Source organism: Solanum dulcamara, chromosome 4 (assembly GCF_947179165.1).
Source record: "Solanum dulcamara chromosome 4, daSolDulc1.2, whole genome shotgun sequence".
Lineage (NCBI taxonomy): Eukaryota > Viridiplantae > Streptophyta > Magnoliopsida > Solanales > Solanaceae > Solanum > Solanum dulcamara.
The window spans coordinates 2,925,234-3,047,983 of NC_077240.1; the positions used below are offsets into that span (position 1 = coordinate 2,925,234).

At 35.6% G+C, this 122,750-nt stretch overlaps 14 protein-coding genes and 1 non-coding gene across 22 annotated transcripts; 9 read left to right on the forward strand and 6 right to left on the reverse strand.

The window, feature by feature from the left end:
• The first annotated feature begins 2,376 nt into the window (after positions 1-2,376).
• LOC129885491 (protein JINGUBANG) lies at positions 2,377-4,470 on the forward strand. Its single transcript, XM_055959779.1, has 2 exons — positions 2,377-3,528; positions 3,647-4,470. Exons 1-2 carry the CDS (start codon positions 2,533-2,535, stop codon positions 4,046-4,048), a joined length of 1,398 nt encoding a protein of 465 aa, XP_055815754.1. The 5' UTR covers positions 2,377-2,532; the 3' UTR covers positions 4,049-4,470.
• A 6,423-nt stretch (positions 4,471-10,893) lies between these two features.
• Positions 10,894-15,757, forward strand: LOC129885492 (extra-large guanine nucleotide-binding protein 1-like). Its single transcript, XM_055959780.1, has 9 exons — positions 10,894-11,200; positions 11,301-12,636; positions 12,735-12,872; positions 12,956-13,060; positions 13,147-13,332; positions 13,740-13,914; positions 14,374-14,615; positions 14,722-14,885; positions 14,973-15,757. Exons 2-9 carry the CDS (start codon positions 11,491-11,493, stop codon positions 15,133-15,135), a joined length of 2,319 nt encoding a protein of 772 aa, XP_055815755.1. The 5' UTR covers positions 10,894-11,200; positions 11,301-11,490; the 3' UTR covers positions 15,136-15,757.
• Positions 15,758-20,073: 4,316 nt separating this feature from the next.
• On the forward strand, positions 20,074-20,146 carry TRNAA-CGC (transfer RNA alanine (anticodon CGC)). The gene has a single exon. It is a non-coding gene; the product is annotated as a tRNA-Ala (tRNA).
• Positions 20,147-21,009: 863 nt separating this feature from the next.
• LOC129885493 (uncharacterized) lies at positions 21,010-47,915 on the reverse strand. Of its 5 annotated transcripts, none has more exons than XM_055959784.1 (18): positions 47,502-47,915; positions 39,793-44,752; positions 39,532-39,720; positions 38,520-38,634; positions 36,950-38,003; positions 36,232-36,679; positions 33,493-33,546; positions 30,549-33,405; positions 30,324-30,437; positions 29,504-29,634; positions 25,411-25,503; positions 24,178-24,447; positions 23,610-23,975; positions 23,413-23,536; positions 22,643-22,718; positions 22,291-22,561; positions 21,774-22,175; positions 21,010-21,649 (listed from the first exon to the last, which is right to left on the reverse strand). In XM_055959784.1, the coding sequence occupies exons 1-16, from the start codon at positions 47,732-47,734 to the stop codon at positions 22,462-22,464; spliced, it is 11,184 nt and encodes a 3,727-aa protein (XP_055815759.1). In that variant the 5' UTR covers positions 47,735-47,915; the 3' UTR covers positions 21,010-21,649; positions 21,774-22,175; positions 22,291-22,461. The 5 variants fall into 5 exon arrangements, with proteins under 5 accessions (XP_055815759.1, XP_055815760.1, XP_055815756.1 ...); XM_055959785.1 differs by having other exon boundaries at positions 21,864-22,188; XM_055959781.1 differs by having other exon boundaries at positions 21,774-22,188.
• A 3,270-nt stretch (positions 47,916-51,185) lies between these two features.
• Positions 51,186-52,638, reverse strand: LOC129884499 (diphthamide biosynthesis protein 3). Its single transcript, XM_055958795.1, has 2 exons — positions 52,184-52,638; positions 51,186-51,740 (listed from the first exon to the last, which is right to left on the reverse strand). Exon 1 carries the CDS (start codon positions 52,466-52,468, stop codon positions 52,223-52,225), a length of 246 nt encoding a protein of 81 aa, XP_055814770.1. The 5' UTR covers positions 52,469-52,638; the 3' UTR covers positions 51,186-51,740; positions 52,184-52,222.
• Positions 52,639-58,444: 5,806 nt separating this feature from the next.
• On the forward strand, positions 58,445-61,139 carry LOC129885494 (pentatricopeptide repeat-containing protein At2g15630, mitochondrial). The gene has a single exon (XM_055959787.1). The coding sequence runs from the start codon at positions 58,558-58,560 to the stop codon at positions 60,409-60,411; it is 1,854 nt and encodes a 617-aa protein (XP_055815762.1). The 5' UTR covers positions 58,445-58,557; the 3' UTR covers positions 60,412-61,139.
• Positions 61,140-61,647: 508 nt separating this feature from the next.
• Positions 61,648-63,588, forward strand: LOC129885497 (uncharacterized). Its single transcript, XM_055959793.1, has one exon. It carries the CDS (start codon positions 62,005-62,007, stop codon positions 63,277-63,279), a length of 1,275 nt encoding a protein of 424 aa, XP_055815768.1. The 5' UTR covers positions 61,648-62,004; the 3' UTR covers positions 63,280-63,588.
• A 164-nt stretch (positions 63,589-63,752) lies between these two features.
• On the reverse strand, positions 63,753-64,589 carry LOC129885499 (uncharacterized). The gene is made up of 2 exons (XM_055959794.1): positions 64,369-64,589; positions 63,753-64,288 (listed from the first exon to the last, which is right to left on the reverse strand). The coding sequence occupies exon 2, from the start codon at positions 64,268-64,270 to the stop codon at positions 63,899-63,901; it is 372 nt and encodes a 123-aa protein (XP_055815769.1). The 5' UTR covers positions 64,271-64,288; positions 64,369-64,589; the 3' UTR covers positions 63,753-63,898.
• A 158-nt stretch (positions 64,590-64,747) lies between these two features.
• On the reverse strand, positions 64,748-77,480 carry LOC129885496 (B3 domain-containing protein At5g60140-like). Of its 4 annotated transcripts, XM_055959789.1 has the most exons (13): positions 76,889-77,480; positions 74,072-74,338; positions 73,901-73,973; positions 73,516-73,613; positions 72,712-73,264; positions 72,310-72,502; positions 69,497-70,040; positions 67,183-67,326; positions 66,682-66,824; positions 66,315-66,589; positions 65,805-65,935; positions 65,255-65,397; positions 64,748-65,160 (listed from the first exon to the last, which is right to left on the reverse strand). In XM_055959789.1, the coding sequence occupies exons 6-13, from the start codon at positions 72,472-72,474 to the stop codon at positions 64,894-64,896; spliced, it is 1,812 nt and encodes a 603-aa protein (XP_055815764.1). In that variant the 5' UTR covers positions 72,475-72,502; positions 72,712-73,264; positions 73,516-73,613; positions 73,901-73,973; positions 74,072-74,338; positions 76,889-77,480; the 3' UTR covers positions 64,748-64,893. The 4 variants fall into 4 exon arrangements, with proteins under 4 accessions (XP_055815764.1, XP_055815766.1, XP_055815765.1 ...); XM_055959791.1 differs by lacking the exon at positions 72,712-73,264 and having other exon boundaries at positions 73,516-73,973; XM_055959790.1 differs by lacking the exons at positions 73,901-73,973; positions 74,072-74,338; positions 76,889-77,480 and having other exon boundaries at positions 72,712-73,043; positions 73,516-73,697.
• Positions 77,481-81,262: 3,782 nt separating this feature from the next.
• LOC129885500 (B3 domain-containing protein Os11g0197600-like) lies at positions 81,263-83,047 on the reverse strand. The gene is made up of 4 exons (XM_055959795.1): positions 82,578-83,047; positions 82,092-82,455; positions 81,824-81,939; positions 81,263-81,709 (listed from the first exon to the last, which is right to left on the reverse strand). The coding sequence occupies exons 1-4, from the start codon at positions 82,653-82,655 to the stop codon at positions 81,437-81,439; spliced, it is 831 nt and encodes a 276-aa protein (XP_055815770.1). The 5' UTR covers positions 82,656-83,047; the 3' UTR covers positions 81,263-81,436.
• A 5,875-nt stretch (positions 83,048-88,922) lies between these two features.
• On the reverse strand, positions 88,923-102,082 carry LOC129885501 (uncharacterized). Its single transcript, XM_055959796.1, has 15 exons — positions 101,609-102,082; positions 100,602-101,004; positions 99,802-99,979; positions 99,578-99,717; positions 96,539-97,406; positions 96,231-96,331; positions 95,888-96,032; positions 95,741-95,809; positions 95,600-95,645; positions 93,852-94,330; positions 92,123-92,202; positions 91,293-91,428; positions 90,270-90,456; positions 89,633-89,715; positions 88,923-89,552 (listed from the first exon to the last, which is right to left on the reverse strand). Exons 1-15 carry the CDS (start codon positions 101,706-101,708, stop codon positions 89,430-89,432), a joined length of 3,138 nt encoding a protein of 1,045 aa, XP_055815771.1. The 5' UTR covers positions 101,709-102,082; the 3' UTR covers positions 88,923-89,429.
• A 3,487-nt stretch (positions 102,083-105,569) lies between these two features.
• Positions 105,570-107,786, forward strand: LOC129885502 (CCG-binding protein 1). The gene is made up of 3 exons (XM_055959798.1): positions 105,570-105,916; positions 106,542-106,615; positions 107,225-107,786. The coding sequence occupies exons 1-3, from the start codon at positions 105,682-105,684 to the stop codon at positions 107,528-107,530; spliced, it is 615 nt and encodes a 204-aa protein (XP_055815773.1). The 5' UTR covers positions 105,570-105,681; the 3' UTR covers positions 107,531-107,786.
• A 2,016-nt stretch (positions 107,787-109,802) lies between these two features.
• LOC129884500 (pollen-specific leucine-rich repeat extensin-like protein 3) lies at positions 109,803-111,681 on the forward strand. Its single transcript, XM_055958796.1, has one exon. The coding sequence runs from the start codon at positions 109,803-109,805 to the stop codon at positions 111,615-111,617; it is 1,815 nt and encodes a 604-aa protein (XP_055814771.1). The 3' UTR covers positions 111,618-111,681.
• A 1,100-nt stretch (positions 111,682-112,781) lies between these two features.
• On the forward strand, positions 112,782-118,213 carry LOC129885503 (uncharacterized). The gene is made up of 9 exons (XM_055959799.1): positions 112,782-113,165; positions 114,472-114,663; positions 114,870-114,967; positions 115,665-115,755; positions 115,843-116,046; positions 116,130-116,386; positions 116,628-116,718; positions 116,828-117,044; positions 117,700-118,213. The coding sequence occupies exons 1-9, from the start codon at positions 112,977-112,979 to the stop codon at positions 117,906-117,908; spliced, it is 1,548 nt and encodes a 515-aa protein (XP_055815774.1). The 5' UTR covers positions 112,782-112,976; the 3' UTR covers positions 117,909-118,213.
• Positions 118,214-118,900: 687 nt separating this feature from the next.
• Positions 118,901-121,178, forward strand: LOC129885504 (protein DMR6-LIKE OXYGENASE 2-like). The gene is made up of 3 exons (XM_055959800.1): positions 118,901-119,443; positions 120,395-120,722; positions 120,828-121,178. Exons 1-3 carry the CDS (start codon positions 118,971-118,973, stop codon positions 121,089-121,091), a joined length of 1,065 nt encoding a protein of 354 aa, XP_055815775.1. The 5' UTR covers positions 118,901-118,970; the 3' UTR covers positions 121,092-121,178.
• The last annotated feature ends 1,572 nt before the right edge of the window (positions 121,179-122,750 follow it).

The window sequence follows — 122,750 nt, forward strand, 5'->3', positions numbered from 1 at the left end:
ACATGCATATAATATGTATAATATATTAAATTCAAAATGTATTACAATTATTATTTTATTTTCTTTATTGTGTTAGAAATGCATTACATATGTATTTAATAAATAAATTCATCTAATTTACAAAATAGTAAAACCATCATTTTTATTATATTCAATCTAAAATTAAATTTAAATTAGAATAATTAATTATTATTTTTTTAAAAAAAAGGAAGAAAGAGAAAGAGAAAGATAAAGAGAGAGAGGAAAAAACGAAAAAAAATGAGAAGGAAGGAGAGAGAGAGGGGCGGGGGTGGGAGGAGGAAAGTGAGAAAAGGGAAACGGACATAAGAAAATTTGTTTTTTTTGTTATTACTTTCGAATAAAAAAAATATTGTCATTTTTTATATAAAATTAAAATATATATTAAAATTTATAATAATTATTATATACTATATTATTTAAATAAATGAGCCATTCATTTTTAAATGTGTCCTTGTCATTGGCAGACACGGCCCATCAATTTGTATCGTTCGTTCAACTATGTAGGTGGCCTGTATGGCCCACTAGTAAACTAAAACTAACCGTATTGGGAGCTTAACGCCGTCACGTGGTTCTTGAAGTCCTTCATCTTTTATTTGATAACTTGAATTCATAATTACAAAATTTAAGGCGGAAGATAATTATCCTATTGTCACTAAGCAGCTCTGCAAGTGGAGTATATTCTAAACACGATACCAATATTAGTTAAAGAGGCAAATGTGAATACAGTAACATTATTTTAGTAATTAAGTAGATAATACACGTACGGCACAATTTTCATGTGAAACATTTAAACATATTTGACCAGATTCTATTTCCATACAACTTACATAAAAGGTCAAAATTATCGATCAAGCTATCCATATTATGAAATCTAAATTTGACGTTTTTTTATGGAACTAACTTTTATACGACCAAGTTTATTTTCTTTTTCTCTTTTTTGACCATTATTGCTATTTGGTAAGTCAATTTTTTTTATTCATTAATCACAACTTTCCCATAGACTTTTTAAAACTTTGAGCTTGTATTACATGGAAGCTCCTTCATTTTAATGAAACAAACCGAGTATAATATAAAAAATCAAAGAAGCATTTTAAATTAATCATAGTAATCAAAATTGTATAAAATGAAAGGAAAAAATATAGTACTTTCTTTTTTTTGGAAAATCGCAGTAGTAGATAATTAGGCATAATTAAACGACTATTAACGTCAGCTGACTAAATTATGAGGACTAAAGAAAATAAAACACACAAACAGTAATTAGCTTACTATTTCAAAGTCAATTACCTGTATTCCCATTTCCTACGAAGGAAAAAAACATGTCGAAAATAACTTGGTCATTTCTACTTTTAAAATCAACATTTGTATCCTATCCTTCCACGTTGCCTTTTCTAGAATTCAACGTTTCCTCAACCAGCACAAAACATCTCGTCGTGAAACACAAACCAAACAAAGAGGCAAAAAGGCACCTGATGTAATTTCTTTCCTAATTCAAATTTCATGCATTGATAGTATCGTTGGCGAAATCAAAATTTTTAATAAAGAAGCTTAAAATCTGAAAAAGTAAATATACAAACTAATCGAAGGGGTTCGACATCTATTATTTATACATAAAAAAATATTTTAATCATATATAAATAGTATAATGTGGTTCCGCTCCTGGATAGTATGATAATTTTATATTATTATTCCGATAAAAATTATAACTTGTTTAGTTAATGTGATGTGTAAAACTGTTTTAGATTGATATTAAACTCATTTACAATTATGATAAGACTATATAAATATTTTGTATATCATGCATAACATATGACTTACAACAACAACAACCCAGTGAAATCCCACATCGTAGGGTCTGAGGAGGGTAAAGTGTACACAGACCTGACTCCTACCAATGTAGGACGGTTGTTTCCGAAAGACCCTCGACGCATATCATATGAATTGAATCTTTTAATTACAAAATATAATTTAGTGGTCAATAAAATGAGTTAATGACAATCATAAAATTTGGGGTTCATATTGATGTAAATAAAGTTATCTAATACCAGAGGCAGAGGCGTAGAGCGTGAAAGCAAAGGATTCATTCAAACTCTTTTCAATAAAAATTTATATTATGTATAAAATAAAAAATTATAATTTATATATAGGTATTAGATTTTGACTCCTTTATGTTTCTTCTCTTATTTCTTTTTGTATATTTAAAGCTCTTATCAAAAATTCTCGACTTCTTCTTAAACCTCACGTATCATACTCCCACGCGTCTCTCTACCATTCCCCCCCTACTACCTCCTACCCCCCAAACCAACCCCCTAACTCCCATTGCTTATATATCTCTCACCTTCCCCTTCCATTATTTCCATATACAATCTTCTTCTCATCCTTCCATTACTCTTTTCTCACTATTCACAAACGTCTACATTTATTCCATCTTTATTACAAACCCAAACCAAACCAAATTCACTACAAAAAAAATTTCAATTCATCTTTAATTTTTCCTTTCTCTTGTTAAAAAAAATGACAAGAATAAACAATAGTATGGGAGCCATCTTGCTACAGAAAGAAAGCTTTCGAAGAGCAAAATTTGGTACCCTTTTGTACTCCGATCCAATCAGTGACCATGAAAATAGCAGTAACAATTCAGCCCGGAGCAGCAATGCTTCTTCTGCACCCAGTCCACCTAGAACGTCGTCGTTTTACGGCACAAATACTTCTACTAACAATTCCCCAAATTACTTCATGTCTCCATGGAACCAATCTGCTTCGCCTTATGTAAAATCCCCATGGATTCATCAGCCATTACTCGATTCCTCCGAAGAATCAGAATCCAGCGATTGCAAAAATGGCCTAATCGGATCTCTAGTTCGAGAAGAAGGGCATATATATTCATTAGCTTCATCTGGAGATTTGCTGTATACCGGATCAGATAGCAAAAATATTCGAGTTTGGAAGAACTTGAAGGAATATTCCGGGTTTAAATGTCACAGTGGATTAGTAAAAGCTATTGTTGTTTATGGAGATAAAATATTCACCGGTCATCAAGATGGTAAAATTCGGGTATGGAAATTTTTAGGCAAAAAAAGAAAAGCGTATAAACGTGTTGGTAGTTTACCTACCGTTAGAGATTATTTAAAGAGTTCAATTAATCCTAAAGCGTATGTTGAAGTTAGACGAAATCGGAATGTTCCTTGGATTAAGCATTTTGATGCTGTTTCTTGTATGAGCTTGGATAAAGAGAGAGGATTGCTTTATTCTGGATCTTGGGATAAAACACTGAAAGTTTGGAGATTGTCTGATTCGAAATGCCTCGAATCTATCAATGCTCATCAAGATGCAATTAATTCAGTAGTTGTTGGATTCGACGGGTTGATTTTCACTGGCTCAGCAGATGGAACGGTTAAAGCCTGGAGAAGAGAATTAGTTGGGAATAGCGCAAAGCATGTTCTTGTGGAAACACTGTTGAAACAGGACAATGCTGTAACATCACTGGCTGTAAACACTGCAGCAGCAACGGTACGAATACACTTTTAATTACTTCAACTTATTTCATCACGTAACTTAAATCATTTATTTAAAAATTTAAATTGTAAAAGAGAACACACGTTTAATTATGTATGTTATATGTCAACAGCTATATGCCGGATCCTCTGATGGACTAGTGAATTTCTGGGAGCGACAGAAGCATTTCTTAGAGTACGGAGGTGCGCTGAGAGGTCATAAATTAGCAGTACTGTGCGTGGCCGTTGCGGGTAACCTGGTATTGAGTGGATCGGCTGACAAATCCATATGCGTGTGGAGAAGGGAAGAAGGTGGTATCCATAGTTGTTTAACGGTGTTCACCGAACACATCGGTCCCGTTAAATGCTTGACCGTCGAAGAAGATTCAAATGGCAGCGACAACGACAGCGAAGATGAAGCTCCTGTGGAGAAGAAAAGTGACACATATTGGAGAGTGTACAGTGGGAGTTTGGACAATTCCGTGAAGGTCTGGAGATTATCGGAGAATAGCTTTAGTGGCTGCGAGGAAATATAGAAGAAAAAAAAAAGAAAAAGAAGATGAAATTTCAAGGAATAAGTTTAGAAGGCACGTGGATGAAGTGATGGGAACGCGCTGCCGAGTAGGAGGCTGAGAAGCGGCTGTGAATTGCCGTGTGGGGTTGAGTTATTTGTCACGACACATAAAGACAGTTTTCCTCTTCACACATGCACAATTATGAAGAGGAAACTGGCCGTTAAAAAACTGGTCAGAGGACGGTTCTGTTGGTAGAGGACCATTGAGCAGAACCTTCATTACGAAGGAACGTTAATATAGAAGCAGTGACGAACTAACATTATTCTATATACATTCATTGTTATCCTTTTCTCCTTTCCACCATTTTGGTTGTAAGTTTGATTGATGATTCCCTTGTATAAGTTGTAAATTCTAAAGTAAAAAAGTGTTTGAAAGTTCTGCAATCATCCAATGGAACGTCTTTTTATTAATGAATTGAGTTTTATATTTTGAGGGGTAAAATGTTATAGTATCTATCAAATTAGAGACAGTTCTATTTTTAGGGTTTGAATTCGAATCTTGGGTTAAAAATGGAGAAATACTTATGATTTTTTTGGTGTGTATAACTATTGAATCAACATAAATAATGTGTTTTACTAGTTAATATGAAAAGCAAAGCCAAGAAAAAGTGAGATGCAGACAAATAAATTCTTAAAGCAAAGAACTAGAGCTGAAATTCAACTTTTGTTCATATGAAATTAGAAGCGGTAGTTTCGTGCTGTGCTTCTCTTACTTGTTTGTGTGAAGGCTTAGAACCCTTTTCACTAGATTCAAAATCTTTCCAAAAGATCTGATCCAACATAAATCCTGCATTGTATAAGCTAGCATATTGAGTAATAATTGTCCCCGTTCTCTTAGGAATTCTCTATTTGCACACATTTCATTGAGCATTTTAGTGCTAAAGTAGACATCATGTTACTTCATTGTAATGGATTAAATTACACTAATCAAATAAAAATTATTTTTTTATAATCCGTTAATGTATAGTATAAGTTAACTCTAAAATATGTAGGTAGTTTGTTTCTGATTCCTGCATTTAGAAGTCTAGTTGAGGACCACACAGAGTTGGCTAAGCCTATAAATTAAAGATGTAGCAGACAGAAAAAGCAAAAGAATTGCTGATAAAAAAGCAATGTTTGAGAAAAATAAGTTCAAAGTCATACTTTCTAGTTCTTTAGAGTAATTTATAGTTCAATATGGCCTGACAAAATATTAATCAATTTAAAAAACATCGTTGGTTCATGATAAGAAATACTTACAAAAGTGACAAATATCTTACAAAAAATAGTTAAAAGGAAAAGAAGAAAGGAGGAATGTGATTTTGTCAACTATTACCTTTAATTAGCCGGTGAAAAGGGTTGGTGGGCATCATTAAAAGCTTTGAACAAAATGAGCATTTTTACCTTCTTCTTGGTGGATTTTCTTTATGCGAATTTAAAAATTATATCAATAAATTTTAAATACTAGATATTTTTTTAAAAAAAAACACAACCATTTTGACAAACTAACCTAAAAAATAATAATTAAATTGCTACTATAAGAACGAGTCCAATACTTTGCACAAATAGTGGTTGGTTGGCCCATGGATTCCCATTGCATAATGGCCCCAAAGCTAACTCTAATAGCAGAAAGTCGCAATGCACACCTAACATAGACAATTATGTCCTCAACAACATTATTTAATACATACAAATTAAAATTATTTATCTTGTCTCTGAATTATTGATAATCCTCTCTCCCTTTCCTAATAAAACAGATATTATCCCACATCTTATGTTAAGGTTTATGGCAATCTTGAAAAATTCGATTTTATTGTTTAAACTCATCACTAAAATTATCAAAGATTCATTTACATGTTATCAGAGTCAAACGTTATTGTTCGAAAAAGAAACACACACGGAGAGAAACACAAGGTAGGTATGAGAATTGAAAGGGGAATTGAGGATCCTTTTAGTCTTGGGCTTCGATTTGTCCTTCACAAGCCCTCTATTTCGGATCCTTTTAATCTTGGGCTTAGATTGAGATTCCTTTTGGATGGGCTTGGATTGTCTTAGGCTAATGACTAGTTCTCCATTTCCTTGGTTGGTTGGTTAGCCCTATAGTTTCTTGTCGGCCCAATAGCTACTTGTGTGACATTCATTCTTGTTGATGTCCACATTGAGTTGGAATCAATCCATGACATAAAGTTTGAATTTGTTTTTAATTTCCAACTAACTCAGTAAGAGAATGTAACCTCAAGAAGGCCTCAACTACAAGAAACTCCACGGGCTAATGCATGGATATGTATTATGATATTATCCATTGTACAGGATATAACTTGAACACTATTTTATATGCTTCTCTCATGACTCATTACTATTTCCTAACAAATAAAGGAGTTTACTATTTACAATAAATACTTAATACATGCTTAGATAAATTGATTTCAAGCTTGAAAGTTAGCATTTTAAGTCGAGTCTTAAATTAAAAATAAAATAAAATAGATTTTGCTCAACTTGAGCCAAGTTGAGCTAAATTAGTCCACGAAATTATAATCCATTCAAGTTTGTTCGATTATTGACCCCTTCATTTAGTACCTCAATTTGTTTTTAGTCAGATATTTAACCCAAATTGTTCAATGAAAAAACTTGTGAAGATATTTTTAGAATGACTTTTTTTTATTTGATATATAATACATAACCATGATAAATAAAAATAATATAATTTTATTAGGAACTATAAAATTATAAAATAACAAATAAAACAATTAAAATTTAGTAGAAATGAGAGGTTGAGTTTTGATCCATATTTTAGTCCACTTTAATCTAAGTAACTTTTGGATAAATTAATAATTGATCTATATATTAATCCAAATTCATCTTAATCCATTCAAATCAATTCAATCCGCCCATTCTACGACTCTAAATCCAATGTGACCGCTGAGGATCTTTGTTGTTGATTTAGTATTTGTCATTTACAGCTACAGAGAAGTTGAAAAAAGGTTAATTTGTGTGTTATAAAATGACAAGAAAAATAGGACAATTCGTTTACTTGACCCAATTTATTTTTGACAGACATTGTTACGTGGCTTCTTTTCTTTCGGTTGGGTATGAAGTTTAATAAAGAAAGTTTTTTATAAAATATTTAAGATCTTAAATAAGACGGATATTTTTTATAGTTATAAGATAGCGAGGAAGGAGGCGAAATCGGCGGTTTCGACGGCAAAAACGACAGCTTTTGAACGCCGAGATGACAGTCGTACTTCCATAAACTCTTGAACGAAGAATGAGACAGAGAGATTGTGTTGGGAGATTTGAAACATACAGGGAGGCTTCACGATGGTGAGTGTTGCAGGAGTATTTCGGTCGAAGAGGTTAAGGGTGCCGTGCGTAGGATGCGCTGGAAAAGAGCGACCGGACCTGACGAGATTCCTGGTGAGTTTATGAAGAGCACGAGCCGGTAGGTTTGGAGTGGCTGACTAGGTTATTTAATGTCATCTTTAGAACAACAACGATGCCCGATGAATTAAGGTCGAGCGTAATGATCCCTCTATACAAAAACAAGGGGGATATCCAGAGTTGCAACAACTATAGAGATATCAAGCTTCTAAGCCATAATATGAAAGTGTGGGAAAGAGTGGTGGAGATGAGGGTTAGGAGAGGCGTGTCTATTTCAGAGAACCAGTTCGGATTTATGCTGGAACGCTCAACTACTGAAGCCATCCATCTTATGAGGAGACAGGTGGAGGAGTATAGGGAGAGAAAGAGGGACTTGCATATGGTATTCATCGATCTAGAAAAGGCTTACGATAAAGTTCCACGAGAAATACTATGGAGATGTTTGGAGGCTAAAGGTGTACCGATGGCGTACATTAGAGTGATCAAGGATATGTATGAGGGTGCCAAAATTAGGGTAAGGACAGTAGGAGGGGACTTAGAGCATTTTCAAGTTGTGATGGGGTTACATCAAGGATCATCCCTTAGTCCGTTTTTATTTGCCTTGGTGATGGATGGATTGACTCGATAAATTCAAGGTGAGGTGCCATGGTGTATTCTTTTTTACGGATGACATAGTCCTGATCGATGAGACTAGTAGCGGATTTAACGCTAAACTAGAGGATTAGAGACACACCCTGGAGTCTAAAGGGTTTAAGCTGAGTAGGATCAAGACGAAGTACTTAGAGTACAAGTTTAGTGAGACACCTCAGGAGGTTGGCGCGGAAGTTAGGCTTGGTGGCCAGGCCATCCAAAAGAAAAGTAGTTTCAAGTACCTTTGGTCTATCATGCATGGTAGCGGGGAGATTGACGATGATGTCTCACATCGTATTGGGGTAGAGTGGATGAAATGGAGGCTTGCTTCTGGGGTGCTCTGTGAAAAGAAGGTGCCACCACAACTTAAGGGCAAGTTCTACAAAGTGGTTGTTAGACCGACTATGTTATATGGGGCGGAGTGTTGGCCAATTAAGGTCTCCCACGTTCAAAAAATAAAATTAGCCGAGATGAGAATGTTGAGATGTCTTAACCATATCTGACCTTTTTATTATGTCTTTATTGAGCCGAGGGTCTCCCGAAAACAACCGTGCTACCTTGGTAGGAATCAGGTCTGCGTACACTCTCCCCTCCCCAGATCCCATGTTGTGGGATTTTACTGGGTCGTTGTTGTTGTTGTTGTTGAGAATGTTGAGATGGATGTGTGGACATACTAGGAGTGACAGGATTAGAAATGAGGCTATTCGGGACAAGGTAGGAGTGGCCTCGGTGGAAGACAAGATGCGGGAAATGCGACTTAGATGGTTTGGGCATGTAAAAAGGAGAGACACAAATGCCCCAGTGAGGAAGTGTGAGAGGTTGGCCATGGATGGTTTCAAAAGAAGTAGGGGTAGGCCGAAGAAATATTGGGGAGAGGTGATTACACAAGACATGGTGCAGTTACAGCTTACCGAGGACATGACCCTAGATAGAAGTGTGTGGAGGACCCACACTAGGGTAGAAGGCTAGTACATAGTCTCGTTATTCTACACTATTAGTAGGCGCATTAGCGCACTATAATTTCCTTTGTGGGGACTCAGATTAGGATAAAAGGCTAGGTGATTCATCCTTTGTACCATAGTAGTTTTAGTTCTGCTCATTGTTTATTGTCATTTGATTTCTGTATTGTATTGCTGTTTATAGTTGTGGCGCCGTTGTACTTTGACTATCTTATTTATCTTATCTTATCTTATTTATTTATAGTAGTTAATACCTCTTTCTTCCCCATATCATTCTACCATGACTTTCTCATTTTTTTCCTATTCCTTGTTTTCATCTTGTTTTCGATATGCTTGTCCTTATCTGACTTTTTATCTCGTTTTCCTCTCTTAAAGCCGAAGGTCTTTCGGAAACAGCCGCCCTACCTTTCAAGGTGGGGGTTAGGTCTGCATACACTTTACCCTCCCCAGACCCACATTGTAGGATTATACTGGGTTTGTTGTTGTTATAAATTAATTCATTAAAAATAAATTTTAAATTTTAAAATTAAATTATTTATAAAATATGAAAATATGTCTTTTTTAAAAAAAATAAATTGAATAGAAAAATATGTTACATAAATTGAGACATAAAGAACTAGCTATGTTACTTCAATTTTTTTTAATCATTAATTCTATTGAGTTAGAACCAGCTATGTTGTTATAAGGTGGAGTGTTGGCTGATTAAGAGCTCGCATGTTCAGAAGATGAAAGTAATTGAAATAAGGATGCTAGACGGATGTGTGGGCATACTCAAATGTCCTAGTAAGGAGGTGTGAGAGATTAAATATTGTGAGGCTAAAAAAAGGTACAGTAGTCGAATAACTAATGGGGAGGGATGGTTAGACAAGACATAATACACCTACAACTTATCGAGACATGACCCTAAATAAGAGGATATATATTCGAGGATTAGGGTTTAGAAGGTTAGTAGGTAGTCGAACATTCTATAGTTCTCCCTATCAGTATCCTACTATCTCAATCTTCAACTTTTTATTACATTTTGATTAAATTATCGTATTATTTGTTATTGTTATTGCTATTATTATTTTTCTCATTACTCCCGGCATAACTTCTTTACTAATGTATTTCTTTTTCATACATATTATTTTATAGTTCTCCCTATCAGTATCCTACTATCTCAATCTTCAACTTTTTATTACATTTTGCTTAAATTATCGTATTATTTGTTAATGTTATTGCTATTGTTTTTTTCCCCATTAATTCCGGCATAACTTCTTTACTAATGTATTTCTTTTTCATACATATTATTTTTGTATACAATTATTTGAATAGAAGATTCTTCAAAAACAACCTTTTTATGTTCTTCATACTTTACTGTGGAACTACACTAAGTATTTATAATTATGTTGTTTGACCTCGAAGGAACTTGAAATAAACTCAAGAAAAATAAAGAACAAGACGCAAGACTTGGTTCCTAATTAACCGCCGGGTCAACAACGTGATTGCTGTTTGATCAACCTTCAAAAAAACGAAAGGCTTCACAACTTTTTAAATTAAACACCTGTCATTGATTAGTTATATTTAACTTTGATTAGTTAAAAATAAGGAAGATGGACCTTCACCTAATCTAGGATTACTCAGATTCCAAAACTTCAAGTCTTGTTCACATGCACCTGATTTGCTGATGCTGTGGAAACAATAAATAACAGCGCCAAAATTTCAAGTCAATTGTCAGAAATACCCCTCCCCCTCGTACCTCATTGTCAAAAAAAATAAAATTCAATGTTTTGGACCAATTCAAAGTTCAAAAGAAGCCAACCATCAGCCTCAGTAATAGTGAGGTGTAGTATTTTTTAGACGTTTTTTCTTGGAAATGTTTACTAAACGCGTTGATCACGATTATTTTTTTTTAGAAAAGTATTGTGAGTTTGATGAATTGAGAAGGAGAAACGGTCTACGCCAAAAGAATTGGAAGACTTTTTTGTGGTCTCCAGTCTTGAAGTTCTACTGGTAAGACTGAAGTTTGAAGACCAGAAAAACACCTTATATTCTCCAGTCTTAGCTCTCTACCGCCCAAAAAAGTAAAGAATCAAAAAGAGTTCGTATTTTGGCGTTTGGGTATATCAAGAATCATCAGTCGACACAACTTTCAAGTACCCTTTTTGGATTCTTGGTCATTTCTACTGGTAAGGCTCAAGTTCAAGTCCAAATACTCCTTATATTGCAATTACTGTATTTTTCAGTTTCCATTTCTAAGATCTTATTTATCCCTTTTCCCCAAAATAGGAAGGAGCAAAAGGGTTTGCATTTTGGCTTCTGGTTGTATCAAGAAACAGGTTTTTATGGGGTGTGATCACCAGTTGATTACAATTGTTGAGTACCCTATTTTGGTAGAAGCCTAGGAGTAAAGAAAGTCTCTGTCTATTAATCATATTGTGGTTGATGGGGTTTTGAGCTTAGGACTTTGGTAACAACTATGGCAGCAATCTTGAAAAGTTTTTTCCCGGTTTCTTCCTCTAAAAAGGAGGATAATCATGATGAGTTTGATGTAGAATACTCCTTTGCTGAGGAGTATTGTGGTCCTCCTGTTAGTTATGACATTCCTCAGGTGGTTCCGGTTGATGTACACCGGATTCCAACTGCCTCAGTAGTTGCTACTGCTGCTATGTTGAGTAAAAATTTTTCACTACCAGTTATTGAACCGATTGTCAAGAGTGATACCAAATTAATCAAGAATCAGAAGTCAAAGGAGTCAGATTTAGGCTCTGCATTAACTTCTGTTTATGTTGATGATGAAAAATGTGTCTTAGAATCAGAGTGTGTTGAGAATGATCATGCCTGTAGAGCATCAGATGGAATTGAAAGTTCTAGTACCTTAGGATTTTCCGACAGTCATGATAACTCCCGTGAGCTGTCAGGAAGTTCGGATATCGAGGACCTGGTAGATGAATGCAAGGAAGAAGTAAGATTTGTGAGTCATCCGAACTCCGTTGGCTTAGAATCTGAGGAACCAATTTTGAGCTCTCCAGATGTTTCCTTAAAAGTATTGTCTTGTGAAGAGGTGGAAGATTATACTGATGAAGTTGCTGTCAACCAAGGTAGCAGAACAGCTTTTGTGACTTTCTGTGAAACTCAATCAAGTGATATTTCTACTGATAGTGATGAAGAGGAGCCAGGAATGTTTCCCGAAAAACCAATCGTAAGCAGTGATTCCAACAAGTGTTTTTGGTGTCATAAAGGGAAACGATTCACTGAGAGGGAAGGATGCATAGCTTGTGGTGCAAAGTATTGTATCAATTGTGTGTTGAGAGCAATGGGGGCAATGCCCGAAGGAAGAAAATGTATTACTTGCATTGGTTACCGTATTAATGAATCAAAGCGAGATTCTTTAGGTAAGTGTTCTGCAATGCTTAAGAGACTGTTAAGTAAATGGCAAATGGATGAGATCATGGAATTGGAGAAGTCATGTCAAGCTAATCAGCTTCCACCCCATCTTGTGAGCGTGAATGGGAAACGTCTTTCCCTTAGAGAGTTGGTCGACTTGCAAAGCTGTGCATATCCACCAAAGAAGTTGAGACCCGGGAAGTACTGGTATGACAAGGTGTCTGGTTTATGGGGAAAGGTGAGTATTAGTTAGATCATACTCTCCTTTTTTTTGCCATTGAAACCTTAATCCTGTTGTTTGTCTGATATTTTTCTTGCTTTGGCTTAATAAAACAGGAGGGACATAAGCCTTGTCAGATAATTTCTCCCCAACTAGCTGTTGGTGATGCAATTAAGAAAGATGCTAGCAAGGGAAACACAAATATTGTGATAAACAATCGAGAAATTACGCAAGTAGAGCGCTTTATGTTGAAGGTTTGACTTCTGAACTAATTAAGTCTTCTGAAATTATGAATGCTTGCGGTTGGAGTTCTTAGCATGCTGTCAAATCATTTCAGCTGACAGGAATAAACTGTGAAGGAAGCGTTTGTTTTTGGCTCAGTGCTGATGGATCCTGCCAGGAAGAGGGTATGAACAATGTAGTTGGAAAAATGTGGGACAAGGTTGGTTTTTGTTCATCCATTCACTTCTTTTGACAAGTTTCCATATTTTTTTCTTATATTCTCCGATAATCGTGATCTTTTGACAGACTACACACAAGCTGCTTTGCTCTGCCTTGAGATTGCCTCTTCCTCCTGAATCTGCAAATTCTTCTGATGAAGAAGTTGGAAGTGGAATGGATGCAGGTGACCCGTGCAGCACAGTTACCAAAAAACTAAATAAACTACTTCTTGCTGGTTGTGATCAATCGGGAACAAGTACTCTGTTCAAACAGGTACAGTATGGGTGGAACATTTCACTTTAAAAGAAGACATTTCTGTATGTTTCTTTGGATTCTCAATTGATAGACAGCTTAACTAAATCCGTGTAGTTTATTCATCGGAATTGCATGTATAAGTTGGTTACTTACATAGTTATGCTAGATCTCTAATAGATTGCATGGCGTGGTTACTAATGAAGTCAAAACTGCAACTGTTTTTTTTTCTTTCTTTTTATCATTGTAGTCTTCTCCTGGCTTATGCTAATAAGAACCCACTGGATTTGATTACATATTTAATTATAACATTCTGAATGAAGATATATGTTTTCTGATTAAATGCATTTATATCACTTAAAATGTATAGAGGATGAGTGATTCTTGATAATATATGTTGCTAAGACAGGCGTTTATTTCTACTTCAGGCCAAAATTGTATATCGCGTTCCTTTCTCAGAAGAAGAGCATCAGAACATTACATACACGATTCAAAGAAATTTGTATCGATATATTGCTATACTCCTCGAGGGGCGTGAAAGATTTGAAGAGGAGTACCGTGTTGAAATGAGGAAAAAACGGCTTGATGAACCTGGCCCTTCAGGTATAGAATTTTATAGTTGTTCCTGACCTCCGTATGAACTGAGCTTTCTGTTACCTTTTGTCTCTACTTCTTAAGAAATGTAATGTCACCTGTTTCTCAGAACCCTCCTTTTGTCCACTTAAGTCTGCACTGCCTTTTACACTAACATTGAGCAATTGAGTAGTACAAAGACTGATATATAGAATTCTAAAGATGGTGATGTCGACGATTTAAAGACTGTTGATCTAGTGCTGCTATTGTTATTTTATTTACTATTCTGAATATAGTTCTTTTACTTCTGAGTTACAAATCATTCACATGTTTTTCACAAGTATTGCTTTTTTATCACAAAGAAGAGTACAAAGAGTTTTAAGTTTTCTCATTAACTATACTGTAAAATTTTTGATTCAAATCACTTGTATCTATGAAATTAAGCATTAGTATCTATAGCTAGATTTTGAGTATCATCTTTGTTAACAGCTCTTCCAGACCTGATTGAAGAAGAGAATGTCTATTCCATCAGCCCTAGACTGAAAAACTTTTCAGATTGGCTTCTTCAAGCTATGATGTTAGGAAATTTGGAGGTCATTTTTCCTGCTGCCACCCGAGAGTACTCAGCCGTAGTTGAGGAGTTGTGGAAGCATAAAGCATTTCAGGCCACATATCAGCGGAGAAATGAGCTACAAATGCTTCCTAGAGTTGCCAATTATTTCTTAGATCATGTAGGTTACTCTGTCTTATGCCTCATTCTCAGTTAGGGATTGATAAGACATCATTTTTCTGTTCTTTGTTTCCATCTACAACTTATGAAATTATTGTCCTTGGTAGGCTGTTGAGATTTCAAAGGTAGACTACAACCCTTCTGATATGGATAAGTTATATGCTGAGGGCATAACTTCGTCCAATGGGGTAGCTTGCATGGACTTTTCGTTCCCTAATCCAACTCAGGATAGTTACATGGAGGCAGTTGATCAGCATTCATCCTCAATGAGGTCAGCTCTCTCTCCCTCTCCAAGTTACAACTTCCATAAGAGTACTTGCGAGCTGATTGCCATCAACTCATCCTTTTGCTAATGTAGGTACCAACTAATAAGAGTACACGCGAGCTGCGTAAGGAAAAACTGCAAGTGGTTGGAGATGTTTGAAGATGTTGACCTTGTTATCTTTTGTGTTTCCTTGACGGATTACACTGAAACACTGAATATCTGGAGGATTACAATGGAGTTTGCACAAACAAGATGATGGAAAGCAAGAAGCTCTTTGAGAACATCGTCAGTCATCCAGCTTTTGCCCAGAAACACTGCCTCTTACTATTGAACAAGTTTGACATACTAGAGGAAATAATTGAGGAGTCTCCCCTTTCTGAATGTGAATGGTTTAAGGACTTCAATCCAGTGATAAGTCGTCATCCCAACAACAAGACCAGCAACAACAATCCATCATTGGCTCAACGTGCTTATCATTACATAGCTGTGAAGTTTAAACGCCTATATAATTCCATAACAGCGCGAAAGCTGTATGTTTCACAGCTAACTGCTTTAGAGGCTGATAGTGTTGATGGAGCTCTTAAATACAGTAGGGAAATTCTCAAGTGGGATGAAGAAAGGCGTAAAGTAATGCGTGATTGGACAACAGAGAGCCCTGAGGCTAGCTCAACTCTGGAGGCCAGCACAACTACATAGTTATCATTCTTTTGTTGAGTCCACTTTGCCTTTTGGCTGTACATAGGAGGAATTCACTTTACTAAAATGTACTAATTTTTTTCCTTCTGCAACAAAGATGAGGCTCTCTTCTGCAATTTGCAGATACAATCTAGTAAAAGGGCATTTGTCATTCAATGAGATATTCATTCTTTTTAGCTTAACTAATAGGCCCTTGCTTCGACTTTGATTTTTACAGACTAATACCAAGATCCAAACAACTACTAAAATTAAGAATAAATGATAGTATAAAGAAAGAAATTCTTACATCAAATACACATACAATAACATTTATACGTAAAACTAGTATAAAACAATGTAAGAAGAACTTTATAAAATACTACAATAAGGTACTTGATGGTTTCAACAAGGTGCAAAACGATCTATTAGCAAGCACACTGTTGCTTCACACATTGTGTTATCATTTTTGCTCTCTGTCATGTCTGAAGAAGAGGAAGAATTTTGCCTTTTTGTGCTTTCGTCCATTTTTTCCACTGTTTTTTTCTTCTTCAACAAAAAAAGGCTTTTGGCTCTAACCTTTTCACTTATCTTTGTTATCTCACAAACACAAGCATCAACTACTGCTGCCATTTTCTTTCTTGGAAAACAAAGTTCCTCTCTTTTTCTTTTTTCTCTTGCTTTTGTAATCTTGAAAATATGTAAAACTCAGATATGAAATTGAAATGAGAAAAAGGGTCTACTTATAGAGTAGGACATCAGAAGGTTGGGGCGGAGTGGTCCTGGTGGAATAGAGTGGTTTTTAGAGAAAAAATCTATAGGCAGAATCTGCCCATCAGATACAGGGACTTGGTATATTATATTTTACTAGAATATTCTCAACTTTTATACCTTAGTTTGAGAGTATATGCAATAATTTTATGAATATTCGGACTGAGTTTTCACAAATTGTAACTGGCTTCAAGTCTGAATAAATTGGAGGACTCATTTCTGGAGCGGTGCTATTAACAAGATTTTTTTTTTAATATTCGGACTCGAATTCGAGATATCTATGGTAGCTGAATATAAACTGATTACTCAATTTTCTTAAACTAAAATCTATTTATCTGGAGGTACATAAGCACCAAATTACAGTATTTTATCAATAAAAAAAATATTTGAGTAATATTTTCATAAAATGGGATAAAAGCAAAAAGTGAAGGGAAGAGAATTGCAATTTTTTTTTAAAAAAAGAGATGGAAGAAAAAGAGAAATGATAAAAGAAAATGACTAGCTTGTTGGTTTCTTAGTTTAGGACCACAAATGAATTATACTTGGTTTACTCACTCTATTACGCAGAAAGTTGTAAAATAATTGACAAAATAGTGTTCCATAATGCTACGCTTCTATAATTTATATTATTTGCAATGATAATATATTGAGTGAACTATTTCTACATTTTATTTCACATGCCAATTTGGTACGATCAATATGTAAAAGAATCTGATTCATTGAATTATCGAAAGGACACGTGTCATAAAATTTAAAGAGTTAATTGAGGAACTGAAGTTGGAGTGATCCCCAAATCCCATGATTAATGGCATTTTACTTTGTTTTTATTCGATGTATAACTTATCATTCACTTGAAGGATGAAAATTAAAATTTATACAGTTAGTATATTCATTTTTCACTACTAGGGAAAAGTGAGTTGAGCACAAGAATAAAGAAGTGGATAAAAAGGCCAATTCCATAATAGTGTTGTAAGGTCTTATCCAAAACTCTTCAAATAATGTATCTGAAATTATTGCAAAGGCTTCTAGACTGTTGAGGCGACTTTCTGGACTTTATCTAAAGATAAAATACATGTCTAGCCGATTGAATTCATAGGATTAAGGTTTGGATAGAAATTTGATCGAATCTAATAATTATGATTCGGACATTATATTTATTTATAAGAAACTTATTTAATATAATAAAAATTAACATTTAAATCGTAGTTCCGCCTTCCTGGTCTTGATTGGTATGACCTTAATTTGCTTTTATCTATTTGGCAAAAAACACTTGTTACTTTGAAGGTTAGGAAGAACCAAAGTTATGATGATAATCGTTAAGTTGGGATCATAAGTACTAAACAACAAGCTAAATGATAGTATATAAATAAAAAAAGAAGAAAATCTTAGATCAAATACATATACAAGAACATATATATATATATATACTAATAATATAAAATTACAAATGTAAGCAATTATATTAGAATTAGGTAGTTGATGGTATCAACAAGGTGCAAAACGATCCATTAGCAAAAACACAGTTGCTTCAGACATTATGTTGTCATTTTTGCTCTCTGACATTTCTGAAGAAGAAGAAGAAGAATTCTGCCTTTTTTCACTTTCTTCCAATTTTCCCCCTGTTTTCTTCTTTTTTAACAAGAAAAGGCTTTTGGCTCTCACCTTTTCACTTATTTTTGTGATCTCACAAACCCATGCATCAACTACTGCTGCCATTTCCTTTCTTGGAGAACAAAATTCCACTCTTTTGATTTTGTATTCTTCAAAATATATATAACTCAGATATGAAATTGAAAAGGGAAAAAGGTTCTACTTTATATATATAGTATGAAATCACTGGGGTGGGGTGGTCCAAGTGGAATTACAAGGAAATAAAAAATATTCTATACGCACATTTCCTCGGTTCATACCTTTTATTGAGACAAGTGGATTGAAAATTTATATTTCTTTCTTTAAATTTTGATTTATAGAATTATTTAAATATTTATATCAATGGAGAGATAGCAGATACTTAATGGTACAACCTTAATTTGAACACCAACACTATAAAAAAAGAAGATCGATACTTATATATATTGCAATTTCTTCTCATTAAAAATATTTTGAGAATTATTTAAAAGTAGGGAAATGATAAACATGGAAGAAATTGAGAAAAGTATAAATAAACTGACAAGTTTGGACCACAAAATAAATTCAAAAAATCTACTTTGTATTACTACGTAGAAAGTTCTAAATAATTGACAAAACACTGTTCAATTTCTACGGGCGGTGCTGCTGGTAAAGGCCTTCAACCACGTGATTGGTCGCCTTTAATTCTTCTTGTTTTTTTTTTTTTTTGTTGAATTAAACCTATTTATTTGAATCTTGAAAAATAAAAAAAATAAAAAAATCTTTGACTACATTATTACAATGAAGTATACAATGTTTGATTGGAGCACTTAATGAATTATTGATATTGATATTAAGTTCTAATTAAAGTACTGATAATTCTATAATAAAAATAAGTAATAAAATCTTTTATTACATTATTACAGTGAAATATAGAGTGTTTGATTGGAACACTTAATGAATAATTGATCTCGATATTCAGTTCTAATTAAATTACGAATAATTCTATTAAAAACAGTAATTTGATGCATAAAATATTTTGTGTCGGATAATTCTATTACAAAAATAGTAATTTGATGCATAAAATATTTTGTGTCAGCTGCAAAGTAACATATAAGAAAGATATTTAGCTGGGTGATCAATTTCCAACAATCCTCTTCATAAATGTTTTATTTTTTTAAAATCAAATTCCCTTTCAAAGCTCTTGATGCTTGAAAGTAGTAAATTTCTTTTTTCATTGTTTGGAAATAGTAAACTTAAAAGTTTTTTTATTTTTTATAATAAGAATAGAAGTGAATAAAAAGTCAATTTCAATCAAAAAGGATTATTCAGATAGTAAATATTTTCTATTTTAAATTTTAAAATTGTAAGAAAAGAAGTAGAGCTCACAAGAAGAAGAAGAACCAATCCTAATTTAATAATTGTGTATGATCTTATCCAAAGCTTATTCCAATAATGTTATCTAAAATCATTGCATTCCAACTCATAACAAAGAGTGCTGACAGAGGTGACTTTCCAGACTTGATTGCTATATATGACCTTTTCTAATTATCTATTTGCCTAACTTTTTATTTTAATTTTTGTTTTTTTAATTTATTTTTATCTATTTGCCTAACACTTGCTGAGTTGTGATGATAAGAAACTTCCATTATTTATATTAATGAATAAAAAGCAACTCATATTTCGAGCACTGTACCATTATTAGAGAAAAATATTGTTTTATTGATTTGGATAAGAACTAAGTACTCACCCTCTTCAATTTATTTTTCGATTTTTATTTAACACGGAATTTAAGAAAATAATATTTTTTTTTGAATCTTATGATCTTAAACTAAATATATATGTAGAATGTATCAAAATGTCATTTAATCTTTATCATGTAGAAAATTGAAATCAAAGAGTTATCAACAAAGAAAATAGATAATTTTTATAAAACAAACAAAAAAAGACACAAGACAAATAATTGAAATGAGGAGATTAGTATTTAAGATAACTATCCAAAACGTGGAAAAAAAACACAAGTAGTTTGTAAAATGTTTAGTTTTAAAACATTATGGAATATGAGTAAATACTAATACTAACATAAATTGTTGGAAGAGAAAATTTCTAGCTTGAATAAAAAGATTGGAAACATGGCATCAACGGGGGTGTAGCTCATATGGTAGAGCGCTCGCTTCGCATGCGAGAGGCACGGGGTTCGATTCCCCGCACCTCCACAACGACTTTTTTAAAACAAGCGACGTACATTTTCATATCGTCATCAAAAGAACAGTCCTCATTATGATACAATTAAAGTCAATTTTAGTATTATATTTGGCAAAAGTACAGGTAAGGTCCTCATACATTTTACACTCCCAATAATTCATTTATGAGATTACACTGGACAGTGGTGTATTTATATACTAAAAACGGAACACGTGAATTCGTAATCTCTTTATAAATTTATATATTTTATATATATATTTTCTAAAATTGATATAATATTATTTGCTTACGAGAAGATTACTATCCATTACAAAACAAAAAATTACGTTCAACTTCCCCTTGATATTTTTTTTTCTCCTTTCGTTTTAGTAGTGCACCCATATTTTAAAAATCCTAAATTACATTGGATATATAATTGTTGTACAAAACTTTAACTTAACCAAGATGGGTGACCCATACCCTCTTAATATCAGCAAGAACCACTTCAGTGGTTGAATTGGAGTCATTTGAGTAAATGGGTTCAGCAGCTACAACTTGAGCCTTGTTTTACATGACTAACTTGGCATACTCATAAATATCACAACCCTAACATTCCTCTTCTTGTCTTTATTTTCCCTTCTAAACTTTTACAACCTCACATCAGAAAAGAGAAAAGAGAATTCTACTAGATATTTTGTTTCTTTTTATTCAAATATCACTGTTCACATATATCGTTGAGTGTGATGGAAAGATATATGACAGAAAAGTGCGTCTTTTTTTTTTCTTTCTCAAGTTAGTACATATCTCACATATTTCCAATTCCATATACAGATTCACAAATATCTGTGTGCATTAACCCCGGTATCCCCAAGTAATATCTATTAAGCACCTCGTGTAGTTAGGTAAATTTTATTTTAGAGGAAAGGAGGGAGGAGAATTTTTGACTTGTAGTAAATATTTACAAAACTTGCAAATCTGAGCTACTGTAATTTGTGACTATAATCTTTTTTGACAACAAACTATGAGCTGCTGAATATGAACATGATTTATATCACTCAACTTCCAAGTTGTTGCCTTCATATTATTCCTCTTGATTGCTAGTATGCCTTCCCCCCAAAGAAGCAACTTTGTGTCCACTAGACCCAAGCATCGGAGACTATAAAAAATGCATTTAATCCTTTCCTATCTTATCCCTGTGAGCATCCAGTGGCCAATTGACAGTATGGTTGAGAGATGGATGATGGTGGCAGGCACAGATCATGTCCGGTCCAGCCAATTGCTCCAACATGGTTGTGTAGCAATATCCCTTGAACGTGTGAACATTTACAAGATACCAAGTGCTTCATGGTAAAGCCAGACCCCAACTAGCAACAGCAGGAGCTAACAAGGTACCCACAGTCCCACATTGGATCCCTCACTGCCTCGGTTAAAAGTCAAATTTCTCATGACATTAGCCAACCCCCATCAAAGTCTATAAGAAGCTGTTGTAACTGCACATTGCTTCGTCAGCATCAAATAGGAAGCCATCAATAGACCTATCAAACAAATAAACAAGAGGTAGGCTCAGCACAAAAACTCTGACACAAAACAATTGAAGAGTAATGTAATTAAGCAAGTCTTAAAGAGCCTTAATACATTTGAAATAAAGCTAACACCTACATGTTGAAAGGTCATTCCACACAGTTCCACAAGATATTCCAATATTTACTCACTGATATACGCTACACAATTATGCAAAGGAATCCTTACGAGAATCCCCACGGCTCGACATCCAGATTTTCATTTACCAGAGGATACTTTGAAAAGGTCATTATTGCCAATTAGTGGATATGGATGGATCATGCTACCCTTAGAAGCTCATTATATTGTCTTCCAACTGTGTTTGAACCATGATCACAGTGCTGCCAAGTGTAGATTTGAAGTTCCAGTATTGCATATGCAGATCCGAATAAGGAACATGCAGCGGTTTCTCAAAAGGCATCATAAAGGAAGAACAGGCAGCTGGAGAAGACGAGAGCACTCTACCTACAGCCTTCAAGTTGGATCCTCAATTCGCTAGCACTGCATCAGAAAACTACCAATCCTCCTAGTTACAAGGAGATCCAGGTTGTATAAACAAGATTATCTATTTATGCCTAGAAAAAGCATTAAACAAGATTAATAGAACATTTCTCACCTATATTTGCTTGCCAATTGCCAAGTCTCTTGAAATGAGGAAGTCAAAGTTCCAACATGCATCTTGTGGTTCAGGAGACTAAGCTCCAATTTACCTCGGAGCTTCTTCAATGTATCACAGAATATTATGAAAAGAGCTCTCGTGTTGAAAAAAAGAATAATCTTCACCAGCTCAAATCCAAGGTGTCCAACCCTCATACATGTTGCAAAGATTATCTACACTTGTTGCTTGTTTGAGCAGATAATCCACTTGTTCTGCCACACTGATTTCCCTGAGGAGAAATATAAACAAACATGGTCATTCACATTTGATACAAGATACTCATCTAAAATTTTCATGGGAAGGGATATACCTGTTGTCAGCTACATCTCGACCATCTAACTTCATCTCCACTCTCCTTAAGACTGATAATGCATATGTATTTTTACCTAGGAGAACAAAACCATATATTTAGTATATGAAGTGTAACCATTCATGAAATGCTATTGAATAGTCAAAAGCTATATTGACAATTAAAGAGCCAGAGAATAAGAATAACCAATTACTAAGACTGATTTAGCACACTGTTGGCTAGTCCTTCAGTATTTTGATACGGCTAAGAAAGGGGCAAATTTTATCATTAAGATAGCACCATTAAGTACCTAACAGCAGAAGTTTATCAACACTTCCTTTGGTTGTTCATGATTAAAAACAACAACAACATACCCAATTTAACCCCACAAGTGGGATCTGGGAGGATAGAGTGTAGCCTATCTCAAAATGATAGAAAGACTTGTTCTGATAAATCCTCGACTCAAGTAAAGCATCTCAAAGCAATTTGAAAAAGAGAATACGGAAATGAAAGCAGTAACAATAACGAAAAGACGCAAATGGCTAATAAAGAAATTGCAATCAGCTGTTGGAACTAGTATGAAACAAGTATATAAACCACTTCTCAAGGCTGGTAACTACTCGTTCAAATGTGTAAGCCGATTTCATCATGAAAGGACAATGGTGTTGATTGATTATGCCACAGAAGTAGTTTTTAACTATCAGGACTAACCGTACGGACCTAAAAGGTTAAGTTTAGTTCATTATGTTCATTCAGTAAGAATTGGAAAGAGACAGTTGATAAATCCTCACCTCGGGTTGTTCGGTTGGCAGCCTCTACATTGATAAGTGAAGTTTCATGAGCAGTCTCCTCAACCTTGTCTTTGCTTGACAAGGGTTCTTCATTTCCAAGCAAAAGTTTCATCTCAAACGTCTCCTGATCCAATCAATAACAGTATCAATAATGGGTAGAATTCAGACTGTCACATTGTGCAACTAAAGAAACAAACCTGTGTCTTTTCAGATTCTGGCTGTGGCAATCCTGGAAGTGCACCTCCAACTGATCTTTCTGTGTCATCAGAACAATATGGAGTAATTGGATCAGTTAAGTCTGGGCCATTGGAACTATTTGCAAGACTAACTTGAGATGATGTAGCTGCAGACTCTGAACTGCCACTGGTCATGCTATCAGGGGCGGATATCCATCCCTTATCTTGCAAAGACAGTCCATTCACATCAAGAACATCCATACTGCTTTCTCTGTCTGACTGGGAGAAGATCTCATTTTTTCCATCATATTGATCGGCAAGATCTGGCCTGTAGGAGTTGAGATCCTCTGATCTTGCTTCCTGGCTTTCTCCTAACCCCTCAAGAGCCTACATCAAATAACAATTTCATTAGAACCTTAGAAAGAGCACCGTGAAATGCTAAGTTACTCGGACTCTTCACTTTCGATGCCGCACACGTGCCAGATTCTCCAAAAATACACTACTTTTGAAGAATTCAACACGCACCCGTTGATGTTTTTTGAAGAGTCCAAGCAACATAGGTGAAATGTGCGTATATTGTCTTTACAACCTTATGCAGATTCCCTGCATGCAGACTTGCAGATTGTGCTAGCCTGGTCAACATCGAATAAAGCCCCTCAACAGAGATTGTGAGAGATTGAACCAAGGGCTTAAAGACTTCATAAGTTTTTTCAACTTTAACATGGTAAGACTGGAATATAGCTTGTCCATGAACAGGAGATATTTCCATCGTTGCCTCTTTTTCCTTTGTCATAGCTTCAGTCATGGTAGCAACATCCTTGCATAATAAAGACTCAAGTGGAAGTATGATGCCATTTGCCTGTCCATCAAGAAAATAAAATAAGTGGTATTCTTAAATGAGAAGGTTCCTTGGAAAAAAAAAATTCGACTCAAATGAGACCCTGAAATCATCTCTCTAGTATCTACACCTGCCTACACGCACCATTCCCCCCAATAAGAAAGTAATCCTTTTAAGGAAATTAGTGTTAAACTATGTTTCCACCTTCTCAATATGATGGAAATTATATGGTCGGAAACTGTAGGAAAGATAGAGTAAATTAAGAAGGAAAATTAACATGAATAAGGAAAGGGAACAGATACAGGAAACTTTATCGCTTTCTATTACTGTCACTTCACGATTTTATTTTACCTACCTTTTTTCTTTGTGACAGACCACAAAGTAAAAAATGACACCTAAAACTGTCAGAACACGCAGTATCAGAATTCAGAACTAGGGTGTGACTGTTAGGAATAAGGACAAATTACAAATAAAAACAGTGCAACTACACTCTGCTGGGAGCTTTTCTTGCACCTTTGTGGTGTCATATGGGCTATGCATTCAGAATTAGGAGCCTACTGGATAGCTGGCTCGGGCAAAAGACAGAAAAGATCCAGAAGCAACTTCAGAGGACCATCCCTTTGTGCATTTTCCGGACCATTTGGAGAGAAAGGAATAGTGCTTGTTTTGAGAATAAAAAAATCACATTTCAAGAGTCAAAAAACTTTTGTCAGAAAAATCTGTTATTTTGGTGTAAGAGGTGTCTATTAGAGAGTAATTGGATCAGTGTATGGAATTTTTGAATTTGCTAGGGGATGCCCTTGTAGGTGCTGTCTGTTTTTGTAGCACTTATGTGTACCTTCATGGTACTTCTAATTAATAAAACTTTACCTTATCAAAAAAAAAAAACTGTCTCCTGCTCCCCACCTCTCCACCCCAACCCATGTAAAGATGAAAGGAAGGAAGACAAACAAATGAGCGTAGAGGAAAATAAGAACACGAAACCTTTGATAGATCTTCCATAAGAGACGAGTGCAAAGCAGTAGCCTCTTTTGCTATACTGTGGACATCATGCACACCTTCTGTTACCGCCAGAACCTTTAGGAAAGGACAAATTATCAACAAAAAAGAGACTTGAAAAATAGCTGACACAAAGCATCAATAATGTAATGTGAGCTCATGTGGATACTGCAGGCACAAAAACTCGCTACAACAACAACAACAACAACAACCCAGTGCAATCCCACATCGTAGGGTCTGGGGAGGGTAAAGTGTACGCAGACCTGACTCCTACCAATGTAGGACGGCTGTTTCCGAAAGACCCTCGGCTCATTAGAAGCATAAAAAAAGGTCAGACAAGAGTATTAAAAGTAGATAAATAGATAACGAAATAATCAAAGCACAAAAAGCAGTAAGTATTATTAGATATTAACATAAATACCATAAATCAAAGTACAAGGAATCATAGTGCATTAATACGCCTACGGCTAAGGGGGAGAAATGCCACTATGTGCTAGCCTTCTACCCTAATGTGTGTCCTCCACACCCTCCTATCTAAGGTCATGTCCACGGTAAGTCGTAAATGCGTCAAGTCCTGTCTGATCACCTCTCCCCAGTATTTCTTCGGCCTACCCCTACCTCTTCTGAAACCATCCATGGCCAACCTCTCACATCTCCGCACTGGTGCATCTGGGACTCTCCTCTTCACATGCCCAAACCATCTCAGTCGCGTCTCCCGCATCTTGTCTTCCACCGAGGCCACTCCTACCTTGTCTCGAATAGCCTCATTTCTAATCCTGTCGCTCCTAGTATGCCCACACATCCATCTCAACATTCTCATCTCGGCAACTTTCATCTTTTGCACGTGGGAGACCTTAACTGGCCAACACTCCGCCCCGTATAACATAGCTGGTCTAACCACCACTTTGTAGAGCTTGCCCTTAAGTAGTGGTGGCACCTTCTTGTCACACAACACACCAGAGGCGAGCCTCCATTTCCTCCATCCTGCCCCAATACGATGTGTGACATCCTCGTCGATTTCCCCGTTGCCTTGCATTATAGAACCAAGGTACTTAAAACTACTTTTCTTTTGGATGGCTTGGTCCCCGAGCCTAACTTCCGCGCCAACCTCCTGAGGTGTCTCACTGAACTGGCACTCCAGGTACTCTGTCTTGGTCCTACTCAGCTTAAACCCTTTAGACTCCAAGGTGCGTCTCCAATCTTCCAACTTAGCGTTAACTCCGCTACGAGTATCATCGATGAGGACTATGTCGTCCGCAAAAAGCATACACCATGGCACCTCACCTTGAATTTGTCGCGTCAATACATCCATCACCAAGGCAAATAGAAACGGACTCAAGGCTGATCCTTGATGCAACCCCATCACCACCGGGAAGTGTTCTGAGTCCCCTCCTACTGTCCTTACCCTGGTTTTGGCACCCTCGTACATGTCCTTGATCAACCTTATGTACGCTACCGGTACACCTTTAGCTTCCAAACATTTCCATAGTATCTCTCGAGGGACTTTATCATAAGCCTTTTCTAAGTCGATGAATACCATATGCAAGTCTCTCTTCCTCTCCCTATATTGCTCCATTAGTCTCCTCATAAGATGGATGGCTTCCGTAGTTGAGCGTCCCGGCATAAATCCGAACTGGTTCTCTGAAATAGACACGCCTCTCCTCACCCTCATCTCCACCACTCTTTCCCACACTTTCATAGTATGGCTTAGAAGCTTGATACCTCTGTAGTTGTCGCAACTCTGGCTATCCCCCTTGTTTTTGTATAGAGGGATCATGATGCTCGACCTCCATTCTACGGGCATCATTGCAGTCGTAAAGATGACATTAAATAACCTAGTCAGCCATTCCAAACCTACCGAGCCCGCACTCTTCCAAAATTCTCCAGGGATCTCGTCAGGTCCGATCGCTCTTCCCCAGCGCATCCTACGAACAGCACCTTTAACCTCATCGACCGTAATACTGCTACAACCCCCAATATCGTGACTCCTTCCTGTATGTTCCAAATCTCCCAACACAATTTCTGTGTCTCCACTGTCATTCAAAAGTTTATGGAAGTAAGACTACCATCTTTGTTTGATAAGGGTATCCTCTGTCAGTACTTTTCCGTGCTCGTCTTTAATGCACTTCACTTGATCCACATCGCGTGCCCTTCTCTCCCGGGCCCTGGCTTGCCTGAATAACTTCCTGTCCCCGCCTTTCTCTTCTAGTTCAGCATAAAGGTGTTCAAAAGCTATCGTTTTTGCCGTTGCAACCGCCGACTTCGCCTCCTTCCTCGTTATCTTATACAGTTCCCCATTCGTCCACTTCTCCACCTCATCCCTGCTCTCCATCAACTTAGCATACGCCAGCTTCTTTGCTTCCACTTTCCCTTGCACTTCTTGATTCCACCACCAGTCCCCTCGATGCCGTCTACGACTGCCTGTTGAGACTCCTAACACTTTCCTTGCTACAGCCCTAATACAACTAGCTGTCCTATCCCACATACCGTTCGCATCCCCACTACTATCCCAGGCTCCCATATCCTTCAATTTCTCTCCCATCTCTAGGGCCCTAACGGATGTCAAACTCCCCCATCTGATCCTAGGTCGTTCTTCCCCAACCCTCCTCATCCTCGTCGTCTTAATCCCTAAATCCATCACTAAGAGCTTATGTCGGGTTGTAAGGTTATCGATCGGGATGACCTTACAGTCTTTGCACAAACCTTTATCATCCTTCCTAAGGAGTAAAAAATCTATCTGAGTTTTAGCCACTGAGCTACGGAAGGTTACCAAGTGGTCCTCCTTCTTTGGGAAACTCGAGTTGGCTATCACTAACCCAAAAGCTCTTGCGAAATCCAGAAGTGAGATTCCTCCTCCATTTCTGTCCCCGAAGCCAAAGCCCCCATGTACATCATCATATCCTCCTGAAATAGACCCGATGTGTCCATTGAAATCCCCTCCCACGAAAAGCTTCTCAGTAGGTGGTATGCCTACCACTAACTCGTCCAAATCCTCCCAAAAGCGCCTCTTATCCTCCTCGCGTAAGCCCGCTTGCGGCGCATAGGCACTAATAACGTTCAACGTGATCCCTTCAACGACCATTTTAATCGACATCATCCTATCATTGACTCTCCTAACCTCCACCACCTGATCCCTTAAATCACTGTCTATTAAAATGCCTACCCCATTCCTATACTTCGATTTACCAGAAAACCAAAGCTTATACCCGTCTACCTCCTTAGCTTTAGAGCCTACCCATTTTGTCTCCTGGACACAGGCTATATTAATCTTCCTCTTCTTTAGAATCTTAACCAGTTCTATGGATTTACCCGTTAACGTCCCAATGTTCCAAGAACCTATTCTCAGTCTAGACGCTCCTTTAACGCACTTACTCCTCGTTACCCTCGTCCCCGTTCCAAGAACCTATTCTCAGGCACAAAAACTCGCTAATCATATAAAATATGTCTTTATTTTCTTATTGAAAGCAAATAAAATGCCTCTTAATGTATAATTGCCAATATATATTATTTATACATGTGATCAACACACTCAAAGGTCAACCTAGAGAAAGTTTGACCATGATTCACATCAAGAATGACATCCAGGATGCTGCTATAACAAAACAACAACACTATGGCAAGGTAAGAGAATCTAGGAATATTATTGTATGGCTAAACAACCATTTAGAAGGAGAAATCCTGCAATAGCCACGTTCATTGTTGGTAAAAGTGAGACAACTTGCTTAGTTTGACCTTACTTGTATAAAGTTATTCTATGATTTTACAGATTTAATCTTCAAATTTTCTGGAATTACATACTGAAACCTTCCATAAAGATGCAAACCTTGGTCTATGGCATTTCTACCTATTCATTTTCTTAGGTGGATTCAAATCTACCCCTTGCTGCTTTATTAGGAGAATAAGCTACGCAGATGGAATTAAGTATGCATGTTCTGTTTCAAAAAGGTAGGCATTTAGCTTAGGAGAATAGGCTTAGCAGATGAAGTCAAATGTTCATGTAGCTGAACAAGCCAATTTGGACACAAATTTGATTGAAAACACCAACATAAGAACATTAATTTAGTCGTGAGAATCCTACCTCTTCAAGCATCGAACCACATTCAGATGTCAAAGCAGTACGCCCCCTTGTTATGGCCCCAAATGCAGATAGCGCCACACTTAATTCATAGGAACAATCCCTCATCGCAAGCAGAGTGCTTTGCAGATCCCCTTGGAGAAGAGAAAAGTCAACGGCATTGAGAAAATAGGGGGGAAAGACAACTCTAAAAACATCTTGCTCCAGTTAGTGATAAATTAAGAAAATACTAAAGAAAACCATGCCATATAAGAGAACCACGTGCTTCCACATTTTCTACATTCAGCTTTATAAGTCAATTTTTCCTAGAGTTTCCATCTTCAAAATGGGATCAACTCACAAATTTCATACTTGCTAAAAGTAAAATACAATAGAATCCTAAACCACGTGGCAACAAGAAGGATGGGATTTGTATCTAGTTATAGGCTGATAACTGAAAATCACATGACTGCGGACTAGTAATGTTTGCATTCCATCTTATAGATTAAGATGAATGAAATTGAGTGGTTTTATTGAACATATATATGCTGTGGAAATTAATATATAAAGTCATGCAACAATTATTTCAAGCTTATGGTAGGTCGAAACTCCATCTCTTGCTTTGAGCAGAGAAAAATTTCAAAATTTGAGTTTCACAGTGACCAATTGTCACTGTAGTTCCATGTGCTTGGTCCAACCAATAAAAAGAACCCCAGAAGCACATGTAAGAAGTAGACCGTCAAGTTAAAGAGCTTGATCTTATCAGAGCTTATCAGCTTAAGATTTTTAGGTAGCCACATATTGAACAAGTTACATTCAAAATAGCATCATAAAGTCATCTTACCTGATGCTGACTTAGCTTTAACAGAAGCAACACAGAGTTCGTTAGTTGCAGAGAATAAACCACTTGAAGCAGCCTCCATGTTGCTCTGTGCAACTTTCCATTCTTGTTCAGTATCTGATGCATAAAAGACAAAAAGACGATTTTTGCCAATGAGAAGCATGCAATACCACTACCAATGCACTTTTGTCATTCATAGAATAGAGAACATATAGCTTTGAGACTTACGAGTAAAGGAATGATAAGTAACGTCCAAGTTTGTCAGAGCGTTTAAGTAAGCTTGCTGCCAGGTCCTGCCATCTGCAATGCTCCTGGATGGATAAAATTCTTCTGAAGTCTGGAAAAAGCCATCTCTCGATAATTCAAACTTCAATATGGAGATGCAAAGTTTCATCACATCTGATGCCTTTTCTCGAACTTCACATAATAACTGTTGGCGCCTCATTAGATGATCATGAAATTCCTGAGGTATTCCTGGATTCCTTGCCAAAGCATTGCCAGCAGAAGTTGAACTTGCACCTCCACAAGCCCAGCTCATAGCTCTCTCAAGCTGCCCTTCTGCTGTGACAGAAGTTCTCTCACAAGCTTGCAGGCCATCTAGAGCTCTAGCTATTTTTGCAATCGATGATTGAAAATTTTCAAGCAATTGAGGTCTGCTGATGTTTAAAAGAACTGGAAGGAGTCTAGCATCACTTGAAAGATATTTATGAGATATCAGCCTTCTCTTTTGCAGAATATTAGCATTTATATCATGCATCCATTCAATCTGAACAATTTCGAGGCTGGTCTTAAGAATAGCCTCCTTCAATTCACTCACCTGCCTCTTCATGAGGGAAGCAGCTGATTTTGCTGCTCTGACACTTTCATGTGTATTGCAGTATTCCTCAAGCATGATTTGCACATTTCTTACAGCTGCAAAGTTGTTATTTCCTTGATCACAAGTAAGATCTTCTGTTGACTCTGTCACTTGTTTCAAATATTCACTTTCTTTTTCTAAAATTGTTATTAAAACAGGCGCAACTTTCTCTTTCAAGTACTGCTCAACATTTTCTTGAAGCTGAGATTCAAGTTTTTTCTTCACTATATTTACAAGTTGATCAAATCCCAAACTTTGATCAGCTTGTAAAGCTATATTTTGTGTGCAGGAATCAAGGAAAGAGTCCACTATATAAACCTTCCACATAAAGAAGGCATGATTGCTCCATATGCCAGGAAACTTCCAAATATATTCAGATAGCGGGCTTCCTGAATTAAATAAATTTTTTAGGTGAGAAATCCTAGTTGAACCAGATTCAACAGGTGCCTCAAGCAATGACAATTCTCGATCAACTGCTTCCAACTCAGAGAAGGGCTGCATCAGTGCAGCCATAAGAGCTCTGCTTCTGAAGAGATGTAGCTCCTCATCATGTTCATGAGAGATCATAGATTGCAGATTCTGTTCCAAAGAAACCAGAGAACTTCTAATGGTAGCTTCTTTCTGTATAAGAGATGAAATCCGCACGTCCTTCTGGTTCCAACTTTGGTGGAGCTTGTCAAGTTGCGCTCTACATGCTTCTTCTTGAGAGGCTAATTCTTCAGCCTCCTCCCAAGATAAGTGGTCTCTACCCTTAACAGCAGCTTCTTCAAGAGCCAACTGCTGCTCGGTGATGAGACCAACCTTAACAAAGTAATTCTGCTCAAGCTCAGCTAAAGAAACTCTCTCCAATTCAACCTCAATAAGCTGCTCTAATGCTGTATCTATGGATCTCCTGATTTGTGAGAGTGATGCAAACACATCCATGACTTCTGAATTGAACAAAATGACCGATCTGATGACCTCTGGTAGGACAACTTCAAACATTTGGCCAACCAAGTTTTTACAGGAAAACAGACTGGTTTTAAAAATTGAAGTCCAATTACTATCAAATAAAGATTCAGAAGTGTCAATAACTGTGTTGATACTCCTATAATCCATGCTGACATACTGCTGAAGCTCATTCAGAAACTTTGCTACTAGCATGCATTTTTCTACTTGCTCCTCAAACTCAGAGAAAAAAGTTCCAAAGTCAAAGCACAATATCATGTCCGTGTGTCTTCTCCTAGTGAAATGACTCAAGTTATTGAGTATTTTATGCTTAACATCATTATATAGAGAACTAAAAGCTGCTTTCAAAACTGATAGAACTTTTTCCTTGGTCTCTTGAAAGTTTCTGTGCAAACCCCCATCTTGTGAGCCTCCATGAACTGAAGATCCTAACTGCCCAGTATCCTCTTTCCTCTCAAGACCAGCAGACTCCATGTAGTTCTTGAAAGCAGACAATAGACTATTTTTAGCTCTTAATTCAGTTTCAGGACCAATTGAATTAACGAGCTCTGCACACTCTTCTTCCATTCTCTCTATTTCTGCTGCATACTGACTCACTTTTAGGCAAAGATCATCATATCTATTTTTAACAGAATCAATACCATCAGCATGTGCCTTTCCAATAAGTTCAGCAGCCTGTCTTCGGCTGATGGATAGAATGTCAGAGGACAGCGTATTTATTGCAAGCTGAAGAACTTGAGCCCAACCATGGATTGGACTGGAGGTGTGGTAGTTGATTGGCAAGATACGTTGCAAAGCCAAAGAATATGTTTGGATTGTTGATATTGCTGAAGAAAGTCCATGATCCAGCTCAGCTACTAAGTGAGAAACTTCTCTATCTATATCATTGCACTGAGCTTGGGTGGGTTCAGGGACAACTGTCAAAGGAACCCCAGCTACGAGAACAGCAGATACAAGAGATAGAGATTCTTCTTTACCAGTCAGTTGTATGCAGGCTCTAATATCTGGGATCGAACTGCTTCTTAGAGCATCAAGGGTTCTTCCATGCTGTTCAATCCAAGTTGTTGCTTCTTGGGCTTTCTCCATTACCACAGCTTGAGCTTGTGCCAATTCTCGAGCCTGCAATTCAAGAGAAACCCGGATGTTCTCTGAAGTAGAAGTAGTGTCAGCAACAAGTGACTTCGCAGATGTCTCCCGTAGAACAAGGTTAGATCTCTCTTGGTCAGCACGACGGTACAGACCAGAGACAACTTCGTATTGATTCATGATGTTTATAAATCTCTGTAAATCAGTATAAAAGCATTAAACTAAGTTCATTTCAACTAGAAACAAACTTCCATCACCTGCAGAAGGAAGTTGACTACATACCTCAAGACCAGTTTCAATAGCTGGTAAGGTAGACAGCAGAAGATCATGATGCTCCTAGATAAAGAAAACAGAAGAAAAATCATTAATTGAAGATACTGATTCATGTAACACTATGAATGCATCATCTTGCATGTACTTACAATTTGCCTTACAATTAACATCATAATGAGAAGGCAAAAAAAGATCCTGCAGTTAAACATCCATCTATGTATATTAAATGACTAGTTTCTAGGAACGTGCTTTGCACGTTTGTCCCTTATTATTATTATAAATTTTCTATATATTTAGAAAGTTGAGTTATAAAATAGAAAATGTTGAAACAAACAATATTAATTTTACCATTTACATTTTATTCATTAAAAAAATCATAAAAATGGAATAATATGTGAAACTAATTGACATAATATAGTCTCTCATGGTATGAATATGTCGATGAATTCCTGATTGAAAAATTAATAAATGCATGTAAAACCTTTAATGAAATTGACAAAGGCATGAGACAAATTTAGAAGGGGTAAGAACAAACAAATTTGTATACAAGATCTCTATTTTTAACATGAATAAATTTATTATAAAAATATATACTATCAAAAAAATAAATCTCAATTACATATTGTACATACTAGAACAAAAAGCTCCTAAAATTTCAAACAAACACTGTATTTTTCCGAAAAGCACCTGATTATAGGGATAAAATGATCATAAGTAACAGCTTTGATTAGAGTTTTACCACACATGTAATAATTAAAGGCTAAGGAATGTGAATGGTAATAATTACAATATAGTGGATGGAAAGGTATTGTATCTTTGTAGCAGAGAAGAAATGAAAATAATTTGATGTAGAAGTGACTTGAAGATACATTCTTCATAGTGCATTTTATAGTCTGCCAAAGTATATGAAAAGTTTTATCAACTGCCGGAAGCTAAAGGAGTAAAAACTGCCATAAGCTAAAGGAGTAAAAAAACATATGTAAAGAAGCCTAAAGGACCTAGGCATAAAGGCTGAGAATTTCAATGGACCAACATTTATATTAATTGATAATTAATATAATATAATATGATATTAATATTAATGAATATTATATAATTTAATTTATTAGAGGGGCAAAATAGAAGGGGAGCTTTGGAGTAATTGGTAAAGTGACCAGGAGGTTACGGGTTCAAGGAAACAACCTCTGGCAGAAATGCAAGGTAAGGCTGCGTACAATAGACCCTTGTGGTCGGACCCTTCTCCGAACCCTGCGCATAGCGAGAGCTTTAGTGCACCGGGCTGCCCTTTTATAGGGGCAAAATGGTAATCCAACTTTGAGGTTGGGATCTTCCCACTTTTAGTAATATATGATATGATATACATTCTGGGTGTTTTGCACGTCTTATTAAAATATAAACTTAGATTTAGTTTACCACTAAAATAACCACGATAAGGTGTAAACTTAGATTTATTTTTCCTTTGATAATACGTTCAGCTCATCAAATATTCACTTTGTATTAAGATTTTATTGATTTTGATCTTTTTACCTGAATCATGTATTATTGTCTTCCCAGTGTGGATTATTTTCACTATCCTTATCCATTAAAAAAAGAACACACATCACTTACATTTATCCTTTGTTAATTGACCATTGTTCAAAAACTTATTTCACACCACGAATTTTGAAAAAATACAGATTGTTGTGTGGAAGAGAGACTAAATCATTTAATCTAACTCTTAACACTCAAATCAAAGTACCTACAATTCCTTGATTAAAAAATTTAAAATATGGAATCTTATGAAATAACTTCCAATTTTTCTTATCTTACCAATTAAAATAATATAACAAAACCACCAAAACACTGATAACTTATTTCACGTGAAAATAAAAACTTCAGCTTTTCTTTTTTTTCTCATGATGAATGGTTTCCTGAGTATTTACTCTTTAATTTATCTTTATGGTTTTCATTTGGATTATGTATCGCTCTCTCAGATCTGGATCGTTGTCATTATTCATCCGATAAACAGACAGAAGAACGACCTCTATCACACTGTACAAAATTTTCTGCACTCTCTTAGTGTTATATTGAATACAGAAACCTTACAGTATCTTGAAAGAGGAAAAAAAGAACTCAAGAAAAATAGCTGAAGAGTTGATTCTTCCCATCTGCTCTAGCCTTGGTGGACAGAGTTACATGATACTTGTTGCTGGTGGGAGGTGGCAGGTATCCCGTGGAATTAGTCGAGGTGACCGAAAGCTGGTTCGGACACCATGGTCATCAAAAAAAAGGAAGAAAAATAGCTGAAGAGTGAAGACAGCCTAGAGAGTAATGGCTAAAAGAGGGGGCTATGAACAGAAAGATTTTTCATCGAGGAGCGGCAACAAATAGGACCACTTTGTAGAAAGAATAGAATTGGGGGAATCAATGTACTGGGAGAAAGAGGTTAAACGAGCAATAGTGGAGGGAAATAATGGAGAAGAAACTACGGGAAGCAGTTCAGAATTGTGCCTAATTTGAAGCATCGAGACTCAATAAATTCACTATGGTTTTTTCCAACGCGTGGTGATACAGGATAAAAAATGACGTGGAGGAGACAGCAAGAGCTATCCAGGATACTCTGGAAATAAAAAGAGCCTTGTTTATAGCATTTATCCAAGGAAGGAAAGAGTAACTAACGTGAAAGAGTAGATACCTATTAGTCTAGTTGAAAGAACTTGCAAGATTATCACAACGATAACAAATGGAATTATTGCTGATAGAAAGTACCTGCAGGGGAATACGAATTTCTTGCATGCGGGAGGCAAATAGACTCAAACTGACAGCGAGATCCATCCCCTTTCTTTCCTCCCCAAAAATTGCTGCATCATCATGGAAGTCTCCACGTGTCCATTCCACTAGGGGATCCCACACAAAGACCTCAAGTAACATCAAGATTATGTCCTTGTTCTTTTTTAGAACACCAAGAACAGCTTCACAATTAGCTCTGAATGTACCCTCTACACCAGTTAACCCTAGAGCTGCTTCAATTGTCTGGGTCAGGCGGAAAGGCACTATTTCTGGGATCTTTAATCTTTGCCCTTTATCAAAGCAGACATTGTAATCGATATGCACAATATCCCCAGAGCAAAAATCCATAAGAATATTATCCAAATGGCGATCCCCAAGGCCTAAAATGTGGCCAATGATGCTCATGGCTGCTACACTACCTGAATATCTGCAAGCAGATAAATTCAACTATTATAGAAAAGCCACCAATCCAAGATCCACCGACAGCCTCACTATAAAATGGAAACTGCATTGACATGACACTACTCTCACAAGAAAAGAAGATTATTCTCAACCCTCTTCTTGAATTGAAGACTAGGTAACAACCGTTGACAAATTTCCTTTGCAGAAAATCTTCAACAGAAAACTGTAAAAAAACTTATCGGATGCATTGCATTTACAGAAGACTATTGCAGGTAGATAGGGAGAAAAACATTACCTCTTTAGTTTCGAGCTGAAGGCTTTGAATCCCTCACTCGCACACCAAAGTTCCTGGTAAAGAAGTTGCTTAGGGGCTTCCTTCATGAGATCCAAAAGTACCTTTCGTTTAACTTCATGAGGCCAATCTCTTCTTGATATTACTCTTCTTATTCCTTTCTCCTTAAGTGCAGGTATGATCTTCCCATAAAACATGTCCATTGGCCGAGGAACAGGTGGAGGAACTGTCTGTTTTGCATTAGCACCTAGCGCAGAAAGTTGTGCCAGCTGAACCCGACTCTGCCATGCCTTAAAGACACTGTAAATACTTACTACATTATCCACCCACTGGATGAGACCAGCTCGACCACTAATAGGTGTGACGGAGTAGAAACGTACACAGACAGACTGCCTCTGTACTGCAGATGATGAATGCAGAAAATTGTTAACTGCTTGTAGCAGCTGCATTATTCTGGCATCAAGCCGCAGATCTTCACGCCCTTTCAACAGATATGTGTACTTCTCCCCATCAGAGCCTACTATAACGATCTTTTTAGGTTTTGTCTTGGTAGATAAAATTGACACCTGTTCACAGAAAGAAGCAATTGTGACAATTCCACTGGAAGAAGTATTAAGTCCCCCTTCTGATTCAGAAATCGTAATTTGCTTCTCAAGACCAGGCATTGGAGCATCAGATGATGAAAGAAGAGCCAGTTGTGGTGCGACTTCCCCTAGTGATACTGAGGATTTCCTTTGATAAGATGCCAAGGATGCAGCCACATTATCAAATGGTCGCCAAACGTCCCCAAGAGCCGCAGCAGATGCAGGGGGGTTCTTGAAAGTTACGATAGCAGATTTTATTTGTTCCCTGTACACCTCATGGAACCAAATTTCATGAGGAGTTTCAGGTTTACGAGAAGTAGAAGCAAAACGACGTTCTAGGACAACAACAATAGGAGCCATCATGGCTGAGTACTTAGCAGCATTTATCTTGTCCTTCTCTCCATGGCTAAGAGTTGGGTTTTCTGCAATTCGTGCAGCCTCCTCTTTCAGCAAATTTATGCGCCTCATTACATCTGGTAATTTATATATCAATGTACAAAACAAGAAGAGGTAAGACAATTGCACTAAATTTACCGCTTCCTTTCTGAATTGAATGCTTATTGACTTGGAACAAGTACTGCAGTACATCTAAGTATTGATTTGTTATTTTGATAATGAAGAAGTGCGGATGATTCTACTTTTTGATTTACCATGAACTAAAACAAAAGGTCCATTGAGGAAGTTAACCATCACAATTTTTCAACTTGTACACAATATATGTAACTTAAAGTATGATTCTTGAATTATCACTCTCTTTCTCTAAGATAATTTTAGTAACTTCTTAATACTGTAAAACCAAATGTCCACCCTCAGAGGTTTTTTATGCTTCTCGTATGAGGTGAGCTTTGACTTCTATTTTACCTTTAAGGACTTCAAAAATATGAGCACCCATCCCATCAATTTTGATATTCAGAAAAAGGTAAAACACACTTAAAGGGGAACCCCAGAACCAAAAACAGTTCATGGCTAAATAAAAGAGCAACAGCTACCTGCATGAAGATCTTGAAGTGTGCTGAGCCATAATTCCTCCCAGAGGACTGTTACATTTTCAAGCTCTGTTATCATCAACTGAACATCCTGAACTAACTTAGGATACAGCTCATTCTGCAATTCATAGAAAGATCTAATTATTTTTTGTTTTCAAAACAGATTTAAGTCAATATAACCAAATCTGGAATGACTGTATCTGCATAAACCTAATAAAACTAATCCATCATAGGAGAGAAGAAAAAAGTACCATTTTCGGTCTAAGTGAGATTGTGGGATAAACTATTTCAAAAAATATGTATAAGATTGCAAATCGGAGATGAAAGTAGGAAACCAACATAAAAAGAGAAGGCACAAAAAAAAGGCACTCTGCAGCTAGCACAGTATTCATTTATTTACTTTTTTTGGTGTGTGTGAGGGGGGGAATGTCATTTTGCAGAAAGTTGTACAGGTCACCTAGCTTTAGTTCAGGTAAAAAGCTGATCCACTACCTTTGAGCAATAGGACATAATAAACCACTATAAGTGGACTAGAACATGCATCAATTTATCCTTATAGCTTACAAGTAAAAAGAACTTGCTCTCATAACCTACCAATAAAATTCTTTTTGGAAGTTGGAAAGAATAATTCCAGAAAGATATCATAGTTCAACGAGATACTTTAACAGGCTAAAAGTTTCTCTACCAGAAGAAGTAACAGAAACTGTGAGGAATGCACAAAAGGTAAAATTAGTTCAAATACTACCATTTGGAATCAAAATGACAACAAAGACTAGATTGACGTAATGCTGGAAAGGCCCTTTGAACATTTTCCACTTAGCTATAGAAGTCTCACTACAAGAAAGCAGACTGAAATGCCAGAGGCAGAACCACGATTAACTACAGGAAACTATACTCAAATTAAAAAGCTATGATGCCGTCGGACCATACTTGAATTGAAAACATAATTGCATGAAAAAAATTCTCTACATCATACAGATAATTAATCAGATACAATGGTAAAGAAGGATTTTACCAAACAAGCCAGTATTTTCTGAAGCTCCTCAGAAGGTTCTCTTTCATAAGAGTTTGCATCAACTAGAGTTGGATAGACAACAGACCTAGGAGATAGCTTAGCCAGCTTTACTAGTAAGGTCTGCAATTGTTTTCTAACCGCTTGTTCAGGGTGGGAACTTAAATGAGCAAATAGCTGAGGTGTTATCTCCTACAAAAGGAAGTGATCATTAAAATATGACAAAGCAGTCAAAATCAAACCACAAGTAGAAATTGAACCTACCTGCCATGGTAACAAAGGAACTGCCGAAAGTGCAGGTTCAAGTGTGTCTTTCAGCTCAATCCCATAGTTGAGAAGAATATGCAACACATAAAGTGTGGATCTAAGTGTATAGTTCACAAACTTATATTTTGACCCCTCAGTACAGCTGGTTAATTGGCCATCTAAAGATCTGGAAGATGCATATGAAAGAAAATTCACAAAAGCTTGGGCCGCATGGCCAAAGAGAGAGACCCTTCTACGCCGCAAAGACCACCAGATATTAACCAAATCCGTAGTTAAGGATTTGACACTTGCTTCTTCTAAAACAACATTTGCTTTAAATAAGCATTGCTGCAACTTAGAAGTCAATGTATTGGGGAAGAATTCACCATTATAATCTTCTACTCCAGGGGCTCCAGCTTCAGCTTCGATAGTATCTACTACCTCCTGCAACAGAGAGCTAGCAGTGCCATCACTTTGCATGCTTTCAGAATTTCCAGAGCAGAAAACATCAGATTCTCCATCTTCATTCAATACTTCGCCACAATATCTGCTCGCAAGAAGCTTTGAGATAATATCTTTCACTTTCAATACTTCTTCCTCAGTTAACTTATATCTTGTTGGTTGGATTTCAGAATCAAGAACAGCAGAAAATGAGCAAGAAAAAAGGGTAGATTCACAAGGGGCACACAACGATGATCTAGCTTGATTATAACACCAAGAAGCATATGAAATCCAAGATTTCCCTAAAGTGGGACAGAGTTGGGACGACAACTTTGTTGCAGTGCCCACAAGTTCCTCAACAATAGCATTCACATTCTCCTTAGAAGTCAGATTATCAAGAATGAAGCTAGATTCCTCTCTGCCGGATGAGGTGTTGAAATCACATCTTATTTTGAGGACTATGTCTTTCATCCATGAATTTGAATAATCTTCTTGCAACCAATTAGATAGTTTCAGGCATGCCTTTGCCTTTAGAACTTTATCAATGGTGTCAGAAGCTACAAATGAAGATGAAATCATGGAAGGTCGGATAAATGACCAAAGACTGGTTAAAGCATCTTCAAATTTGTCTTCAGCATGCATCAACAGTACTCGCTCATACTCCAAACCAAGAATTATATGATCACGGATACTTCCATCAGGGAAACTAGAAAGATGATCTTTGAGATAATTGTCAAGATGATTTGCCAAACGGAAGTTTTTTTGCTTACGAGCTAGGCTCATCAAATTCCTGCAAAGTTTGAGAGTCATGGATGATGCGGGGTAAGCCCTTTGATATATTCGTAGGACCTTTAACCATATACTGCAATCTTGACGATCTTTGATAAGGGGAGACTTCATCACTTGTATATGAGAACTTAATAGTGATGGAAAATGCTTGTCTGGACTTACACTGAGCTTGTAACATTCTTCAAATGCAGAGATGCAGTATAACTGGTTGACATGTGATGCTGCCTCTACAAGTCCATCCAAAGGCAAGACAGACAATGGTTCCATCAGCATTCCCTTGGCCTTCTGCAATTCCTCTGGCACCTTCTCCACTCTTCCCTCAACTTGATGAAGCATAGCTTGCAACAGCATTTGCTCACTCCTTTGCAAGGCCAACTTGGGATCCAGAGTGAGTTCGCTGCTACTTTTAGGAGTCAAATCAAGACAAGCCCAAGCTGCCTGAAATTCACCCTCATCAAAGCGTGCCAATGCTTGAACGGAGTTTACTTCATTGCCAGCAATTGTTAGAGCACCAGAATAACTTTTTCCAGCATGCTTAGCACGAAGTGTTTGCAGTTCCAACAGCCAGGATTCCAAGGACTTCCAATCAGAAACTGCTGAGTAACTCTCAATAATACGCGCAATCGAAAATTGTACACCATCAGAACCCATAAAAGTGAGAGAATCCTCAGTCTGTAACAGATGAATAAAGTGAGCCGCAGCTTTTTCATGCTGACCTTTAGCTTGATATACAAGCCCAGTAATCCATGAAAAATGTCCAATTATTCCACTATCATTTAAACTCTGATTTTCATCAGTAAACAAGGGAGAGAATACAACTGTTGCCCAATTTTGGATACCAATTAATGCCTCTGGCTCATGAGTTTTACAGAAAGCCAAACATATGTGCCGTAAAACCCTCAAGATATCTGCAGTGTACCTGGCTCTGACATTGTGGATATTTTCAGTCACTTGCACTCTAGACTTATCTTGTATAGCTGAAACCACAAGGCTCCTCAGCTCCTGCAAGCGCAATGCACAATAATATATTGTAGCATCATGACATTGGAGCGCCAATCCTGCATTCATCATACGCTCACTTATCCGAGAAAACCACTCCTCACAAACCTTCCTATTTGCCCGAAAGAACAAGGAACTTTGCCGAGAAGCACTGGGTAAAACAGTTGACCCTTCATATGCATTGTATACATTTTTCTTAAGAGCCTCAACAAAATCAAGCAACAATCTCATAGGTAACAAGTGAGCATAAGAAGAACCAATAATATTTAAGTTTCCATCACTTTGATCAGCATCAAGCTGCAGGACATGAGCAACATCAAGAAGCATGCGCTCTAATGCTGCAAAAGTTTGAGTTGGACCACCAAGGTTCGTCCGAAGGCGAGTGGTAATACAATATCTTGCAGCTTCATGTATTGCCCACCATGCACCAGCAAGGGTGTTAACAGAGCAAATTCTCTCAAGAATATCTTCGTCAACTTTGATATCCCACAACAGCCCATTTGAGCTAGAATTAGAAGTTTCTTCAGGGTGAATCAAAACGACATTTTTGGTGCGCCCACAGACACAAATGAGCCTCTGGATCCATGAGGAAAGAGGTACTTTCCATCTCTGTGCAATGTAACTAAGTATGGTAACAAGTTGCTGTGAATGAAGTTGCTGAGGCAGTTGCTTAAGTGCAAAAAGTTGCTTCCAATGCAAGTTCGACCTATTGTTAAATCTAAGAACACCTGGCCAGCATGCAGTAGCCAATCCATTGTCACGGAGACCACATGCATACACTGTAATAGGTAGCACATTTGAAAGCAACCTGACAAATGCATTCCGTATATCTTCATCTGGATCACCAAGTTTTTCAAGAATTGCCTGAGTAGTAATTATAAAGTGTGTAGGATGAATAAGCTTTGCTTGTAGAAGCTTCTGAAGGACTAATGCCACAAGAGATCTCAATTTTGGTTCTCTATCTGATGCAACATCCAGAACTGAGAACAGCAAATCCTGGACAATGTCTGCATATCCAAATACTTCATATGGAAAATATAATGCGTTCTCATTCTCATATATGTCAACAACTTTTCCACAGAATTCATGTATCCATTGTAGTGCTTCTAGTTTAACTGCTAGAGGAGAAGCGACATGAAGAGCTCTTATAAGAAGGATAGCATACATTTTCAGATGCTTTAAGACTAGCTCAGGAAGTTCAGTCCTCCCACTCTCTACCTTTTTGAGTTTCTCAGGCGTAATTTCCTGTGAAATTGTGGCAGTAACTTGTTTCCTTAGAGAGCATTTGCTTAAGAATTCAAGTGCAGCTAGTCTTTCTAACGTCTTGAGAACTGCAACTTGCAATTCTACATGCCCAAGGACAGGTGACTCAAAAGGGTTGAAATTGCCAATAATGCTTGATATTAACTTTCTGGATCTGTTAACATACAGAGTGTCGATTTCTGTTTGGCCAATCATGCTAGCTCCATTGCCTAAAGAAACACAACTAAGTAAGACCCCCAAATCAAACTTAATCAATGCAAATAGCTCAGATTTCGAGTAAGATTTAGGAACTTTGACATCAAATGCCGGATTCTGCAGGTCTGATTTTTGTCCAAGCATGCACCTCAGCAAATCCAGCTCCTCAAGCAGTACACTCACTGATTTTTCAACAACCTCAAAGTTCCCATGTTGAAGCAAAAATATATAAGTAGCTGCTGAACTTCCGGGTATTAAGTGGTTGGGATGCAAACGCAGCTGAGATATAGGCACATCAAATTGTAATATCTTGTGCACAGACGATGGGGAAAGGCCAAGCTTTTGCAGAGACAGCAATTGCAAATTGGTTTTAAGAACTCCATGAACCTGAAAGGAATCAAGCTTCTTCATCTTCATAGACTGGTCTTCACATTCCATAACCAAGCTCTGAAACAAGATATCAACTGCAATAGGATAAAATGTTGCAAACCGTTCACTCAAAATTTCAGCAAGCAAAGTCAAGCATCTCCAAGAATCATCAATCCATTTTGACCATCCAAACTTTTTTCCTATCATAGACATGCATCCTAATAGAATAGGAACCATTTTACAAAGAGGTTCACTTATCTGCTCGAGCATATTCATCTCTAGCAAACCCGATGCCGTGGACTGTAACACTGTAGAAAAACAAGACAATAATGCAAGTAATCTTTGGAACTGCTGGGAGCTACCAGGACTTGCATCCTGAAGCAGCACGTCCATATCACCTAGAAACTTTGAGAGCAATCCCAATGGGAACTGCATATTGTTCACCCAATATTTCTGAAACTGCAGGAAACTATCCATAATAACGCGTCTATCTGATTCTGCAAGGTCCGGTACCATCGCCCACCCAAGGAGAAGATCCACAACATCAACAAAATGGGGCTGAAAGCATCTAAAAAACTTCAAGGAGATTAGTGTTAAAACAGCGAGAAGTCTGCGCAGTAAGCTCAAGGAGGTTCTTTCATCCTCAAGAAGCTCTTGGCAAGCCTTGAGAATTGGCAATGCAAATCTCTCAACTGCAGCAACATCCCCAACATTAAGAAATTCACGCAAGCCCTCCAATGCAAGATCAGTTGTCCCCTCTACTACAGTGCTAAGCAATGGCAATGCCCAACCAATGAACCGATCAACCAAACTGACAAGAATGACATGGTTCTGCCTTCCATTTGGAGCTATCGAGATTAAGCATAATACAGAACACAAAGCACCATAAGCAGTAGCTGCTGCCTGACGCACTGAATATGACCTGAGCAGCAGTTTTTACGCCAAACAAAAATGATCATCAGATGTTTTCATAATTAATAGTACAAATTATTAAAAGAATTGATGTGGTAACGTATTAAGTTAAGTAGGCCGTCAATTTGATGGTGTGTGATCAAAACACCTGTATGGCAGCTTGTGTCACAAATGATTGTTCAATATGATTCCTCACAAGTAAATAACAGCATTGTGCAAATAGCACCAAGACCCAGGAATCCGATGTGAATCCAAAAAGATAAATAACTACAATATATAAAATTTCTTTCTAGGCCTATCCAAAGATATGGAGAAAGGTGATTTATGTGCAACACAAAACCCCAAGCTTATGGATCACTGATCGTTGTTACTTTTCTTCAAAGAAAAATACTACTATTAGGGGGAGGGGGAGGGGCCAGGAATGTTGCATAGGTGGGATTTGACCCCTTGTACATGCTGAAGGATGAGGGGCTCTCCTTATAAAGTTCTAGAAATTATACCAAGTATCAGAGTGCAGCAAAAGTCCTACAGGTTTGTTAATAGAAGGATTGATACAGGTAATTGATGCAAGTCAAGTTCCTTGAAGGTCATGAATGATAGCTCAGTGAATCATAGGCATGCAGGCAAACAGTTGTTATTTCAGACAATATTGTGAAATATGAATTAGCAATACATAATTGCACCACTACAGAATAATATATGTGAGTTGATGTAATATATGCAAGCGATCGCACAAAACATGGACAGCCTGCTTTTGCACAGCCACTAGCAAGCCAATGTGGCAGATACCGCTGAATTTGTTTGGCATACAGTGGTCACTTCCAGCAGCTGCTAAAGATGACACATCCAGCTAGATATTCAGAAGGAGGAAAAGTAGACACTGAGCATGGGATGTAGCTCCATTGCTTCTTTCTTCATGTTTTTTTTATCAGGTAACGTTAGGTTTCGTTCAACAAGTAACCAGGGGATAAAACTGAGAAAAATATAAGCTCCTGTACATTCCTTTAACGTCTATCTAAAAACCCAACGAGCTGACAGAATCCAAAAAGAAAAGAGAATTATTTACATTGCAAAATTACACTAAGCAAAAAGGTTAAGGCCCAATAAAGGAGGGGGATTTATACAACTCCAGTTATGAGATGTTGATCACGTTGCGGGCTCAAGGCCCAATAAAGGAGGGGGATTTATTTTATAATCTGAACACTCGGATTTTGGACAGAAATTCCATCATGCTTCCTACTTCCCCAATCATTACCTTCCAAATTTGACGTTATATGTATCTCCTTCCCTGAGTTAATTTACAGTAGCTACAGGGCTAGAAACTCCTCCTTCAGTGTTGTGTTGCGCACCTATTTGTCTGGACAGAGTAATGTGGTCTCCCCATCACCTATTTTAATTTGAATGTTGCTGCTAAATTATTGCCATAGTTTTACTAAAACTTGCATGTTTCCAAGGAAACACCCCATGAGGAGCTGATGTTGTCCTGGTGCACCAAAAACTGTTTCCACCACCATGTTTTACCTTCACAACCTTCTTCCACAAGGCATTCTCTTCAGTGCTATATCTCCCTAATCATTTCATGAGTAGGCTTTATCATGCATTGTTAGATTCCTTAATCCCAACCTCCTTTATCCTTAGGTAAATATAAACCTTTCCATTTCACCAAATGAAACTTATGATGAGTATTGTTCTCTTCCTAAACCTATGTTCTAATCTCAAATTAGGGTCTGTTGTGTAAATCCTCAATGTTGATTCGGTATTGTTGGACCAGTTTTATCCCAATTAGAGATTCTCAAACACCAGAGGTTCTTTAAATTTTCTATTAGCACACAAATCTTTTAATAAACTAAAAGACTTTTAGCAAAGTGTATCAATGCGACAAGCTTAATCTGAATTAGTCCGTATTTTGCCTATATAGGTCTTTCCATTGTGTTCTGGATTTCAAGAGATTGCAAGCTCTTTATGACAATTTCTTTCATGCGACTTACGTTTATTTACCTTAAACATAACAATGAGACTCTAGCTTCTCAGTAAAAGGGTTTGTTCTATGTCCTAACTATAGAAATAGATGACCACAATTGGACAATATGTGATACCAATCAAATCAAGGCCATATGGGTTACAATGTTCAATTATTTGCTATATCATACAATTTTTAGTTTTCCCCATACCCCACATTGTGGGATTTATACAATTTTTAGTTTGTTAGCATGGTTATGAGTACTTTCTATTAACTCTTCAAATAGTGTCAGACCTTACTAAATATGAACGCACTCATGTAAGATCTATGCCCGTAACACTTAGGCATACTCATAGCCGAATCCATGTACGATAGGTTTTCACAAAAAAAAAATAAAAAACCTACATTGTACACACAACAATCCCTATTATTGTTGAATATAGTTATTAGTGCTTTTTTAACAGAATACAGAAGGCAAAGGTGAAAATCAAGAACCATAAAAATTATACCAAGAAAATATATGCCAAGAACCTTTAACTACTTATCCGAGATGTTCAGATAGCATTCATAACATTCAAAACAATAATGATGACAAAGAGCAAATTAACTTACTGGGACTATATAATTCCAGTACAATTTGTATAGCCCATTCAACAATAATCAATCAATGACCCCTCAATCACAAAACTAGCAAGGGTTAACTACATGAATCCACACCCATTCAAGCCTATTTTATTACGGTACATTCGTCGAAAACATGGCGTGCATATATAAGAACAAGCGAGAGAAAAGGGCATACTTGTCGGAGAGGAGCTGAGAGAAGCCTTGGGCAAGAAAAGAAGCGGAGTGAGTGATGAGGAGAGAGTTTGGAGGGTAAAGAATGGCGCGTTGTAGAGAAGTTATTGCGGCAACACGAGAAGACTCGTCATCTTCAGTAGCAGAAGTTGAAGTGGATTTCGAAGGATCGTCTTTGGGTAAAGCGACGGTGAGAAGTGCCGCCAATTGCTGCTGCTGGTGATGAAGTCCTTGCATTATCTCTTATTCTGATGATGAATTCTTCATTGTCTTCTTCGGTCACTTCTTGAATTTCCGTTTATCGCCGTTCACCGGCGACCGAGCTCAAACAATTTCAAGAAACGTCGTAATTATCAATGTATAAATGCACCACTCCGGCCTCTAAAGTTTTTTCTTATTCATATTACGCCCCACAACTTTTCCTTTTATGCATTTAGAAGTTTCATAGTAGTAGTAGAATATTTGGAGAAAATGACGAAAATGGTCTATTATGTTTGGGGTAGATTCAGAATGGTTCTTCCTATGTGACTATGTAATTGTTTTATTTTGGCAAAATACATTAATAGGCTAATAGCCTTTAAATTTGCTAATAAATTTTATTTAAATATTTAAACTATAATTTATTTTGATTGAGCACATGATAAAGTATTTATATTAGATACTTTCGACTTAAAAACTTGTGTTTATATTCTCAAGCACAAATTACATAGATAAGTCAATAAATTAAGATTTGTCACCTCATTTAAGTATGCGCATTAGCTTCAACAAGTCGTAAAACTTCATGCTTATTCCAATTGATGTTGATGTGAATAATTAAAGAAAGAGAGAAATATTTTATGTAATTAACTTATCTACTTAATAGACATTGAAAATACACGCATAGTATTTTTCAAAAAATGAGTCAGGAGCATCTAATAGAACCACTTTATCCTATGTTTAGTGTTCATATGGTCAATTGAATAATGTCATAGTTAAAATGCCTAAATGAAATTTACTACGAGGATTGTTTATGTATTTGAATTCATCGGTGATCTTTTAAAGTTGTCATTAACTTCACCTAGATACCTTAACTAAGCTTTATTCATTTTAGACACCTCATGTTAGGCCTTGACCGTGCGTAAAAGGCTTATTTAGCCAATTTTTAGTGTTTTTTTTTTGTTCTTCTTCTTCCCCCTTTTCATCCACCATTTTCCCAAAAGCTTAAACTTCAACCATGGTGAATGAAGATAGTTGCAACAAAATGATGTAAAACGATGAAAAACGTTTTAAAAATTTAGGAATAGATCCATTTCAAGATTTAAATATTGAAAAGATTTGATAATTTTAATTTTAGATAAAATGTGATGGTAGAATAGAGGGAGGGAGAGAGAAAGAGAGTGGCGGCGGCGATGGATCTCCATTTTTTCCAGTGAACATGGTGGTAATGATATTTTCAAGATCTGAAAAAATAAAGAAAATGGTGATTGAAAAATATATTTAACTCACAAATAATTTTTAAGTAAAGAATTTTAAAAATAAAAGAATAAACCAAACCAAAAAAAAAAAGCAGTCGTCGGAATTGTTTGGGATTACTTTGGAATTTTTCTGCTAAATGGGTTATCTTGGAGAAGCCGTCGGAATTATTTGGGATTACTTTGAGATTTTTCTGCTAAATGGGTTGTCTTGGAGAAGACAATCAGTAGGAAAGGGAGAGGGGGGAGGGGAAGGGGGTGCTTCTGCAAAAAAAAAATTAATTTGGTCAAATCTCTTTTTTGAAAATTATTTGGACAAAAATATCAAGTGTCATGAATTTATTTGCCCTTTTTTTAATTTTTAGTTAAAATTCATTATTTAATAATTATTTTGGATACAAATAACAAATGTCGGTCATTTAATTCGTTACTTTACACGTCATTCACAAGTGTAACACACACATATTATATATTTTGGTTGATTGTGCAAAAAGTGTCAAAATGACAATGCGGGATCTGACATGAGGTGTCTAAAATTAATAAAATTTAATTAAAATATCCTTTTAAGGGCCCTATTAATTTTCATATAATACACGCCAAGTCGCTAACCATATATGATCCTACAAAAGCGTGTGTTCATCAGCTCCTTCTATAAGTGTAATCAATAATGTGTAAAAACAAATTGTAAATGGAAAGATTTATTAAACTTAAAATCGTTATAAAAAGCATAAACATGGATAATATGGAACAGTAAATCTCATCGGAATATAGACATATATATAGCTTTTATATGTATGACGATGCATTCATGAGTGGAATATGCAATTTACTGATAACTCACAAGTCACAGTCTATAAATTTGCTCTGACCTTTGACCTTATTGTGCACTGATAAGCGAAAAACCATGATTTATTATCAAAATAATTCAAATTAAATCCATACATATTTATAAATCCTATTGGCCTCTTTCTATTTCCATTTATTTAGTTTTCGATAGCAAAATCAGTAGCGTTGTGTGACTAAATAATTTGAAGATAAAAATCTACATTTAAAGATAAACGTTAACCTGAAACTTGAGTTCGAGTATAACCCTAATGCATCATACTGTCACCCATTAATGAAATTAGGGAAGAATCCTAAACTTGCCTCAGAGACAAGATAATGAGTGCATAAGCGCCTCCTTTCTCTGGAGAAACGTTATGCTATTCATTCATGATTGTGAAATTCTTGCTCTTGGTAATCAAAAATGCTTATTGTTGGTGAGGCGTTAAGGAACCTAACTTGCAGAACAATGAACAAAATGGAAAGATGAAGAGAATTCATGTGTTCTTTAGAAGGGGGTTGTTTAATGTTTTGCTTCAAACTTGTGCTAGCCGTTTGATTCAATTTACCTTTTCTAGCAATTTTCTCTATACTCTCTCCTCTCTATCTCCCTTGCTCGCCTCCTCATTTCTCTCTGAATACAAATAATATCAGTCAAATGATAAAAATATTAACAATCAATGATACAACTACAAATGATAACTTTCAACAATACAGATCATTTTCAATGATACAAAATACAAATACACGTGACAACAGACGGATACAATACACACAACGCAGTAAGTAAATACAAATATAAATACAAAGAAAAAAGGCTTAAATATGTCATCAAACTTTGAAAAAAGACTTATTTATGTCATCACTTAAAAGTTTGGCTAATCTATACCATTAAAGGAGGTTAAAGTTTTAAAACTTCAAAGAAGTTTTAAGTGTGTCTTGTTGAAATCGGTTGAATTCGAACTTAAAAGATATTTGATTTTGATATCTAGCTCAGAGGGATGCTACTATTGAAATTTAAGGTGATTTCGTGAAAAATTGAAAAAGCTGAAAATTAGGAGTTATTGTTCCTCTTCTTATGTTCTTGGTGTTCTTGAAGAGGAAGAAACAAAAAGAGTACATTTGATTCAAAACTCTAATAAAAAAAGTGTTAAAAGTTGCTTAGGAGGTTTTGCGAAACCAGAGTTAAAAAATAATGACATAACCTTTTCTCAAACGGCAATGGCATAGATGAGCCAAACTTTTAACGGATGACATAAATGAGCCTTTTCTCAAAGTTCGATGACATATTTGAGCCTAAATACAAATACACACGGCAACATATGAATGCTTTCTTTTAGTGATACAAACACACAAGGCAGATGCATACAAATACATATGAATACAAATGCAATTTGTTACCAAATACAACATTGATACAAATTGTATTTCGTTAATACACTTGAACTTGGACAACATTGATACAATTGTATTCGCTTATACAAATTGTATTTGCTAATGCAATTGTATTCATTGATACATATACTACTAGTTACATATATATACAATTACCCAACAAATATACAAATACAATGTACCTCTCTCTACCCCCTCTCTTGCTCACCTCTCTCCTCCTCCTCCCTCTCACTTATCTCTTTCCTCCTTCTAACATGCAGCTACAAATCGTAATTAAGCAAACTATAACTAAGTAGTCTGATTATATTTCTAATCTTATTTATTTTTGAAATTTCCTCAACAAATATGATAAAAATTACATGTGGTTGATAAAATACTGCATACTGCTCTCTGTTTGTTTCTTTAATTTTATATGGATACAAAAATTACAAACTTCAAGTTATTAAAGGGATTGAATAGTAGGTACCAAGTACTTGATTAGAACTGGGACTTAGCCTCAGGCCTAACCATTTGGTTAGTTACCTGGTAGATTGTTGAAGTGACCACATCTAGAAACTGGTGCAAATAAATTGTTCCTGTGTTAAATTGTCCAGAACACAGGCGTTAATGGTGCACTTCAATAATTCCTCAAGATGCACACTACTTTGCAAGCATTATAACAAAACACAGCAACAATTACTACTGCTACAATTTCAACTTCAGCAGCAAGTAATAAAAATTGTACCTCTCTGGGGTAGAGAGGTGGTTTCCAACTAATGCAAAAATTTCACACTTTTAGTAGGGCAATTACCAGCAATCAAACCGCAGAAAGAAAACAGTACATAATTACATACAACTATAATTTATTGCAATGCCAATATAATTTATAATCCAAAGAGGACAAACTTCAAACAAAACCAGTAATTCCTTCTTTTTCAATAGAGCAAAATTTCAGGCAGTTCAAATTACTAGGTTTTACAATATGATGGAAAATTCTTTAAAAACAAAAATCTCAGCGTGAACCTATACTTGGAATTACCCGATAATCGGAAAAGGAAAAATCGAAAATTTGATGTTCTCAAGCGACAGCAACTGGCTGTTGTTTCGAGGGCTCGACGTGTTTCTTGGAATCTCCGAGGAAATCTTCGAGATTATATATAACGGTGATATAAAGGGAACAACTAGGGCATCGAGCGATCTCTTCCCCTATCTTCAGTTCTTCCTTAGTGATCTGGAACAAGTCACCGCACGGACAAGGATATGTGTAAGATTGGAGCTCATCGTTCCACTCCATGTCCTCAATCTCCACATCGTCGTAAGACATCCTTGCTAGTTTATTTCTTTGTTTTCTTGGATATTAGGGTTTTCTGTTCGGGAATTTGGTCGAGGTTATAAAGTCCGGTCGTCGAAGTTTATTGGGTTTTAAATAAAAGCCATATTGCACCTGACGTCCTTTCAATTAATTAGAGAAAATGTACAATGTGACCCTGAAACATTAGTAAATCGCCGCATCAGCGACGATATATATATATATATATATATATCAAACAAAATTTGTTTTTCATTTAACGTTCGATATGATTTTAAATCTCTATTAATTTGAAATTATGCCGAAACCTTACTTCTTTGTGAAAGATGATTTCATCCTCCCAACTAAAAAAATAAACTTTAGTTTATAACCCACTTTATTTGGTTAAAAGTATTTTTATAATAGTAAAAATATGTTTAACACTAAAAAAATAATATCTTTATTCTTCTTTAGATAGAGTCTGAAAATTTCTCACCCAAGTAAAATATATCGGTGAAATTGTTGTTTAATGCATTAAAAAATTAATATATTCTTGATGGCTTGTATGAGTTCGTCACCAATCAATGGACTAGGTTCCATGACACAACTATGAACAATACTAAAGGTAAAGCTTAAAGTTAAAGGCACAATAGTTTACACGGAAAACCTCCTTGCTCAAGGGAGGAAAAAACCACGACCTATTCCACATGATTTCACAACCAATTTCACTAAAATCAAGAGCAAGACTTTGTATTACAAACTCTTGTAACCTACACCTCGACCTCTTAATCTCTTCCTCCTTGTAACAACTCTATTACAAGATTTGAGCCTAGGTAATACCTCTATTGCCCACTATACAAATTAATTTTAGTGCAGACTTCAACAATACACCACGACTAACTCTAGCCTCCAACTAAGCAATAACTCTATTGCCCACTATCTCAACTAACTCTAGTTGACATAGACTTTAAGCAACCCAATTAAGCTAACTCTAGTATTGACACAGAAACTCAAACTACAACATAAAAACGATCAATTTTCTTTTATAACACATGAATTGATCTTACAATGTTTAGAAAATAAAACACATCCACACTACAAAACAACTAAGAGCTTTTCTTGAACGATTCTATCATGTCCCTAGCCGTTGGTGATGAGGTTGTTCATCCTTGAGAGAGGAACCTTTGCGTGTGTAAATTTGGAAATGTAAAAACTAAGTTGTTTCTTGTCCAAGGATGGATATTAACATATGGACAAAACAACCTCGTGCATTCTAATTGGTTGTTGTCCTCTGTTGTATTTTATCAACCACATCAGACACTGACAATTTTTATAACTGGTACCCATTATGTCGTTAGCATTCCGTGTTCATAGGACCATATCCGTTTATTACGTCCCATGATTTCAAAACTTGAATATAGCAATTCTCATATAACAAAACAAAATATAATATTTATCATCAACAAATTATAGAAAGGTAGAAATAAAGGATAATTGGTAATTGGAGGCTAATTGGGAGGAAGAAAAGTAAGGTCGGTATGTTTTCTTCTTTTTTGACATTTTTTTAACCCAATATATTAATAATAATAATAACTAAGCTTCAATTCAAATATTTATGTAAGCGTGATTGTAGCAACTCAAGTTACCAACACAATAACGATATGTATAAGATATATATTATAATCACTGAGAAGATAAATACAACGATATGTATTATAATCACCGTGAACACAAATACAATTAAGAAACGGAAACAACAAGAAAATTGCAACTAACAGTTCTTAAAATGAAACTAAGAATGTTAATCAAAGAGGAAGAAGATTAAAAAATACTAAGATAGATATTAGAGGATGAGAAGCTCGAACTAAGAATGAAACTCAACAATTTGCATGATCCTTCTTTCTAAACCTTAATCCCTTTTATCTAACTATTAATTGGATTTGGATCTCAAATTTCGCTGATGATATATATCTTAGCTCGGATGTTCATTTCAAGTGCATATCCTATTTTTGCATAACAAGGTTATGAAAATCCATAAGAAGCGACTGGGCGTATTGTATGTGCCAATTGCCATTTAATAAGCCCATGGAAACTAAGGTTATGAAAATCCACAAGAAGTGTCTGGGCGTATTGTATGTGCCAATTGCCATTTAATAAGCCCATGGAAACTAAAGCGATACTTCCTTATATTGTGTTTGAAGCAGTTGTTCAAATTTTTTGTAATGACCCTGAAGGTCATTTTTTGGAATTTTTGTAAAATTATCATTTTACCCCTCCCTTTAATTGCCCGAGTCATTTCTGATTGGTACAGGGTGTTGATTTTTAGAAAATCCTATGAAAAGTCAAGTCTTTGGAAATTTTGAGTTTTCATAAGCTTTAAGTGTTCAAAAGTAGTATTTGGGGCTAGCTGAAGTTACGGATCTCGGAATGAAATTTCGTTGATTTCAACAGCTCCGGAATGTCAAAATTGGAATAGAAGAGTTTACAGAATCAGTTTTGGAGTTGTAATCAATAGTTGAGGCCTTGAGTTAAGAATTTGAGGAATTTTAGACCAAGATTTGACTTTGATCAACTTTTGGAGTTTCGATGCTCGGAATAAAATTACGATGACTCCGTTGAATTCGGGGGATAGTTTTTGGTCTAGAAGAAGTGCTGGCTAAATTTTTAGAGGTCCCGAGCCCATTTTGGTATTTTGAAGGCCTAAGTTGATTTAGTTGCGACTTTTCGAGTTTCGGATCAAGGAGACCTCAAATTTGAATTTTGATGGTTCCATCACTTTTGGAATGGCCAAATTAGGGTAGTAGCATTTTTGGCATGACTATCGAGGCAATCAATACGAGTTTGGGGCCGTTTGACGTTTTTGACTTCGAAAGTTAGCTCATGGTTGACTTTGATCAACAATCTTGAAAAACTCGCTCGGATGAAAATTTTGACAGCGCGGTTAGTTCTAAAATATCAATTTTAGTCTAGAACGACCCTTTGTTCGATTTTTTAGGCTTCCGATCTAATATCAAGGCCCGTTGTGGAATGTAGGTTAAAATGACACTTGGATGTGAGATCCATTTTTTATTAAAATGACCTCGTATGATAATTTTGAATGCTCCATTGAGTCCAAAACGTCGAATTTAGTGGGATAGCATAGCTGGTTTATTTTTATCAGAATCCAAACGAATCTCGAGCACCCCGTTGGGGATTTTGGACTTTTCCAAAATCAAATATTGCAGCAAAAATCTGGTGCAAAGGCAAACCCGTTTTTGGGTTTTTCACTCAACTTTAAAACCCTATAACTTGAGTTCTAGAGCTCCATTTTGGGTGATTCGAAGCCTAGTGTATTCGGGAAGTTTGTGGTTATGTATTGGAGTGTTTAGGGACTGCTAGGTACTCTTCTTTGAGGTAAGATTCGCGTTGTAGCAGCTGCCCTTCCTATTTTAGGAATTAATTTTTGAAGAATTTTGAGAATTTATTTCTTGGTCTATATAAATTTGATTTTGACGATTCAAGTGTCTAAGTTCAAGAGAATTTCGTGAGGAATCTTTTGGTGAGATCAGAATCTAGAGAGGAGTCTTTGTTTGAGGTAAAACTTTGAATTTAGCAGCTGGTTGTTACGTTTTCGAGGTAGAATTGTGTTAATTATTGAGGGGCTGCTTCTTGCTCGTTTTGACTCCTATTGCAGTGATTCTTTGGGCTAAATTGTGGGGTTTTCTGCAAGAATCATCGTGGTTCTATTTTTTTGGGTCGGGGGTTCATCATTTGTAGTAATTTGCTGCTCCTAAAATGCTGTCTTTTTTCATTATCTTAGCTAGAACCCAGGTTTTGTTGCATGATCGTGTTGGAGCTGTTATTATGTGTGAATTTTGTTCCTGTTTGGAACACAAGTTGAGGATAGTAATTAGAATCTATTTTTGGGGTCAATTTCATAACTTTAGATGTGGGTCCCATAAATCCCGCTTTACACGTCAAAATTGGTCCATCTCCAAAAATTATGAAATTAGTGTCTACTGTATCGACATTGTGCTTCTATTTTTGACAGCGTGACAGCGTTCCGAGACCGCTTGGAAGAAAAAGGCTTCGGCACTGTGATTTGAAGCTCGCTTGTTCAGCCTACAAGTAGGCTACGATTTTCCTTTCATTAGATTGAGATGGAATGTGTGAAAGCATATTGAAATAGTTAGAATTTGGGTTGGGTAGCTTAATGGTATATTTTAGATATTAGAAATCATGCTCTAGACTTGTTATCGGGTTTTTCGGATATTTGGAAGTATAGTGTCCAATCGTTATTTGTTAGTATTACAAGAAGAGTTGAATGACAATGTTGCTGATATTGTGGAGTATGTTGGCCTTAGTATAGGTTGTAAACCTGCTTTAGTTGCCCCGACGTCGCTCCGCGCGGACTTAGATCCTTGTAGAATGGAGTAGCGGGCTAGTTCCTGGTACTTGGCCTTAGCTAGGCAATATCCTTGCTCTTAATAACACCCTCATTCATAACTCGGTATAACTATGACTCCGAGATGCGTCGACAATACTAGACTTCATGATCGTTTGACTTCGGCTCCGGTTCAAGTTCTGGTGGCATATTAGTTAACACATTAGGGAAGAGATTCTTAGTACTATTGTTGTCTAGTTGGAAAAGAGAATACTCAACACCATGGAATAAATTATCTGTGAGCATCCGGGTACCCAATTTCGACCTCCGTTCTGAATTATCGGAGAGCATCCGGGTACCCAGCCCCAGCCTCTGCCGGCTTGCTAGTATGACGAGCATCTCGGTACCCAATCCTGGCCTCGATCATATCGATGTGTTACGACGAGCATCCGTATATCCAGTCCCGACCTTGGCCACGTTGAACATTCGGGTGAGCATCTGAATCCCAGTCCTGGCCTCGATCCCTAAGGCACCCCTAGTTCGTTAACTCTTGGAGATTCTCGATTTGGAAATGATACAGTTCTTCGATTCCTGACCTCGCAGATTCTTAGTTTCTAGTCTTGGTAGTTGTAGCTATTCTATGTACTCGGCGGGCTTATGGGGGTTCGTTCGGATTTTTATTTAACTTGTACAAGAGTGTCCCTGTTGGGCTTATGGGGGCCCAATTGGGTATAGTTTGTTGTAGCTCTCGTAAATAGTACTCTTTTAACTTTAGATGTTTATGTTGATTCCTATTTAGGCTTATTCCTCTTTTTCATATTGTTTTCACCTTTTCTGCTCAGTCGGCCTATGATGTCTACTAGGTATTTGTTGTCTTAGTACTCATACTACACTCTGCATCTACTTTCGTGATGCAGGACCGAGCATCAACTGTCGTCATGAATAAATCGGGCCTGTTGCAGTCAGATTTGGAGACCACGGTGAGCACTTGGCGTTTCTGGATCACTTTTGTCTCCTTCAGTATGGATGACTTGTCTTTTACTTTTTGAGCCAGTTGTTGTACATATATGTCCGGTCCACTTTCGGGACTTGTACTCGTCTTTTATTTTGTAGCAACTCTGTACTTGTGACTTTCAGATTCTGAAAGAGATTTTTAGTTGTTTATATCATGTTTTGGTTTACTTCCGCTTATTCATTCTGCTTACTTTTATAATTAGTCAGTCTTGTTTAGTTTTTGCTCTCAAACCCATTACTTGACGTTTCGAATTTACGGATTGGTTTACCTACTGGTGGGTTATAGTATGTGTCATCATGACATGAGGAAAATCGAGTCATGACATTTTTTATGATATGTAACTGAAATAGATAACCTTTGTGAATGCTTTTTAGTCCTATTACTTCTTCTTGGCCAATAACCGAGTCTATAACATCCGTATTCATATTGTGTTGGGTAGATTCATAACAATGACACCGACAAAAAATAAAAAAATCATAACAATAACAAATATCACAACCCTTTTTTTTAATTTCAAGTTCTTTTACCAAAAAAATTTTATTTTAATATATAAAAAATTAAGATAAGTATAAAAAACACATCTGAACTATCTTTTTTTTTAGTTTCATACCTAAACTATTGGGAGTGTGAGTTTCATACCTACGAAACAACAAACACAATACTCCTTTATTGTTTGGCTTGAGCTAAGCTTGTTTTTTTTCAGCAGCAAGTTGGCGCTGTCCTACCGAACGGCAGCTGCAGCCAAACATGAGAAGCGCCAAGCTTTCTTCACTCTCACTCCGGCGTTTCTCTGCACTTACTCTATCCAAATCCACTTCTCCTGCCATTCCCATTACTGCAGATGTTCTGCGAGAATCAGTTACTTCTTCTCAGTGGCAATTCATCAAACACGTTACAGGTGAACTAAACCCCACCTTGATTTCAGCCACCCTTCCACACTTTCGTTCATCTCCTGACAAGGTACTCACTTTCATCGAAAATCTCAGTCCCAATTGCTTAGACATTTCCTGTTATTGCCTCGCAATTTCCATACTCTCTCGTCTCCCTTCACCTAAACAAGCCACTCACCTTCTCAAGCAAGTGATCAGTTCTCGTTTGGCTTCGCATAATGAGATTTTTGATGGGCTTATGAGTTCTCGGGAGAGGATGGAGATAAAGAGTTCAATTGTGTTGGATTTGCTTCTAAGGGCGTATTGTGAATTGAAGAAGGGAGAGGATGCGTTGAAGTGCTTTTATTTGATGAAACAGAAGGGAATTTTGCCAAAGGTAGAGACTTGTAATGATTTGTTGAGTTTTTTTCTTAAATTGAATAGGACCCATTTTGCTTGGATTTTGTATGCCGAGATGTTTAGGATGAAAATTAATTCTACTGTGTGTACGTTTAATATAATGATCAATGTTCTGTGTAGAGAAGGCAAGTTGAAGAAGGCAAAGGAGTTTATTGAACACATGCGGTGTTTAGGGGTTAAGCCAAATTTAGTATCGTATAATACTGTGATTCATGGTTATTGTTTGAGGGGGGATATCGAAGGAGCAAATAAGATTTTTGAGACGATGACAGCAAAAGGAATTGAGCCTGATTCATATACATTCAATTCTCTAGTTAGAGGGATGATGAAAGAGGGGAGGGAAAAGGAGGTCTCTTCCTTGTTTGAGAAAATGAGGTCGTTTGGGTTGATCCCTACAGCTGTGACTTACAACACTCTGATAGATTCATGCTGCAGTAAAGGGGATCTAGAAAAAGCATTTTTTTACAGGGATGAGATGGTTAAGATTGGCATTGTGCCGAGTGTTGCTACCTATAACTTGTTAATCCATGCATTGTTTCTTGATGGTAGAATGGCAGAAACTGATGATTTGCTGAAAGATATGTCGGAGAAGAGAGTACTTCCTGATGGTATTACATATAACATATTGATCAATGGCTATTGCAGGGCGGGAAATGCAAAGAAGACATTTAAGTTCTATGATGAAATGTTGAGTAGGGGTCTTCAACCAACGATTGTCACTTATACTTCACTAATCAAAGTCTTGGGCAAAAGGAATAGAATGAAAGAAGCAGATGATTTGGTTGTTGAAATACTGCGGAAAGGGATATTTCCAGATCTAATTATGTTCAATGCATTGATTGATGGCCATTGTTCCAATGATAACGTTGAGCATGCTTTTGCTACATTGAACGAGATGAACAAAATGAATGTTCAGCCTGATGAAGTTACCTACAATACTCTGATGCAAGGATATTGTAGGGAGGGTAAAGTTGAAGAAGCTTGTATGCTTCTCGAAGAGATGAGGGGAAGAGGAATTAAACCTGATCATATCAGCTATAACACTCTAATCAGTGGGTATAGTAGGAGAGGTGACATGGATGATGCATTCAAAGTTCGTGATGACATGTTAAGTGCAGGGTTTAACCCCACTCTTCTCACTTACAATGCTCTCATACAAGGTTTGTGCAAAAAGCAGGAAGGTGTACTTGCTGAGGAACTTCTCAAAGAAATGGTTAGTAAAGGCATTACTCCTGATGATAGCACTTATCTTGCATTGATTGAAGGGATTGGTGATGTTGATAGTTTCTTGGAGAGAAAAGACGCATCATAAGGTATCTTGTCATGGCGCTTGTTTATACATACAGATAGAGAACTCCAAGGAAAGGATGGTGTCTATTGTGGTTAATGATGGTTATAAGGGAAATAGGAGAGAGATTTGCATTAATATCAAAGGCATGATGATAGTTATCATTTCCATAATGCTGACAGCTTCTTGGTGATTCTTTGGATAAAAGGGGACTCACATGGCTTGAAATACCTACTGAAATTGAAACGTTCATACTGTTATGGTTCATCCTTCCCGAGTGGCTTGCATCTTCACATTTTTTCTGATCAGATTGACATGACAGCCCAACTACATAGCCAGTCACGCACTGCTTCATGAGACTACATCGGTGTATTTCATGTGTATTTTGCACATGTTATATCCATGTTTAGCTTCTTTAACCTGTTGTGCATCGAATGACCACTGGCTGATCTAAAGAGAACAGAAATTATGGTGTCAAAGTCTGGTTTAGTGAGACTTGAAGTTCTCGTAATCCAAAGCACCGAGTCACATAGGCTTCTTGATCCTAAATCCACAGAAAACAAACAACAAATGATTGATTGATCCAGCTGCTACCCTTAATTAAAGTTATTTTCTCGAAATTTCTTCCAGTTGTGGAAAGTGTAAGTTTGGATCATTAAACAACACGAACACGATGCAGGAGAAACATGCCTGTAAGAGCCTGTTTGGATTGACTTATAAGTTATTTATAAGCTGTTTTTAACTTTTTTGAATGTTTGATTGATCAACTTAAAGTCATTTTGTGCTTAAAATAAGCCCCAAAAGATAATTGGATTTGTTTGGTTTAGTTTATTTAAGCCAAACAGACACCAACTGTTATATGTAATTATAGATTCTATATTTTCTTTTGCATATATGGATTTAAAAAGGCTATAGGGATTCGTCCATACTCTTGGTATGGAGTTCCTTTTGTGGCGGGGTGGGTGTGGGGGAGTGAATATGATATAAAACCTCTGCATAAGGTGTGAGACGGTGTTTTTTCTGTCTCAATTTATGTGATTGTATTTCACTGATTATATATTTAAGAAAAAAAGAAAATTTAGAATTTATAGTCTAAAATAAGTAATAGAAATGTAGATATAAATTATTTTTTTATAAGAATAAAATAAGAAATTTAAAATTAAATTATTTTCAAATAAAAAAAAGATGATAGAGTAATTTTTTGTGGTACCGACGAAAAGGGCGGTTGTCTCCTTACTCTAGAAAGTCAGAATTGTTTTCCGGCCAAACTTTGTCTTAAGAAAAAAGCAAATGAAGGCCAATAAGCATTTTAAGGGTAAGTGGGCAAATACCTAGATCCCATTTGACCATAAGATTTTCAAAAGAAAAAATTGAAAACACTGTTTGTTTAAGAAATTTGGTCAGTTCTTTAAAATATGTCTTCAAATAGTTGAAGACAGCAGAATCATTCGAAATGTTAAGGTTCAAGTTGTTTTCGTCTCGAGATCCAGGAAATACAATAAAAAACTAAACTTCTTTTTTAGCCTCAACTTTACTCCAATGGTTTTCCTTTTTTTTCTTTTCTTCTGATAGAACAACTCAGATAAGATAGTTCTGACCACTAACTGCTTCGATCCCATGACTCGATTCTCCTCAAGAAACAGATGTTCGTACCCTTTACTTGTTTGTAGCTTGGTGGGGTTCTTGATATTGCTTCATTTATCATATTTGGGTAGTTACAGAGCTACTCAAAAAGGGCAGATTCAAGAAAGATATGAAGAGTTGGAGGAGATCCAAATTCCGCAGCCGAGAGGAAGCCAATCCTCAGAAGCCAACATGCTAATTGATGAATTCCTTGATAAGTCTTCTAAACTCAGGCACATTTTCTTTCCTGACAAGAGAACTAGCATAGACCCTAGAAAGAATACTAAAGATGACACCTTTTACTATTACCCTGGGATAATTTGGCTAGATACTGATGGACATCCTATTCAGGCTCATGGGGGTGGAATTATTTATGACGAAAGATCAAGAATGTATTATTGGTATGGCGAGTACAAGAATGGTCCTACTTATCGAGCTCCCGGGAAGAATGTAGCTCGAGTAGACATCATTGGTGTTGGCTGCTACTCTTCTAAGGATTTGTGGACTTGGAAGAATGAGGGTATTGTTTTAGCTGCGGATGAACATGATGAGAATCATGACCTTCACAAGTCTAAAGTATTGGAGAGGCCTAAAGTGATCTACAATGAGAAGACGGGTAAATATGTAATGTGGATGCACATTGATGATTCAAATTATACCAAAGCCTCTGTTGGAATTGCCATAAGTAATTCCCCTACTGGTCCTTTTCGATATCTATATAGTAAAAGGCCTCATGGTTTTGAAAGTAGGGACATGACTTTGTTCAAAGATGATGATGGTAAGGCATATGTCATTTACTCCTCTGTGCACAACAGGGAGCTTCATATTGGTCTTCTTGATCAAGATTATGTAGATGTTACTAATGTTATGTCAAGGGTTCTCGTGGGGCAGTTTAGAGAGGCCCCGACCTTGTTCAAGTACCAAGGAACTTACTACATGATCACATCAGGATGCAGTGGTTGGGCCCCAAATGAGGCACTGGCTCATGTGGCTGAATCAATTATGGGTCCATGGGAGACCATAGGCAACCCATGTATAGGAGCTAACAAAGTTTTTCGAGTCACCACATTCTTTGCTCAGAGCACATATGTGCTCCCCATTTCTCCTGGTTCGTTTATTTTCATGGCAGATCGCTGGAATCCAGATGATTTGGGTGAGTCTAGATATGTATGGCTTCCTTTAACTATGGAGGAAGTAGCGGGAAGTCAACGACCAAGAGTATCTATCTTTTGGCACAAAAGATGGAAGCTCTTTAAAAGTCCAGTATAGGAGAATGCTTATAGTTTTCTCATCATAGAGCAAGTTACTAGTTTTCTGTGGAGTATTAGAACTAATAGATATCTATTAGAATAACTTCTTACCTTGTTGGAGCTTGTATTACACACATTTTTACGCCATGTATATCAAGATGCATGATTGCAGCTTCTTATTTATGCTTTGTCAAGCAACCAAAAACTATCTCCAACCTGAGGAGACAGAAAAATACCTACTTTTTCATTAGTTTTGCGACACAACCAAATTGTAACCTCCCATCAACTTGCAATTTGGTGAGCTTTTCAAAATATTTTTTCCATTTTTCATCAATCTTGAAATAAGACTAGAAATAACAGGGAATTCAATTCCATTCTTATATTGAACGAGTAAGCTAGATATATGGTATTGCATTTGCTTATATGGTCCAGAGCACCACGGTGAAAGTCTTGTCAGACAACACATAACACTTAAAAAAGAAGACTATACAATTAAAGTTTCTGGAAGAACTCATAGTTCATTAGTTTAACATATATATCCAAAACAAATCAATTCTACATCAAAACAGAGGATTATAGGAATTAAAGAGAGTGAATCTTGATGCAGGAAAAAAGAAAATGTTTAACAGACCAAAGTTTCATTCAGATTCCTCTACAGTAGCTTCAATTCGGAGGAGGACGAATCCAACAGCAACTCCAACAAGAACCAAGCCAGGAATAATGGAAGCAATCCTGAAAATCTCAAGAGCAGCATTGCAGGTAGAGGACAAAGCTCCACCATTGGCTTGTGATGATGGGGTTTTTAACGAGCTAACAATCTTTGCAAAAGATTGTTCAGTGGACATAGGGAGACCTAATGAGGCAACATGGTTATTTGCCTTAAGCCCTCCAAATGAATTCAATCCACTAATGTACTTCACTTTGGTTCCTTTCTGGAAAGAGTTTCTGCCTGTGCCTACAATGGCTGCTGAACTTACTGTTGCTGCAGAGAATGTTGTCATTGTTGCCATTGTTTTCTGACCACCAACCTATACAAAAAAAAATTGAAGTTTTAATAAGTTTATACAAAATCTTTGAAAAGAAAGAACTAAAAAGATTGGGTTTTTACCTGGTTGTGATGGCTTGTGGAGTGCTTTAAGTTTGCCAAAGTAGAGAGATAATAAAAGGGTGAACATGGGATATTATTTTTTGTGAGGTGAATATGAGAGCAATGGATAAGGGGAGTGTTGAGATGGTTGGCTGACAAAGAAAATTGGATGAGGCATCTTATAGCTCATCAACTTGTAAAACTGGCCAGGAAAGTGTGGGCCATGGTCCTTTTGTCCAAATTTAGCTAAAGAAGCAGCATTAATGAGTTCTTTCTCCTTTCTTTTCTTAGAATTGGTATGGAGGTATTTCCAAAAATTGAAGAATAACTCACAAATGATATATAAGCATTCAGATCCCCCCCCCCTCCCACCCACCCCAGCATTTAAAACAGAAGAAAACCAAATAATTGTTGAACATTCAAATGTAATAAACCAGACTTTAGTCTTAACAGCAGTCAACAGGCTTTTAATTGTCAGAGCTATCAATACAGACCAGATAAGTCTTCAATATTTGTCTACAAACAACACCACTTGTTACAAGTTCACTATTTGGAAATTGATCCTTCATGGAGAACTTGAACCTGCAAGTAAATGTCATTTTCGCCTTTTCCTCTCACAAATTCACAAATGCACCTGTCATCTTTTTCCACAAGGTTCCACCGACATATACTGCGCCATCCGCCAATTAGCCATATTCTACCGTCCTTCCAGTTCTTGCGTTTTGTCTCAAATTCTCTGCCAGCAGAATCGCGAATGGTCATTCTTGAAGGGAGTTCAAGTTTGTAGTCTCTCACCACATCAATTGGAATGTACTGCAATTAGGAAAGACGACTTTGTTAAATGAGAATGCTATAAGATTGACTATAAAATCATTTGCTAGAATATCTATTTTAGGCTTTTAGTTACCAGTTGATCTCTCCTTTTTGCTTGTATTTTCGCTACAAAGTAAGGATTTTTTGGCTGAGTTGCGCGTCCACTTTTGAATATATCTGCACCATATTGGTCAGGGATATCCCTCACTTTGCGACCAGTGTCTCTTTTGCATCTAGCTAAATTAAGAAAGTTAACTGGTCAGATTCACAAACAGAAATCTCATGGAAACTCAGAGATACTTTATCTGTTTCATTACGTGGTGGTATTTTATTGAACATGGACTTTAGAATGAAAGAAGACTTTTGGCACGTATCACAAGTTCTAAAAAATGAGATTTAACTTTATTCTTTTCTGCTGTTCCAGAAACTAACAAACAGTGCTTAGGCTCATTTTGTCAGGGAACATTTTTAAAACCTTTTAGAACTTGTAGTCATAAACATTTCACAATATTTTTATGACTACAAGATCATGTACAAATATACAAAGATGTAGTTTTTGCAGTAACATACTAACAAGAAAAGAAATGAATAGTGTACAAAATGAAACAGTCAAGTAAATATATAGATCTTTAGTTTGTGTTTACCTTTTGAATGTGGAGCTTTTTTCTTAAACGTGTCGGTCCTTAGATTCTCCTCTTGCTCCTCCTCCTCCTCCTCAGTTTCTTCCTCTTCATCATCATCATCATCATCATCTTCTTCTTCCTCTTCCATATGTCTGGCCACATCAACAATGGATTTAAATAAAATTTCAAAGCAAGATTGTTATGGAGATTACAAAATTTGAAGAACGATGAGATGACTATAAACAACTCACAAACGATATATATAAGCATTTGGATCAAACATTGCCCCCTGAGCATTTAAAACAGAAGAAAACCAAATAATGGTTGAACATTCAAATGTAAATATACCAGATTTTAGTCTTAACACCAGTTAAAAGACTTAATTGCCTGAACTAATTATTAATACACACTAGTAGAACAGTTTTCAATTTTTGTCAGCAAACAGTTCTTAGCCTAAAAACTTGTCAACTTATAACAAAACTTAAGGCCATAAAAATTTAAAAAGCTATGTTAAGTAGCAGTAAACTATACTTCTTGTTGGGATTGGAAACTGATCCTTCATGGAGAATTTGAACTTCCAAGTAAAGGTCTTTTTGGCCTTTTCCTTTCACAAATTCACAAATACACCTGACATCTTTCTCCACAAAGTTCCGCCTACATAAACTGTGCCATCCTCCGATAAGCCATATTCTACCATCCTTCCAATTCTCGAGTTTTGTCTCAAATTCTCTGCCAGTAGAGTCGCGAACGGTCATACTTGAAGGGAGTTCAAGATTGAAGTCTTTCACCACATCAATTGGAACGTACTGCAATTAGGAAAAAAAACTTTGTTAAATGAGAATGCTATAAGATTAAACTATAAAATCATTCACTAGAATAGTTATAGGCTTTTAATTACTAGTTGATCTCTCCCTTTTGCTTGTATTTTCGCTATGAAGTAAGGATTTTTTGGCTGAGTTGCACGTCCACTTTTGAATATTTCTGCCCCAAATTGGTCATGGCGATCCCACACCTTGCGAGCAGCGGTTCTTTTATATCCAGCTGAATGAAGAAAGTTAACTGGTTAGGTTTACAAACAAAAATATCAGAGATACTCCATTCATTTCATTTTACGTGGTGGTATTTTATTGAACACTGACTTCAAGAAAGAATACCTTTGGAACATATCAAAAGTGTTAGGCTCGTTTTGTCAACGAACCAAACAACCGGACCTTTTTAAAACCCTTTAGAACTTGTAGTCTTTAACAATTAACATTTCATGACATTAATATGACTACAAGATCATGCCCAAATATACAAATATGTCAATTTTTGCAGTAGCATATTAACAAGAAAAGAATTGAATTGCATATAAAATGAAAAAGAGGAGTAGATATATCGATCTTTAATTTGTAGCTACCTTTTGAACATGACACCTTTTGCTTAAGTGTGCCAGCCCTTTCATTCTGTTCTTCCTCTTCCTCCTCGTCTTCATATTCCCCCTCCTTAGTTTCTTCCACGCGTCTACGTTTTGAACGTGGTGCCTTATCTATCTTCACTGAGGCTTTTTCCATCATCACAATATCAGTTGCACTTTCTTTAACACCAATTCTTTAGAGCTAGAGTTAATTTACAAGAACTTTTAAGGCAAATATGAAAAGAAAAATAAAAGAGTGCAATAATGTCCTCATAAAGTTTCAGTCTTACCCCTACATTATTATTATTTTCAGGAATTCATAGCTTCCTTACTAGGTTATCACATAGCAATGAAGAATGAAGATAAGATGCAAAATCAAATACCAAAAAAAGAATGAAGATGGAGAATTTTCCTAAAAGAAGATTAAGCAAAAAAGTAGTACAAGAAGTTGATAGTGTTTTTTAATAAAAATTTGGAAGGTGGGACCGGACAGGACCACCTAGAATATTAAAGGAAAACAGCTAAAAATAGTGCCTGCATTACATAAAAGGATTGAAAAATTAGTAAACTATACAGGGCAAAATGATGCAAAACCACAAATTTTTATGGCGTTTTCACATGTCATACGCTATAAATGTAAGACATGTTGTGTATATAAGCTCCCATAAGTTAACCATGGTTAACTAATATGTTTACTCCTTCTGATTAGTAACTCTATATATGGCCAAATTGTGTGATCTGATACAAATATAAATATTGGATACGAGTAAGTATTTTTTGTGAACATTCAATTATAGTAAGTATTTTCTGTGAACATTCAATCATATTCTACTTTTGAGTTTAGATTTTGGATTTAACTCATATACACGATCGATGTTCATAATTTTATACTACCAGTACAGTGTTGTTGCTATTAGGTTTTTTCCCATTTGTCAATCCATGCTTGATATCGATAGTGACATATAATTAACTTATAAGTGAAATTAAAAAGTACTTTATACTGTCAACATATAAAAGTTTAATATCAATAATGTAACAAATATTAAACAATCAAATCGTTTAAAAATTAACTACATCTACACTAAGCATGGTTTGTGAAAGCCTACAAAAAAGAGATATTCTACCGGACTGTTAGACTTCAAGAGATATTATGGTCACTGAATTTAAAATGACAAAAAATAATGTAATAACATTTGCAAACAGAAATCATAAATTGGATGACTACCTGAGAAATTCACTTTACCTGTATAGATTATGTTGGATCAAAAATGTAATTTAATAATAAAATAATAATATTAATTTGCATAAGTTATTGGTGAAAGTGGGTGTTAATTCTTTGGTGCAACTTTTGTAAGTACTATGACATTTTCACCACTAATTTACTCCATTAAGATTTAAATATTGTAACCACTATCACATGTCGTACCTACCTTAATATCTCACTACTCTCTAATTTACTCTACGGAAAGAATTCCTATACCTATATATAGAGAGGTGTTTCTTCTATGAGTTGAAAAATGAGAAATATTATATTGTGTGTGAGAAAATATTGTAGTGTGCATGATAAGCATGAGGGTGGGTGTGTAGTAAAAAGAGAGTTGACAGAAGGAAAAATATTGTACGTCTCTAACTTATTCACTACACACAAAAGAGTAATTTTATATTAAAGAAAAGGCGTTCTTATTGGTGGAGCTTTAAACTCCTCAAATAATCTAGAGTTGTTTGAGTTATACGATGTTGTCAGATTCTTGCATTCTGGAAGGGACAAATCAAAAGTTATATTGTTGAATCCGTAAAGGTTATATCACAATGGACTTGAATCTCTTTAAAAAGAGAGATATATCCATGCCTCAACTTGAATATTTATTCATTTTTGTTCATTTTGTTTTTCAATTGTAATTTATGATATTTTCTCCAACAAATTATACATCGGATGAACAGAGAAAAACATTAAAGAGTTTAGTGTTTTGCAAGTGAAGTCATAGTCATTCCAAATTTTCCAACCAATCCTAGCAATTCTAACAGAAGTAGAGCAGATAATGGTTTAACATTCAAAAGTAAATGAACTACACTACAGACTTAACGCCAATCAATTGGCTTAACTACCAGATCTATTACTACAAACTAGATGAATTTAAACGCCAGTCTACTGCAAATTATTTCTTATTTTTCTTGTTGGAATGGGGACTTGCCCTTATGCAGAATTTAAACTTGTAGGTAAATGCCTTTGTTATGTTTTCCTCTCACAAGAAAAGAATTGAATTGCATATAAAATGAAATAGAGAAGCAGACATAAAAATCTTTAATTTGTGTCTACCTTTTGAATGTGGTGCCTTTTTCTTAAATGTGTCAGCCCTTTCATTCTCTTCCACTTCATCATCTTCTTCAGCTTCTTCTACTACGACTTCGTATCTCTCGTCCTCTTCTTCTACTACTACAACTTCGTATCCCTTGTTCTCTTCTTCTTCTACCATGTAATCGTCATCACTATCATCAAAAGAAGAACTACTGCTGCTATTACTAGCCAATTTTTTTCCTTTTGGCTCTACACTCTTTTGATGTTCATTTTTTTCTTCCTCCTCCACAACCAATTTCAAACCTCCAACCCCTTTCTTTTCACATCTAGTTCTTATTCCAAGTATTTTTAAGTCAAATGTTCCATTTCCGTCATAATAAAATACAAAAATGTCTCCATCCTCTAAAGTGTTGTCCTCAATGAATTTCTCCCATCCGTATTGAAAATAAAACTCTCTTTCTGCTTTGGTCACTCCAATAGGCCATATATTGCCAAACCGATCCCGAAGAGAAACATTCCTAGGTATCTTTCCATTCTTGTAATTGGTATAACTTGTGGGGATTTTCTGTGGGAAAAAAAAAGAAGCTTAATTTTTTAATAAAATGTAGAACAACAACAATTTCTTATAATCAGCTTGACCCATATCATAAAATCAGCCAGTATAAGATGGAAAAATATTTCAAATAAACTCAAAATTTGAGATTTTCGATGTTAGAAGTCAAAAGAATGTAAGTATTTCAAAACGTACAAAATAAAATCTAAGACTTTCTCATAGTTTACTGCAAAGTTACTTCCATTAACACTCATAATATGGTCATTTGGAAATGATATATGCAATTTATGACATCTACCGACTCAATTCTATATAATACTAGTATAGAATAGAAAATTTAACATATATAATCTTGGTATAAAACGTTGCATCACACAAAGGCATCTTCTTAACCTCTTCCCCCTCGTGCCGATGAGAGGGAATGTACAGTTAGAAAAATGTAAAATATCAAGAGTTCATTCATATTTAGTTTTGCATATCTAACTCTCACCAAGGCCTTCCCTTCCCCCTATCCAATGCCCGCATCTCCAAAAAGAAAAAGAATTCAAGAAAAAAGTCCTGAGAAATCAAATACCATGAGGGGGGAAGTATACTTACCATCTGTTTTGCACTGGTTTTAGGGTTGAAAACCTTAAAGAAGCTCTTTTCCATGTTCTTTTTGGTTGTCAAATTTTTACGACTTTAACACTACAAGCTTCTTTAAGAGAATAGAAGAATTCGCGGCGGCACCTTAAAACCTACAAGTTTCTTTAAGAGAAAGAGGAATTTGCGGCAACCTTAACCCTACAAGGTTCATTAATATTGTAGGAGAATATATAAGGAGGAAAATATTATAAATATCTTACAAGAATATCTTTTGACGCTAGTAATAGTAATAGCGTGTTATTAGTGGTAACTAGTAAAGTTGTTGTCATGTGACCAGGAGGTCACGGGTTCAAGCCTTGGAAACAGCCTCTGGCAGAAATGCAAAGTAAGGCTGCGTACAATAGACCCTTGTGGTCGGGCCCTTCCCCGAACCCTACGCATAGCGGGAGCTTTAGTGCACCGGGCTGCCCTTTTTTTTAATAGTAATAGCGTGTTATTAGTGGCCACCGTTGTTAAGGAAACATTCTTGTAAAAGAATTAAGCAAAAAGATAATGTGGTCATTATCATCGATAAAAGAGTAAAATAAAGTGCACTAAAGCTCCCACTATGCGCAGGATTCGGGGAAGGGCCCGACCACAAGGGTCTATAGTAAAGTTATATAAAAGTTTCGAGTAAATATGTTATTTTTATGCTTGCAAGGAAAAAAAAAAGAAAGTAACGGTACTATTAGAGTAATTATAACTTATGTGGTAACTTATCAAAGTAGTTAATGCAAAGGAACAATTTCATAAGGTATTTTAGTAAAAAAAATGGATCATACTTGAAAATTCAAAGTTAAAAAATGAAAACGTCCGGTAAAACAAAATGAAACATTTGAAATAAATAAATAACGAAATGAGAAAAAGAAGCCCCTAGATTTCTAATTTTTAGATGACAACAAAGTACGTGTTTTGCTCTTTGAAAATTGAGGTTCTTAACTACAGTTTTCATCCCATTTTAGGTTGACAAAATTAGCCCATGAAAACATGACCCGACTTTTAATTAACTCAACCCGTTCGATTGACGTCCCTAACCCCAATTAATTAAATAGAGTACTTTGCATTTATTGACGTTTGCAATTCAGAATTTTATGAAGCAATCGCAATTGAGATAAACGATTCTCCCTCAATACAGTTGAACTTTGTCAAGTATGTATATGTAGTGAAGAATCGTAGAGACCTTTAGCTGATTGGTGACCAACGGAGAGCATGGGAGGAAAAAATGCAAAAATGAAAAAGGGTAAAGTGTGTCAATTTATTGATTTTTGTTCCACCTTATTGCGGAATATATGCACATTTAGTATAAATTCATCAGCCTGAAGGTCCTTGATCAACTCAGAAACAAGCATCACCTACCATTAAATCCATAACAAATCCCAACCATCCTTTGCTTAAAAACATTTGCATTTTCCTCATGATGCAATGGACATTCCACTTAATTCCATCAGAATCTTGAAGTCAAATTAGTTTTGAAGTCTTTGGCATATACTTTTGGACAAAGTCAACTAGTATATACTGCAGATTATGACGAATTTTGAAGTATACATCACGAAGAATGCAAGATTAATATGCATGAGTATGAATATATTGAGATACAAAACACTTTAAACAGGAAAAAACGACATATCCAGTTTAATGTATAGGGAAAAAGGCGTACCAGAATATGGTGCCGTACAATCTTATATTTTTCAAGGATGTGCAAAAAGTGAGGATTTTCTGGCATGAACATTTTGGCAGCTCTAATGGCCCTGCTCGATTCTGAAGCACTCGGTTGTCCTCTTTTGCAACAATCATACCTTCCACGCCCTACAGATTCTCCCATTGCTTGCCAGTGAATGATTTCCTTGTACCTGCAATTTATCAAATTAGCTCTCAACATGATGCAAATAAATTTTCAAGCTTACAATATTTTGTTGGAAAACAAACTATCCAGTCTTGTAGTTGGTTTCATTTGAAGATATTGGTCCAAATGCATCTGGGATCTCTGTATATTTTATTTAATTAAAATGAAGTATATTGGTTTTACTTCACTCTTGTGCATTATTTGGATTAGTCATACCTCCAGTTGCCGCTGCAGAATGTATAGGACTTTTCATCGAACTAATTTGCCACCCAGTGGCCTAGTTAAACTGCTATTGTCCGATATGTTTGAATTCTTTGCATTTAATAGCTGTCTGTTGTCATGTAATTTGATTGTTCTGCTTCTTGTTTCATAGCAACGCAAAAGCTTAATCCTTCCAGGTGTACTTTTATGTCTTTTGGCTCTGTGCCAACATCCAGATACTTAGGTGAACTCTCTGGTCCTTGCTCAGTTTCCAAGGGATCCACGATTTCAACAGAGTTCTAGCCATCCTTATCACCAATAATTTTTTTCTTTCTGAGTGAAAGATCCTGACCAACATCACGTACTTTAGCATTGCCATGACTTCTAAATTGATAATCAATCTCAGTAGCGGCGAGGTCAAAAACTTTTTCCATCTCTCACATAAAGTGTGATATCCTATTTGTGTTATACAATTCACTTTCCACTCTTTTCCTTCTGAATTATGAAGAAAAACTGTTGTCTTATTGTCTGATTTTGAAAGTCATTCACAAAAGGACTTTGGAACATACTGCATTAGAAAACTTGTTACACATTTCAAAGATAATTGGTCACCAGAAACTAATAAAGCATGAGCGGAAGCGGGGAAAAAAAGCTTACTAAATTAACCTTAACAACCGCCCAACCAACTGCTTAAGCTAAAAATAGTTGACGGATGTATAATATATGTACAATCAGTGTATAATCCATCTATACTAGTGAATCTGGTGGGATTTTTGTGTAAAAAACAAAACTTATTAAACTAGTTAAGAAAACACTTACCAAGAAACAAGCCAAGCATTTCACGAATTGAGGATTTTTTGGAGTGAGAAGGTCCTCTGCTTTCTCAATTGCAGCTCCTTTTCTTGGAGTTTCATGTTCTGAGGAAACACAACATAGTAGTGTTTAGTTAATTCAATTTAATAAAATGTATAAATCATTACACTACAAGAGAAAAGGTAAAGTTTAGCAAAGGAAAATTTGGTCGCTAAGAGTCTAAATCCGATCACTATTAGTCCATCATATGTTACCTTTCAACGACAGCTAGAAGAATTGGAAGGCTATGAATTTAAATCATTAAACCTGTGCCATTTTCTACGTCCACACAAGTCTGTTTAGGGAATTTGGAACTGTAAGGTTATTTTGCTAGCCTTCTTCACTTCCTTACCCCATCATATGTTGAAGCTTGTTGATTTTTTCCCATGGTTGTTAACTTCATACATCTCTCAAGTCCATTCTTACTGTAAATAGCAGCGCAAACAACAACAACAACAACAACAAGTGAAATCCCACAAGTGGGGTCTGGAGAGGGTAGGATGTACGCAGACCTTACCACTACCTCATGGAGATAGAAAGGCTGTTTCCGAAAGACCCTCGGCTCAAAAGTCACAGTCCCAAGTAAATAACAGCGCCATCGTACCTAAACACGAGAAGTTCCCCATATTCTAGTTGGTAATTTTTCTGAAATTTCTTCCAACATTTGTGTATAAGCAAGCCCAAGCATCACATTGTAGTTTCACATTCCAAGTGCCTCCAGAAAGACACTTAAGAGTGCTTTATCAGGTGATTCTTCTGAAATATGCCTAAAAAACTCAGGTAGGATTCCCTACAAATTAAGAAAGTCAAAAGAAGAAGAAAAATCAGCAAGAAAATGAGCTGGAATTCACTTATATGCTTGTAAATGATGAGCATAAGCAGAATATTATCAGTTCACTATTGACTGTAGGATGAAACGTCTCGAAAAAGACTGCTCTTTTATCTATCTTCAGTAAGGCTTTTTCGATCATCACAATACCAGTTGCACTTGTCTTTAACACCAAATCTTTAGAGCTAGAGTTAATTCACATATATAGGATGAACAGAGAAAACATAAAGAATTCAGTGTTTTGCAAGTGAAGTCATGGTCATTCCAAATTTTCCAACCAAACATAGCAATTCTAATAGAAGTAGACCAGATACTGGTTTAACATTCGAATGTAAATAAACCAGACTTCAGTCCACAAAAATTTCCCTTAGGCTGGTGTTTTCAGAGAACCGAACAACCAAACCTTTTTAAAACCTTTTTTTTCTGTTGAGAAGGTAACAATTTGTATTATAAACCAGTACTTAGATAGTACTGAAAACCCCTTTACAAAAAAGAACGAAAATGTAAGAACAAAAACAGCAAGCCTAGCATGATTCTAGTACTTCTAGGATTGCTTCAGCATCTATAGGGGAGCTCTTTGTACACCAAAGACATTATAACAGAATACAATCTGTTTTGATCATTTGTAGGTATCTGCTTCTATCCTCAAAGCTTCTAGCATTCCTTTCTGTCCAAATGGTCCACCAAATGCATTCTGGAATAGTTCTCCAATAACTTCTGTTCTCTACCCCAATTCCTGCTTCCTCCCAACTTGAGAGAATGTCAACAATCTTACTAGGCATTGTCTATTGAATGCCTCTGAGATTGATGAAAATCTTCCACAGTTGATTAGTGATTTTGCAATGTAAGAACAGATGTCCAACTGTCTCAGCTGCTTCCCCACATAAACAACAATGTGTCACCATAAAGTTCTCTTTTCCTTAGATTCTCATGTGTTAGTACTGCCTACTTTGCAATGTAAGAACAGTTGTCCAACTGTCTCAGCTGCTTCCCCACATAAACAACAATGTGTCACCAGAAAGTTGTCTCTTTTCCTTAGATTCTCATGTGTTAGTACAGCCTCCTTTGCTAGCAGCCAAGTGAAACATGCCACCTTAAGTGGAACTTTGGCTTTCCAGATTTGTCTCCAAGGCAAGTTGAGGGTTAGTGGAGCCTGTTTATGACCTTGTAAACTGAGCTCACTTTGTATTTTCCTTTGTTGTGCTCTGTCCACCACAGGCAATCCTCCCCTTCCATCAAACCTTGAAATGAATCCAACATTTTAAAGAACTCAGCTAATCTATAGACTTCCCAGTCATTTAAATTCCTTTTGAGAGATAGATCCCATCCTTGAGGAGACCATGTTCCAGACACTGTCCTGTCTTTATGTAGTGCTAAGTCAAAGATGTTTGGGAAGATCTCTAACAAATTACTATAACCAAGCCATCTATCTTTCCAGAAACCTGTACTGATACCATTGTGTACTGTTATAGCAGTATGATTCCTTGGGAAAGGCCACCAGTTCCTAATTGATCTCCAAACAGTAACACCGTAGGGGTTGGTTGCTTCCTTGGTGACCCATGAATCCATCTCTCCATACTTCAGTTTAATCACCCTGCTCCACATTGAGTCTGGTTCATGAGCATATCTCCACAACCATTTCAGCTTTAGAGCCTTGCTTTGGTTCTTCAAGATTTTGATGCCTAATCCTCCTTGTTTTTTTCCTATGATCAGAACTTTCCATTTTACCAGATGGTATCCCTTTCTTTTCTTGTTTCCTTGCCAAAAAAATTTCCTTCTACAGGTATTGGGAAAAAAGTTAGCATGTGTAGAAAGGGCATCCAGGACTACATTGATCGAGGTGAGCCTGCCCCCCATTGATAAATATTATGCTTTTAATCTGACCAACTTCCTCTCACATTTCTCCAAGACAGAATTCCAAATTTCTTTGGACTTTGATTTTTCCCCCAGTGGCATCCCCAGGTAGACAGCAGGCAGTGCTCCCACCTCACCTCCTAGCACCAGAGGCCAGAAGCTCCATATTAGTGACCAAGTTTATGGGATACAAATGGCTCTTTCCCCAGTTGCTGTGAAGACCTGACATGCCTTCAAAAAGCACCAGAATGACCCTGAAGTACCTTAATTGTTCCTCATCTGCATCACAAAAAATCAGAAGTGTCATCTGCATATTGGAGATGTGTTACCTCCAGACTCCTCTCATTGTTTGTAGACACCTCAAATCCTGTGATCCACCTATTTGTTTTAAAACGTTTTAGAACTTGCAGTCTTAAACAATTCATGACATTTATATGACTACAAGATCATGTTGAGATATACAAAAAAATATCATTTTTTATGTTCATTTTTTTCTTCCTCCTCCACAGCCAATTTTAAACCTCCAAACCCTTTTTTTTCACATCCAGTTATTTCAAGTAATCTTAAGTCAACTCTTCCATTTCCATGATTCCATCATAATCATTTTACAAAGGAAAAATGACATATTTAATTTAATGTATAGAGACGAAGGCTTACCAGAATACGGTCCCTACAATGTTATATTTTTCAAGAATCTGCAAGAAAGGATTTTCTGGCATGACATTTTGGCAGCTTTAATGACCCTGCCCACTTCTGAAGCACTAGGTTGTCCTCTTTTGTGACGATCATACCATCCACGCTCTACAGATTCTTCCATTGCTGGATGCTGGATGCTGAATGATTTCCTTGTATATGCAATTTATCAAATTAACTCTCAATATGATGCAGATAAATTTTCAAACTTACAATATTTTGTTGGAAAACAAACTAGCCGATCTTGCAATTGGATTTATTTGCAGACACCAGTCCAAATGCATCTGGAGTCTGTGTATATTTACTTTCATTGAAATGAAGTATATTGTTTTCAATTCCCACTTGTGTATTATTTGGATTAATCATACCTCCAGCGTCCGCCGCAGAATGCACAGGAGTTTTCATACTTTGCCAAACCAATTTGCCACCGAGTGACTTAGTTAAACTGCTATCGCCAGATAGGTTTAAATTCTTTGCATTTAATAGCCGTCTGTCATGTAATTTGTTTGTTCTGCTTCTTGTTTCATAGCAAGACCAAAGTTTAATCCTTCGAGTTTATCTATTTCACACACTAAGCTGTAAGTTGTCACAAACCTAACACTCATCTGGATACAACCATGCGAACAAACAAGGAAATATAACGGGAAGAAGACGAATGGATGAACAATTGAACATTAACATTAAGTGCAGGCACATAAATATGAAAAAGTAGTAAATAACCTGTTGGTGTAATATAACACAATTGCAATAAATTATAGTTGAAGATAAAATGACAAAAAATGAATAAAAAAGTATTCAGGATGAGGCGCGGATATTTCGCTCTCTTTAAGTAGATTCAAGCCCACTGTGGCATAATTTACACCGATCCAACATTAATACTCTTGACTTGTCCACTGCAGGATACAATAGCCCAATAAAGTTGTACAACTCAAGCAACTCCAGATTAGTTAAAGAGTTCAAAGCTTCAAAAAATGAACACGTTCCTTCAACACATAGATACACTCTTTTGTATAGTGAATATAGCTGAACACTTGGAATATTTTCTTGTCTCAACTATCTCTTTCACTACGTCATACTACAATATTTTTCCCCACTTAAACATATTTCATGTCATCTTATTTGACATACATACTTCTACCACTAACTCATACAAATTAATATTATTATTTTAATACTAAAATGTATTTGGCTCCAACATAACCTAAATACTCTTATTGAGGGCAAAGGGGGTGGGAGTAGTACAGTACTTTTCAGAAAGAACTTACCAGTTGACGGAGGGCTTAACAATCACGCCGGATCCCGGTTGGGCAATCTTCTTACCTCTGCTCATAAAAAAGTGCCGTTACCTCCTTTTATAGGGCAGCACATTTTTCCGCCTTCTAAAATATCTTTTCCCATATATTTAAACAAAAAAACGCTATTATTAAAAATTAATAATTTTTCTTTGGCAATTTTTTTTAATTTTCTTTTAACTACTTATTAAAGTTTATTAAAGTTCTAAGCAATTGTGATTTATTATAGTCTTATATATTTTCTATAATTAAGGAATTAAATATACAAGAAAATTAAAGATCCTTGATATTTTTTTAGAGAATGTTCAAATTAACCACTTTTTTAAAAAAATTAAATTAATGACTCTTTAATTCAAAAAGATAAAAAAATTATATTGATCTTTTGGCTCGTTGTAAATTATAATTGGTAAATGTTAAATATATACAAAAAAAAATAAGAAAAATATGTTAATTATGTTTATATTAATTCAATAAACGTAAGAAGCAGTCTTCAATACAAATCCTAACGTCGCCTTAACATTTCACCATGATCAATTACTATATATCAAACTAACACTCTCCTTTTGGAGCTCCCACTTTTACCCCTTGTTTGGATGGTTGTTGTTTGTTGTATTGTATGGTTAGTATTAATACAATGTTTGTTTTGATTGTTATTTAAATTATATTGGATCGTTTAAATTCATCGTTAGGTAACGGAGAAAACGATCGATTTGATGTGATTGCGTCGTCGCCTGAATATTTTCTTCTCATTTTCTCGTTATTTACTATTTAATAATTATATTTCATCTTTTACCCTACCTTTTTCGAATAGCTCTACCCCGTACCATACTTTTCTTATAAGTTTATGAGGCGTGATATTATGTAACAATGGAGAACGATACAATATATCCAAACATTGTATTCATTAAAATAATACAATACAATACAATATAATATAATACATTATGAAATATTACGTAACAACCATCCAAACAAACTGTTAGTATAGTATGATGAGTAAGATTAAATGAAAATTTTCTTCAATTCCTTTATCAGAGTAATAATACGAACTAAAACAACCTTCATTTCTTTGTCAACAAATAACAATACTGTTAGTCTTCAAAATTTGTTAATATATAACAATACTTAAGGCCAAAAAATGAAAATGCTATATTAAATAGCAATAAACTATTTCTTTTATTTGTTGTTGGGATGGAAATTTAATCCTTCACGGAGAACTTGAACTTCCTATTTTGGTCGATCCTATAAGCCAAATGTTACCAAATTGATCCCTAAGGAAAACCTTCCCAGGTAACTTTTCATTCTTCTAGTTTGTATAACCTCTGAGGATTTTTTCTGTGAAGAAAAAGAATTCATGTATTTCATCATGCTCAAAGAAATGTTGTATTTTTAGTTTTTATGATTAATTTAATAAAAATATACTAATTTAAAAATTATAAATCAATTATTTTTTATAATATTAGTAAGAACGTATGTTTATCAATTAATATATTTTCAAAAGACAATATATCTTAAATATTTAATTTAATATCATTTATTAAAAGTCCTTATTTGTCTAATATGAATTTTTAGTTTAGATAATTAAATTTTATTTTTAAAATTTAATATAACCTTGTAATTACATTTGTGCAATCAAACAATACACTTGTAAATTGTAATTACATTGTGGCAAACAAACAAGTCATCATAATTACTAGATTGTGTAATCATTAGGCTAATAATTACTACCCTAGTAATTACACCAATTTCAATTACCAAGTGACTTTCCAAACAGACCCTTAATGTTGGAGACCCTTAATGTTGGAGTACTGTCATTACTCATAAATGTGTAATGTTTTGCTACTTCTAATTATGGAGAACTACAAAGGTCTCTTATGTGCACCCACTGGCTTCTGATTCTTAATTTGGGATCCTCCTCTGAGCAGGGGGGAAGAGCCACCATTCGACCTACGACTTTGGCAGAACTTAGTTTTTCACCTCTTATGTTTTATTCCAATGATTTCTGGTGCACAAATTGTGAATTATAAAGTAAATGGTATGCATTTTTATTCTATACGAGAGGACACTAATAATATAAGGTAGAGCTAAGATTTGAAGCTTATGCGTTTGGGATTTTAGTCTTTTTGAGTTATTTAGTTCTAAATTTAGAGCCAGTTTGGATTGACTTTAAGTTGGTCAAAACCAACTTAAAGCCCCTTTTTAGCTTTTGGACGTGTTTATCTAATGCTGACTTTAAGTCATAAAGTTCTTAAAGTCAATCAAAAATGAAAAGTTAAGATTCCTAACTTTTTTTTTCTAACTGCTTAAAGTCATTTTTCTTTGACCATGGAAATTACTTTTATATCCCTTATATGTTAATTAAATTCCCAAACTACCATTCTTATTCTTTTAACCCTAAAATTCACATTATAAGCTTTTTATCCAAACACTCAACTGCTTATTTATAAAAATAACTTTCAGCACTTCAAAGTTCTAAAAGCACTTCATACATAAAAGTTACTTTTTTTTAGCCTATCCAAACGGGCTCTTAATAATGTGTACTCATTAAATGAATTACTTAAGACAAAAGTCAAAACAATGTTTGAACCAAAACTAGTGGATTATGCCGAACCCAATTCCAAACACTCTAGCTCCCTCCCCAACTAATATAGCATTGTTATTCAATCAATCAACTAAGCCTTAATTCCAACTTAGTCTGGTTGGCTATATTGCTTGTCGAAGGAGATTTAAATTTGATGAGTTCAATGTTTAGTTCTTACGATTGCAACCATTAAATTTTTAAAATTTTGGGCTCAAATTTTAATATTTCGTGAATTATAGTGATTTTTCATAGATCTATACACAATATCGAAAATGATGGATTCAGATGAAACCGTACACTATATGGTACATCCACTACGACTATAAGACAGTTTTAGTACATTAATTGGTATTTGTACTAGAGAACTCTAGGTGAATCTGTTCTCTGGAAAAGTTTTCTAGACATTTTGTGCATCCTTTACAAATAAAATCAACATTACTACATTTCTTATAATGCTATAGCCTATAGACAAATTATTGTAAGCTTCATTTCAGCTGCAACATACAGAAGTTAAACAACTCTAATTACCCAGATACAGAAAAAGGGAAATGAAAACAAGGTTGTCCATGTTAAGCAGCTACAGAGTTCAGATTTCAACATAATAACATCAAATTGTAGCAGTTCAAAACTAAGAATTTATCATCTTTTGGCAGCAAGTTTCAACAGAGATTCCAAAGGATAGTCGAAAACAGAAACCTTCAGTTCATTTGCATTGACAAGCTGAAAAACACAGACATGTCCTTCCTTAAGCTTGTTATCACTCACAAACTGTTTCCATCCTCCACAGAAAGCGTGATATCCTTTTTGTGTTATACAATTCACTCTCCACCTTTTTCCTTCTGAATTACGGAGGACAGCTGTTGTCTTATTGGCTAATTTCAAAAGTTGTTCACAGAAGGATTTTGGAACATACTGCATTACAAGTATTCAGTATTTGGTTACATACATTTTACACATCTCATAGGTTACATACTGGTCACAGAAACTAATTAGCAAGAACTTGTTTTAGTTCAAGAAGACTCTTACCAAGAAACAAGACCTTTTTACATTGTAGCCTTTCAAACATTTCACAAATTGAGGAACATTTGGAGTGAGAAGGTCCTCTTCTTTCTCAAGTGCAACTCTTTTTGGAGTTTCATGTTCTGAGGAAAAACAACATAGTAGTCCATTACATGTTAAAACACGTCTTCTGCAAAGGGAAATTCGGTCTAAATTTGATCACTATTACTCCATTTTATATTAACTTCCAACAACAGCTAGAAGAATTGAAAACGTATGAGTTAAATCATCATACCTGTGCCATTTTCACCGTTAGCACGAGTCTTTTTGGAACTGTAAGGGTATTTTTCTGGCCTTTTACGCTTGCTGCTTGAATCTTGTTGATTTTTGACTATGTTTGCTGACTTGACTTGTCTCTCCAGTCCATTGCTGCTGAAAATTCTTATTGTGAATTGCATAGCGCCATCGTACCTAAAGATGAGATATTCCCCATCTTGTAGTTGGTTATTTTTGTGGAATTTCTTCCAACCCTTGTGTATAAGCAAACCATCTTCATTACACTGTAGTATCACATTCCAAGTGCCTCCAGAAAGACACTTAAGGGTGGCTTTATCAGGTGATTCTTCTGAAATATGCCTAAGAAAATGGGCTGGGATTCTCTACAAATTAAACATCAAAAAGAAGAAAAACATCAAAGATTGGAAATTTGGGTTCAAACAACAAGTTTAAAGCAAAAAATCAAAGATTGCTCGTAAAATGATGAACAGAAACAGGGTATTACCAGTTCATTAGTGATTGTGGGAGAAAAAATCTTGTAGAAAATTGCTCTTTTATCTACCTTAAATAAGGGGTTTTCCATGATATCAATTGCAGTTTGTACAATTCATATAACCTGAGATTTTATTTGTAATAAAAGCCCAAAATTAAATAAAGAAAATCAACATAAACCATCTGATCAACAATTTGAGAGCTTCATTGGATTGGAATGTGGGTTTAGGTTTAAACACGGGTCAGATTAAACGGATCAACTCTGGGCAGATGGGAGGGCATTTATGAGTTATTTCCATTTGCTAAGGGTAAACGTATAATCTTTTCTTTTCCCCTTTCTGAAATTTACTCATAGTGCAATAATGTCCTCTTGAAAACATTCAAAATTCAGAGTTTCCTTATTAAGTTATCACATAGCAAATGAAGAATGAAGATAAGACGCAAAATTAAATACCAAGAAAAGTATGAAGATGGAGAATTTTCTCAAAAGGAGATTTAAGGAAAAAAAGTAGTACAAGAAGTTGATAATCTTAAAAGAGCAAGTGGATGTCATTTAAGTAGGACTCACTTGACAATTTATAGACATTGGATGTTCATTTAAGTAGAATTCACTTGGCAATTTATAGATAACTTGTAGGCAAGTTGTATTCAATCTTTTGACTATAAAAGTCCTTCTCTACAATACAAAATTAATACGGAACAATATTCAATCTCTTCTCTCTCTATTTCTCATACTCTCTCCTTCTTAATTTGCTAACTTAGTTTATTTTATAACACGTTATCAGCACGAAGCTCTAATTTTTTTTCCAGAAAATTTAACTTCTATATCAGGTATATCTACTGAAGAAATTTAATTTTAAGTTATCTTTGTTATTTTTAAATTAATTTTCATCATGTCAAACTTGTCAAAATTGGAGTTTGTGGCACTTAATATTTCTGACAAATATTATTTGTCATGAGTACTTGATACTGAAATTCACCTTACCATTAAGAGTCTTGATAATGCTATAATCGAAGAAAATAAAGCATCAAGTCAGAATAAAGCAAATGCTATGATTTTCCTTTGGCATCATCTAAATGAAAGCCTGAAGGTTGAATACTTGAATTGTGGATAGATTTAAAAGGGAGGTATGATCACCTCAGGGCAACGGTATTGCCAAGGGCTCGTTATGAGTGGATGCACTTACGGTTTCAAGATTTTAAAACTGTAATTGAGTATAATTCTGATGTATTTAGAATAACTTTCCAATTAAAATTATGTGGGGAAACTATAAATGATGAGGACATGTTGGAAAAGACACTAACTACTTTCTATGCCTCTAATGTGATATTATAGCAGCAATACCGTGAAAAAAAAATTAAAAAATACTCTGAATTGATCTCATGCCTTCTGGTGGCTGAGCAACATAATGTTCTTTTAATGAAAAATCATGAAGCCCGTCCCACTGGAACTGCTTCATTATCGGAAGCAAATGTGGTAGAAGTACATGGCCAGTATGAAAGAAGATAAAATAAAAATCAAGACCACAATAATGTGCATGGACGTGAAAATGGCAGAAGACGATATAATAATCGTCATGGTAGTGGTCAACATAAAAAGGGAGAAGAATATGAGTTCTCAAAGTGGCCCTTCAATAAGTAACTGTCATCGTTGAGGCATGAAAGGTCACTGAAAAATGAATGTCGGACGCTTGAGCATTTTGTAAGGCTTTATCAAAATTTCTTCAAAAGAAAAACAAATAGAGGTGGTGCCTCTTCTTCTAATACTCGGATAGAGTTACACTTGGCGTTTGAAAATAATGTTGAGGCAAGACCTTCGTATAATGATAATATTGAAGCAAATATGGCTTTGAAGGATAACGATTTTAATGACCTCAATGATATTACTCATTTGGAGGTTGAAGATTTCTTTAAGGATTATAATTGATGTTTAATTTCATTATATGATTTACAATATGTTGTTGTTTTTATGTACTTTTGATTATCATGTTTTTACGTTTATCTATTTATACTCAAAATGTCCTTGCAGAATTATTAATTAAACGCCCCCAATTGATAGCTACACCATTGCTAATGAGGACAAAACTTCTTCTTTCGGTATGGGGGCATGCTATTTTGCATGCAGCAACACTTGTGCTCATAAGGCCAACAAATTTTCATGAATTTTCCTATTACAGTTGGCTTTTGGAAGAGAGCCAAATATATTCCATCTTACAATATTTGGGTGTGCGGTATATGTCTCAATTGCTCCACCGCACCGCACAAAGATGGGTCCCCAAAGAAGGTTAGAAATATATGTTGGGTATAAATCTTCTTTTATTATAAAATATTTGGAACATATGACAAAAGATTTATTTATGGCAAGATTCACTGATTGTCATTTTGATGAATCAATATACCCAACATTATGGGGAGAACATAAGCAATTGGAAAATGAGATAAATTGAAATTCATTATCACTATCTCATATAGATCCTCGAACAAATCAATGTGAGCAAGAAGTATAAAAGATGATTTATTTGTAGAATATTGTAAATCAACTACCGGATGCATTTACTAACCTTCCACGGGTTACTAAATCGCATATGCCAGCTGCTAATACTCAAGTTCGAGTTGATGTCCCGATAGGATAATTTGTTCAGGCAAATGAGTTTAGGTCACGCTTAAAATGTGGAAGATCAATTGGTTTCAAAAATAAAAATTCTCAAAAAAGGAAAGGAGTAAATAATCATAATTTGGGGACAAATGCTTAAGAACAGCTCAAAAACACAACAAATGGTGATACCACTGAGGAGGTCCAAGTACTTGAAAATAATGAGAATGAAAAAATCTCAATAAGTTATGTCTTGACAGGAAAACGGTGGAACCGAAATGCTATAGTGGTCGATAATATTTTTTCTTATAATGTTGTCATTGAAATAATGCAACAAGATAAGAATCTTGAATCAAAATCTATCGATGAATATAGACAGAGAAATGATTGGTCAAAATGGAAGGATGCAATTCAAGCAGAGTTAACTTCACTTGAAAAACGTGAAGTTTTCGGATCAATAATCCGAACACCTGAAGGTGTCAAGCCAGTAGGATACAAATGGGTTTTTGTGCGTAAACAAAATGGAAAAAGTGAAGTCTTAAGATATAAATCACGATTTGTAGCCCAATGTTTTTCATAAAGGCTTGGCATTGACTATATGTAAACATATTTCCCTGTGGTGGATGCAATTACCTTCAGGTATCTAATGAATTTGGCAGTTCATTGTCTATTTATATAGCTCATTGGAGCATGATATTTTTATGAAAATTCTTGAAGGGTTCAAAGTGTCTGACACATACAAGGATTCTCGAGAAACTTGCTCAATAAAGTTTTAGAAATCCTTATACGGGTTGAAACAATCAGGGCGCATGTTGTACAATTGTTTTAGCGAATATTTGCTAAAAGGAGGATATAAAAATAATCCAATTTACCTTTGTGTCCTTATGAAAAAGTCTGGATCTGAATTTGTCATAATAGCAGTACATGTTGATGATTTGAATATTATTAAAATCCGAAAGAACTTTCAAAGGCAAAAAATTCTCTGAAAAATGAATTTGAAATGAAAGACCTCGGAAAGACAAAATTTTATCTTGGTCTATAAATTAAACATTTTACAAATGGAATATTTGTACATCAGTCAACATATACTGAAAATATTTTAAAGAGCTTTTATATGGAAAAAAGCACATTCATTAAGTATCCCAATGGTTGTGAGATCTCTTGATATTAATACAGATCCGTTTCGATCTAATGAAAATGATGAAGAGCTTATTAGTGCCGAAATACCATATCTTAGTGCAATTGGTGTATTAATGTATCTTGCCAACAATTCTAGATCAGATATAATTTTCTCTATAAGCTTGTTATCAAGATTTAGTTCTTCTCCAACACGAAGACGCTGGAATGAAATTAAGCATATATTCAGATACCTTCGAGGGACCATTGATATGGGATTGTTTTACTCAAATGAATCCACGTCACAATTGATTGGTTACGCAGATGTGGGATATTCGTCTGATCCACATAAAGGTTGATCGCAGACAGGCTATTTATTTACATGTGATGGTACAAGTATATCATGACGTTCAACAAAGAAAACTATGGTTGCCACTTCCTCAAATCATGCAGAGATAATAGCCATCCATGAAGCAAGTCGAGAATACATTTGGTTAAGATCAATAACTCAACACATTCAAGAAACATGTGGCCTTTCTTTGAAAAGTGACGTTCCAACAATATTGTATGAAGACAATGATGCATGTATAGCTCAACTGAAGGGAGGGTACATCAAAGGAGACAGAACAAAACATATTTCATCAAAATTCTTTTTTACTCATGATCTTCAAAAGAAGGGTGAAATAGATGTCCAACAAGTTCGTTCAAGTGACAATTTAGCAGATATGTTTACCAAGGCATTGCCGACTTCAACATTTGAGAAAATGAGATACAAAATTGGAATGCGACGTTTTTGAGATATCAAATGAAGTTTTCATCAGGGAGAGTAAAATACGCGCTGCACTCTTTTTTCCTTAACCAAGATTTTGTCCCACTGGATTTTCTGGTAAGATTTTTAATGAGGCTACACTCAAGGCGTATTACCAGATGTATGTACTCTTTTTTCTTCACTAGATTTTTTCTCACTGGATTTTTCCTGGTAAGGTTTTAACGATGCACAATATTTATGGATGTTTACGATAACTATGTTTATTATTTCTTGTAATGTTTTTAATGAGGCACATTTCACTTGGACATCCAAGGAGGAGTGTTAAAGAGCAAGTGGATGTCCATTTAAGTAGGACCCACTTAGCAATTTGTAGACAACTTGTAGGCAGGTTGTACTCATTCTTTTGGCTATAAAAGTCATTCTCTACAATACAAAACTGATACGAAACAATATTCAATCTCTTCTCTCTCTATTTCTCATACTCTCTCTTTCTTAATTTGCTAAGTTAGTTTATTTTATAATAGAGAGTGATTTGTTTTTACAAAATTTGGAAGGTGAGATAGGACCACCTATATTATAAAGGAAAACAGCTAAAAATAGTGTTTGCAGTACATGAAAAGATTCAATAATTAGTGGACTATACAAAGCAAACTGATGGTTTGACGCAAGAATATACGAGTAGTAATTTTTAAAATACGATATTGTGTACATTGACTCTCATAAGTTAAACCGTGGTTAACTGATATGTTTCCTCCTTTTAGTTTGTAACTCAATGGTTAAATTGTGTGAGCACTTTTGGGGAAATCTTGGGCCTTATGTCTAAACTCATCACACACATAACAACCTCAAGGACCTGAACTCCATGGGGGATAACCAGAAGTGTCAAAAAGGCCTTTGGAGCCCAAATAACCCTGAATAGCTGCTTGGACCGGTCTGCCCTGATAACCATGGGTTCCTGAACCCGAATATTCTCTACCCTTGGAGGAATGATCGCTAAACTGACCCTGCTGATGGAACCTTTTGGCCCCGCCCTGTCTAGCAGGTCGTATACTCTTTATTATCCTGGCATGATCAATAATACTTTGAAACGTACCTCCAAACAGTACAAGAGAGGTTGTAGCCTCTTGGAGATAACCGGCGAATCCCTTCACTAGCTTGTGAATCCGCTCGAACTCAGTGGGAATACTCGACATAGCATAACAAGATAACTCATGAAAGCAAGTCTCGTACTAATATACAGATAGGGAGCCCTGCTCCAGTCTATCAAACTCATCCATGCGCTGATCACGGAGGTTATAAGGCACAAATTTCTCAAGGAACATCTCAGTAAATTGTTCCCAACTCATCATAGGAGATCCAATAGGTCTACAAGCAAGAACCGACCTCCACCATTCCTTAGCTACTCCCGCAAATTGATATGAAGTGTAAGATACTTCATGTGCCTCTAAAATACCTAGGTTGAACAACCTATCTTGACACTTAGTCAAAAAGTCATAGACTTTCTCTCTGGCTGTACCATCAAACCTTGGAGGTGCCAATCAAACCAACCTCTCAAAGCTCTTCTGCTCAGCTAAGGACATGGAGCACTAGTAGAAACTGGCGGAGATGCAAATCTCAGAGGTGCAATAGAAGGCACTAAAGAACCAAGAGTATGAAATCCTACACAAGGCCCCTGAACTGTCGGTGTAGCACCAACTATGAGTTAGTATAAATATCGGATGCAAAGTAAATATTTTCCCTGAGCATACAGATAAGTCTTATACTTTTAGGTTTAAATTTTGAATTTAACTTACATACATCGTCCCCATATATATTTTAATTGCTAGTACATATCTACTGATAGCCTTCACGTCTTTAATCAACAGTACATATATAAAAAATTAAATAAATAAATAAACTTCACAAACTCTCAATGCAACAACATACTCAGTACAATCCTACAAGTCTAAAGAGGGTAAAATGTATGCACACCTAGGGAGGAGATAGAACCAACTCCCAATGGCAAGAGCAAAAATTGGATGCATCATGAAATGCATTTAGTCATCAGTCCGACTAGTTATATCATCCAGGTGGTGATATCAAATGAATATACAAGACTGCACACCAAAAACCGATAACTATACAAATTCTAATGCACACTTTGTACAATGAGAAGGCAAAAGTAGAGCATTTGCTGCTATCCTTGGCATTCCATAAAGAATTTCCGGTACCTCAAGACCCTAGACCAAAAAAAAAAAAAGATGACAAAATCAAGTCACTAAGTTTCCATCCTCCCGGGCCTAAGATTTGCTCTCCCTCCCAGCTTTTCAGGAGGATTTTGAATCTATAGGCAGAGTCAAAGTTAAAAGAGCTCATTGACGTAGTTACTGAGAAAAAAGAGAGGCAGCCTATACAGGTTGAGCGTGTGCCTTCTCATGGATATCCTTCACAAGATCCCTCAGCTCAGGGAAGACAGATATAAGTACAAGTTCGAGGACACCATATGTAAGCTGCTTTAAACAGATAGTAGACTGCACATTACAAGACAATTGTTGTTAATGTAGCGGAAAACATGTAATAGGAAACCAATGTTCTCACAGAAAGGTCTTACCTGAAGGAAGTAATACAAATCCCTAGCACAACGTCTGTACTGCTTGTGCCCAATTAAGCTGACCAAAGTGGAGGGAGCACCATCTAAAAATTTAAAGAGGAACTAGTTAATAATTTCATCCCTGGCCCTCTCAAGGCTGGGTTGCTATAAACCCCAACTGTATGTTCAGTTCATGCCCTTTGCAACCCCCACCCACCAGACCCCACCCCACACCCCCAAAACCCCGAATAATAAATGTAGAATGGCAGGGCAACAGAAAACAGGGTCGGATCTGTTTTAGTGAAATTGAACAGATAACCCAGCCTAAATGAACATGAACCACCCCCAGTAGAAGCACGGAAATTGTGCGTGAATCAATAGCGTAAGACATCTACTCCCCAGAAAGCAATAGCTTCTAGACAACTGTTACAGACCCTGAAAACTGGCTAGCTGAAGGAAGAGTATTACATTTTGAAAACAATTTAAAAAGAAGCAATAATGATTAATGGGACATGAATTGTTTTTGACTTTTGCACAGTCAATTACATAAATGAACAATAGAAAGCCAAGGAAAACATCTAATTTTAAGGAGAACTTCCATTCATAAAATAGGTAAGAAGTTATGTTAGCAATTCAAGCACAATCGAGAGCCACTTACCATAGAGCATCTTTTTCACATCACTTGCCCTACGAGTAGCCTCAAGCTGCTCCTCAAAAGATCCTGCCTTGGAGACCTTACTTCCTCCAGCTTGTTTCGTGGTATGAACGGATCCTTGATTTGGTTCGTTGCTGGTTTCAACAATATTTCTTAATTTTATGAAGAAAGTGCCATTGGGCCAGAGAACCTAGGAATACAAACAGTAACAGAACCAAAAAGTCACTCCCAAATAATCCTTCTGCATAATTTCCTCATTTTATAATCTTAAAGTAGCACAATGATGACACATCAGAAAGTCGGGAGAAAACCCACAACCAAAGAAATCAAGACGATATTAGTCAAATTCCATACGTTATGAGTATAGCATGTTCCATTGTTTTAGTTGACTAAACCACATTATAAAGCTTATTTCTCAAGCAAAGAAAAAGAAACTACCTTATATAGCTCACCGACAATTATAAAAGTGCATGCATCTTAACATTTTATGTTGCAGCACAAATAAATGTTCTTTCCCCTTACTAATTTCCAAATGCTGTTGTAAGAAATACTATTTTACGCAAGTGTAGCAATTGTAGATGGCAGACTTTGAAATCTAATAAGGAACAGAGTTAGCTGAAGTGTCATGCTAAATGAATCAACTACAATAACATTAAAATAATTAAGTTTATTATATCAATGATCAAAGATCGAATTGTGAAACATTGATGAATTGCCACATGCATCTATTTTATGAAGAACTCTCAAGAAGGAAATCCAGTGTTGTAAAAAAGATTCGAGGCATAACATGCCATAACTCCCAAAAAAGGAACCTGCACTAAGGTTTGCTAGAAAGGGACTCTGCATCATTGTCCTTTTTGTAATTCCAAACTATTTCTCTTCACCAATCAACAGTTTTTTTCCATTTGTCATTTAGTTAATGCAGTCTGCAAATACTGTAACTCCACAAGCAGAAGCCAAGAAAAATTTGCTTCAAAGGTAAGCAATTAAGAAGGAAAAATTACAACCAGAAAACTAAATGCTTACATCTTGAATCCATTTAATTCCCTGAGCAATAACATCCTCTCTCCGTAGCCAATGAATTTGCCTTAACAGCCAATCATCAATAGCATCCTCCATCATTAACTGCATAATTTCCTTTGATATCCAAAATACCTGTCTTCTGCGCAAACAAAAATGGCTTTGTTAGATGTTCATTAATGATGCCATGTCATGGGAATAATAAGAATAAAAGATACCTTCCATGCAGGGTTTTGCTAACCTACTACCTTCCATGCAGGGTTTTGCTCACCTACTGCATAGGTGTGTTAGGTTACACCTTCCCTCCCCATTTTTTAATTTCCTTAAATGTCCTTGCGATCTCATTAATATTAGTCTTTTGGGGGATTTTTTTGTCTTTCACCATAAATCCCCCAATTTACCTAAATGTCATACTTTTTAGTTTCCAGATCAGTAGCTTCATTCCTTTCTCTTCGTTCTTTGGTATTTCTCAAACAATCAAAAGAAAGGAGTTTGTCAATAGTTTGGTATTTCTGAGTTTAGAGTAAATCATGAACAATGAGAAATCAGGATCCACCAAGATAAAGATTTTATTCAATTTAATACTTCTTTTGTACATTCATTGAAGAGAAATGTATAATCCAACAGTAAAATTCAGCTCACTGGAAAGTGGAAACTATAAACCTTGAGTCCATCAATCAGAAGGCTCAAACAGGAAGGCAAAAAGCAAATGGAAGTTCTTAATCTGATCGCTGGGCATAAACACTCAACGAGAAAGGCAAAAACTATATTTAATCCATAGAAAGGCAAAAAGTATATTTAATCCATAATCTGATCAAATTTAAGATTGTTGTCACCTTAGCCAGCCTCTTCTGTTCAGCTGAAAAATCTTGTCCACCAAATTTAAGATAGGTACACTTAAATTGGGCGGCGTCCACTGAAAGGAAAAAACCCACATGAGAATGAGTAAGCAAAACTGAAGCACGTGATAGAAAGGGAGGAAAAAAAAAGAAGAAGCAATCCAGCACAAAATAAAGCACCAGTAGCCGACTGGAGGGAGAAATAATCAGGGGTGGCAATGGGGCAGGGATGGGAGGGTTTAAACAGATGCGGGGCAGGGCGCCTTGAACCAGTTTTTTTAAGAAACTTGGTGGGATGGAGTGGGGCAGGTTGCAGCCTTGCAGGTGAAATTTCTGCTTCCAAACACCTTCATTTCAGCTTCGTTTCTCTAAAAAAATTCCACTTCACTGCTATCTCTAATCTGTAACTTTTTCTTTTTCCCTTTTCTATTTCAAAATCATTATTGATTTTCTTTTTCCATTTATTGAAGAATCATTGAGTTGCTACAGATAAAAATACCGATTCATTACAAGCAATATGTTTCTTTTAAAGATAGTTTTCTTTATTTATCTTCTAAATAGAATTATTTGACTATTCAAGTTGATAACAGAGATAGTGGATAACTTTGTAATTATTTCTATCTACAGTTCTCTTAGATTTTTTTGTGAAGCAAGTCATATAATAGGTAAAAAGAGAAATGTAGTTTAGAATGGTTAGCAAAAATATATTATAAATACTAATGAACATGATGGATAACTATTTACTATGTCATTCAGAAATTTTTGGATCTGTTATTTCACTTACAGTAGCATTGAACTTTTGCTAAAGCAATATAAAGTCTCCATTTTAAAAAATAATGAAATTATAAACTTGTCTATTTTAACAAAGTAACATAAGGAAGAAAAAAAGGAAAGAAAACTAAAATGAGCCAGGGTGGGGCGAGTAGGTTGAAAGTAGAAAAAAATGTTATGTGGGGTGGGGCAGGTTGAAATTTTAGCAGGTTAAGACTCAACCCATCCCATTACCATCCCTACTGAAATATATCAGATGAAATACAGTTGATATCAGTTGATCAGAAGGCTAACAAGAACCTAACATGTAAATATCTCGCATGCTGAATCTGAAATCATAGCCTGCATCCAAGCTCTCCAATGAGCTAGACATGCATCAAGCAGTTATTACTCCCTACCAAATTGAATGCCCATAATCTTTTTCAGTCGTTTCACAGTAATATCCCTTTCCCATTTTTTTTTTGGATAAAGTAATAAGATTTTATATATGTTTGGGCAAAACATGCTAGTATACAAGAAGTATACCAACCCTTTCCTGAAAAATAAACTTTAACCCCCTTTCATTGCCCCATAACTGAAGGGAAAGTTATCCTCGGGTAAACCATGGCACTACTGTATAAGTAATCCAATTGGGAGCATTCCAGACATGGGATTAGACCAGACTGTTTTTATCTCACCTAATATGAACCTTAATAAAGCATGTTAATAGACTCCTCGATACAAATAACAATCCGAATATGCAGAAAAAAGATGAGGTCATATACATTCACTTGCAGCCCTTCTGATAAGATCATAAGATATGATTCCTAAGCTCAGATGTCTTGTAACACGTCTATTGGTCTTCCTTAATGTTTTCAGCAGAATAAATTTCCAAAGAAGATCAGAACTTCAATATGTTCTCCCAATGGATATCCCATTCACAAGAAGTAGAAAAAGGAGAAGAAGAAAGAGATACCTCTGGTGGCACTCCAACTGGATCCTCTTGTTGACTGGGAACTACTGCCAAACTTGTCTCTGGAAATCCTCCAGAACTGAAAGATTTACGTTGTAGCCCAGAACCATTCTTCAAATCAGCTGCTGAGCTTATCATCTCTTCATCACGTTTAACCACCCGAGGGGGAAATCCTTTAGAATTCAACTCATTGTCCGAATGACACTCATTGTCTTCTGAACTAGGTCCTACTTCCTCGTGCCCGTGGCTTCCATCTTTATCAACGTCATCATTGTCAGAGAAGCTATTAACTGACTCAGACTTACTTTGTGTTAAAGCCAGTTTATGTATTTCCTCCACGTTCCAAGACAAATTTCTGTCTGAAGTAGAGATAGTGGGATCATAAGAAGAAGATGAAGGAGAGCCAACAACTTTACGCATCAAGCCATCAGAAACGCCTTTAAATTGACGTACAATATCATCCACAGCATCATCCACGTTAACTGTCACAAAGGATGAGTTCAATCAGACTATAACAAATAAAGTAACTACTATATACCAGGTAACTCACTCATTAAGTTCATTCTTAAGCAATCAGAGAAAGACGTAGAAGTATATTAAGGGAAAAAAACAATCATCTTTCATAGTTATTCACTTAGCTGACTGATTGAATGTGACATTAATGCTTCTTTTGCATTGGTACACTACAAAGGATTTATTACTGAACATTTTAACAATTACTCACTTAAATCCCTGCCAAGAACAGCCAATATTTTTTCCTAGTCAATAGCTTGAACATAATCCATCCTCCACATTATTTTATTTTTTAAAATGAAAACTTTGGAGTCAAGAAGAAGTTGTGGTACCAAAATGGTCAAAGAAAGGATGAGAAGATGAAAATTATGAAGAGGAAGAAACTTTGGCCGAAAACTGGCATAAGACTGCCCTGTTGAGGTCTACCAAGATCGTAGGAGTTCTGATACCATGTGAAAGTTTGAGCATCCAACCCAAACCTTAAGACAAAAATGAAGTTGTCAAAGACCTTATAAATCTAATTGGATGCCGTTATATACTTGAACTAAGACACTATTATATAACTCAAACCTTCCACATGTGTAACCAATTCTAGGGTTCACTCATGTATTTGAATGTGGACTTATGAGTGCAAGAATGACCTACAAAGGTAGGCTCAGATATCATGAGAGAGAATGAGATAATGAAAACATATATTGATAACTTGACAATTCAGTGAATACAAGACGCCTATTTATAGGTGTCAAATATAATACATATAGTACTTGTCATAACTTTAAAAAAAAAATAGTACTTGTCCAATATGTAGCAATATGTAACTTAAGAACTTAACTCTATTCTAACAAAATTAAATAAGCAAACTATTTAAATTTCATGACTGTAGATTATATAATGTGAAGAAAAGTAACACAGCATTTCGCCTCACATTGTGATTTAATAGTACAATACTCAGTTCAAACTTTAGCTTTATACTCTAGCAAAGCAGACTCCCCAACTCACTTCAAGAATGTAGCATTATCTGAAGTTGGAATCAGATACCCACATTGCATCCTATGTGAAGAAATTTGGTACAAGTTATTCTGGCCTTCAAATGGAGATTTTTTATTGACATCGTCACAGGACTACCCTTACCACATTCCATATGTACTAGTATATAGATGTAAAAATAACCAATGGAAACACCAGACTCATCACATAAATAAAGAACACAAACATTTTGGTTGGAAGAAGTGAAGTACCTGCCAGCGTTTTCATCACTGAAGAAGATTTTCCAAAGGAGTAGTTCTTCATAGACAGAAATCAGGTATTAGTTTGTTAAAACAGCCTAGATCTATATGAAATGATGGTAAAAGACCTAACTTACTTCAAGAAATTCATACCTTGGAAGAGGCACTGAGAAAATCCCACACCTCATGCTGCTCAGCCACATTGGCAATTGACAAGAGATCCTGTAAGGGAAAGAACATTTAAAGCAACCAGAAGGCACAAATATTCCAAATAGATATAAAAGCAGAGCAGAGACATACTTGCAGATATTTGTCAAGCTGAATGCAACGCTGATGAACGAATGCATCTTCTGTACTCGACGAAAATATCCTCTTAGGAGGCAAATGCAATGTGTAATTAGGAATATCTTTCAGGTGTCTATGCAATCTCTCGAAGTTCCTGTATCTACTTAAACGGAACCCAATAGGAAGATATCAGCTAAACAGAGACAGCGAAAGTTGAGAAAAGAACTTGTTCAGTGTTCAAAGGGACTTCTTTAATTGCAATACCAAAAATTTCTAAACACGATAACATTGAAATGAAGATGTTTTAGATAATAGTGCACCATTAAGTAGTTAAAATATATATACATGAAAACAATACCTTCTCTTTACAAACCATGTACTGTTATTGGCATCAGTAACGGCGATTGAATATACAGCAAAAGATTTTGAGCCCAGCTTCTCAAAATATGCACCCAAAACCTGGGGCAGAAGGAAACAGTATTGAGCAACAAGAATCTTAGAAGACAGAAGCCAAAGGTAACCATGTGCAAAATAATCAAGATTTGAGACCATAGCTCATGAAACTGGTTATACAACACCACACAATTTTTAATTTCTTATGAGCCAGCTTGACTTCTTGGGACATATTTTGGAGTAAGAGGGAAAGATTGAGGAGAATTCACATACTCTGCACTTCAGCTTTGGACGATGATGTCCCTCACCACGAATCACCATGTCTGAAGCACTCATAGTGCTAGGTACTGCATTCCTAAATTCTGCACTATAGAACTCTGATATAATGGATCCACCAACTTTGCTCATAAACAAATCTTCAGTATTTTGTTGGATAATTAAATCAGATGTACTATTTGATTTCTTAAGCCTACTCTTAGTCTCATATGCAACAATGGCAGAAGCATTGTCAACATCATAGAGAACTCCTCCCTTGGACGGAGCTTCCTTTATCAGCTCTTGAGACAAATGCAAGGGATGACTTCTCTGATCATGTGGCTGATTTGGATCATGTGGTTTATCTTCCATTATCATGGCTACTTCAGATTTCTGAGTTGGTAATTCTTTCCCCGCATCTTTTCCACTGCTTACTGTAACCTTTACTCCAGGAACCTGAACTCCTCCCGAGGCAGAATTCTTTTGGAGTTTTTTCTTATAATTTCTGCCGATAGTCCACATGTTCTCAAGATTTTCAGGCATCAGAACTTCTGTTCTTCTCTGGGAGGCTGCTTCAAGGACACGAGCCCAGTCAGCGGGCCGTAGATGGTTAGCCTCGTCTTGAATCGAACCAGAAATTGAACTTCCTGCACTAGCTGATGATAATTCTCTTCGATGGTCATATTGGCAGAGTGAGACATCAGTCCCCTGACTCTTGGTAGGTGTTTTCTGTTTATGATCAGATTCTGAACATATTACAGTGTCTAATGGAGAACCCTGATTGCGATTATGACTTTCTACTTTAGTCGATTTACCATCACCAGACTCCTTACACCCCTCATCATTATATGCAAGGAAAATGCATTCAATCAACTCATTAATATACCTGCAAGAAAATATATTAAGTACAACAGCATATGAGTAACTAGTAAATACGGAATGGGTAGCTACACAAACTGTAATGGGACAGGCAAGATTGATCAATCAAAAATGTGAATCAACTGTGAAATTCTTTACTCCCATTTGCACAGTGATCAATTAAAAGAGTCAAGGAACAGTCGATCCATATCAGCAGTTAAATCTTGGGAAGCTCCAAGAGCACCTTAGATAGTGAGGAAAAAGCAGCACTGAGTTACAATTAAAAGGTCACAATTACTAATGTAGACCACTAATTTTTCGCCAGCAACAACCCCACACATGAGTCTAATAGTCTTGGCACTTACACGGCAAACCAAAGGTAAAACCACAGGTCATTAAGAATTCTTTTACTTATTTTCATTAATGAGCAAATCACAACCCAGATAACAAGCGGACCCAATTACCCCAACACCAACCCCCTCCTGCAAAACAGGAAAGGGGGAAATGACTATATTTAAATTATTTTTCTCCCTCCCATAGACAAACTCTCGCAAGTTCATCATCTTTTACTAAAGTCCAATATGCTGAAAACTTAATGAACTGCAAGAAACTTCAATTTACACAAATTAAGCAAGTGTTCTATATTTAGAGGGGTGAGATGTAGCTAAGATACGATGTCCTCAATTCACATTATAAAGAGCATTGAACACCAAGGTGATCATAACCTTTTACTGAACATCTTCAACATGTACGTGGGATTATAAAGGGATAAAACTAACAGTACAATTTGCTCCTGAGATCTGAAAGGGATTTATATTTGTCTTTCAGACTGATTAGAAAGTCCATCCCAGGACAAATATATGTGATTCAAATGTCCTTAAGGCAATAGTTTCCTGGATAGACAAAGTTACTGGTTAAGTAACCATTAGACCTTTTAAGTTCATCTCCATGAGGATAACATAATTTTGTGCTGTAAAATTTTGAAAATGGTAACATATCTTCATCAGCATAAAGACTATGCTGGCAGCAACAACAACAACAACGTGAAATCCCACAACGTGGGGTCTGGGAAGGGTAAAGTGTACGCAGACCTTACTCCTACCAAGGTAGGACGGTTGTTTCCGAGAGACTCTCGACTCAATGCTGGCAGCAATATTTACAAAAAAAAGGCCCCTGTGTGCTTTACAAGGCTTCCAAAAATTGCAAAATGGATTCAGCATCCTCGACAAAAGACTCTTTACACCAAAAAATAAATTGTAAATACAGTTCATTTTAACTACTTGACTAGAAAATTGTTCTGTAAATTGTACTAGTCCTTTGAGCCTTATGCCATTGTTTCAACTTTCAATTCAAATAACTTTTCTATATTAGCTGAAAACATATACAGTGTGCCTATCTTCCTCGTCATCAAACACCAACTGCAATAACAAAAAATGGAAAAAGAAAACAAAAGCAGAGCAAAAGTCAAAAATATGCTGAGGCAGGAAGGGAAAAAGGTGAGGAGATAAAAAGTAACTTTCCTCAGTGTAAGCATACTTCTATCTATAGAAGAAGCCATTTTTCCTCTCTCCCAGCGCTCTTCCTTTTCATATTTTTTCCCGGGGTGTTTGGGTGGAGGGGGGATCAAGATCCTCTTTCTTGTTTCTTTCCAATCATCTTAGTACTCAAAAGAAAATAACAAATAGAATCACGAACGGGAAAAAAAGAACCATCAAGAACTTTCTTAACCATAAAGAATCACCAAAGAACAATCTAAGCTTTGGACTAGCTGTCTAAGTCGCTCAAGTGTAATGTATTGATGACATCCTAAACATAAATACTAGAACTTCATTGCTATGCAGACCTTAATATCATGACCAAAAAGGCAAAAACAACCACTCTGAATCTAATATATTCCACATGAAAAAAACAAAAAATATACTCAATACCCCCAACTGCAGAGGCAGCACAATGAGTTTTAGTTCTCACTAGTAACAATTACTGAACAGTAAGGCAGTAATCAACAACTTTAGATCCTTACAACCAATTAGCAGCTATACTATAAGGCTCTTTCTTCTCAAAGTAATGCATAACCAAACATACAACCTTCTAATTCCATGGTATAAACCTAGCTGCTGAAAGCATCACAGATATAGATAAAGTTATGTTAACTGAGAAAACTAAATTTTGATGGTACACATTTGTAAGAGATTAACTCACGCAGGGCTTGCAAAATTCAGAAGAGGCTGTATAACTAAAGAAGTTATTAGTTCTCTGGCAATACATCGAACCAAGGGGCTTTGCGCTTCTCTGGGTCTTAGCACAACAGCTAAGATTCCACCCATGAGCCGTTGAAGTACCTATAAAATAAGCATTAGATAGCATGCAAAGTATGTCAATTGAGAAAGAGTTGATTTTTTTCCATCAGAACACTCCACTCACACCTTGTACTCACTCTCAGCTGATATCAAAGCAGGGTGGAGTTCTTTAGAGACCAAGAGATGGTGCTTTAACCTTTCATCCCTTTCTTCCGAAGACAATGTACCCATGACGTCCACGCCAATAGCTATCTGGTTCCTGCGGAAAAGGTCTAGGTGATCTCCTACCAGGTCCACCACATCCCTAAAAATTAAATAACTTGGTTCAATTGCTGGTGACTCAAAGCCAATACAACAGTCATAAAGTGAGAAACAACAGATAGAGTAACAAAGAAAGATTTATGTTTAAGAATAGCAATGGGAGCAGTACTAAGGAAATGCCTCACTCTGCCCCTAGTGGAGTGGAAGTAGGAAATTGGGAACAAACCGACTGTATTCTTTCATGACTAAGCTATTGCCAATGAACAGTATAGTTCACAAATAGGATTACAAATCACAGTGAGAATAGTCATTAGTTAGCTAAAAGTATTGAGTCTCAGACCACTTCATATTTCTTTTTTGGAAATTCTTTACACATAACTTCTTTCTTTAAATTCAATAAGGAAGGCAGGGGATGGCAGGGCACGGGGATGCACGTTTTTTTTAACAGGTAAGTAATGCATATATTGATAGAAAACAAGAAAATAAAAATCTAGCGCTATGTTGGTACTAGTACATTTACATAAACAGAACCCACCTATAAAAAAACAAAAAAGAAAGGGTTCCTTCCATAAAATTCCTATCCCTATAGTAAGTTGGGGATAGGTGTTCCCTGCCCCATTGTGTCATCTCTGTTTAAGTCAGAGGGATAACTGGGAAATAAATACCTTGTCAACAGCTCTACAAGGTTAATTCCTTTCACTCTTCCAGATATTTCACCAAGGACATCCATGATTATTTCATGTATCAGCTCTGGTGCCTCCTTGTCAGGTGTAATATCGGAGTACCACAAATCTATCACAAAATCATGCAAAACCTTGTCAATAAACTCCTCTGCTGCTGCCTCTACGAGTGGAGCACCGATTTTCCTCTTCCATTTCAGTGTGGGTGGTGAGGTAGAAAGTCGACTATCATTCACAGATAGCTGCTTCTTTTCTAAGTGGGCCAAGTATGTTGGTGGTCGGACATTCCAAACTTTCCAGCGGAACTCCACTTTATTAAACAATATGCGTGATCCAGAAACCAAGAGTAAAGCTATAGGTAGATTCATCCACATTGATGTACTGGTGTCTGCAATCAAGGGAGTTGAATCCAAAAACAACCATGACGCAACAATAGAAGAGCAAATTGATGGTTGTGACAAATAATTTACCACAAAAATTGCATGAATACTCAGAATTATGATAATTCACTCAAAGAAAGCATGTTGTTGAAGTATGACGGTTGGTAACAAGCTTGCAAATCTATCCACCATTTTTTTCCTTTTTCGTTTGTTGAAGTATAAAAACAAATTTGAAGTAGCTGAAGTGGTCAATGGAACCACTGGCATCATACCAAAACAAAGGAGACAAAGAATTCATAATTTTGAGAGTTTCTCTCCCGAAATTGATTAAAAATTTCACAACAAATTGAGAGCATGTTTAAGTATTCTAATAGTAACACTAACATCAAATTATAGTGCCAAAGCCAGCCCAATGTAAAGGTCCAACAAACTTAGTAACCAATGTTTTTAATCTTCATTCCAAGAACAATACTCACGAAACCCCACCAAAGAACATAAAGAAAATGAGTCTTTTACGACCATTGATTAAAAGAATGCCAAAAACTTACACATAAGTAATTCCATAACTTCATAGGGAAAAAAAAGAAGAGAAAATTGAATACTAGAACTTACGTGTTAAAAAGTAACAAACAGAAAATATACACAAACCCCACCAAACCGCTCGAACTTTTACTTCTTCTATCAGATCTTGAAGGGTCTCCATGGCCTTCATAGTGTTCCCTCAAACCCTAGAATTCTTCCAAGAAATTGAAACCCAATATATTCCCTAATGATAAGCAACAAAAATTTGCTATCTACAACATCAAAATCGATTGATTCAACAGGAATCTTGGTCCTGGTCGATTTATCCCCATTTGATAAATTTTGAATCAAGAACAAGGGAGAAAACTCTGGGATCCTCTGCTTTTCGTCTTCTGTAATTGGGTTCCTGCGGTGGAAGAGAGAGAGGGGGGGGAAAACGTGGGAAAAGATAGATGAAATCGTCGTTACCGGTTGGAAAACACGTTAAAGCCTCCTTTGTATGGGAGCTGGCCAAGCTGTTGAATATTTGATGCTGGATTATAAATTCCACCATTGTCGGGAATGGCTGTTTTGACACATTTGCCCTCTACGGCATGCTAGAGTAAATTTAAATTCGATGTCCTTTGATAGAGTGTATAAAAATAATGTTAAATAGAGCGTATTAGTAATACTTGTATTAGTAATACTTATATTAGTTATGTTTATATTAATTATAGATAGAATATTTTTTATGTATTGTTTGATTTAGTGTATTAAAAATAGCATGCATTGCATAAAAATATTTATTTATAAAAATATCTTCAATAATTATGGTGGAAAAGATGTAAAAAAAAAATTGACAGGTAATTGGGTCTTTAATCATATTAATGCATGCATTACTAATACCTAAAAATTTATAACATTAATAATACACATCGTAGTGTATAATTAATGCTTACATGAAAATGTATGCCAAACAAGATACTACTAATACATCTAATTAATACATACATTAATTTTACTACTGTAATCTACTAAAAGACCTTGAATTATTATAGAAATAGTGGAACTAATAATTGATAGTACTAAAAATATTATCGGCTTATCTTCTAAAGAACAAATAAAAGTTTGCAACTTGCAAAGGTTGGTAATGAAAAGTTTGCAACTTGCAAATTGAATTTTAAAAAACTCATCTTGTAAATTGTCAATGTATTTAAATTTGCAATAGGTAAATAATGCTTTAGAAATACGATTTATGAATCGATATATATAATTCGATACTATAAAATATATTTTAATAAAGTATGTTATAATAGATTGTTTTATTTTATATTCTAACAAAACAAAATAACTTATCGAATATACTGATTATATTCTTTTAAATAGATTTGAAGAGGTGGTTGTATGTGGACTTATTCTTATTTTTAGATAAAAATAAATCTTCCACTTTAAAAAAATGCTTTTTTAGGAAAAATGATTTGAATGAGATGCAATAGTAAAAGGTATGATAAAAAAAATAAAGAAAAAAAGTATTAATAAATCAAATAACTAAAGATAATCAAAGTAAATGAATTAATAGTAGTAATAGAATTGAATCATAAGATAATGCTAGCATAATAATAATAATAATAATAATAATAATAATAATAGTAGTAGGAAAATAGAGAGTGGGGACGTTCTACTAATTATTAATCATCTTTTTTAATTACGTAACCCACTAAATGCGTTTGTTTTTTAAAGTTTTTTACCACTTAATGACTCTTAAGAGATCTGATTTGGTCAGATCCTTAAGGAAGTCTGAAGACCATTCAGTGTTTTTTTTTAATCAAAACTTTGTAATGTGCAGTTTTTCACAAACTGCTTTTAAAACTTATTAATGTAGCATCTTCTTCTTTTTTGGGTTAACCATTAATGTAGCATCTTACACATAATTTTTATTTTATTAGTTTAGTAATCTTATTATTTTGTATTAATATTTTTTTTCAAATATATTATTGATATAATATTTAAATATTTAATTGTTGTTGTTATTATATTTATTTAATATTTAATAATTTTCAATTCAATATATTCAGATATTAAAAAAAACAAATAGCTTTAATCATTCAATATTCAAATCATCATTGATGTCAATTATTATTGTTCGTCGCTACCACATGATCTATCATCTCCATAGTTATAATTACATCAATTATCACTATCATCGTCGTCATCTCTACAATCACTACCACCGTTATTGTCAATCTCTACTACTAACTAGTGAATATAAACTTTTATTTTTTTTCTTCAAATAATAATTTTATTTTATTAAATTTCTACATTTCTAGTATTTAATTATTATTTTATTCCAATTGTATGTTTATTATGCTTATAAATAAAGAAATTATGCACCTTTAGATGAAAAACAAGCAGTCTTAATTATTCAGTATTCAGATATAAAGACAACATCTTAATTATTCAGATGTTCATTCAGATTTAGATATCTGAATATTAATGAAAACATGAGGCCTTACACTCCATGATGAAGTGTTTTAAAGTCGTATGGATTTAGATCCAATTTAGATCCAGAGTGGACAATATCAATAACGGCTTGAGCTGTTACATCCATCCTCTACTAGCTAGGGTCATCTCAAAACTGAATATGTGTCATGTCTTGTCTAGTTATTTATCTCTGATTTTTCCTCGGTCTACGTCTACCTCTCATCAAACCTATCAACGCAACCTCTTACACTTTTTTACTAAAACATTTGTGGTCTTTCTCTTCACGTGCTCAAATTATTTGAATTTCATTTTCAACATTTTCCTGTTACGATGGGTACTCCCATCGTGTCCTGATGTATCTTTGTTCCTAATATTATCTCTTTTAGTATGCCCGCACATTCATTTAAGTATCCTCATTTCTAATATCTTTATCTTCCAGACGTGCGAATTATTGACTGGTTAACATAGTACCTCGTATACAAAGTTGACCCAACAAAAACTCTATATAACTTATTTTTAATTCTCGCCGATATGTTCTTATCACATAGAACATCCGGTTTAAGCTTCTATTTCATGCATCTGATTCCAAAACATTTGGGCGACATCGGCATGATGTCTCCATTTTATTAAATTGTCTACCGAAGATATCATAAGCTTCTTCTTTTAGGAATAATCACATTTCCATCAGCCTCTAACTATGTAACAATAAACTCATACTGATGTACTATATTTTAGTCCTGCCCAAACTACAGTTTTTAGACTTTAGTTTCTCTCTTATTAGTTTATTAAACTTTTTTTTATGCTATTAATAACTCATCTTACTTTTTCCGTTTCACTTTATTGTTTTACTTTTTTTTTTTTTTTGTAAAAATCTCTCTTTTTTTAAATCAACTTTTAAAATTTTGATTTTTCATATGCAATATTTAAATATATAAGATTTAAAAAATGTTGATACGTTTTACATATCTTATATCTAAAATCTCAAAATTCAAAAAATCTTCTTTACATTTTAAATTCATAAAAAAAGGGCAGCCCGGTGCACTAAAGCTCCCGCTATGCGCAGGATCCGGGGAAGGGCCCAACCACAAGGGTCTATTGTACGCAGCCTTACCTTGCATTTCTGCCAGAGGCTGTTTCCAGGCTTGAACCCGTGACCTCTTGGTCACATGGCAGCAACTTTACCAGTTACTCCAAGGCTCCCCTTCACATTTTAAATTCATAGTAAATCGAAATTAAACATTAAATTGTATTTTTCATTACTCAAGATAAGTATCTAGAGAAAAAAACTTCTATGAAAAAGACCGGTAATAGCAAATTTCTTTCTATTGCATCAAGACAAATCAGAAAATCGAAAAAAAGAGCAAAAAGTACAAAGAAAAACTTGTGGGCTCATAAAAAATATCTTTAATGCCCATTGTATAACAGGCCGCCCATCCTACGTTTCTTCTTCTACGACCGCCAATCTGATCAAAATCACATACAAACACAATCAATCACGGCCAGGATTCATCTGTCACGAATTAAAACCTCACCGACAATTAACATTATCTCTATTCTTACAGAAAAAGTAGTAAAAAATATCTCATCCTTATCCATTCCCAATTCCTTCCGACTTCTTCTTCTATATCTTCATCCTCTATTTATATATATATCCTAAAAAATTTCATTGATGATTTTTCTTTATCTAGATTTTCACAGAAACGATGATGGTACAATCAATGGCTCTCAATTCCTTATCTTCTTCTATTGTTGGAGCTAATAATGAGTTTGATTCTTCAAGAACCTCATCTTCAAGATTTCAAGTGAATTCGTCGACAATTCGTTGTTGTTCAAGGAGTCATGCTTTTATACCAAAGCTCGAGCCTTTTAGCAGAACCAAGTTTGATAGAGTTGTAAAAGATCCCCCTTTGATTGAAAAATCAGAAAATGAACTTGCAGGTATGTCCTAGATCTTCTTTATTTGTACGTGTATTTTCTTGATTGATGCATTTCCTTCGCTTGTTGTAAGTTATTTACTTAGATTGCTCGTTGGATTTATCATCAGAGACAGAATTCAAGATTTGAAGTTAATCGATTCACCTGAACCCATAACCGACCTCTGGATCCATCCTGATTATTCATGAATCTTCAATTGTTTATCTTTTCTTGAAGGAAAAAAAGAATTACAAGAAAGTAGTATTCGCTAGTAACAATTATAAAACAGCTTTGAATGGAGCTACGATTGAGGTTAAATACAACAAAAAAGTATCGGATGTAATTTCATAAGTGGCCTCGAGAGAGGGTGGAGTCAGAAGTGTACACAATCTTACCCCTTACCAGGTAGTGAGGCTGTTTAGGATAGTTTTTCCATATTTAGAAATTTGTTAAATATAATTAATCAATTAAATTTCTGATTTATTCTAGTTTTTGTAGTTGTTAAATGTTAAATCCATGTTCATATTCCCACACAAAAATTGGGATGGAATAAATATCTACTAACTGAGCTTGCGTTTTTGTCGTCTAAAGTACTAAGCTTTATCTGCTTGTTTGTTTACTAATGGACTCTGTGTATGTTATTGTGCAGATTATTGTTCTGTTCTAGAAGGGGATGATTCCTATAGCTGCTGGCAAGCCTATTTTGAACTCAAAGATCTTGAGGTAAGTTCTTTATCAGCACACCTTCATATGTTCTGAAATAAAATTCTGCAGCATTTTCATTTGTCAGAGACATGCTATAATAGGCTTTTGATTCAACAGATTAATTAGTTCCTGTCTACGGACTTGGTTATTGGGGGTAATAAATTGCATTAATTGTCAACTTAACCCGATTGGGTAGAATACAGACACTCTATCAGTGCACCGAACTTAAACTCTTTAAGTTTAAGCATCGAACTAAGAAGTAAAAGCTAATGTAAAAGAGCTCAGAAATCTGTTTTCATTCTGTGTGTGTATATGACTTCCAGATGAAATCAGCTAACAATTCTATCTGAATTGGATTCATAAGTTAGAATTGTCCATATAGACAAAAACACTATGTGGTTTTTTTCCATTTGTCCAAGTCTTGATAGACCTACCAAGTTACTGGTAGGTATCCGTGGAATTAGTCGAGCTTAAGGTTCTTAAACAATATGTCCATCAAGCCAATTAGATCTTTTTGTAAATTCAGGTTAAGTGGTCTATTGTCCAAATATTGTAATGATCTTAAGCTATGTAATGTGTAGCACCTTCCAACTCTGTTATTGAACGTGATTTTGATTTTCTTTCCAGAAAGAAGCACCAAAGGAGGAGGTAGAGAGACTAATACTTCAAGCAGGGGGAGTAAAAACTCTCATTGGCTACTTGCATGGAGTTTCAGATATGCACAAAGACAAAAAGGAAAGCAAAGAATCAGCCAAAGCTATTAATCTTGATGCTAAACGGGCAAGAGGACCTTGTCCTATACCAGATGGATTGCCAAAGACGAGAGCGGAGCTTGAGGAAGAGGAGAAAGCTAGAATGCCAGATTCACCCTATACCAAACTGCTCAGAGCCAAAGGAACACACCCTGTTTGGTACTCGACTACACTTGACTAGTGATATGGGGCTTCATAAAAAGCATGCTCTTTTGAAGCTTCAGAGTAATAAAGTCAAGCAATGGAGTTGAATAGTTTATATCTTGGCCAATGTAGTAAAATTTCCGGTGATGTAATGTTAAGCCTGGGGGGTTGTTATCACATATTTTTGTTAGTGTTAAGCATAAAATAGTGTGCTTTATCGGTAGGTCAGGAGTTGCCATTTGTTCTGAATGTAAATATGGTTTGTTTTATAATTGCAGTAAAGTTTCTAAATACCCTTTGATCTTTTATGGATGATGTCAAACTGATGCCCCCCCTGCCCCCTTCTTTCAGTTTTCTATTCCCAACTTGAGCATATTGGGCTAGCTGAACATTGTGATGTGCGTTTGGGCTGCCAACAGTCACTTTTTCAATCAACTAATCTCCATTTTGGTGAAAGGCCTGACCTCAAAAGTAAGTTCTCATCACAAAAAATATCACTAATAACAAATAACTCGTCATATCAAGCCTGATACATAATATGAAAAAATACGGTATAACCTACTATAGCCAGTTAAATTGTAAGTATGATACATAACATCGCAAATACGCTATATTAGAATGTCTTACTCAAATTACTCTACTTTTTTTTTTTGGAGAACTGTGCATTAATAAGTTGTAAATTGATTTGATGCAGGGCTTTTGTTTGAGAGAAAAGAATCAAGTGTTGGAATTTTAGTGTGTGGCCCAAAAAAGATGAGACATGAAGTTGCAAACATGTGTTCATCTGGTTTAGCGTCCAACCTTCATTTTGAGTCAATCAGCTTCAGTTGGTGATTTTTTATTTTAATTTTTTCCCCTCATAATTTCAAGAGAATATAATGCATTATAATGCAATGGAAAAATAAGATACTACTATTTTTGTTTGTTTGTGTGTTTATGGTCTGGTTGATTGAGTTTTGAAAGTGCTCCTGTGATATGCTTTCTTTGTACTGTGAAAATGTAAAAAGATACAGTTTATTCTGTTTTTAATCTTTCTCATTGTCATACTCCGTCGTTCATCTGATTTGACATAGAATTTAAGAAAGTTACGAAATTTTTTGAATCTTGTGATCTTAAATCAGAGATATGTAGAACATATCAAATGTTGTTTAATTTTGTAGTTTTAAACATATCATGTGAAAATTTATAAATATTAAAAAGTTGACAAGTCAAACAAATTAAAATGGATGACATACAAAGTAGTGTAAAAGGTAACACGGAAAAAGGTCAAAAGTGTCTTTAAACTCTGAGAAACTGAACAAAAATCTCTTTAGTTAATACTTTGGTCCAAAAATGCAGGAGTGACTCAAGGTAAGGCTAATAAAGCGTTTGCTTTAGGCCCCAAATTTTTGAGAATCAAAAAATGTTAATAGTGAATTTTATTATTTTAATTTCATTTGAAATAATATTGAACATTATAAAAAAAATACAAAATTTAAATAAAAGAAGAAAGAAAGAAGAATTATCTACTTTTTATAGGCAATATTTTGGAACTTTGAATTAAACAACTCAAATTTTCATATTAATAAATAAAGTTTTTACAAACATATTCAAGTAATGTATTGCAAACAAATGGCTAGTCTTTTATTAACTAGAATTAATCCTTACTTTTATAAATAATAATACTGTTATATGAAGTTAAACGATTAATATCTTTTAAGAATATAAACTAAAAACATATGTGTGTGCATGTGTATATATATTTAAGACCTCTTGTTTTACTTCAATTTGAAAAAAGATTAAAAAATAAAAATATTTTCTATTTCCACTAATCCCTTCAATATTTTGCAATTTGTAGCTAAAAAAAAGGTATCAAATAGTTAATATGGAAAATCGCTATTTGATTTTTATTTTAGTTATTAGTATAATTTATTATAATGTGGAGATTCAACGATTTCAAATTAGGCCGCCTACAATTTGTCAAACTAAGAAGTGCAAAATTAATATTCCAATTAACAATCCATGACCTTGGCCCGCGGATTTTACACGGTAAAAAAGATTAAGTGTAATTGGTGATTTTCCATTCTAATATGTAAAGGATGAATCAAGAATTAACCCTGTTCACACATTTCTTGATTCCAAGAAACTCAACAACCTGCTAAAAATTGTTTCAAGTTTATTTTGACCCTCCAAATTCTATGGTGCTCAAAATTCATTTTAGGCTATCAACCATTAAATTTCCTTCCTTTCCTATATATAATACCATTTTCCTTTGCAGAATATATTACAATAAGCAGCCTTGGGCCTTACCCATAGGTGGACTTACAATCATGGTGGCCTTGGGTTGCTTTCTCTTTTTCCTTGTATCATTCTGTTCTTTTTCTCCATCATCTTTTGCATTATCTGATATTGAAGCCGCTTCTATTGCCCGTCGACAGCTTTTAGGTGGCAATGGCGAGCTTCCAAATACGTATGAGTCTGAAATTACCATTAACATGACATTCGCGAATGCCAGGTTGAAGAAAGCTTATGTTGCTCTTCAGGCATGGAAGAAAGCTATTTACTCTGATCCAACAAACTTCACGGCTAACTGGGAGGGTAACAATGTCTGTGCCTATAAAGGTGTCTTTTGTGACAACGCTCTTGATGATCCCAATATCTCTGTTGTTGCTGGGATTGATCTTAACCATGCAGACATAGCTGGACACCTCCCCGTGGAGCTTGGCCTCTTGACTGATGTTAGTCTCATCCATATTAATTCCAACCGATTTTGTGGAATCATTCCCAAGAGCATTAAAAATCTTATGCTTTTGGATGAGATTGATTTCAGCAACAATCGTTTCGTGGGACCATTCCCGGATGTTGTGCTTGAGTTGCCTAAACTCAACTTCCTTGATCTTAGGTTCAACAACTTTGAAGGTCAAGTGCCTTCCGCGCTATTTGAGAAGAATCTTGATGCAATATTCATCAACAATAATCGATTCCACTCGACCATCCCTGAAAGCTTGGGCAATTCCACTGCTTCCGTGGTGGTATTGGCGAATAACAAGTTCTTTGGTTGCATCCCAAGCAGTATTGGTAAAATGGGCAACTCATTAGATGAGCTTGTATTCACTAACAATGAACTCTCTGGTTGTTTACCTGAAGAGATTACTAAGCTCACGAGCCTAACACTGCTCGATATTAGCGGAAATAAGTTTGTTGGATCGTTACCTAAGGATTTGAAGTCGATGCAGAAAGTGGAAATCTTTGACATTGCATCGAATAAGTTCATAGGAAATGTTCCAAAGAACCTTTGCACGTTGCCTAATTTAGCCAATTTCACATTCTCTAAGAACTACTTTGAGAGCATGGATGAAACATGTATGCCATCAGAGACGAATAAAGTTGAGATAGATGGTGATGAGAATTGTTTGGGGGGGAGATCAGAGCAGAAGACAGAGAAAGAGTGTTTCCCTGTTGTGAGCAACCCTGTTGATTGCAGTAAAGGTCATTGCGGAGTTTCACGGGAAGGACAGAGTCCAAAAGATCCACCTAAAACATCTCCGCCAAAATCCCCGACTCCTTCAAAACCACCAACACCAACGAGTCCAAAACCAAAGCCATTTCCACCACCACCAGTAGCATCACCTCCTCCACCTCTAGTCGGATCTCCGCCACCTCCGGTAGCCTCACCACCACCACCACCAGTAGCCTCATCTCCACCCCCAGTTAACTCACCACCACCTCCCGTCCACCCACCACCACCACCTCCTGTTCACTCACCTCCACCTCTCGTCCACTCACCACCACCTCCGGTAGTATCACCTCCACCTCCCGTCCACTCACCACCACCTCCGGTAGGGTCGCCTCCACCTCCAGTCCACTCACCACCACCAGCGGTAGCATCACTTCCACCTCCTGTCCACTCACCACCACCACTGGTAGCATCACTTCCACCTCCTGTCCACTCACCACCGGTAGCGTCTCCTCCACCTCCAGTCCACTCACCACCGCCACCAGCAGCCTCACCTCCACCTGCTCAGGTATTCTCTCCTCCACCACCTGTCCACTCACCTCCACCCACTTTTGAGGAGGTCGTTCTTCCCCCAACATTGGGCTCGCTGTACGCCTCACCACCACCACCAATTTTCCAAGGTTATTAAGAGGTTCGCCATTCTGATTTTCAATGGCACAAAAATTAGTTAAAACAACGTGTACCAATCAATCTGTAAACACACGTAAGAGCTGAAAAAACTTTTACAAACTCAATTGTAAATTGTAAATTTGTTATTAGATGTGCTCTAATTGAATAAAACATACGCAGTGTCGACATATTTCATTATTTAGATCCTATCAATTATCTTGATTGAAAACGAGGCTGAAAGTATTATCACTCCATGTAACAATTGTATCACATTTCAATTGTTGGTTACGATCTTACGCTAAAAACATTGTAGGACCATTTTTTCTTTTCGTATTGTGTTAATTTAAAAATAATTAAGATATTTTAACAAAAACAAATCCTATAAGTTGATATCATTCCATTTGATGTGGTTTTGATGGACAAAATTATTTCGTATCTGTTGTTGATATGAACCGTTAAATATTGTGAAATTAGTTGAAGGTAGCATTTGATTCGAAATTCTCTAAATATTCTTTAGCAAGTTATTTTTGGGTGAAGTTTCACAATGTGTTTGACCATAATTTTTTTCGAGAATATTTGACTATTTCAAAAAATATGATTTATATCCGTAAGTTCTAAAAAATATTAAAAATACACAAAAAATTATATTATTATTTTATAATGAACATATTCTGTTAAAAAATAACCTTATTGCATAATTGATAACAATCAACAATAATAAAATAACAATATGAGCAAGAACAATGCATTAATCGCATATTCAAATTTGTCACTGATTCAGTTGGAATTATAATCCATTAAAAATAAATTGTTTTTTTTCTCAATCTTGTAGCTCAAATTATAACTCCAATTTTTTCGAAGAAGATAGAGAAATATTAGTTGAAATAATAAATAATGAGTAATTTTTATAAAATATAAAAATTTGGGGTAATTTTTAAATATTTAAAACTTTCAAATACTAGAATTTGGCCAAAATATTGATTTTTTCTATTATTTGAGAACTTGAGATGTTGCCAAATATATTTTATCAAATTGTATGACCAAACACCACTTTCCAAATTTTTTCCAAAAATATTTGTGACCAAACGGATCCGAAGTTTGAGCAAACTTGCTCGAAAATCACGGTTAACATTTTTAAAAAATAATTAATTTTGCCAAAACAAGAAGCAGAGTAGTTCCCTAATTTTTGTGAGCACAAATACGACGCCGGGTCGGGTCAGGAGTGCAGTGTAATAGTAGTATACGACGTCGCCCCGTGCCAGTTTCGCCGTAAGAAGCAAGTTTGAACTTTCACTAACTAGATCGGAATCAATTTGTTCCCCTTACCAATTTCCGGCTGTGAAAATCAATAGCTACATCGACCCTACGATCTTCTCAGATGGTGGACGACACGACGAAACCTTCGACTGAAGAGATTGTGGAAAAGAACGAAGAAGCTCAGCAACCTCCAGTGCCAGGAAGCGCCGGCAGTGGTGGAGGCTGGGGAGGCTGGGGATTTTCTGCGTTTTCTTATATCTCGGACATTCAGAAAGCTGCTACCACCGCTGCTGAAGAGATCTCCCGCAATGTACTCATCTTTCCTAGCATTTTTTAACCTTCTTTCTTAGCATTTTTTAACTCCAATTTTCCCTTTTTCTTTTGTTGCATTTGTAATGTAGCCGCTTTTATCTCGTTGATCTTGCTGTTTAGATTTACTTCCTTTTGATAGATAGCGTTGTTTCAAATGTAAGAGACTTTTTTGATCTTGTTTGTTATATTTCTTTTGGGTACTAATGGGATGTTATGATTTTTAGGCGCAACTTCACAATTTATGTGAATGAACTATGAGTAATTTCATCTCTTTTTTTTTCTTCGAAATTTTGGAGAAAACATTTTGTGCTAGCTCTACCATATTAGACAATTAGTTTGTTTTGGACTCCTCTTTCAGTAATGGGTACATATCACAAGTTTTGCTATGACTTAACTGAAAAATGCCTAAGATTGCTTTATGATATTAGTGATAATTGAGAATTCAGAGTCGTTTGTATCGAGGCTGGAGTTGGATAGACTCCCCTAGGGGGAGCATGTGTGGTTCTACATCATTTCTACTAGCTACTGTGATATCCTTCTGCAATGATCATCAGCAACATTATAGTTGACATTAGGTCTGTTTGTACATGGGAAGTGTATGAGTGATGCAGAAACCCACAAGAAATCTTTTATATTTGGATACTGGTAAGCCTGTAGCTGAATTGTTGCACTATTTACTCTGATGCACACCTGTGGCTGGTGTGCCTGTTTATTTAAGCAAGATGAATTATTGATGTGATCCATCTAAATTTCTGTTTTGCAATGTAGTAGCATTATGGAATTTTGACAGGAGGAGACTGTAGAGGGTTTTCTTGGGAGGCAAAGATTAACTTCAGCTGATTTAAATTAAATTGACATTCGTTGAAACCAGAACCGAATATTTTCCGTTCTGTAATTTTGTAAAAACTTATTTCTAATTGGCATTTAGATTCTGTTAAGTGATTTTGTAGTTATCAGTTCTAGTCTCTGAAAGGAGCTCGTGGTAATTATGTATTAGTGCTTGAGAGAATGAGAGTAGTACCGTAACTTGATGTAATCCAAACATTTGAGTCCTATCACTCGATTGCATGCCATTTGAATTGAGTTATTTCTTTTCCTTTTCACTTTCCGTTTTTATAGGACTAGTTCTACACTTTGCTAATTGAGAATTAGAACAATAAAATGTGTTGAGGCCCTCGGATTAGTAAACTTTTGGTTGACAATTGTGGGTACTTGTTCTTTGTTGTTATGGCAGGGTTACACACTTAAACATACACCTTGAATGTCTCCATGCATTATATTTATACGCGTTTTCACTTGCACAGGCCGTTGAAGCAGCTAAAACAGCTGCAAAAAGCCTTGCAGATGTGCACAATGCTCTGGAAGACACTGAATCCTTGAAAGAGGATGACCGAGAAGTATTGGTTGAAGAGGAAAGTGAAGATGAGAATGACAAAAAACGTAAGGCTGCTTTAGAAAAATTAGAGAAAGCTGGTGAAGACTCATTGCTTGGCCAGGCAAGTGCTATCAAACTAGTTGTGTTGTTTAATGACTCAATAGGGGATCCATTTTTTATTTTTTAAAAGTTTTTCTTGAGCATTAATATCCCTTCCACAATCGACCCCTATTTTCCGCTAATTTGTACAAAAGTATCTTAAGGTTAGAAGTAGATATGCTATAATTGGTTGGTATGTCGTGCTTTAACCTTCCAAAATATGTGCAGGGTTTGAGAGTTATTGACCATTCAGTCGAGAATTTCACTTCAGGAGCTTGGCAAGCATTAGGAAATGCATTCAAAGGAGGTTCTGATTTAGTCCACAAGTATGTCTTCTTGTGTATGCTTGCAACATGATTGTTGAACAAAACTAAACTTTACTTGATCAAAAGAAAAAAAACTGATCGCAACATGATTGTTATTTTTCTTACTCCTGTTTTCTGGAACCTTCACCTCCTAGGGGTTTGCTACTTCGGAGCAAGTTTTTAGATTTATTTTAAGCACTTGCTCATCTTGTGTTTGAAAAGAAATGCTGTACTTTACGGAGCTGACTGTTGGGGGACAAAATGGGAGTTTGTTTTTGTTGACTTCTGTTGTTTTATATAGTTCGTTGTGCTTAATTTATTGTGGCATGGTTTAAAATTTTTATGATTTTGACACATGAATTGGTGAATATTTCCTCTGGCAAATTAGGTGAAAAAATGACCTGGAATAAAAGAAATTTTTATTCTTACATATATCTGGACCAAGAGAAGTAGTCTCAAACTCCAACTGTTTGGAAATATGGAAATTAAGCACCTTCCCATTAAGCATGAGAACTTTGTGCTCCTGCAATGTTAGTTTTGGAGTCCTTGTAAGTAGGAAAGGACAGTAGGACTGACTGATCTTCTTTTGTAAATTTGGACCCAAGATAGAATTTTATGCTGATGAATATACTGTTACCAATTTCAATCACCTGCTTATTCCTTCCGTTTAGTAATTCGAAAGTTGCCAAGCAAATGTTATTTTGCCTTTTGTTTTAAGGCTTGAAAATTCGGCTGCAAGTATTGCTGGATCAGTTCAGCATGGTGGCTTACCTGCCACAACTGGTTCCGTTGCACCATCCATACTAGAGGTTTGCATAAGATTTGATTTGCTAATCTTTTTGGGCTGGTAGAGTGTGTTTTAGCATGCTGTTTTTATTGTGCACAATTTCTTGCAGACTGGAAAAGCTTTTACTGCTAAAGGAATGCATGTGCTTGAGCTACTTGGAAAAGAAACTATGGATCTTCTGATCTCAGAAACTGGTATTAGAGTTGACCCAGGTTCCAAAGAAGGGGGAGGAGAAGCAAATGAAGATCAGTTTTATGAAGAAGTTACATTTGATAGATGCTTTTATATATATGGAGGTCCTGAGCAATTGGAGGTCAGTTCCTACTCAAATTGATCTTTGTACTTGGTTGAGTTTGTTCTGGAAATCCAGTGTCTTATCATGTGAGTTACACACAGGAGCTGGAGGCATTGTCCAACCATTATGCTTTGTTGTTCAACAGAAGAAAAGCAAAGATTCCATCTGATCAAAGGTCTTCATATGATGGAAAACTTAAAGAGGTTCAGCAGATTTTTGACTTGAGTTCTGAAGTATATGGAAGTGGTAAAGAGTCGGGAAAAGGGAAGGAAGTTGAGACTGGCATTGCAGACAGCACAGATGAGGTGAAGAATTTGCATGAATCTAGTGTGAACAAGGCTGCAGAATTGGCAGCAGGGTAAATATTGAACTTTAATATGCTTTACCTGTTATGAATTTTCTTCTACTTCAATATGTTTTACCAAACATCTAGTTCTTGACAAATATATGGGAGCAGGGAGCATGTGATTGAAATGTTGACAGTTCGTGAATCCAAGCACTAAGTTCTTGTGCTTAGTAGCGTGATTACCTTAAAGCTTGTGTCTAGTTGCTAAGAACTGGGATACTGGTGTTAAGTTCTGGATTTCATTGAATTGCAGATTTACAAATGTTTTGGTTGGACTAGCTCCTAATGACATGGTTCAAAGGACTAGTCGAAGACTGGATACTCTTCATTCAGAGGGTGTTCATGTATGTAAATGTTTAGTTAGTCTGTAACTTTTGATCAAAGAAACAAGCAGCTTCTCCTTTGGGAGTTACAATCTACTTAATTTCTCACTGATTGTTCTTATGTACATAGAGACTTTCAGAGTTGTGTTGTTTTGCTGCGACTCAACTTGTAATGCTTGGGAAATCAATCATTTCAACTGCAAATAAAGTTGCGGACCAAGATGCAAATGCGGAAATTGTGAAAATGGAATGGCCTGAGGATTCAATTGAAAGAGCTAAGGTAATCCGAATGAAGGCATGTTCAATGACTGGATGTGTTGAAGCAGTTTCTTCCAGCTTTATTACAGGTAGATTTCTGTCAAACATATAATTTTATGCTTGTATGACTTTTATATTGTTTCTATATTCCCTTTCTAGTAATTTCATCTGCAGTCCATTGTTTTCTTCAGCTAATATTGATAGATGACCAACCCATTTATGATGTCTGGTTTTGTATATAAAAAAATTCAGAAAGATCATCAAAGGAAGCACATGGTAGGAATTCTAGGATTATGTACAAATAAAGGAATTTTTATGATTTATTTTACTTTTTTTGTTTTGCTTTTGTTCCTATAGAGAAGTACTTAGTCAACTGGTGAAATCAAGCATGTTTGCTGGTCTAGTTCTTCTGTTTAAGTTGTGTAAAGTTTTATTGTAGTTAATTTAGTTTACAAGGTCTCCTCGTAAATGTTTTGGCACATATGAGAACTGCTGTGTTCAGTGATTGTTATTTCAACTGATGATGTGTTTCTCTGCTCCTGAATTCAAAATTACTGGTCTGATAATGTTGAAATGAGGTGATAGAATTTGGAGGAAGGTTTGCCTCCCTTAAGACAACACTTTTGTCAACCCGTGGTATGAATAACACCATGTTTCCTTATGATATGCTTGTTTTTGGAGTAAAAACTTGGATAAAGTGGATGGCGTCTATCTCTCTTGATTAGCTTCATTATGCTTTTGCAGGGATATCGGAAGTGGCCGAAGCATATTTAGCAGCAGCGAAGGGTCTATGTGCTGATTCACATGAGGTTCCACAGAAATCAATCCAGGAGAAGGCCAATGCATATGCTGAGAATCTTCGTGCAGCTCATAGCACAGCCATAGGCAAAATTCAGGATGGCCTTAATTATTTACCCTATGTGGTCATCTCAACCTCAATGCCTGCTGCTTGAAAAAATTCTTGATGCAAAATTTCACACTTAGTGCTTCTTTTAGCTTTCGTTTTTCTCTCTCCTCCTCCTCCCCTTCCCCTTCCCCCTCCCCCCCCCCCCCTCCCTCTCTCTCGTGTAAATAACTGTATTTGGTAAGTTCTTCCTATACCTTTATCCCTTGAGATTGTACAATCTGGGAGTGCTGTCTTCCTTTCTTCATAGGATGAACTTGTATGATATCTTCATCAACTCTTAGCTACAGAGAGTGTACTTTCCTTTCTGTTTTTATCTTAAGGAAAGAAATAAATTTTATTTTGATGGACGAATTCAACAACCTTCTTATTTGGGCTCTCTTGTGCAGACATAGGTGGATCTATTGCTCTTTGCTATAGTAATAAGTAGTTAGTACAGTCGGACTATATATGTGAATTTTTAAAAAAACCGCAACCTAAACTACTGACTTTAAATTTAAAATCTGGCCATGTCTGTTGAGGATATTGATTATCATGGCAGATTATTTTACGTTGATGTTTGTGAACTTTGTTAAGTACTTTATGTTGAACATGAAGAATCACCGAGGAAATGATCTCTTATGGCCATTTGTAAATTGAATATTTTAAAAGGGTGTGCAAAAATTGGAGCAACCAATAAACTAAATCGGAAAAATAATGGATTATTGATTTTTAGATCTCTTATGCGTAATTGTTTTATTTTATAAAAAGAACATAAAATTAAAAATAAGTTGGCGAAAGACTATAAAATCAAATCTCACGTAATTAAGTTTTTTCTCTTCCAAATAATCTCTTATTACCAATTACTAATTGAATAATAAAAATGTTTTTTCCAGATCTCTAATAAAAAAATATAAGTAAAAATAAATTTACCAAACTGCTAAAAAACCAAATTTCCCAACGTTAAAAAAACCTTGGACAAATGCAAATATCAAGATATGTCCACATTCAATGTATCCCATTTAGTTCTGTCGCTATATATATCATGTGCCAAATTGCCCCCACCACCTAAACTACCAGATTCTCTTCTCATCTCATTTGTAACCAAAAAAAAAAGAAGAAGTTTAGTATCATGGGAGATGGTAATGAATCATTTTTTCAAGAAACAGAACACAGGCCAAAACAGAGCACAATTGAGGCAGAAAACATACCCTTAATTGATCTATCTCCAATTCTAACCACTGATCTTTCAAACTCTTCTCCAGAAATTACAAATCTTGTTGCAGAAATTGGTGATGCATGCAAGAACTGGGGTTTCTTTCAAGTAATTAACCATGGTGTTCCATCAACGTGTCGCGAAAAAATAGAGAGAGCATCAAAGGAATTCTTCTTGCAGCCTACTGAGGAGAAGAGGAAAGTGAGTAGAGATGAAGATAATCCTTTGGGGTTTTATGATACAGAGCATACTAAGAATGTTAGGGATTGGAAAGAAGTTTTTGATTTTGTTGTGGAGAATCCAACTATTTTGCCTGCTTCTCATGAACCCCATGATATGGAACTCATGGAACTGACAAATCAATGGCCTAATTTCCCTACTAATTTCAGGTACTTCTATTACTACCTCCTTCCCAATTTAAGCGTCTTAGTTTCACTCAACATGGAATTTTAACAATCTTGTGGTTTTAACTTTAAAATATGTGTACTCTTTAAATTTTGTGGTCTTAAACTTGCTAGGTAAGACGTTGGAACAACTTGACTCAACATTGGCTTCTACTTGTGTTATTATTACTACGTTGTTCGGACTGTTCAAAAATATTAATGTTGGATCTTCCAAAAAGTAAAATGCACTACTTTTTGAAGGATTCGATACACACCCTTATATTGATTTTTGAAGAGTCTGAGCAACTCTATTCATGATCTAGAAAGATACACTCTTATCATTATATTGATTTTTGAAGAGTCTGAGCAACTCTATTCATGATCTAGAAAGATACACTCTTATCATATCCCTCTATGGTGTATTATTTTTATGAATTCTGTTGGCGTAAATCCAGCCTAGATTTAAGATGATAAGAAATTATGCATTGGTAACAAATTGTTATCCTTTAAGCTGAGGAAATCTTATTTACTGGCAGAGACGGGTATGGACTTAGTATATTTTTTTTGCTAGAATTGTTCATCTGATTGAAGTTGAAAGGCAGTTGGTGGGGGCAAATCCACTGGTCTTACAATGAGCTCCCCTGGTTTAGAAGTAAAGTAGAATTTTGTATTCAAGCTAAGATATATTGGTGGCCTTCCCTCACTAGTGGTTTAGTACATTGTTGTAATCAAGCAAAAATATAGACTCCAAGGTAAGGATGGCAATTGGACAGGCGGGGCAGGGCAAGCTCTTATTGGATTCCAAGGGCCACCAGCACATTATCATGACAGACTTTAGTTGTCTGCTGGGTGCCTCATTTTTCCTTTTTCAGTTTTTCTAAAGTATTGACGCATCATAGATTGTATTGTAGCTGCATTTAGAAATGGTTCTATGATCTAATAGTTTGGACTTTACAGGGAGGCATGTGAAGAATACGCTCGAGGTATTGAGAAACTGTCCTACAAGTTGTTAGAGCTTATTGCTTTAAGCTTAGGCCTATCATCCAAAAGGCTCAATAGCTACTTTAAGGACCAAACAAGTTTTATACGATTAAATTACTATCCGCTATGCCCAATTCGTCATTTGGCTTTGGGGATTGGCCGTCACAAGGATCCAGGTGCCCTGACTGTCCTTGCTCAAGATGATGTTGGAGGCCTTGAGGTGAAACAAAAGACAGATGGAGAGTGGATACAAGTTAAACCAACTCCAAATGCTTATATTGTCAATGTTGGTGACATAATACAGGTATGACTTTCGTCCCATGCTGCCTAATTCTTGACAGAAAAGCAAAATACTTTCATTGAGCTAACACCATTTTCTTGGTCTACTGGAAATTAAAAAAAATCACAGGTTTGGAGCAATGACAGATATGAAAGTGTGGAACATAGGGTGGTAGCAAGCTCCAAGAAAGAGAGATTTTCCGTTCCATTTCTCTTCAGCCCGTCTCACTATGTAATGGTTGAGCCTCTGGAGGAACTGACAAATGAAGAAAGTCCAGCAAAATACAAGGCTTACAACTGGGGAAAATTTAGAACTACAAGAAACCTTAGTAATTTCAAGAAACTTAATGTTGAGAACATTCAAATATATCATTTTAGAATTGGTGACCTGTAATGACAAATGTAGTCTATGAGAAGTCTTGTACTATTAAGCTGTTGTTTTGAGCTGGAGGGTAATAAAGTGATGGTCTTTTTCTTGTAACTAGTTTCTGGGAAAAACCCTGATCAAGTTTAGCACAGTTTTGAAAATAAAAGAAGCAAAAAGTATGCAACTTCTCAAATAATAATTTTGAGATAACCGTCAAAAATACACCAGAACTATCCTTTTTTTAGTTTCATACCTAAACTATTGAGAGTGTGAGTTTTATACCTAACTATCACTTATTAGTTTGAGAAACATATCTCTCTCTTTTATTCCACTCTCATCATGGATATGTACTATACTTTCTCTTTTATTTTAAAAAAATTATAACATCACATTCCACATGGCAAAACGTTCCACCTTAACAAAAAATAAATAAATTATTATAATTAGTTAAAATTAAAGATTAAAGTATTATTATCTCTTGCCAAAAAAATTATAAAATAAAATATAAAATATTTTACTCATCTCACTCAACCACTTTCTTCTCACCATACCCCCCCCCCACCCAAACCCCATTTTTTAGTTTTATTTTTATTTATTATTTTTTTTTTATAAAAGTTTTAAAAAAATTCTTACTTCCTCTCTCCCACACGCCCCTTAAAATAATAATTTAGATATTTTTATTTTTTTAAGGAAAAAAAATCTTATCCCGTTTCACCTAACCCTCCGCTTTAATTTTTTTTTTCTCGTTTTGTGTTAGATATATACATATAATTTAAGAATGTATTTTTACTTCCCGCAAGACTTTTTTTAAAATAAAATTTTATGTCTGTTATATTCTGTACACAAGTAGAAAAAATAATTTCTTAAAAATATATGTGTTGTGTACATATCTAACACAAAATGAGAAAAAATGTATAAATTAAGAGCGGAGGGTTAGATGAGGTGGGTATAATTTTATTTTTTAAAAAATAAAATAATAACAGTTTTAAAAAAGGAGTGGAGAAGGGGTGAAGTATGGATTTTTTTAAAAATATTTTATGAAAGAAATTTAAACAATAAAAAGACGGGGATTGTGGGGGTGGGGGTGGAGTGAGTGAACAAAATATTTTAAATATCATTTTTTTTAAAAAATAATTTCTTTTTAGGAATAGAAATACTTTAATCTTTAACTTTTAACTAATATTCTATGTATAATTAATGCAAGCATAACTAAAACAAATATTATTGATACATTCTATTTAGCATTATTTTAATACACTCTATCAACCGACCCCTTAATAACTATTCAAATTCTACTAATCTTTATATTAACAAATAGGTTACTAATTTAAAAGTTTTAGAATTTGAAAAGGCAATTAGTTAAGAAAACCAAAGGATAAATAATAGGAATAGTAGAAGTTATATAGTGATACATGATCTATGAATTTAAAGCAATTAATTCTGTATAATATGAATGCCATTTGTGTGAGCATTAAGTATCACTTCTCCATTTCCAAATCACGTTCAATTCATTTAATTGAAAAAATTATTTAATAGATTATTTTTTTTAACTTAAGGGGAAAAATAATGTTATTTAATTTAATTAGATATTTGATTTATCATACGAGTAAAATGTTAGTTCAACTTATAGGAATTATTAACATAGATTTGTTTCTTTGTAATATGATATGATTACTATTTAATATT

Coding starts and splice junctions, on each gene's coding strand:
- LOC129885491 (XM_055959779.1), top strand. CDS start 2,533: ATGACAAGAATAAACAATAGTATGGGAGCCATCTTGCTACAGAAAGAA. Junction 3,529..3,646: donor TAAACACTGCAGCAGCAACG/GTACGAATACAC, acceptor ATATGTCAACAG/CTATATGCCGGATCCTCTGA.
- LOC129885492 (XM_055959780.1), top strand. CDS start 11,491: ATGGCAGCAATCTTGAAAAGTTTTTTCCCGGTTTCTTCCTCTAAAAAG. Junction 12,637..12,734: donor TGTCTGGTTTATGGGGAAAG/GTGAGTATTAGT, acceptor TTAATAAAACAG/GAGGGACATAAGCCTTGTCA. Junction 14,886..14,972: donor CAGCATTCATCCTCAATGAG/GTCAGCTCTCTC, acceptor TTGCTAATGTAG/GTACCAACTAATAAGAGTAC.
- LOC129885493 (XM_055959786.1), bottom strand. CDS start 47,734: ATGCAAGGACTTCATCACCAGCAGCAGCAATTGGCGGCACTTCTCACC. Junction 33,406..33,492: donor CTATTGAAACTGGTCTTGAG/GTATGTAGTCAA, acceptor ACTGATTTACAG/AGATTTATAAACATCATGAA. Junction 23,976..24,177: donor ATGCAGGGAATCTGCATAAG/GTTGTAAAGACA, acceptor TATTTGATGTAG/GCTCTTGAGGGGTTAGGAGA.
- LOC129884499 (XM_055958795.1), bottom strand. CDS start 52,468: ATGTCTTACGACGATGTGGAGATTGAGGACATGGAGTGGAACGATGAG.
- LOC129885494 (XM_055959787.1), top strand. CDS start 58,558: ATGAGAAGCGCCAAGCTTTCTTCACTCTCACTCCGGCGTTTCTCTGCA.
- LOC129885497 (XM_055959793.1), top strand. CDS start 62,005: ATGACTCGATTCTCCTCAAGAAACAGATGTTCGTACCCTTTACTTGTT.
- LOC129885499 (XM_055959794.1), bottom strand. CDS start 64,270: ATGGCAACAATGACAACATTCTCTGCAGCAACAGTAAGTTCAGCAGCC.
- LOC129885496 (XM_055959789.1), bottom strand. CDS start 72,474: ATGGGAGAATCTGTAGGGCGTGGAAGGTATGATTGTTGCAAAAGAGGA. Junction 65,936..66,314: donor GTTTCCAATCCCAACAAGAA/GTATAGTTTACT, acceptor TGATGTGGCCAG/ACATATGGAAGAGGAAGAAG. Junction 65,161..65,254: donor CAAAAAGGAGAGATCAACTG/GTAACTAAAAGC, acceptor TCCTAATTGCAG/TACATTCCAATTGATGTGGT.
- LOC129885500 (XM_055959795.1), bottom strand. CDS start 82,655: ATGGAAAACCCCTTATTTAAGGTAGATAAAAGAGCAATTTTCTACAAG. Junction 81,940..82,091: donor TAACGGTGAAAATGGCACAG/GTATGATGATTT, acceptor GTTTTTCCTCAG/AACATGAAACTCCAAAAAGA. Junction 81,710..81,823: donor TAAAAAGGTCTTGTTTCTTG/GTAAGAGTCTTC, acceptor CTTGTAATGCAG/TATGTTCCAAAATCCTTCTG.
- LOC129885501 (XM_055959796.1), bottom strand. CDS start 101,708: ATGAAGGCCATGGAGACCCTTCAAGATCTGATAGAAGAAGTAAAAGTT. Junction 90,457..91,292: donor GAATTAAATGGATTCAAGAT/GTAAGCATTTAG, acceptor TTGTATTCCTAG/GTTCTCTGGCCCAATGGCAC. Junction 89,553..89,632: donor ATTTGTATTACTTCCTTCAG/GTAAGACCTTTC, acceptor TGTAATGTGCAG/TCTACTATCTGTTTAAAGCA.
- LOC129885502 (XM_055959798.1), top strand. CDS start 105,682: ATGATGGTACAATCAATGGCTCTCAATTCCTTATCTTCTTCTATTGTT. Junction 105,917..106,541: donor ATCAGAAAATGAACTTGCAG/GTATGTCCTAGA, acceptor GTTATTGTGCAG/ATTATTGTTCTGTTCTAGAA. Junction 106,616..107,224: donor TTGAACTCAAAGATCTTGAG/GTAAGTTCTTTA, acceptor TTTTCTTTCCAG/AAAGAAGCACCAAAGGAGGA.
- LOC129884500 (XM_055958796.1), top strand. CDS start 109,803: ATGGTGGCCTTGGGTTGCTTTCTCTTTTTCCTTGTATCATTCTGTTCT.
- LOC129885503 (XM_055959799.1), top strand. CDS start 112,977: ATGGTGGACGACACGACGAAACCTTCGACTGAAGAGATTGTGGAAAAG. Junction 116,387..116,627: donor GCTGCAGAATTGGCAGCAGG/GTAAATATTGAA, acceptor ATTGAATTGCAG/ATTTACAAATGTTTTGGTTG. Junction 116,719..116,827: donor TTCATTCAGAGGGTGTTCAT/GTATGTAAATGT, acceptor TTATGTACATAG/AGACTTTCAGAGTTGTGTTG.
- LOC129885504 (XM_055959800.1), top strand. CDS start 118,971: ATGGGAGATGGTAATGAATCATTTTTTCAAGAAACAGAACACAGGCCA. Junction 119,444..120,394: donor AATTTCCCTACTAATTTCAG/GTACTTCTATTA, acceptor TGGACTTTACAG/GGAGGCATGTGAAGAATACG. Junction 120,723..120,827: donor ATGTTGGTGACATAATACAG/GTATGACTTTCG, acceptor AAAAAATCACAG/GTTTGGAGCAATGACAGATA.